Genomic DNA, 144,179 nt, shown 5'->3' with positions numbered 1-144,179 from the left:
AAAAGTCAGGGATGGCTAGTTACCTCAAGTCATCCACCTTGCATTCATTTACTAAAATCAAATGCCTTCTCTCTATTCCACTTTTAGTTGTCAAAGTCTGGTAAAATTAAATTCATTCTAAAAATGATTTTTAAAGTGTATTTTATTTCTTCTTATTATCTTACAGAAATATGAGCATTTTTAATGGAGTTAATAAGGCAGAAAAAGTTAAAATTGCTACAAACTCTTTTTGTTTGAAACTAAAAGTTCAGGACTTTTCCAAAGGTCAGGCTCACTGTGATTGAATTATCTTTTTTTTAAGCAAAACTCTTAAGTAAATAATATAAACAGCATAATAAGGGTTATTCATGTGGCTTAATGAGACAGTTTATTACAAACAGAACTTTATATTTGGTTGGTCAGGAAGCAGGAATGAGTTGGACTCAGAGAAATTGAATTTTGTTTTTTACTACTCTGGTTAACCCTCTCTTGTTTTTTCTTCTTTTTTTTTTTTTTTTTAAGCAATATGACTTACCTACTCTGTTGTAAGAAGAGACTAATAACAAATTGAAGGGTTGCTTACATTTTTTTCTACTAAATTTCTATTAAATATTTCTACTAAAATATTCCACTGGGTTTCAAGATTCATTTTAGGTTTTCCCAATTCCAGGAAAATTGTGGAAAGAAATTAGATTATGGTTACAAGGGATATAAATCTATAATATATAAAATAGAACTTATAATCGTTAAACTAGAGAGAAAGAGAAACTGAAAGAAGTTATTTCATATCCAAAGGCTAGAATCCCAGTGTTTTTAAATTAAGAGGAAAAAAAGCAAAAGTCTAACTGCCATGTAAACTCATTTTAAATATCATGTCTTATTAGTCCCTAATAATCAGGATACCTATTTCTTCCTTTTGCTTGAGTCATCAGATTTGTCAAAATTTTATGATAATTCGTTCTATCTCTCCTTAGGCATTTAAATGACAGGCAGTCCAAGCCAAGAGGAAAATATTCTCTGTAATCCTACACCTCCGGTTAAAACTGCCTCCAGAGAAGTCTTAAAAATATTCCATATCATGGTATGAACAGCAGCTAAACTTCTCAGTTCTACGTATGAATCCTTACCTTTTTGGAAAATGACAATAAATTGCCTACCTACCATCCTTGACCTTTTGACTTCTGAATCATGGCTGACCAAACCATAACTTGACACTTTTAAGTCAGGAGCTCTGGTATCATTCTGACTCTCTCCCAGAGGGTGTGAGGCTTTCACTCTCCTGAACGGGTAAGCTCCCCCTCTAGTGTTCGCTGCTCATCAAATTATTCCTCCAACAAATACGACAGAGAATTGCCTGTTTTCAGTTCCCTGTGGAAGGATAGAGCTTGAGGCAAAATTTATAGTGTTTAACGGGCCTAAGAGAAAGAAGTAAGTATAAACTCTACGTTTTTAAAAATGTTCTTTCCTTTTGATCACCTTTGCAGGATCCCCACAGTTCGAAATGCTGTGTGTTCTGACATGCAGGCAGACTATATGGCTGCATAGATAGGGTGAGCTTGGAAGATATAAAATGACCTGGTAAAAACGCAGTCCTTTCCGTTGGGAAGTTTGAAGTCTAATTAGGAACAAATGACTTTTCACTGGAAGCTGACACCCAGGAGTTCTTTATTTGCTGACCAATTACCAACAGAGGAACAGGATTGGGGAGGAGACTGGCGGGGTTCTAGCCTTTTTTTTTTTTTTTTTAAGAGAATCTTGAAAAGACCAGTAAAAGAATTAAGTCACCTGTGTTTGCTGTTACAAAGAGTCTCGGTAAGTACTGTCTCATGTGCTAAAAGGCTTACTCACACTGCATCTGGCCCAGAACTACAGAAAAAAGTGCCATGGATTTTGGTGATAATTTAAAATGTGTTAGGCTCCAGGGTTAAAAGTTCAGCCACTTCATTAAATCTAGTGTTGAAGCCTCACTAAGACATAATCCAGAATTTATCATGCAAGTAAAAGAAACAGAAAGAAAAAATAAATAAAGATAAATCAAAAGAAGGAAAAAAGTGAACAAACAAAAACCTGATATAGCTCTGAGAGGCTAGAACGTCACACAGCTAGTTACTAAACTAAAATCTAGATGCTTTATTATTTTTTTAATCAGAGTACATAATTTTAAACTTAAAAAAGAAAATATCAGAAAATGTACTCCAGATTCTTCAAAGATGGCACAAAGATCTCACTTTTTACATCATTGTTTCAAGAGATTATTTATGTGTAGAAATAGGCCATATAATTTAAGCATCAGATTGGAAATACTGTGACCACATTAAAGTAGCTTTGGCTTTAATCCTTTGAATTTTAGGGGAAAAAAGTAAGCCCTGAACCAATGCTATTCTTAATATTAATGATTTTGAAAACATAATTGGTTAATTTTATTCTTGTGTTATGACATATATTTCCTATAGACAATACTTAGATTTTTAAAATGATAATAAATAAGTGTGATCTCCTAAACCCAAGGGAGAAACTTCATTTTTAGCATTCTGTTTTTATATTCCTTTATGATCCAAATTATCACTATCATCATTTTTACTAATTATGTATCAAGTACTTACAAACTATAAAAACAACCATCCTGTCAAAACCCAACTTCTATTTTGTTATGATGTTAAAACTGAATTGCTGATTTATTTTCTTCTAATAAAGACCTCCAAAATACTTTCTAAAGTAAAACTAGTCCTTAAAAATATTCACTACTTTGTTGTTTGTCTCTTTATGGGTCATTTAATAAAACTAGATTGCTCAACACAGCAAAGGAGGGATAGATAGTGCCTTCGAGTCTTGGAATGTTAGACCACCTTAAGTTTTTCACATTTTTAATTATTCTGCTTCTGTGTTTTACTAAATTTAATTTTAATGCTCTCTTTTAAAGGTGACTAAAAGGGTCTTTGGAAAAGGTCATCATTCATGAACTCTTGGGAGGAGGTGATTAGGGCCTCACCTTGAATCAGCAGGAGCCCCTTTGAAGATTGAAAGACCTCCTATGGTTTGTGGATCTATTCAGGTTTGAGCTTGTTGGATGACACCAACAACACATACCATGGTCATTTCCACTGGGCTGAGGGTTTTTCCAGGTGGATGACTGCTCTGAACTGGACTGAGATCACACATTTCTCACTAAGCAGTTGCTTGACAGTAGTGTTCTTCAATCACATGTCTCATGCTAGGATGCATTATGAGACACACAGCATGAATTAGAGGGCATCACAAATATAAATATCACCATATCAACTTCTTTCTTCTTCTTTTTTTTTTTTTTCGATGGTGCTCTAGTTATTCTTTTCTAGTTGTTGGTTCAGAAAAAGTCCACATTGTCAGCAAAATTACAAAGTAGATAGAGTGCCATTAATACCAACAAAATAGAATTTTATGAAAATTTCAGAGCCCGAGTTTTAAGTTGCACAAATTTTATATTGAAATTACTAATATGAAGGAGGTCATGAGTTATACCAGCTTGACTAATTTCATTGCTAAAGATTATGAAGGATTGCAAACGACAGATGAAGGAGCACCTATCCATCAAAGTAGTTATTAAAAAAAAAACACACATGCCAAAAATAAGGACAATAACAAAAATAAAAGGACAAAATAAATTTAAATACACAGAATTCTGAGGCCATTGTAAATTGGAGTGCTTTATAATAGGATTATAAAATATAAGAACCATAAGTGCCCTTAGAGGTGATCTCATCTACTTTTCTCATTTGCCAAGTCTCAGGACCAGGAAAACCTAGAGGAATGAGCAATTTGCTTAAAGTCATATGGCTACAAAATAGAGAACAAAGCATTGGATTCTGGTCTTTGAGTTTCAAATGCAGCGCTCTTTTCACCAAGTGAACATCAGTAATGCTCTGCAGATACATGGGGGTGTTTTCTTATAAATGGGAAGAAAACTTTTTTGGAAAGTTTGGGGGCAAATAGATGTGAGTTATTTAAGGAGACAGCAAATATTTGGAGAGGAGGGAAGGTGAACATTTGATGGAATCAGAAAGGATACACACGACATTCCTAAAACCCATGATGTTGCATTCTACCATAACTAAGAGAACAACTAATAGAGACAACTACGGAGGATGGGAATTATGGATGAAAATGATAGTCAAATGAAGATGATATACTTCTTAATAAACATGTTGGAAAAAGATATCAAATTATTCATGTATTAGATCTCCAGACTAAATCTACTATCCAAGGTCTTAAGAAATGCATAAACACGATTTTCATGAATTATGATAAAAAGTTTGGTCAAATGGTTTCACTTATGTTCAGAAGAAACTGTGCATTCATTGATTAATCAACAACAATTCCAATGAGGATGAGACAAGATCATAGTATTAAATGGCATTTTGATGATAACAGCAAGCTGAAAAATGAAGCGTTATTTTGTCTATTAGCCCTTTTTTTTATCTTAAGTGGGCAGGGTAAATGAAAGCCATGCTTTATCTTCCTCAGACAACTTCTCAGATCAATTTTCTGATCTGTAAAGTGATTAATAAGGCTATACTTCCCAACAGGATCATGGAGTAAAGTAACCAGATTTTAATACTTTAAAATCTTAATTAGCATCACAAGGGTCTCTCTTTTCCTATCTCATCTAGCATGTGAAAAGGCATCTCTCTTGTATCTCAGTAGAACTTTTCTGTTTTCACCAAATACATGTTCCCAGTTGTTTATTTGTGATTCCATTAGTATTGGTCAGCATATATGCATACAAGAAATAAACCTGGAAGTATATATATTAAATGTAACCAGTTGTTATATCTTGATAGACTGAGACTATAGGTATTTTTATTTTTTAGGTTGCTATGAGTTGGAATCACTCAACAGCAATGAGTTTGGTTTTGGTTTTCTCAAGTCTCCAAACTTTTTCAATACATATATATTTCTATCCTAATTTTAGATGAACCAATGCATATTTTTAAATTTAACCTCACCTGTATAATGTCATTGAAAATGGAAATTGCAAATTAGTGAAAAGAGAAAAAAGAAGAAAGCAGAACAGTGGTGGAACCAGCAGGGACTACTAAGAATAAACAATGTATTTATTCAACAAATATATGTTGAGTGTCTGGCATTGTTCTCAGAGCTTGGAATATATCAGCGAGCAAAACAAATAAATGTCCTTGCCCTTATGGAGTTTACATTTTGGTTGGTACCAATTAAAAAAGAATTAAGAAAACAAGGAGGCTTAAGAAGATAAAAAAAAAGATAAGGGTGGAAAAATCGTCCATGAGGAGAACTTGGTTAATTGTGTCTGGGACAGCAAAGTGAAAAGGATACAATGAATCTGTTTTGAGGAAGATTTCATTGGTGGTGTTAAAAGCAGTTTAAACAGGAAAGAATCTGAATTTAGCCAAGAGAAAATGGTCATAAGGAACAGAGATGACACCTTTTAGAGTTTGAAGCCTGCAAGGAAGTAGAGGAATTTTACCTTGAAGGAGCAATGGCTTCAAAATATGGTTCATTGTTCTTGTGCTCCTGAAATAAATACGTGAACAAATAAGAAAAAGATTGTTGCTGGCATTTACATTTAAAACAAAACTTATTAATTGCAGGCTGTTTTTAGGCATAAAAAGGAGAAAATGCATAGATTAAATATGAATCAAATTGTTTAGAATTGATTTTAATTAGCAGGAATTACTAGTCCACATGATAAAAACATTATGGTAGACATTTTGAAATTTGCTCATCTAGATAATGTTTATTTGTTTTTTGAGAACTCAGACCATTAATTTTCTTTACCCGGAGGCTTTGATTCCCTTGTATTTCCTTGCTCATTCTCTGCTTAGAGTCAAATTCTGTGCTATACTGGGATACTAGCCCTTTCCATATTCTGCCTCCAGCTGTGTATTTCCTTGCCGTTCTCCCCATCCTTGGCCAGAAAATATTCAAGAGCAGTGATTCTAACTTAATTTTTCTTGAATCTTCGTTTCTGTTATCAGCGTCTGGCACATAGTAGGCACTCAACAGAAATTTGTTCTAGGAGTAAAATCATTGGTGTAAAAATTAGAATGAAAGGAAACTTTGGTTTCTCAGTCTTTATTCTCCAATTTAGTCACAGGTTTGCAGCTATAACAATAAAGACTCCACACTAGTAAACAAATTTTCAAGATAAAATGACATATTGAAAATAGAATCACGTATGAAAATTGAGCCTGTTGTCTCAAACTCTGAAACTATTTTAATTAGCCTATAAATTACCTACAGCATGTCTATAGCAATTGTAAAACTACTTTGCTCTAGAATGTCTAAATAATATCTCTAGTAATAAGTACTTCTAATACCTTATCATAAGAATTTAGGAACTTTAAGGTCATTATATTGTCAGTGTTTATATTACCCAGCCCATGCCATTCATTCAATGAATATTTAGCACATTAGTAACCAGTCTTTTCCTCGTGGACTTTGCATACTAGAATAAAAAGCAGGTGAAAAACAAAGAAGTAACTTGGCACAAACACAACTGAAGGATAGAAAAACAAAAAATGGGAGTCTAGGAATGCGTGAAAAAATCAATACTTGAAAACCTTGCTGTGTCATATGTATGCTGGCTTGTCTCCAAAGTTCTGCCTTTGCTCATGCAAGGATTATTCTATACAGACAACAGTATTTTGAAATATTCTTTTTTTTTTTTTTAAACTCTTTCTGAAGGTTCAATTGAAGAATATTGTGGTTGAAGTCCTAATGTGACTACAAGTTTACTTTGGATATTTTCCACATTACAATTTCTTGAGTAGTCTGCTATTGGTTACTCTTTAGACATATTTAGGCCAACAGAGTTATGTAGCAGAAAGAGTTACTTTAATAAAATTTGAGAGATGGGAAAAAATGCCAGATAATACTATAAGATAGCATACTTTGAAAATAATAAGAATAATGAAGATCAAAGAAAAGACTGTATAGAAGGTGTCCAGAAATCTTTAGGGAAAAATAATAGGGCAGACAATGTTACAAAACTTATACCTTCAGCTAGGTAACAGGTAAATTGGATAGGATTTAAAGCTTAATATTATGTGCAAACCAGACCTCTGACAAGGGATGGAAAATGATACTGTTGCAAATTAGGTATTCTACTTCCAGTAAATTCTATAAATTGTAGAGTGGAAATATGGTAGATGGCACTTAAGTAAGAATTAAAAGAGAGAGAACCAGCTATGACATGGTAATATAAGCATTGTAATTCAGAAATGAAATAAATTTTTTAAAAGAACGTCTAATAAACTTCTTAATTTTGCAGATAAAACTGAATTTAGGAGAATTGTTGAATACAGACCACCCTGCTAGAGAGAAAAAGTGGATAATGTTGTCACAACATAGATCTTAACTAAGCTCTCTTTGCTAACTTCTTTCAGACCTCTCACCGTATTTTTTGGAAATGAGCTTCTTGACTGTAGGAACATTTCTTACACACCTGTAAAGCCCTGGTGTTTAGCACAGAGCTCACATAATCTATGATAAATGCTTGATTGCTGTCTTACTTCTTGAATAAATGAGTGCTGATTGAATAGATGGCAGACCCGTCCTAGGCTATGTATAAGTCATGAAGCTAAAAACAGAACACTTGATAAAACTTGATTCAAGTTTTGGGGGGGGAGGGGAACTTCTTTCAAACTATTAAGGAATACTAAAAAGAATTGCCAGTCCATTCTTAATCCCAAATAAAAACAAATCCAAAATTATTGAAAGTAAAGCATATCCCAAGCCATTTTGCTTGAATTAAGTTGTTTGATTCCCATAACAACCTCCCAAGGCAGATATTATCCTCAGTGAGGAGAAAATGCAACTGAGTCTATGGGAAATTAAGTAAATTGCCAAAAAAGACACAGCTTGTCAATGGTAGAGCTAGATCTGAAGGCCACTTTGGCTGACTGCATAGCCGGTGCCCTTTCTGCTCTGCTATTCTCCCTTGTAATGAAAGACGGCTTGAAGAAGTGGTTTTGGGAAACCTAGAAAAGTGTGATCTTATTAACCCTAGAATTTATAACTATGGAAACATAACTAGGAAAAAAGATTAGAAAAAATATTGATGGAAAAATGTCTTAATTTCAAGGTCCTCCATTTTAAAATGTAAGATGGTTCCTATGTTATAAAAGATTTTAAAAATGAAATTAACAGTAAAATCACTGAACTGCCTTCTGACTATTTCGCTTACTAGATGTATGATCTTACGAATGTAATCTCTGTTAACCTTGCTTTCCTAATTTCTAAAATGGTGACAACAACAGTACTTTTTCTTATAAGGCATTGTGAAGATTACATGAGACGTGAGTGTAAAGAAAAACACTTAAAACAGAGCTTGCTACATAGTAGGTACTCAGTGAATGCTAGCTATTATTTGGAAGAGGAATAAATGCAAGTAACCACATGGTTCCATCATAAAAGGTACAAGATAAGCCAAGCAGAAAAAGAGAGAAGGGAACAAATCAAGGCAAAGAGCAGTGGACCCAACTGGAACTGAAAAGTCAATCCAGTTTAGGGAGAAGGTTGCAGGAGTCATTCAGATTTCTCAAGAAGGAAGTGAACCTCGGAAAGTTGAATACACTTAGGCCTGGCGCTGAGTGGCGTGAGTGGTATGGTCTGAGTGCGTAGTCCTGGATTTTTCACAGAAAGAAAATACCAGGAATCAAATGAAGTTAAAGCCTTGAGAAAATTGATCAAAACTTACAGGGCTAAATATAATAGAAATAAATGTAAAGGTCTGCCCTTCCTTGCAAAAAGTCAAAATAACTGCATTACCTTGGGAACACATTTGTTTGTTATTGAAAATTATCTTATTCCCATTATAAAACTTATCATTATCTAACATTGTATTGTGTGCTTATTTACATAATTTTCTCTTTGTTTTTGGCCTCTCGTCCCTTATTAAATGCACATTCCCAGACAGTTGGAAGCTGATGAGTCTTGTCCACAGCTGTCCACAGAGTGCCTAGCACTGTGGCTGGCACACAGCAGGTATTCCATAAATAACTTATTAAATGAATACATTGATTTTTAAAATCAATTGCCCTCACCTCATTTTGTGGGACAAAGTATTTAATCTCTACAAACTCCTGAGTCTTCATCTTCAAAATTGTGATACGCAATGAGATAATATACATAAAGTGCTTGCCTGGTGCTTGGCACATTGCAGGTTCTCATAAATACTAATTTATCTTTTCTTGTTCGGTGCTACTGTGTAGAGTATAAATGCTATACTTTCTAGAGGTGTTTCCTCATACGGAAAGGCTCAGATTGGTCTTCACATACCATGTTTCAATAGATTCCACAATCTTTTATATATTTTATCTTTTCTAAAAACTCCTATATGATTGTCACAATGGAAGTTTATGTTATTTATCACTCTATTTTTAGTAAAATATTAATAAAAAGGTAGAAGAAATCCAATTTTATTTAATTCAATGAGCACTTATTGATCTATATAACAGTATATAAAGAACTCGGCATATTTGCTTCAAAGATTGTATGGGTAAACTCAGATTAGTTAACTAAATTGCAAGGAACATATAAAAAAATGTAAAGAGGACTTGGCATCACTATTATTTTTAGTATGCAATTTTTTAATAAAGTTGATATTGATTGCAACCTTGGAGATATCAATTTTAATATTAATTTTGTACTTAAAATTTCTCATGTTTAGATAAAAGTACTGCAAACCAGTAGAACAAATAACAAAGGGTTATTATTTTTTTTTTCTTTTAACTTAACTCTAAATGAAAACAATAATACTTGTGACATGCATTTAAGAACTGGGTGAATCATAAGGTCAAATTGTCTTTAAAACAGAATCAAATGACCATTGAAATCCCTGACGGAAGACATTTGGCTTAAGAAAATTGTTTTCTTTTACTTGAGACTCAGCATTTATACATTTGCTGTTTTAAAATTACTTCTAAAGATTACCTTTTGTATCGTAATAAAATTGTTGTGCAAATACAGCTTAATACATAAAATGGGAGCTATTATGGTGTCCCTTATGGTTCCATCATGATCCATAAAGAGTTGAGACAGTGCTTGCAGGTCGCTGCACAGTCTGCCCTCTGGCGCCCCTGGCCTGTGCTGCCACTGTCATATTCTCAAGCTTATGAGCCCTGAAACAAACAAAAATTCTTAACTCAAAAGGAGACTTGATAGGTGAAGCCTAAATTCAATTTCAGAAAATCGAATACTGTCAAAGGCTAATTTTGAATGAAGGCTTTGTAGTATTAAAAAATATATATCTTAAAATGCTAGTTGTGCATAGTTCTAGTTATCAGGAAAAAGGCATAATATGGGGAAAATTTTTCAATATACCAGACTGAACCTTTTACAAAGGTTATAAAATCATTTCAGAATTTCTGAAGATGAGAGTTTCTATTCAAAGAATGATTTGTACAATAAATACACTTAGTAATGAAAGCAATTCTTCATTATTTCACAGATTTCTTCATAGGAAAAAGAAAGTTACAGTGAGTATATTTTTTCTTCTCACAGATATTAAACAAAGATTAAACAGAAATTCAAATAAAGTCCAGTTACTGATCCTATGCTACATTAAAAAAAAAAAAAAAATCTTCTTGTTGGTGGCCAAAATGCTTATATGTTAAATGGTCATAGAAATATATGTTCAAGAAAAGGAAAAGTACATATTGAAACTCTGAGGTATGGGCTACAGCGTACAAGCTACATGATGAAAATCCATTTCATTAATTTAAACAAGACACCAGACTTTATAAAAGACATCTTCATATTCCAAATTGGTATTTAAAATGTGATAGATTTACAGTCATATTTTATCAGTTTTTGAAATGATCAAAATCAGGCTACTTAATACTTCATTCATTAATAGTAATCCATTAAGTAAGACAACTCAGTTCAGAATCCACTAGTTGATTATGAGATAATAGCTAGCATTTATGTGGTTATCACAGTTCATGATAAATAACATATGCAGATATTTATATGAATAACATTTTACAAAATGCATGGAAAAGGTTGGTGTCTTCCCAAGGAATAGTTGGCATCTTTTTTGTTTTAAATAATATATCTTGCATTGGAGAACCCACAAATCTGAAAACTATGTTTTAATTAAAGTAGTATGAATTCATTTGTTAAGGCAAGTAGACTTACGGCTGATTTTAATGATGAGCTATACTGAATTACTTGCACAATAGCATGCATGTCTTTGATGATATCAAGCCCAGAAATAAATCACTTTAAGCAGCAAAGACAGCAATTATAGAAGACTGTCAAGTTACAAAAACTGAGCAATTAGACGAGAATTTTAACAGGGCATATTTTAGTGTAGTTTTTTTTTATATATTAATTTTTGTTATAGCTCTTTATAATAAAATATTTTAATCTCTCCCCCCTCTCGTTTAACTGAATCCTCTCACCAAATATGTAGGCTAAAACCATGCTAGTCATTTTGGAATTGTGAAAAAAAAAAAAGAGGTAATAATGTGTTGTATTAAACTCTACTGCTCCAATTCAATTCAACGAGCATCAGTCAAAAAAAGCCCCTGTTTCAGCAAAGGCGGGAAAAGAAACAAAAGGATGTAATGAAATGATTTGTTTACAAAATGCTAAGTGAGGGTTCTACGAGAAAACAGCATTAAACCCAATTTTAGTTTCCTAATGCCATTTCGGAAATCTCATCCTCCCAGATTTTGCTTGCCATTTTTTTTTTTTTTTTTTAGTAAATGGACTGAGTGAGACATGTGGTCTTTTTCTCTTTTAAAAATGTTAAATTAAATTAAAAGAAAAAAAGAAAGAAAAGAAAAACGCTATTTAACTTTCTTTCCCTTCAACTTTGCTACAGTATTTCTAAAGAGCCCCGAAGAGATAAATCAACGCCTGAACTGTAACCTTACGCTTATATACTTGTTAAACGACTTTTTTACAGTCTGTTATTGCTAGAAATTGGATTGCTTTTAAACTAATGCTGTCTGGCGGGCAAAAGTGAGTGAAACTGCAAAGCCTGGAGGAACACTAATTACTTGTTTTAATTAGCAGCAACTTTCACTAGAGTATAATCTCCCTATAGGCCACTTTTCGGTAGGTGTGGGGAAAAAAATGATGTAGGAACAAACTGGTAATCTCTTATTTGCCCCTAAATGAGAGCAGAACTCTGATTCTGGTGTAGACATATCATTCGGTACAAGCCTCTAAACCCTCAGGGAGCAGGGCCTACCAGCCCAGGCTACCCAATTCAAAGATCTTCAGCAATCAGTTGCACAATAGAGCCCCTTATTTTATGCTGCTACATCATAAAAGTGCCCCTTTTGTTACATTTCCATCCTTAAAAGGGTCTTAATCCCTTTCTTTTCAGATCAGTCTATGGCAAATTCCACTGGGACATCCCATTCGCCACAAGGACTGAAATGACCCACTCGGAAAGCAGCATGTGACTCTTTGAGCCTTTTTTTGTCCTGCCACTCTCCAGAGAACATTAAATCGTACTTTTCATTCCCCTCACCGTAGGAGGAACCCCCTTAATGATGACAGAGAAAGAAAAATTCCATCACACTGTCCTATGATATCATTCTGCTGTCAAGCTGGGTTTCCCTGGTCAGAGAATCAAACATGGCTTCCAGCAGGTGGATGGTGCTGAAAGTCACAGGCAGAAAAATGCAGAGGTTACACACAGAGGAAGCCCTGGTTCCCACAGCAAATTAAGTTATCTCTGAATACTTCATCTTTCCCAGCGACTACATTTACAATTCCTTTTAAGGGTCATCTTCGTTTGTGTGCACATATGCATAATTGAAATTATCCGAGATTTTGGAAGAGCGGTATGGCCTTAATTAAAAAGTAAATTAATTAAAAAAAATACATATACATGAGCTATGCATTTAAAGAAAATGACTGAAATTTTCAAATTGGTCATCACTATGTAATTACTGATTAAAAAAAAAAAACCCATTGCTGAGACAAGCAAATTATTTGAACATTTACATCAATGAAACTGAAAAAAACCCATAACTTTATAATTGTTTAATGCTATCATAAATCCTTATTACTCTTATATGGGTTTCCATATAGCTTAAAATATGTCTTTAATTTAAAACAATCAAACCTGTCCTGAAAAAAAAATTACATAAAATAAAACAATAAAAATATAAAGTGGTAAATCAGTAATTTTCACTGATTTCAATGACCTGTACTTAGTAATTTAATTCAAAGTAAAAATAAAGTTTTCCGATGGAATTTACCAGTATTCAATTTTTATCATTTAAAATGCCTTCTAAATTATACTACAATTCCTGTTCAAATGCTGAGAATGGGTAAATCTATTTCATTTTAAACCAATGACTCAGAACCCTCAGAGAGTTGTCTAATAAACCTTCCTAAGTGTTCACATTTCCCATTGTAAATGATGGTATCATTATAAATGGCATTTCCTTGACCTAGCTAGAAAATTTAGAAATTTGTTAAGCTTTTTTTTTTTTTTTAATTTTCTTGATTAAGAAATCCCCCTCCCTTTAAAGATATACCTTTCTTGCTCTACTGCTAGCTGAAAAGTTGACTGAACTCACCCAGAGGAGCCTAGGAAAATAGGCCTGGTGATCTGCTTCGCAAAAGTCTGAGCTTTGGAAACCCCATGGAGCAGTTCTACTCTGCACATACGGGATCGTCATGAATCAGAATCAACTTGATGACAACTAAAAACAACAAATATATATATAACAACAACAACAACAAAAAAAAACCCACTGCTGTCAAGTTGATTCCAACTCATAGTGACCCTACAAGACAGAATAGAACTGACCCATATAGTTTCCAAGGAGCACCTGATAGATTCAGGATTCAGGTCAGCAGACGTGATGGAAAGGTCAGCAGACATAGAGACATAGCTCTTAACCCCTACATCACCAGGGTGTATATATATATATATATATATATATATATATATATATATATATATAATAACCAGACCCAGTGCCATTGAGTCGATTTCCCTTAATGCCATCAAGTTGATTCAGCTCATAGTGACCCTATAGGACAGAGCAGAACTGCCCCACAGGGTTTCCAAGGCTGTAATCTTTAAGGAAACAGGCTGCCACATCTTTCTTTTGTGGAGCAGCTGGTGGGTTCGAACTGCCAACCTTTCAGTTAGCAGTCAAGCATTTGAACCACCGTGCCACCAGGACTCCTGTGTGTGTGTGTGTGTGTGTGTGTGTGCATATATATATATTTATATATACATGGAAATTTATATACATATTCACTTAACTCATATTCAGGGATTTAAACACCTGTAAATTAAAAACAAATAACTAAATAATAAAATAAAATCAGATTCAAGACCCAGAAAACCAATTTTAGAATACAAGTATTTGATTCTGTCATTCTCGTATTACTTGGGTGATGATGTTTTTTCATGCTGGATTATTTTTTTTAAATTACAAATATATACATATATACATACATACATATATATACATATATACACACACATCTTATTTTTACACATATAACATGTCTTCTATGTTTGCAGGGAGCAGTTGTTAAACAAACATAGAAGGTGCACATTATTTGTGTAAAAATATAGCATCCTTAAAATGCTTATACTATAGCTTTTCTTTCTTACTGGAGAATACTTCTCCTCAGGAACTTTGTTCAGCTTTCATAAGATTAACTGCTGTGTGTGTTTCATAAATACAATGAAAAACTCAAAAAGATTTTATGCAAAATTACTGAATTCTTGGCCTGAGGTTTGTTTTTCTTGGTGGAAGGCTTGTGGTTAGGCTGTGTTCAGGATCTTGCTTCCTGGAAGGTTGGGCTATGCTACTCATGAGATAGCAAAAAAGAGGCCCGAGTCAGAAAAAGTAAACACCTAGAAGAAAGAGTGCAGTTGAAAGGGGCTTTATGAATGAGGAGTAGAGGAGAATGGCAGAGTGCAGGGCTTCCCCTATGCTTTGTTTCCCCTCACAGCAGTGCCTCTGAGGGGCCTGCATTGTGTCATGAATGAATTGACCATATCTCACAGACTAATAGCCACCCCTGTGAGCACATTTAAACTATGGAGCCTAAATATTTAGTTATTTAGAGCTCTTATTTTCATTAATTAGTGGCTACCTACCTACCATCCCTAAATTTTATGCAAGCTTTTTTCCCCTAAAACTTGGTACAAGACACATTCTGAAACCAGTGGCTAAAAGCTATGGCTGGGACATGATGATGTTTAATTAAGTCTGGAGAAAAGTGTAAATTTTAAGGCTTATATCCTGCATAGAGGACATGCCCTTCAAGTAAGGCACAAATGAAAACACAATTTATTCCTATTTTCAAGTTCTACGCAGAATGTCTTTTTGAGGACAAGCTTATTTTACTTGCTTTTATGTGGGAAAAGGAAACCTATGCCTGAAGAATATCTTTCATAATCTATCTACCACGAGAGAACAAAGTTGACCAAGTGGAGGTTAGACAAAAAGAAAAAAAAGGTTTTTTTTTTTTTTTTTTTCTGTTAAATATCAAGGTATTTGTGTTTTATAATCTTGTAGATTCTCTAGGTAGGTGTCTTGATAGGAAATAAAAGTTGAATATCTATGAGGGATTCAACCATAATTTCCAAGTGTCATTTAAATTCCATTATTAACTTTTTTCAGTATCATGACTGGTGATTAGCCTCTTAGAGAAACAACATTAGTAAAATGATTAAATTTAATTACTGAAAACCCAAGCGTAGAGTATAAACGTATTTTTTTCATTATTTATAATACTATATTTTTTTTATATGTATGTACATGTTTTATTTAGCTGATAGCTTCTTTGATAAGGGCTTATACAAAGGGTAAATTTATGTTTTTGAGGGAATAGGTGATAAAATTATATTTCAGTCCTTAACTTTTAAAAAAACGCTCATTCCTGACTCAAAACACCTTCACCAATTATGTATAAGTCAAGGCTTCGAAGGTGCAGATACACTTAATATTTTGGTAATTTAGTTCTTTTTATGTTTGATGAGCAATTTCCATTGATTTTAAATTATAAATACTGAAGTAAAGGTAATTTTAAATTTGAGAAGTTTTGATAATAGAAATAAACAATTATAAATAATAATCTTGTCAGTACTTAATGTGGGGTTTGGTTACAAGAGTTTAATCAAGCTTACATTTATTACTTGTGCCCTTTTCAGTCTGTATGCTTGTGGTATGATTGATTGCATTTATGTGGTCTTTCTAGCCATGGTCTTATAACTCCCACCCAGGTGATTGGGCAGAACTGTGTGATAGGGTAATTGTGGCCTACCAAGGGATTGGTTAGTTTTGCCTTAAAATAGAGCCAGTTACAGAGCAAAGAGGACGATCCTATCACCACCAAAGAAGAACAGCCAGGAGTGGAGAGCACATCCTTTGGACCCGGGATCCCTACACTGAGAAGCTCCTGGAAGAAGGAGACAGAGAGAGAGAGATCTGTAACCCTGAAGACTGTGAAAAGAAGTGCCAGAAGAGACCCAGCAACAGAGACCCGGCAGTAGGAGACTGCGCAGTGGTCTTCCCAGCCCATGGAGTGAGAAAGCTAAGTATCTTTGAGGAAAGGCTGAGGGCCAGGGAGAGGCATGGCTGTGAGCAAAGTTGGAAAGAGGCTGTCCTGATGGAAGAACTGTATCCTAAGTATTCCTGAGCTTGAACTGCAACTGTTACTTCCCTAATAAAGCCGGTAATCATGACTGTAATCTGTGAGTTCTATGTGGCCATTGCAATAAATTATTGAACTCAGCAGAGAGTGCTGTGGTATGGATGGTTGGAGTCAGAATTGGTAAAGATGGTGGAGAGAGGAGGCATATCTGACCTCTGCCTCATAGGAATCAGCTTTGGCTGTTGATCTTGAGTCTCCTTTCCCCCTGTGAATTAGAGGTCAGACACCTCCCCCAAGTTATTTTTACAATGCTACATTTTAATAAATATTTTCTTATACATTTTAAATAATTCCTGTAATCATAGAATTGCAGAATTTACATTAGGAGGTGTTTAGCCTAGATTTCCTAACGGGTTATCCTTGTATGAATGGACAGTTTTATATCCAAGCTACTCTTGACAGGGTCAAAGCTTCTGACCACTCTTATATGGCATCTGTAAACCAAAACACAAACTGTAACTACAAAACTATTAAATGTTATAAGGGATAGAGAGTTGTATAAGACAAATTTGCTTAATTCAAAGAGCTCAAAACATAGAAAAAAGATAGACATATTCATAAGGAATAAATGTTCCAATTTTGTTCTTATTGAAATACAAAGGACCCTGGCATACCTTGGATAAAGGCGTACTACATGCCAGTTATCGCTGTCAGGGCTTTTCCTATATAATCTCACTTCTTTTATGCAACAGCTCTATAAAGTTTCTATTATTGCCACTTTTCAGATGAAGATACTAATACTTTAAAGAAGCCAAGAACATAAAGTTATTAAGCGTTGAAGAATGGATTTGAATGAAGGTGGCCTGACTCTAGAATCTATGCTCTCAACCACCTTTGGAGCCTCTAATACTGTGCAGGGCTCCTGGAAGCCTTCAAGAGTGTGCAGTCAAATGCAGAGCTTCTAAATTCTCCAGATTAAATACACACAGAACATGATTTAAATAAAAACACAGTTCAAAATTTCTGTTTCGCACTTGTCAGTTTAGAGCTTGAAATGGGTTTCTACCCAGAAATGGCATTATAAATGTATTTCGTAGATCACAAAAATATGTTTAACTTGTGCTTCAGATTTTCTATCCTAAAGTCATGGATCAGATTGGCTGTCCTTTATGTTGGCTGGAGTACCCATTGTTTTATATCTATTTATTGAGCGTGTACCCTGTATCATACCATCACATTGCATCATAATTACTAGGCATACATATTCTAGCAGAAGAAACATTAAATAATTGAATGTATTGTGATAAGTCCCAAAGTAGATATACTTTCATAGTGTAACAGGAGGATAAGAGGAGGTAGCTTTGTTGTAACTGGCAGATTTGGAGAAGGCTTCAAATTACAAGCGATTTTTAATGTGGGAACTAGAAGATGAATGAGATTTGACCAGTAGAGAGGGTATTACACAGGTATCTCTAATTCCAGAAATACCTGTGTAATAATGAATGCTCTGCAGAATATTATATTTTTCGTTATAGAGCTATAATTGTTACGTAACAATGTCCCAATTATTTTTGTATACCCCTGTTATGGATTGAATTATGTTCCCCCAAAATAAGTGTTGTAATTCCTAACTTCTATATCTGTGTTAATAATCTCATTTGGGGCTAGGTTTTCTTTGTTATGTTAATGATGTAGGATTAGTATAGGATGTATCTTGAGTCAATCTCTTTTGAGATATGAAAGTGATTAAACAAGACAGAAGAGGAGAGATGGGGTGAGACAAATGCCAAGACACACGGAGATCTCCAAGGAACCAGAAAGCAGAAGCTGAAGAGACAAAGGCGCTCCTACAGAGCTGACAGAGAGAAAGCCTTCCCATATATAAGTGACACGTATTTATAAATAAGTGATAGAAAATAAGTAAGTGAAGGAAGAAGAGATGAGGGAGGGAAGAGAGATGCAAAGCCACGTGAGGGTTGTCCAGGAGCAGAAGCTCAGAAGAGACAAGGACCTACCTCCAGAGCCGACAGAGAAAGTCTTTTCCTAGAGCCGTCACTCTGAATTCAGACTTCTAACCTCCTAAACTGTGAGAAAATAAAATCCTGTTTGTGAAAGCCACCCACTTGTGATATTTCTGTTATCACAGCACTAGATAACTAAGATGACCCCTTACAGCCTTGATTCCTGATCCTTATTTATCCAGAACTTAATTAGTACAGTATTTGAGTGAATATTATTGAGGTCTAATTCAAGGCTGCAAATTCTTTAGCACTTCTCACATGGAGAGATGGGGTAAATATCTCCTCTATTCAATCTTGCTGGGTTTGCAACTCCTATTAACAATAAAGCATGCTGGAAAAGACACTAGAGACTTCTGACACTAGCTTATAAAATGCTGTGAATATTCTATCTTGTTTGATGAAACATTTGTTCTTAGGGCCTTGAGCAGCAATAAAAGCCTAACTACCCTGTGGCTGCCTTTTTAGATAGGATTCAGATAACAGCCCTAGCTGAGCACCACCTTTCATCTACCCATCCCCAACAAGATGCTGGAAATGTGAGTAGAGCCATCTTGGATCCTTCATACCAGTTCATCCATCAGCTGAACACTACCAAGTTACCTCCATCAATGATACATGGAACAAAGCAGTCACCTAGCCAGGCTCCATCTGAATTATTGACCCACAAAATCATGAGTTATAATAAAATGTTTGTTGTTTTAAACCACTAAGTTATGAAATAATTTGTTATACAACGCTAGATAACTGGAACTGGAACAAATATATTCAAATTCTCTTACATATGTTCAAAGTACTTGACTTTATAGATCTCTCTAACTACAGCCTTCTCTCTCTTTCCCTTCACTAGATTTGTTCAATGAATGAATAAAAGATACATTAAGGACTTTAATATTAAAAAAGTAAACACACAAAATAAATATATAATAATAAATTGTGATAAATGTAATTATAAGGGCTAAACCAGTACTTCTCATGGCAGTTGTGAGGCTTAAGTAAAATAATCAATATACGACACTCTTAACATGCTATGCCATATAAAACCAAAAACCAAACCCATTAGCGACCATATAAGATGGAGTAGAACTACCCCATAGGATTTCCAAAGAGTGACTGGTGGATTTGAACTGCTGACCTTTTGGTTAGCAGTTGAGCTCTTAAACCACTTTGCCACCATAAGTGTTGGTTAAAGTTACATTTAGGAAATAAAATTCTGTCTAGGCAGCTCTTCTCATGAAATGATGCAAAGGATGCTTGCAAAGTGGGTATTCACAAGTTTAATAGTAGCATTTTAGGGAGGCTAACTCTTCAATTATAAGTGCAATATACAAGTCTTTCAATGGCATAGAATCATTATTTTGAGAGCAAGCTAATTAACTGGTTATATAAGTAAGCATATGTAATAACCCAAGAAAAAAAAAGAAGTTTTTGCTCATTTCTCCCGCATTTCATAGGACAGGAGGACTACTAGGGATCACTTCCCCCAAATAGTTACAAAGAGGTATAGATTCATTTTCCTTTTATTTCTTCCCCACTTGAGCATGGCACACATAATAGAGACTGGCCAGTTGTTCCCCAAACCAGTTCCCCCCCCCCATCTGTAGGTGAAATGCAGAAAACGAGAAGTTACAAGGGAGAAGGCAGAGCCATGAGATGAAGGGAACCTGGGCCCCTAAGTCACCAAGTGAGATTCCTCAAGCTAAATACCAACACTGAAGTGTTATGTGAGCAAGAAGTAGGTATCTTACCCATTAAACCATTCACTGAGATTTTTAGATTGTATATTGTAGCAATTAGTTAACTTTGACTAATACTCCCACATATACTCCAGCTATTCCAGAAAATGCTCTTCTCTTAAGACATAAGCATATATTCACTTAAGATTACCATGTTTCTCTCCAAAGAAGCTTTCCCTCTTAGGTTGTCTATTTCTTTTAATAGTACCACCATTCTCCCAGGCTCTCATGCTAGGATCATGTCTGCTTTTCCCTCATATGTGATTGATTGCCATATTCAGTATAGTCTGAATACTCAGAGATTCTTGCACCTACCCCTTCTTCATGTAAAATAATAGTTTAAGACCTTAAACTCTGTCATTGATAATCAATTAATTCAACCATAATTTATTTGGTTTTCAATATGCCTAGTATTATGTTACGAGATATACAGTGGGAGTCCAGATGGAAGACAGAAACTATACAAGTAATTTGAACAGGGAAAATGTAATACAAAGACTCGTTAGTTAGCAAAAGAGGTTTAAAAAATTACTTTAATGTTAAAGAAATATCAGATGAAGAAAAGTTACAATATCTAGGGCTGAGAAAGTGTGAACAAGAAGGAACTAAGAACTTAAAAGTGAATTCCACCTCCTCCCCACCTCAAAGGTGAGATTCAGACTTCCTTGGAGAGAGTATGACTCCCACAGGAACATAGAGCCTGCTGGCGTTAAGAAACCTGCTGAGTTGGCTCCTATGGAGGGCTTCCTAAGGTTGGGGGACTGAGAAATCTGCTGGGGGGGTACTGGGGGACAGGTTGTGCCTAGTCCTTAGGAATGTCCCATTGAGTGGCTAAGACATCTGTCTTAGAGTCTAGTCAAGCCAGAGCTAATCTCTAGGAAAGTCTTCCAAGTGGCCAAAAAAGTGTTGGAAGGTGTGAACAGACTTGTTCCTAAGAAATACCTGATTTTTGCTTATACATATGTTTATCCAGTCCCTTGAAACTCTGGTGGCGTAGTGGTTAAGTGCTACGGCTGCTAACCAAAAGGTTGGCAGTTCAAATCCGCCAGGCGCTCCTTGGAAACTCTATGGGGCAGTTCTACTCTGCCCTATAGGGTCACTATGAGTTGGAATCGACTCAAGGGCAGTGGGTTTGGCTTTGGGTTTGGTATCCAGTCCCTTATATTACAAAAGCCTAACATTAGGTCAGCTGGCAAAGGACAAATGTTTACAGGGTCCAGCTCTAGTATTACAAAGCAGAGCAAAAAAAATTACAGGTTTGGAGCTGAGAGGCTATACAATGACAATTGCCACAGGAAATCAGACATGAATAACAAAGTTTCCATTGTGCATTAACACAGGGGCTACTTAGAAATGAAAAAGTAAATAAATATATAATAGATTTGGATGAATGTCCTGATTATTGTTGTTGTTAGGTACCGCCCAGTCAATTTCAACTCATAGCAACCACTGATAACAGAGTAAAATTGCCCCATGGGGGTTTCTAGGCTATAATCTTTACAGGGGCAGATCACCAGGTTTTCCTCCCTTGGAGCTGTTGGGTGGGTTTGGATCATTAACCTTTTAGTGAGGAGTCAAGTGCTTAACCTGGGATAAGCCAAAAAAAAAGAAAACACTTGTTGCTTTTGAGCCAATTCCAACTCACAGCAGTCCCATGTGACAGAGTAGAACTTCCCCATAGAGTTTTCTAGGCTATAAATCTTTACAGAAGCAGGCTGCCACATATTTCTACCACGGGGAAGCTAGTAGTTTGACCCACTGTCCTTTCAGTTATCAGTTGAGCGCTTAACCACTGCATAACCATTAATCCTTTAACCCTGTGCTGGGGTATATAGAATGTTCTTAGGGATATAGAGAAGGGCACTTAATCCAGTCTTGGGAAATGGAAGTATTATGGAAGAGCTGACACTTTTACTGAGTTTCCCAGAACAAGGAATTATTACCTAGATGGGGCAGGGGTGAGGAGGAGAAAGATTTTCAGATAAAGGAAACAGCAAGAGCAAAGGCAAAGAGTTTGCTAGAGCATTGCTCATATGATAAATTGCAAGTTATATCTACTGCAAATTATTGTAAAAATGATTCTAGAAGGGGAAAAAAAAAAACATGGGGTAAATCACTAATTTGTCTTTTTTTTTTTATTCTAAGCTTGAATTTTATCCTCAGGAAGTTGGAGAGTAGTAGAAGGATTAGAAACAGTTGGTGGAGGAGGTTCAAAATTAGAATTACAATACAGAAGATGGATTTTCAGAGCGAGCTAGGCTTAAATTCTACAAGGTTAGTGATGTCTGTTTACTGATGAAGTCCAAATGCCTAGAACAGTGTCTGGCCCATAGTGTAGGTTCAAAATCTACTTGCTGAATGAATGAACGAAGCAGTCAGAGTTCATTTAAAGATGCTGACTAATATAACTTGACTGAGAAGTGATTGCATATTTAATTGTGGAAGTTCAGTAGTCAGGTAAATAGAGATCTCCAGCTCCAGAAAGTTATGCAATGAAATTTAGTGCTGGAAATTGCTAAATGTTGGCAGGATTTGAAGTTTTGAGTTTGGATAAAATCACTTAAGGAAAGCATAAATGGAATATGTGTTATGACAGTACTTTGGAAAAATGAATACAAAAGAAAAAAGAGTCGAAGAAAATTGAGAAATAGCTAAAGATTTGGAGAAGAACTTGAGAGAGAAAGGTTATTTGAAGAAAAAGGAAGAGATATAGAGAAGATCAAGAAAGATGGAAAGGTCAACGGTTTCAATATGTGTAAGAGCCAGGTAAGACAAAAAAAAGCAATCGTAATATTTTTTTAAGCTGGATTTCTCTCCTTAACCATGTAATTATAACTTACATGTTGCTTTATGTTGGATCTTACTATAAAAAAAAAATCATGCAACTCCCTCTATAAAAGCTGTCGCTGATTTTGCATTACTCTCAAATCAATGTCAAGGACATTCACCCAGACCTTACACTCAGGACAAGCATACCCTCTTTCTATTTCGAACTCCTGCATTTCACTGGAATGTATCACATTTTGTTTTTTCTATTACTTATATATAAATAAAATTGCTTCTATAATCCCTCTGAACTGAACTGTAAGTTTTCTGAGAACAGGAGTTGTGTCTTACTCTTTATCTGTGCATGATGCTTAAAAGATATATATATATGTATATGCACACACACACACACACACATATGTAAAATACTTGGAATATCCTAGACAATGGGCTAGATAAATTTTCCTGGTAATTTTATTAATTGACATAAAAGCTTCTAAGCTAGGTGTAAATATTATCACCCTCAATGGACTTAAAATACCTTTTCAAAACACTATTAAGTAGAAAATCTGGAATTCCAAATAGGCCTGTATGACTGGCAAGACTGTAAAATACTCTTACCACGTTGCACCACCTTGTAGATGGAAGGAAACCAATAAATATTTATTTAATGAAATTGGTTTGGATTAGTATCAACCTTGGAAATGGTTTCAAATTGTGTTGGGAGAGCTCCTCACTTTGTCTTAATGTATATGTATTTTTTAATTACATGATTTAGACAACAGTATAGACAGCAGGTGGGGGACACGGGGAGAGAGGGCTAATGCATCGTAGATGACAGAATTCGGATTTTGAATGATACTGACAGGATGAAATGACGGGTTAAAGTAAATGAGCTGAAATTCAACAGGAAGAATTCTGGAGGAAGCATTAGTGTGAGGAAGGCGCAAAAGGTGAAAGAGCAGTTAGGATGGTTTTCAACAGTTGAGAGAAGAAATGAGGATTTGAACTCTATTAATGGGAACGGATGTGAGTGACATGGAACATTTAGAATTTACATACCTTGACAAGTGAATGGATACAAGGATGGGGAAGGAAGAATCATATAGGATTTTAAATATTTCAGCCTGAGTAGCCCAGAAAAGGTGAGGACATTGAAAAGAGGCAGAGAGGTCAGAGGGAGGACCTGTTTTGACAGTAGGGTGGAAGGGATTACAATGATTTCAACTTTGCATATGCAAATTATTCATCCCGTTTCTTTATTTTAGACAAGGCATTCAACCCATTCATGATTTTTAAAGCTACACAGAATTGAGCAAATACTTTGTGTCAGCAACAATGGTAGGTGATTTATATTTATCACCTCACTTAATCACTGTAGTTTGCCCTGAAAGCCCATTTACAGCTGAGGAAATGAAAGCAGACAACTAGAAAAGTTAAGATAAGCAACTTATTTTTTAAAAATTTTGTGGAAATCACTATGGCCCCTATTAGTTCATCTTTAAAATTGCTTTCTTTTTGGAACATTTCCAGCTATTGTGAACCATTAATTTTGCCCTATTTTTAGCTCATTGAATTTGATTTGTGACTTGGTTTCCCATTTTGATATTTACTCAAGTCCTGGATCTCTCTTGTTTCTGGCCTCCTTGCTTAGGAAGGACTCAAGCATTTAGAAGTAAAATTCTGAGTCTGAGCTACCTGGCTGATACCCCTAGTTGGCATTACCTAACCCTGTGTGAAAAGGACTTTGGATACCATCTGACAGGTGTGCCTTCTTGAAACTGTCCCACTCTACTTGAGCTTTCAAAGATTGATGTTTGGAAGTTAAGTGGAAGTTTCACAAATGAAGAAGAGAGAAAAGATACTTCAGACAATAGAAACAGTATGTACAAAGCAAAATGCACAGAAGAGCACAGCAGGTGGAGTCAACTCTCTTAATATTTGTTATACTCTGCTCAGAAGCAAGGATGGGGAGACTATGTCTCACATACTTTGGACGTGTTATCAGGAGGAACCAGACCCCGGAGAAGGACATCATGCTTAGAAGACTCTCACCAAGATGAATTGACACAGTGGCAGCAACAATCGGCTTAAGCATAACAACTATTGTGAGGATGGCACAGGACCAGACAGTGTTTCATTTTGTTGTACATAGGGTCACTATGAGTTGGAACCGACTTGACGGTACCTAACAACAACTGCTCAGTATGAAGAGTCTTTTCAGTGGAGGTTAAAAATGCAGGCTAAGAGATGAATAATTCTGTGTTTCCCCTTAATCTTTCCAAGTAAGCTCTTCTTCCTTCTTGTTCATCTTTGAACATCAAGGACAGCAAAACTGTACTCTCTTATTTTCAGTATTATCTCTAAAACATTTATCTAATCTTTGACTTTCATTTCTTGGTGGTAGTCATAGAGGAATATGACATTCTTTTTGATTCATAAACCTGAGCTCAACAAAACAATCTTTGTAGAAATTTTTTTTTAGGTAGTTATCTCTTCTTTGTTACCTCATAGGTTTTGTTTTGTTAACTGCTCTGCCCTTGAGACACTTTTATACAAGGTTGTGGAGGGGGCTCTAGAAATTAGATCCTGACGACATTATTGCCTATTTTTTAAAATAATTGGCTTTCCTAAAAATCTAGGACACTTATCTGTCTGAGAATCTTCAATAGACCATTTTTATACTTTATCAAGTCCAAGATGATACATGCAGAGACTGTTTGTTGTCTCCCCAAATGTTTGTTGTTGCTTTCGTTAGGTGCCATCCAGTTGGTTCCAGCTCACAGTGACTACATACAACAGAACAAAACACTGCATGGTCCTGCACCATCCTCACAATCATTGTTATGCTTGAGCCCATTGTTGCAGCCACTGCGTCAATCCATCTTGCTGAGGATCTCCCTCTGTTTTGCAGACCCCCTACTCTACCAGCCATGATGTCTCGCCATCCTCGCTTCTATTGAGCATTCTGGTTTTACATTTTCAAAGACAGATTTGTTCATTATTCTGTCAGTCCATGGTATATTGAATATTCTTCATCAATACCATAATTCAAAGGCACGGATTCTTCTTTGGTCTTCCTTATTCATCGTCCAGCTTTCACATATATATGAGGTGGTCGAAAACACCATGGCTTGGGTCAGGTGCACTTTAGTCCTTAAAGTAGTATCTTTGCTTTTCAACACTTTAAAGATGTCTTTTCCAGCAGATTTGCCCAATGCAATGCGTCCTTTGATTTCTTGACTGCTGTTTCCATGGGACTTGATTGTGGATCCAAGTAAAACGAAATCCTTGACAATTTCAATCTTTTCTTTGTTTATCATGACGTTGCTTATTGGTCCACCCAAATGTTTAATTTTCCTTTATTTTCTAAGTGATACACTCCACAACTTTTATTGAGGCACAGAATAAAGAGTACATTTCTCAGCCTGTCTTGTAGCAAGGCCTGTTCATATGCCTAAATCCTGGCCAATTGGATATTAACAGAGACTGCTTACACAGGAAGTACCGTTAAAGGAAGGTGACATAAGAGTCTCTTTTAATGACTGTGAAATGGTTGAAGCTCTGGCAGCCATCTTAGACTATGCTAAAGAGAGCTACATCAGGAAAGCAGTAGTAATACCTAGCAATATATGTAACATTTACCATGTACCAGGAATTATTCTTTACACTTTATCCATAATAATTCGTGCAAGCTTCACAATAATCATATGAAGTTCTTATTGTTGTTAGGCGTCATCAAGTCATTTACCTGACTCACAGCAACCCTATATACAACAGAACCAAACATTGCCTAACCCTGTGCCATCCTTGTTATCTTTGTTATGCTTGAGCCCATTGTTGCACCATTGTGTCAAACCATCTTATTTAGGGTCTTCCTTTTTTGGCTGACCGGCTACTTTACCAAGTGTGATATACTTAGCCAGTGGCTGGTCCCTCCTGAAAACATGTCCAAAGTATGTGAGACCAAGTCTCACCATCTTTGCTTCTAAGGAACATGCTGGCTGTACTTCTTCAAAGACAGATTTATTCGTTCTTCTGGCAGTCCATGGTGTATTCAATACCCTTCACCAACACCACAATTCAAAGGCATCAATTCTCCTTCAGTCTTCCTTTTTCAATGCCCGGCATTCACATGCATATGAGGTGATTGAAAACACCATGGTTTGACAGGGGCACCTTATCCATAATGTGACATCTTTGTTTTTTAACACTTTATAGAGGTCTTTTGCAGAAGATCTGGACATTGATTCTGGATCCAAGTAAAATGAAATCCTTAACAACTTCAATCTTTTCTCCATTTAGCATAATGTTGCTTATTGGTCCAGTTGTGAGGATTTTTGTTTTTTTGACTTTGGGGTGTAATCCATACTGAAGGCTGTGGTCTTTGGTCTTCATCAGTAAGTGCTTCAAGTCTTCTTCACTTTCAGCAACTAAGGTTGTGTCATCTGCATATCTTAAGTTGTTCATGAGTCTTCCTCTAACCCTGATGCCCCATTCTTCTTCATATAGTCTAGCTTCTCGGATTATTTTCTCAGCATACAGACTGAATAAATATGGTGAAAGAATACAACCCTGACACACATATTTCCTGATTTTAAACTACACAGCATCTCCTTGTTCTGTTCTAATGACTACGTTTTAGTCTATGTATGGGTTCCTCATAAGCACAATTAAGTGTTCTAGAATTCACATTCTTTGCAATGTTATCCACAATTTGTTATGATCCATGCAGTCGAATGCCTTTACATAGTCAATAAAACACAGGTAAACATCTTTCTGGTATTCTTTGCTTTCAGCCAGGATCCATCTGTTAGCAATGTTAGCAATGATATCCCTGGTTCCATGTCCTCTTCTGAATCCAGTTTGAATTTATGAGAGTTGCCTGTTGACATACTGCTGCAACAGCTTTTGAATGATCTTCAGCAAAATTTTACTTGTGTTTAATATTAACGATATTGTTCAATAATTTCCACATTCGGTTGAATCATCTTTCTTTGAAATGGGCTCAGATATGGATCTCTTCCAGTCAGTTGGCCAGGTAGCTGTCTTTCAGATATCTTGGCATAGATGAGTGGGCACTTCCAGCACTGCATCTGTTTGTTGAAACGGATCACTGGTTATTCTGAAGGTTCCTGAAGCCTTGTTTTTCCCCAATGTCTTCAGGACAGTTTGAATTTCTTCCTTCAGTGCCATAGGTTCTTGATTACATGCTACCTCCTGTAATGGTTGAACATAGACCAATTCTTGTTGGTACGGTAACTCTGTGTATTCATTCCATCTTCTTTTGATGCCTCCTGTGTCGTTTAATATTTTCCCTGTAGAATCCTTCAATATTGCAACTCGAGGCTTGAATTTTTTATTCAGTTCTTTCAGCTTGAGAAATGCTGATCATGTCCTTCCCTTTCGGATTTTTAACTCCAGGTCTTTGCACGTCATTATAGTACTTTACTTTATCTTCTTGAACCGCCCTTTGAAATCTTTGCTTTGGCACTTTTACTACATCATTTCTTCCTTTCACTTTATTTGGTCTATGCTCAAGATCAAGTTTCAGAGCCTTCTCACACCCATTTTGGTCTTTTATTTCTTTCCTGCCGTTTTAAGGACCTTTTGTCTTCTTCATGTACGACGTCCTTGATATCATTCCACAACTTGTCTGGTCTTCAATCATTAGTGTTCAATGTGTTAAATCTACTTTTGAGATGGTCTCTAAATTCAGGTTAATATACTCAAGGTCATATTTGGCTCTCGTGGACTTATTCTAATTTTCTTCAGCTTCAACTTGAACTTGCATCTGAGCAATTAATGGTCTGTTCCACAGTCGGCCCCTGGCCTTGTTCTGACTGATGATATTAAGCTTTACCATTGTCTTTTTCCACAGATGTAGTGGATTTGGTTCCTGTGTGTTCCATCCAGCAAGGTCCGTGTGAACAGTTGCCGTTTATATTGTTGAAAAAGTATTTGCAGTAAAGATGTCATTGGTCTTGCAAAATTCTATCATGTGATCCCTGGTGTCATTTTTGTCATCAAGGCCATATTTTCCAACTGCTATTCCTTCTTTTTTGTTTCCAACTTTGGCATTCCAATCACCAGTGATTATCAATGCATCCTGATTGCATGTTTGATCAATTTCAGACTGTAGAAGCTGGTAGAAATCTTCAATTTTTTCATCTTTGGCCTCAGAGGTTATTGAGTAACTTTGAGTAATAGTTGTATTAACTGGTCTTCCTCTTAGGTGTATGAGTACTTTTCTATCACTGACAGTGTTGTTCTTCAGAATAGGTCTTGAAATAATCTTTTTGATAAAGAATGTAGCACCACTCCTCCTCAATTTGTCATTCATGGCATAGTAGACCATATGATTGTCTGATTCAAAATGGTCAATATCAGTCCATTTCAGCTCACTAATGCCTAGGATGTCGATGTTTATGTGTTCCATTTAATTTTTGATTATTTCCAATTTTCCTAGATTCATACTTCATGCATTCCACTTTCCTATTGTTAGTGAATGTTTGAAGCTGTTTCTTCTCATTTTAAGTAGTGCCACATCAACAAATGAAGGTCCCTAAAACTTGATTCCATCCACAAGATCAAGGTCAACTCTACTTCGAGGAAGCAGTTCTTCCCCAGTCTTATGTCGAGCATCTTCCAACCTGAGGCATTCATCTTCCAGCACTATATCATATAATGTTCCATTGATATTAATAATGTTTCCACTGGCTAATTTTTTTCAGAAATAGACCACCAGGTCCTTCTTCCTTGTCTATTTTAGCCTGGAAGCTCAGCTTAAACCTGTCCACCATGGGCGACCCAGCTAGTAGTTGAAATACTGGTGGCACAGCAACATGCAAGCTACCATAGTATGACTAACTGACAGATGCATGTAGTTAGGTGCTGTCAAGTGTGTTTGGACTCATGGCTACCCCATGTGACAGAGTAGCACTGACCCATGTGGTTTTCTAGGCTATAATCTTTATAGGAACAGATGCCAGATCTGTCTCCTGCAGAGCTGCTGGTTAGATTTCAATCACCAGTCTTTTAGTTAGCAGCTAAGAGATTAATAGTTGTACAACCAGGTCTCCTTAATCGCATGAGTTGTGTTGCTGTTGTTTTTGACCTAATTCAAACTGCTGACCTTTCAGTTAGCAGACAAGCTTTTAATCACTGCACTTTAATGAGCCCTGGTTGCACAGTGGTTAAAGTGCTCAGATGTAGCTCAGTGTTTAAAGCAGTTCAGCTGCTAACTTAAAGGTCGGGGGTTCGAACCCACCAGCTGTTCAGCAGGAGAAAGATGTGGCAGTTGGCTTCTGTAAGGATTTCAGCCTTGGAAACTATGGGGCAATTCTACTCTTTCCTGTCTAGCCTCTGTGAGTCAGAATGGACTTGAAGGCAATTATATGAGGTGGTGATCTCATTTTCTTCATCTGTAAGTAGTATTTAAGAGCACAGACCATGTACATAAATGACCTGGGCTGAAGCTTTGATGCTGCATTTTACAGCCTATATCTCTAATCTTACTAAGCAAGTAAAGAGTTAAGAACAGTCCACAGGCATGAGAAGCATTCATTATATGTTAGCTATTATTAGTATTTTTTGAGTAGTTAGTAGAAATTGCTATCTATAGATCCAATTAACAGTTTTTATTATTAACTTATAATTATTGATTATAAATCTATTTGCAGATATAAAAGTGGAGGCATAGAGAGATGAAATAACTTGCCAAAATTTAAACAACTACACCCTGGTGGCATAGTGGTTAAGTGCTACAGTTGCAAACCAAAAGGTCGGCAGTTCGAATCTGCCAGGCACTCCTTGGAAATTCTATGGGGCAGTTCTACTCTGTCCTATAGGGTTGCTATGAGTTGGAATCAACTCGATGGCAGTGGGTTTGGTTTTTGGGGGGGGTTTTAAGTGGTGGAATTGGACTCTGTATCTGTGTTTTTAAACTAGCCTATCCTGAATGGAAAGCTGAGAGAAGCCTGGAACCTTCACTAATTTGTGATAGAGCTGCACTAACCTTACAGGGCTGACTTCTAGGTTATTTGAAGAAAGGACCCAAATCTTGTGCACTAAACCAGTTGTTTTGCACTTTCTGTCGCATGTAACTAATCTTAATTCTAATTTTACAATGTCTTAATTTCTCCCAAGCTTGCTGCCACTTCTAGATCATTATTAGACATGTCTTTATTATAGATCAAAGTGAAGTTCAAAGTAACAATTTTTCTTGTCACCTCCTCTACTTTCTATGAGATGAAATTATTAGCAACATTAGTGAAGAATTTTATGCTCACGTGAAGTTTGAGTTTTAATGGAGTTGATAGCCTCACAGATACATGGATGAACGATGGCCCACAACTCTTGTTAGTATCTCTCCCCTAGCATCATTTTATCACTTGTGTTAGGAAATTATCCTCACTTGCTCTTAACGCTCAGGCATTCAGTAGTACACTTCCACGAGGGCAGCGCTAGAGTCCCTGTTTTTATTTTCAACCAGTCATGAGCATGTTTTTTACCTTTGTATCATGAATTTTAATAGAAATACATGCCTATTTTATATACAAGGTTTCTTGTTACTAAACTCATGCTTTTAAGATCAAGAGGGTTTGAGAATTCAAGGGCCTCTTTATTTAACACAATCATGTGTTTCTTTACCAGTTCTGCTGGTGTTAGCTAATGAAAATATGGTTGGATTTGAGTTTTGCTTTTTAATTTTAGGTACCAGGAACTACCAAAAATTGTTTAGAACAAAATGGCAAAAGTAAAAAATAAGGCAAAATAACAAATTATTAAAAAATTAAACTAAAAAAGAAGTGTAGTATCTAATCGAATGCTTTCTATTTGTATCTGATACAGCTGCTAAAAAATACATTAATAGCATAAAATTTATCTATAACTCTTATAATTTTAAACCATTTCAATGATCTGGTTAGATAAGAAATTAACACACTTAATAAATCGTGTGCTTATTTTTTTTTATTTTTCTTTTACCTAATTTTACTTTTATTGACTCTTCTCCGAAATGAGAAGCTGGATAATCTGTAATCAGTATTTCAGCAAGAGAGAAAAAAAGAAAAAAATATTAATGATAATGATGTGGTATAAACCTTGGACAAGAATAATGAAATAGAAATTCTTCTGAAAACCAGTTTGTGTTTTGTTACTGCCTTATAAGCGGTCCACCATGAGATTGATTTGATTTAAACTAGAAGCTTCTGAGATACACTCTGAGGTGTAACACTAACACACTAAAGTAAATACTGGAAAACATCCTTTGCCTTTGAAACATAACTGCTGTCATAATGACCATCTGTTGGCTGTAGGTTTCGAGCATCCACTGACCTCTGACATTTATGACAAATTATGTACCAAAGTGCTAGCGACACCTTGTTAAAAATGAAGCCAGAAGCCCTCAAGTTCTCAACCCCTCTTGTCTTTAAAAGCATGGGTTAAATGGCAGCAAGAGGGAGCTTGGACAGAAAACAGACATGGCAATAGCTAAAAGGAAATGGAATCCTAATCCTCTAGCGTTTGACTTTTGCAGCTAGCTGCATTGCAATGTGCTTTCAACCCTTAAACTACCTTAACCTTTGGAAGAGTCACATTAGTTAAAATTGACTGGAAACTTGCACACCATCACACAAGATTTGATTGATTCTTATTTGAAAATTGCATGGAGGACAGTTGCTTACTGTAATATTTTTAACCAACAAAATATGTTTCTCAGTCACCTCTGGTACACGATGAACTTGATGTGATATAAAAAGCAATGTGAAGAACACTTTTCAAAGTCACAAAGTTAGTCTTGCTGCAAAATACTGTAATGTCAGTTGGATTAAGACAGACCAGGCTAAAGTGTAAATGGTTTTTAAAAATACTTAAAAAGCAATTTCACTTTTTGACCCTAATTTCAAAGATAAACACTAATTTTACTTACATGGACTGAAACGAGCTTAGTTAATATTGAGTATAAAAATATCTACCAGCATGTTTGTGTAAATACTAATCATTTTATTACTATCTAGTCACAAAAAAAATTGGTAAAAATAATGTATGCAAGATAAACTTATACAATGTGATTTCTTCATGGAAAAACCAATGCAAGTCATTTTAAATTCATGATATCCTAACCCAAGGTAATGATCTAATAACTGGAACCCTAGAATAAGTTGATACAGTAATTGATAAACATATGATATGCACTGGACCTTACAAAAGAAATGATTATAGCCACACATAATGTGTGGTATAAGAATGTCGACATACTGTGAAATATTAGGACATTCCCTCAGCAACACTTATCAATAGTGAAAATGCCATTTGTCAATCAAACTTAAAAAAAAAAAATTACTGTTGAGTTAATTTCAACTCATGGTGATCCATGTGTGTCAGAGTATAACTCTGCTGATTTTTCTAGATTACCTGGCCTTTCTTCTGAGGTGACTCAGTGGATGGTGAATGTAGACCACCACGCAAATCACCCTTCAATTATTAAAAAGATATAATAAAACTAAATTCTGAGTAAATACATTATTGGCTTTAGATAGGGAATTATATTTACAGAATGATACTATTCAGCAAGTAGAGAAAAAGTGGATTTTTAAAACATTGCAGATGGTCTTCAATGCATAGGAAATGAGAATTACTTTCAGAGAAATTGGGGCTTGTAACTGTCCAATTTCTTGCCTATGCTTTCTTGGGTTATTTATGCAAAACAGACTGTGTGGCTTTTGGCACCCCAAAATAGAAACTGAGCAAGGAAATCATAGAACGTTAAAGTGTTCACTTATGCAATGCAAAGCTCTACTCTTATCTGAAAAGTAGTTTACTGATTTGTTGTTTTTGTGTTTTTGTTTGTTTTTGTTTTAAAGAAATGGAGACACGTTCACAACTTGTTTTGTTGGAGATATTATTTTTGGCCTTGATGATTGTTTTAGGTAAAATGCTAACTCTTCCATAAAAGAATCCATAAACGCTGGAAAAACAACTTATAATTATGGTTAATGTTTTGTGTGTGAGGTGTTCATTTGACAGGTTTGACTTTCTAAATTGGATTAAATGGTAAATGAAAATGAATGCTAGAAATACCCCATCACCATGTTTCTTCTCTGTGTTTTACACACTATATTAGGCAATTACTTATTTTAAATCTTTGTTCTGAATAACTTTTCATAAAGCATAGACTCTAGATTTAGATATGTTTTCATCATTCCTTCTTATTATAATTTCATAAATAATGGGTAACTATATAAAACAGGCACCCAAATGTCTGAATATGTTTGTACATATAAAACATACACATTAATCCCATAGTAAATTCTACAAAGCTAATTTTATAGACTTTTATTTGAACGTTTGAATTGGCATTTCAGAGACAAAATTTGGAGTTAAACAAAGTTGTCTGCAGTATCCTTCCACATCCTTTCTGGCTTTGCATTTCAACAGATTTTCTCACCCTTATCCAGTGACTTTATTTGTCTTTTTCACCCCTAAAAGTACCAACAATTTCTTTTTCACTCTTTTATCACTAAATCTACTTGCTGTCAAGTGACTCTGATTGATAGAAATTGTCTGACAGAGTAGAATTGTGCTCCACAGGGATTTCAATGGCTGATTTTTTTGAAGTAGATAGCCAGGATTTCCACCCAGAGGTGCCTCTAAGTGGACTCAGACTCCAGCCTTCCAGTTAGCAGCCAAGCCAGTTGATTTTATGCACCACCCAGTGACTCCTTCTTTTGTCACTAATCCCCATCAAAATTGTAGCTGTGTTGCAATTCTTCAGGGCATGCTTTCTCATCTAGAAATTAACAAAATAGTACAGTGGAATGGTAGATCAACAACCTTAGAAGCATATAACCCAAAGATTTTTCATAAATGAATGTTTTAAATGAATGGAGTCCCCTTTACTTTTGTAAAGATATATATGATTGAAGAAGTAAGAGGTCAAGGGCATGGTTACTCCTTTTTACTTCCTCTTCTAGAACACCCTTCCATCTACTATGGCTTCTAAAGGACTCCAAAAACAGACTTTGAAAATCCCTGATTTCAAATGTACACACACAAAACAAAGACTTAAAAAAGTGAAGTGGAAAAGGGGAGGCGGAGCCAAGATGGTAGAATAGACAAACGCTTCTGGCGAGCCCTCTTTACAACAACCCACTGCCGTCCAGTAGATTCCAACTCATAGCGACCCTATAGGACAGAGTACAACTACCCCATACCAGGCACTCCTTGGAAACTCTTTACAACAAAGACCCGAAAAAACAAGTGAAACAAGTATATTTGTGACAAGCTGGGAGCCCTGAGCTTCAAAGGCAAGCTTAGAAAACTAACAGAGGGGCAGGGGAGGAAGAGACTGTGCAGAAGCAGAGAGGAGTTACTGGACCTGAATGGCAGGGAGCCCTCAGGAAACATTCCCAGAGTTGCGGCGGCGGGCTGGTACTAGCATTCGGCTGCAGTTTCCTCAGAGAGAAGCAGCCAGCCACACTGCCTACTCACACTTCTGGAACCTGAAAAGAATGGCGCTCTCAGCAAAAGCTAAGGAAAAAAAAAATTTTTTTTTTTTTTTTTTTTTTTACTACTTGCATGTATTTTACCACTTCCTCCAACCCCCAAGCTGGCCTCAGCGGCTGAATTCCCTGGGCCTGAGGTAGGCCCTGTTGAGCACCTAGAGCCATCCTCCTGGCCTTAAGGAAGGAAAAAAATTGCAATTTGGGGGAAAAGATAGTTTACTAGCTCCACTAACTAGGGGAGCTCAAGACTGAAGTGGCTCCTGTCCAGGAATAAACTGTCCATGGACTTTGAGCACCTTTCCCTTTTGCATGGACCTGTGTGGGCCTATTTCGGGAGAATACGCCCTTGTTGGCAAACTCCAGCCATTTCAGCTGTGTGGTGGAGAGGTGGGTATTCGATGTTTGACATTGCTTTGCCTATTAAACAAGGTCCTCACCTACCCACATCAGGGACCTAAGGATTGGTAGCTCCACTCAGGTCACGCAGGCATCCATGATAGGGGTCCAAAGAAAACTGCTACCTCCCAGTCCTTACAACCAAAAACTTTGGGTGCCCATGCAACATCTGCAGAACCCACCCACCTGAATACTCTAGGGAACAGGTATGTGGTTTCCTCAGAGACACTCAGGGGTCAGTTCTCAGCCCCTGCTTTGTTCAGAGCATGACTCCCTGCTGCAATCAGATACCAGCATATACGTCAATCACCCCTGACCCTCTAAGACTGTAGGACAGAGCCTGTACCACACACTTGGTGATCAGCTACCTAGACACCTGAGCTGAATTCATACAAGAAAACTGAATGAACTCCTAGATTGATATACCTGATAACAGCTCCAGCCACCTGGGGACAGAACGTCAGAGCTCCAAAGACAAACATAATCAAGTTAGCTCTCTTGAGCAACCCATTGGGGTATACCAAAACAAAACAAAGCAAGCAGCTACAACATAGTAAGCAAGCATAAATTAATACAATAACCTATAGATGGCTCAGAGACAACAGTCAATATGAAGTCTTATAAAGAAACAGAGCATGATCACCTCAACAGGCTCTCAAAACAAAGAATCCAGGGATCTTCTAGATAAAAGTGCATGCCTGGAATTATCAGATGTAGAATACAAAAGTTTAATATACAGAACGCTTCAAGACATCAGTAAGGAAATGAGGCAATATGCAGAACAAGCCAAGGAACACACAGAAAAAGCAACTGAAGAAATTAAAAAGATTATTCAGGAACATAATGAAAAGTTTAATAAGCTGGAAAAATCCATAGACAGACAGCAGTCAGAAATTCAGAAGATTAACAATAAAATTACAGAAGTAGACAACTGAATAGAAAGTCAGAGGAGCAGAATTGAGCAAGTAGAAGCTAGAATTTCTGAGCTCAAAGAAAAATCACTTGGCACTAATATATTTGAAGAAGAATCAGATAAAAGAATTAAAAAAACTGAAGAACGCTTAAGAATCATGTGGGCTTCTATCAAAAGAAATAACCTACGAGTGATTGTAGTACCAGAACAGGGAGGGATAACAGAAAATACAGAGAGAATTGTTGAAGATTTGTTGGCAGAAAACTTCCCTGATATTGTAAAAGATGAGAAGATATCTGTCCAGGATGCTCATCGAACTACACATAAGGTAGATGTTCAAAGAAAGTCACCAAGACATATTATAATCAGACTTGCCAAAACCAAAGATAAAGAGAGAATTATAAGAGGAGCTAGGGATAAATGAAAAGTCACCTACAAAGGAGAGCCAATAAGAAAAAGCTTGGACTACTCAGTAAAAACCATGCTGGCAAGAAGGCAATGGGATGACATATTTAAAAAATTGAAGGAAAAAAATTGCCCGCCAAGAATCATATATCCAGCAAAACTGTCTCTTAAATATTAAGGCGAAATTAAGACATTTCCAGATAAACACAAGTTTAGGGAATTCGTAAAAACCAAACCAAAACTACAAGAAAAACTAAAGGAAGTTCTTCGGTTAGAAAATCAATAATATCAGGTATCAATCCAAGACTAGAATACTGGGCAGAGCAACTAGAAGTCAGCCCAGAGAGGGAAATTCAAAAAAACAAAGCAAGATTATTAAAAAAAAAAAAAAAAAAAGCTCAAAACACAGTAACTGCAATGTTATTATATTAAAGAAGACGACATTAAAATAATAAACAGGGACTAAGAGATGTGATCATACACCTTCCTATGGAAAAGAAGACACGGCCATACAAAGAAATAAAAGTTAGGTTTAAATTTTAAAAAATAGGGGTAAATAATAAGGTAACCTCAAAGGAGACGAACTATCCTACTCATCAAAATAAATTACAAGAAAAAAATAGAGACTCAGCAGAAAAAAAATCAACCAAACAAATATGAGGAAAGGACAATATATAAAGGTAATCTCAGCGCATAAAATTAAGTGGGAAAAAGAAACTGTCAACAACACACACAAAAAAAGACATCAAAATGATAGAACTAAATTCATACCTATCCATAATTATCATGAATGTAAATGGACTAAATGCACCAATAAAGAGACAGATAGTGGCAGAATGGATTAAAAAACAAGATCTCTCTATAAGCTGCCTACAAGAGACACACCTTAGACTTAGAGACACAAACAAACTAAAACTCAAAGGATGAAAAAATATATATCAGGCAAACAACAATCAAAAAAGGGTAGGAGTGGCAATATTAATTTCTGACAAAATAGGCTTTAATGTTAAATCCATCCGAAAGGATAAGGAAGGACACTATATAATGATTAAAGGGACAATACACCAAGAATATAACCATATTAAATATTTATGCACCCAATGACAGGGCTGCAAGATATATAAAACAAACTCTAACAGCATTGAAAAGTGAGATAGACAGCTCCACAATAATAGTAGGAGACTACAACACACCACTTTTGGTGAAGGACAGGACATCCAGAAAGAAGCTCAATAAAGACAGAGAAGATCTAAATACCACAATCAATCAACTTGACCTCATAGACATATACAGAACACTCCACCCAACAGCAACCAAGTATACTTTCTTTTCTAGTGCACATGGAACGTTCTCTAGAATAGACCACATATTGGGTCATAAAGCAAGCCTTAGCAGAATCCAAAACATTGAAATATTATAAAGCATCTTCTCTGACCATAAGGCCATAAAAGTGGAAATCAATAATAGGAAAAGCATGGAAAAGAAATCAAACACTTGGAAACTCAACAATACCCTGCTCAAAAAAGACTGGATTATAGAAGGCATTAAAGATGGAATAAAAAAAATTCATAGAATCCAATGAGAATGAAAACACTTCCTATCAGAACCTTTGGCACACAGCAAAAGTGGTGCTCAGAGAGCAATGTATATCAATAAATGCACACATCCAAAAAGAAGAAAGGGCCAAAATCAAAGAATTATCCCTACAACTTGAACAAATACAAAGAGAGTAACAAAAGAAAACCACAGACACCAGAAGAAAACAAATAATAAAAATTAGAGCTGAACTAAATGAACTAGAAAACAGAAAAACAATTCAAGGAATTAACAAGCCCAAAAGCTGGTTTTTTGAGAAAAACAGCAAGATTGATAAACAACTGGCCAAACTGATGAACAAGAGAGAAAGAAAAAACCCAAAGAAGGAATGAGATGGGCGATATTACAACAGACTCAACTGAAATTAAAGGAATTATATCAGATTACTATGAAAAATTGTACTGAAACAAATTTGAAAACCTAGAAGAAATGAATGAAATCCTAGAAACACACTACCTACCTAAACTAACACAAACAGAGGTAAAACAACTAAATAGACCCATAACAAAAGAAGAGATTGAAAAGGTAGTCAAAAAACTCCCAACAAAAAAAAAGCCCTGGTCTGGACCGCTTCACTGCAGAGTTCTACCAAGCTTTCAGAGAAGGGTTAACACCACTACTACTAAAGGTATTTCAGAGCATAGAAAAGAATGGAATACTACCAAACTCATTCTATGAAGACACCATATCCCTGATACTAAAACCAGATAAAGACACCACAAAAGAAGAAAATTATCCTATATCCCTCACGAACGTAGATGCAAAAATCCTCAACAAAATTCTAGCCGATAGAATTCAACAACATATCAAAAAAATAATTCACCATGACCAAGCAGTATTCATACCACGTATGCAGGGATGGTTCAACATAAGAAAAACAGTTAATGTAATCCACCACATAAATAAAACAAAAGACAAGAATCACATGATTTTATCAATTAATGCAGAAAAGGCATTTGACAAAGTTCATCACCCATTCATGATAAAAACTCTCAGCAAAATAGGAATAGAAGGAAAATTCCTCAACATAATAAAGGACATTTATACAAAGCCAACAGCCAACATCACCCTAAAATGGAGAGAGCCTGAAAACATTCCCACTGAGATCAGGAACCAGACAAGGATGCCCTTTATCACTGCTCTTATTCGACATTGTGTTGGAGGTCTTAGCCAGAGCTTTTTGGCTGGATAAAGAAATAAAGCGCATTCAGATTGGCAAGGAAGAAGTAAAAGTATCTCTGTTTACAGATGACATGACCTTATACACAGAAAACCCTAAGGAATTCTACAGAAAACTACTGAAACTAATAAAAGTTCAGCAGAGTATCGGGATACAAGATAAACATAGAAAATCAGTTGGATTCCTCTACACCAACAAGAACATCGAAGAGGAAATCACCAAATCAATGCCATTTACAGTAGCCCCCAAGAAGATAAAATACTTAGGAATAAATCTTACCAGAGTTGTAAAAGACTTATACAAAGAAAACTACAGTACACTTCTGCAAGAAACCAAAAGAGACTTACATAAGTGGAAGAACATACCTTGCTTGTGGATAAGAAAACTTAACATTATGAAAATATCTATTCTACCAAAAGCGATCTATACATTTAATGGAATTTCAATCCAAATCCCAATGACATTCTTTAATGAGATCGAGAAACAAATCACCAACTTCATACAGAAGGGAAAGAGGCCCTGGATAAATAAGGCATTACTGAAAAAAGAAGAACAAAGTGGAGGCCTTACTTTACTTGATTTTAGAACCTGTTAAACCACCACAGTACTTAAAACAGCCTGGTACAGGTACAACAGATACATAGGCCAATGGAACAGAATTGAGAATCCAGACATAAATCCATCCACACATGAACAGTTGGTATTTGACAAAGGCCCCAAACAGTTAAATGGGGGAAAATATAGCCTTTTTAACAAACGGTGCTGGCATAACTGGATATTCTTCTGCAAAAAAAATGAAGCAAGACCCATACCTCACTCCATGCACAAAAACGAGCTCAAAATGGATCAAAGACATAAATATAAAATCTAAAATGATAAAGATCATGGAAGAAAAAATAGGGACAACGTTTGGAGCCCTACCTAATACATGGCATAAACAGCATACAAACATTACTAAGAATGCAGAAGAAAAGCTAGATAACTGGGAGCTTCTAAAAATCAAACACCTATGCTCATCCAAAGACTTCACCAAAAGAGTAAAAAGACTACCTACAGATTGGGAAAAAGTTTTTAGCTATGACATTTCTGATCAGAGCCTGATCTCTAAAATCTACAGGATACTGCAAAAACTCAACTACAAAAAGACAAACAACCCAATTAAAAAAATGGGCATAAGATATGAATAGACACTAAAGAAGACATTCAGGTAGATTTTAACAGATATATGAGGAAGTGTTCACAATCATTAGCCATTAGAGAAATGCAGATGAAAACTACAATGAGATTTGATCTCACTCCGACAAGGCTGGCATTAATCCAAAAAACACAAAATAATAAATGTTGGAGAGGCTGTGGAGAGATTGGAACACTTATACACTGCTGGTGGGAATGTCAAATGGTACAACCACTTTGGAAATCATTTTGGTGCTTCCTTAAAAAACTGGAAATAGAGCGACCATACAATCCAGCAATCCCACTCCTGGGAATATATCCTAGAGAGATAAGAGCCTTTACACGAACAGATATATGCACACCCATGTTTATTGCAGCCCTGTTTACAATAGCAAAAAGGTGGAAGCAACCAAGGTGCCCATCAATGGATTAATGGGTAAATAAATTATGGTATATTCACACAGTGGAATACCACGCATTGATAAAGAACAGTGAGGAATCTGTGAAACATTTCATAACATGGAAGAACCTGGAAGACATTATGCTGAGTGAAATTAGTCAGTTGCAAAAGGACAAATATTGTATAAGACCACCATTATAAGAACTTGAGAAATAGTTTAAACTGAGAAGAAAACATTCTTTTGTGGTTATGAGAGGGGGGAGGGAGGCAGGGTGGGAGAGGGATATTCACTAATTAGACAGTAGATAAGAACTACTTTAGGTGAAGGGAACGACAACACTCAATACAGGGGAGGTCAGCCCAACTAGACTACACCAAAAGCAGTTTCCTGAATAAACTGAATGCCTCTTAGGCCCTTGTAGCAGGGGTTTAGGGACCATGATTTCAGGGGACATCTAAGTCAATTGACATAATAAAATCTATTAAGAAAACATTGTGCATCCCACTTTGAAGAGTGGCATCTGGGGTCTTAAACGCTAGCAAGCAGCCATCTAAGATGCATCAATTGGTCTCAACCCACCTGGATCAAAGGAGAATGAAGAACACCAAGGACACAAGGTAATTACGATCCCAAGAGACAGAAAGGGCCATATGAACCAGAGACTGCGTTATCCTGAGACCACAAGAACTAGATGGTGCCTGGCTACAACTGCTGACTGCCCTGACAGGGAACACAACAGAGAACCCCTGAGGGAGCAAGAGAGCTGTGGGATGATGCAGACCCCAAATTCTCATAAAAAGACCAGACTTAACGGTCTGACTGAGACTAGAAGGACCCCGGTGGTCATGGCCCCCAGATCTTCTGTTGGCCCAGGAAGGGAACCATACCCGAAGCCAACTCTTAAGACATAGATTGGAATGGACAATGGGTTGGAGAAGGATGCTGGTGAGGAGTGAGCTTCTTGGATCAGGTGGACACTTGAGACTATGTTGGCATCTCCTGCCCAGAGGGGAAATGAGAGGGTAGAGGGAGTTGGAACCTGGCAAAATGGACACGAAATGGGAGAGTGGAAGGAGAGAGCAGGGTGTCTCATTAGGGGGAGTGTAATGGGAGTATGTAGCAAGGTGTATATAAGTTTTTGTGTGAGAGACTGACTTGATTTGTAAACTTTCACTTAAACCACAATGAAAAAAAAAAAAGTGAAGTGATTTTGGCTACTTGTCTGAACTGTCACTCCCCTCCTAGTCAACCTCTTCATACTTTAAAAGCCTTTACATGGGGCTCCTGGTCCCTCATGCCCTTCCTAACTCCTCCTCCTGCCTTCCTGATAAAGTCGTCTTAATACTCTCTTGCTGCCATGTACTTTTTCTTAAAGTTTTTAAATGATACTCTGCTGCAATTGTTTGTGTAATCCATGGAGACAGAGGCTGTTTAACTCATTTTTATCTGCAGCTCCTAGCAGTGTCTGACCATAGCAGGTGCTCATTAAATGTTAACATAAGTCAATATTTTCTTTAGTGTTGACAAGAGCTGTTACACATTTTGCGACTGGCAGAAATAGAACTAAAAAATCAGTTCTCCCATCTCTGATCGTAAAGCTTTATCCACTATGTGATTTTGCTTGAGACTCCTTCCCAATAAGATTTGTGTTTTAAGAGTCAGTACCCTAACTCGAAAAGAATGAATAATATTAGAATTTCAGATGTAAAATAAAATTTAAGAAAATACAATTAAAACATTATATATCTATGCTGAAGTTTGTATAATGTGTCTTCTTAAGTAGTTGAATTTTTCTGTGATCACCTACGACTACCAAAAAAATTGTTTTCACTTGGGGTTTCGTTTTCCTACACGTATACTTCCTGATGTTAGTGTCGGCTTGTGGATGAGGATATTCACTCTGCCCTTTTCACCTGCTGTGACTGGTTGCTTTTTGCTTTGCGTAAATTTACCTCTCCCAACCAAACCCAGGACTTTACAACTCTACTCTCTACCCATTGGCTCTCTATCATGGAAAAGAATTGTGAAACCCTAGGAGCTCTGGTGGCACAATTGTTAAGCCGTCATCTGCTAACAGAAAGGTGTAGTTCAAACACACCAGCAACTCCACAGGAGAAAAGAACAATCGATCCACTCCTGTGAAGATTACAGCCTAGGAAACCCTGTAGGGAAGTTCTACCCTGTCCTATAGGGTCTGTATGAGTCCGAATCAACTTGATGGCACACAACAACAAGAGGACTGTCTGAGAAGTACCTGAGTGATGCAAACGGTTAATGTGCTCAGCTATTAACTGAAAGGTTGGAGGCTTGAGTTCACCAAGGGCTGCCTCAGAAGAAAGGCCTGGTGATCTACTTCTGAAAAATCATTGAAAACCCTACGGAGCACAGTTCTACTGTGACGCACATGGGGTCGCCATAAGTTGGAAATGACTCGAATGGCAATGAAGGAAAAACAAAGCCTGTCTGAAAACAGAACGGGCTATTTTAGAACATAAGAACTCAGTGTTGTTGGATGGTTATAGTAGAAGGTGGGCTATCAGTTATCCAGTTGTTCAGGAGGAAATGCATTCACCAAGGGAAGGATCGAGCACGTGTTCCCACCATTAGATGCACCAGTCTAGTCACATCTATGTCTTACATCGGTGCCTTCCTTTGTTAGAACAGATAACTGTCTGTGCTGCTAAGGTAAATCTCTGCACTTGTGTCCTAATCACATTTCCTCTACCAACTCAAAGACATCACCCCAGCAACTCTCCCACTGTTGCCTGCATCCTCAGTGTTCCACTGCACCATACAAACACAGTATAACCGTCCACGTCTTTAAAATCTGATAATATAACCAGGAGCTGATGATACCGAAGGAAGAAGTCCAAGCTTCACCGAAGGCACTGGTGAGAAACAAGGCTCTGGGAATTGGTGGAATACCAATTGAGAAGTTTCAACAAACGGATGCAGCCCTGGAAGTGCTCAGTTGTCTATGCCAAGGAATTTGGAAGACAGCTACCTGGCCAACTGACTGGAAGAGATCCCTATTTATGCCTATTTCCAAGAAAAGTGATCCAATTGAATGTGGAAATTGTCGAACAGTACCATTAATATCACATGCAAGTAAAATTTTGCTGAAGGTCATTCAAAAATGGCTGCAGCACCGTATTGACAAGGAACTACCAGAAATTCAAACCAAATTTAGAAGAGAACGTGGAACCAAGGATATCATTGCTGATGTCAGATGGATCCTGGCTGAAAGCAGAGAATACCAGAAACGTGTTTACCTGTGTTTAACTGACTATGTTGAGCCATTTGACTGTGTGAATCGTAACAAATTATGGATAACATTGCAGAGAATGGAAATTCCGGAACACTTAAATGTGCTCATGAGGAATCTCTATATGAACCAAGAGGTAGTCCTTCAAACAGATCAGTGGGATACTGCATGGTTTAAAGTCAGGAAAGGTGTATGTCAAGGCTATATTCACTCACCATACTTATTCAATCTGTATGCTGAGAAAATAACCCACAAACCTGGGTTATATGAAGAAAAATGGGGCATCAGGATTGGAAGAGGACTCATTAACAACCTGTATTATGCAAATGACACAACCTAGCTTGCTGAAAGCGAAGAGGACTTGAAGAACTTACTGATGAAGATCAAAGACCACAGCCTCCGGTATGGATTACACCTCAACATAATGTAAACAAAAATCCTCATAAATAGACCAATAAGCAACATCATAATAAAGAGAAAAGATTAAAATCGTCAAGGATTCCATTTTACCTGGATCTGCAATCAACACCCATGGAACCAGTAGTCAAGAAATCAAAAGACACATTGCATTAGGCAAATTGACTGCAAAAAAAAAAAAAAAAAAAACTCTTTAAAGTGTTGAAAAGCAAAATGTCACCTTGAGGACTAAAGTGCGCCTGACCCAAACCATGGTGTTTTTGATCACCTCATATGCATGCGAAAGCTAGGCAATGAATGAGGAAGCCAAAGAAGAATTGACAACTTTGAATTGTGGTGTTTGCAAAGAATATTGAATATACCATGGACTGCCAAAAGAACGAAACAGTTTGTTTTGGAAAAGGTACAACCAGAATGGTCCTTAGAGGGAAGGATGGCGAGACTAGGTCTTACATATTTTGGACATGTTATCAGGGGGGATTAGTCCCTGGAGGAGGACATCATGCTTGGTAAAATAGAGGGTCAATGAAAAAGAGGAAGACCTTCAATAAGATGGATTGACAGTGGCTACAACAATGGGCTCAAGCATAGCAACAATTGTGAAGATGGCGCAGGACCAGGCAATGTTCGTTCTGTTGTGCATAGGGTCGCTATGGGTCGGAACCAACTAAATGGCACCTAACAACAACATGTTTAAAATAACCCTCTTCACCGTTTACCTCCATCTACTTACCACCACTCTTTTCTACTCTGCCTTGCTTGAGACTTCTAGAAACAGACCCTACGTTCATAGCAGTTTTCTCCCTTTTTCTTTCGTCTTATTATCTCTTTAAAATCATCTCTAGTCAGCCTTTTGTTATTCTGAAACTGTTTGCAGAAAAATCACCAATCATGTTCATGTCCCAAACTCATCTCAGAATTATCTCATAAGAGAGTGGGACACCTAAAATTGTGAGTCCCTTCTTCTGAGTATTGAGAATTGTCTTTGGTACCCTTGATTCCATATGCCACCACAAGGGTCTGTTGAATTTTTTCACTTTGGAAACACCTCGAGGCAGAAAAACAGAAAGACTTATGAGGTTGTTAGCTACCACTGTAACTGTTCACCACAGTTTATCAGCTGAGTCTTGAAACTGGCCAACGGGATACAGTACACAGGCCATAAAAATTGTCTGCTTCCATCCCTTCTCTGCTTGCTCCATCTTACTGTCTTTTCATGAAAACTCCTCATTTTCCTAATCTTTACATTGGAGTGCCTCAGGAAATAATTCTTGGACCATTTCTCTATCATTATTATATTTGGTACTTAGTTGACCTTACATTATCCCACCAAAAAAAAAAAAAAAAAACCACAGTGCCACCGAGTCAATTCCGACTCATAGCGACCCTATAGGACAGATTAGAACTGCCCCATAGAGTTTCCAAGGAGCACCTGGCAGATTTGAACTGCCCACCTTTTGGTTAGCAGCCATAGCACTTAACCACTACGCCACCAGGGTTTCCCTACATGATCCCATGATTTTAAAATCATCTCGATGTTAAATCACAACTTCTTATTTACCTCTATCCTAGGGTTGGGAATTCAGGTACCTATTCAATATCTCCACTCAGATGCTTGGTCAAAACCTAACTCTGCAGTCCATCACTCTCAGTCCTCTCATTCCAATTTACTTATGTTCTTAGCACTTGTTGCAAATATGCATATGATGTATCTGTTTTGCCTGTATCTAACAAAATAAAGCCACAAGTTGTTGTCAAGTCTACCCCACCTAATGGTGACCCCACTTGTGTCAGAATACAGGAGAGCTCCATAGTATTTTCAGTGGCTGATTTTTCAGTATTAATAACCAGGACTTTCTTCCAAAATGCCTCTGGTGGACTTGAACTTCCAGCCTTTAAGTTAGCAACCAATCTCATTAACCAGCTGCACTACCCAGAAACTCCCAAACAATAAAGCAGAGGCAGATAATTTGCCTCTTTTTTCACTTCTGTATCCAAAGGGCCTACTACAATACTTGGTACATAGTAAAAAATTAGTGATCAATAAATTCAGTCACCCATCCACCCACCCACCCACCCATCCATCCACCCACCCAGCCAGCCAGCCAGCCAGCCATGCACCCACCCACCCACCCACCCATCCACCCATCCACCCACCCACCCACCCACCCATCCATCCATCCATCCATCCATCCATCCATCCATCCATCCATCCATCCATCCATCCATCCATCCATCCTTCCATCCATTTGTTCATTAATCCATTCGGTGGTTTTCTTTGTCTAGGTACTAGGTCTAAGATTACGTGTACTGACACTGTCAAAGTAACAAGTAGTGTATTTGGGGATGGCAAGTGGATAAAGAGAAATAGGGATGTGGCAAAGCTAATAGAGACAAACTGGCAGACAGAAATAAATCTGTGTCTGTAGGCTAATAATAGCAGGACAAGTTGGATGGGAACATAGTTGCTGCACTTAGAGTGTGTCCCTGACTGACAAGCCCACCCACTCAACTGGAGTTCAGGAGAGAGGTCAAGTCAAGAGACAGAATTTGGAACTCATCTGCCTAGGGGTGATAGTTAAAACTGACATATCCTGAGTTCCTGTCAGCAGCTGCTCCTACTAACTCAGGAACTTTCCATTAACATTTAAATTGACTGTCAAGTCCATAATTTTGTCCTTTCTCCTCCCTCAATTACCCACTTCCTTCTAAAATGTTGAAGTCCTCCCTGTCCACTAGCACGTATAACATTGTCTATACATTTCTCCAGTATTTTCCAATTTCAAAATAATTTCTTGTTACTGATCAGTCTAGCTCCATTTTATTTCTCTAGCTCTTCATTTTCTTACATCGTAAGCATATGATCTATTGGGAAATCAGCACTCGTGTGACTCTCTGCCCCTCCTTTGGGCTACCCAATCAGGGTCTCAGGCCTAGAACATTTCCTTGTATGAAGATGGCACTATTTGTACTGGCATTCTGCTTTTTGAGTGTTATTTCCCTGATCTGGGCTGTGGGGAAGTTCTAATCTGCCCTACGAAGTCACAATGAGTCGGAATTTTTTTGGGGGGGGAGGGGGTCAATGTTTATTTCTTTGTTCTGTTTATGCATGTACATCCCATGGTACCTGGTCAATCAGGTACTGCTATCTCTGTTCCCCCTGGAAAGGAAACAGGATCCTTTGACTGCAGCACAAGAAGGGTGCATGCAGCCCACGATGCGGCATCAGCTTTGAAGAGTGACCCACTGGCCATGGGGGACTGATGCTCATTATTGAAGGTGATTTTATTCTCATTCCTATGAATAAATGCTGCTGCACCCACTGCCTATATGTCTGTCTTGGAGAGTCTGTCCCCTGTTAACTATGGACTGAGCTGACACCCTGGTGCTGTGACTCCTGGCCATGAGAATCCTCATGCTCTTTACTGTTCTCCATGTGGTGGGACCTTTCTGGTGGTAGCAACTGGTGTTGCTCAGACATTATTTCACTTCAGCCGTTGTACTGAAATTGAATTCTTCAAGATCATCACTCACAAATCCACTTATATATTTTTTCAGTCTTCTTTCTCCTGGACTTCTCAGTAGAATATGACACCATTGGCCATCGCCTCTTTCTTTACATTTTTTTCTTGCTTTAGTTTTCCCAATGTAACTTAACTAAGCCTGATTTTTTCATATCACGTTTCTAAACTTGGTTCTTCTCTGAACAATTTAATTATTTTTTTCTATTTTTTTTGCCTTCAAATGAGAATAATTCTCAAAACTCTGCCATTGATTCTATGTTACTTCTTCCATAGTCTCTTGCCTTCGGAAGACTCATCTAACCTCGTGAGTTTGAAGTTCAACACTAGGTATATGTCTCCCCAATCTATAAACCCTGCTTTTCTTCTTGGTTCTCCTTATTCTAGTAATATATAAAATATGCTATCTCCTTGCTGTGTGTATTCAGTTGCATTTACTGCAGATATGTGTGTATATATATATATATCAACATGTTCAAAATATAACTCTTAATATTTAATATATACTGTCTTCCCAAAGGCATCCCTGGGTTGCACAAATGGTTAAGAACCCAATTACTAACAGAAAAGTTAGCAGTAAGAATCCACATAGAGGTGCCTCAGAAGAAAAGCATGGTAACCTGCTTCCAAAAGATCACAGCCTTGGAAACCTTATAGAATATAGTTCCATTCTGTGAACACAGATGGCCAGGAGTCAGAATCAACTCTGTGTTGTGGTTTTTGTTAGATGCCATCCAGTCAGTTCGAACTCATAGCGACCCTATAGGACAGAGTAGAACTGCCCCATAGGGTTTGCAGAGAGTGGCTGGTGGATTTGAACTGCCCACCTTTTGGTTAGCAGCCAAGCTCTTAACCATTATGCCACCAGGACTCCATGGAATGTAGTTCCGTTCTGCAAACATGAGGAGGCCATGAGTCAGAATCAATTCTGTAGTAACTAGTTTTTTATTTTTTGTTTTCTTTCTTGTCTTCTCAAATAGATTTTTATGTTACTTAGCAGTATAAGCTCTGCCTTATACTTCTTTCCAAGAAATGTTGTTAACTATTTAATAATTAATTATTGCTTTAGATGCAAAAAGAAAAAAAAGAACTCAGGTGTTTTATTTCTTTATATAGATTACCAGCATACATAAAGCTGTATCAAGGTTTCTGACTATTTAATTGGTCAGCCCATTTTACCAGAACTTCCCCATAGGGTTTCCAAGGCCGTAGTCTTTACAAAAGCAAATCACCACATCTTTCTTCTGCAGAGCTGCTGGGTGGGTTTGAACTGCTGACCTTTCATTTAGCAATCAGACACTTAACGTCTGCCTCTTATGCGTGAAAAAGCTGGACAATGACTAAGGAAAACTAAAAAAGAATTGACACATTTCAATTGTCGTGTTGGTGAAAAATATTGAATATATCATGAACTGCCAAAAGAACAAACAAATCTGTCTTGGAAGACAGACAGAATGCTCTTCAGAAGCAAGGATGGTGGGACTTTGTCTCACATATTTGGACACGTTATCAGAAGGGACCAGTCGTGATAGGATAGGAGGACATCATGCTTGGTAAAATAGAGGGTCAGCGAAAGATAGGAAGATGCACAACAAGATGGACTGATATAGTGGCTGCAACAATGGGCTAAAGCATAGCAACAATTGTGAATACGGCACAGAACGAAGTTCTTAACAGTTTGAGGCTTAAAGTGTTTGGTACTTTAGGAAAACAGAATGATATTAATCGTACATACGTATGTACTTACATTCACACCCACTTTTGTTGATAATGCTTTTAATCATACTAAACTTCGTATTATACCCCCATATGCCAGATATGGAGCCCTGGTGGTACAGTGCTTAAGAGCTTGGATGCTAACCAAAAACTTGGCAGTTCTAATCCAACCCTGGTGGCATAGTGGTTAAGAGCTATGGCTGCTTACCAAAAGGTCTCCAGTTAGAATCCACGAGGTGCTCCCTGGAAACCCTATGAGGCAGTTCTACTCTGTCCTGTAGGGTCACTATGAGTCGCAATCGACTCGATGGCAATGGGATACCACATATGGCCATCAGTCCTACTCTGATCCTGTGTCTTGTTTGAAAAACTAAAACTTCCTCTGGAGACAGCAGTTGAACAGTCAGAGTGTTGGCAGAACTCTGATTGTGATCTCTAGTCAAAACCAATGCCTACATTCCTGGCCATCCCCCTCTATGATTCAATGCCTAATAACCTGCTTACCGGGCAGCAGAATTTCCAAGCAATAGGAATTTGCCCGAGTTGAACTTTTGCCTCTTTGAAATGTTTAGAGTTCTTACTTGCTTGAAGAAATTTTGAATTTGAGAAACTTTAAATGTTCTAACAAAAATGTATATAGAAAATATCATACAGATCTGCAAAGATACAGGTAAGCAGAGACATGATTGCAAATTAATATTTTAACCAATAAATAGGGTTTGGACCACTGAATTCACAGTCCGATTGTTTGGAAAAAAGAAGAAACCTTGGGAGTTTTGAAGAAGAGATGTCGTAAAGGTAAGAAAAGTTTTTCAATTTAAAGAAAAGGAAAGATGAAACAGGAAACACTGAGGTTTAAAGGAAAAGGAAAAATGGTAATTCAGGTCACGTGAGACTAATCAGAAAACCATATAAAACAGACGAAATAAAAAAAAAAATTTTTTTTTTTAATCTTACTGTAGGGGCATGCTGTTATCAAAGCAGTATAATTTTTAATTAGAATAAAAGACAATTACATAGAGAGAAAAGCACCATGACAGCGTCTTTAAAAATATATCAGTGATAGAGAACATTTATTTCATTACGTGAGATCAAATTCAAGAATTTCAAAGAATTGGCATGATATGAAAAATCAACTTTTTAACAGCCTAGCTCCTTAGCTAAATGATTTTGATATGTGCACAAGAACTTGTAAACAACACACGTTGTTGTTATTGTTGTTGTTTGGTGCGATTGAGTTACTCCCTACTTACAGCAACTCTATGTACCATACAAGGGAACATTTCCTGGTCCTGTGTCATCCTCACAATTGTTGCTATGTTTGAGCCCACTGTTACAGCCACTGTGTCAATCCATCTCGTCTTCCTCTTTTTCGCTGACCCTTTACTTTACCAAGCATGATGTCCTTCTCCAGGGACACATTCATGCTTAGAAAAAAAAAAAAAAATCAAAAGTAACAGCTAGTGGTTTATGGTAGTTAGTAGAGTTTAGGTGCTTAACATCACTCAGTCTTAATTTGATAATTTGATCAAGGTTGTAAAAGAAACACCACTATATAACTATATATATAATGCATGTAAATGTTTCTATTATATATTATATAACTATGCAGTTATGTATAATATCACGTTGTTGGAACACAGTTATATGTTAGAAAATATCTTACACTATTTATTTTTATTACCTTAATGCATACAAAATTGTAAAATGCATTTATCATTATTTTCAATTTATATATGAGGCAAATGGGATTAAGAGATATTAAGCAACTTCTAGACCACACAAACCAAAGCCAAACCCACTGCTGTCAAGTCAATTCCGACTCATAGCGACCCTATAGGACGGAGGAGAACTGCCCTATAGAGTTTCCAAGGAGCACCTGGTAGATTTGAACTGCTGACCTTCCGGTTAGCAACTGCAGCACTTAACTACTACACCACCAGGGCTCGTGCTCTTTCTACCATGGTATATTGCTTCCCTTACATGTGAATAGAGATGAGGATATAAATTGCATGGATTAATTCTTTATATCTCAAATATAGCCTGATTCTATGCTTCAAAATCCACAGAAATATTCTGGTTTATTTGGGATAAAATTCATCAGTCCAGGAATCTTCAATTATAATGAAAATACTGTTAAAAGGATAACATATGGTTATCTTTGACTACCAAATTTCCTAGTCCAAGTTAGTCTATCAGATCAATATACAACAGTGACAAAATGGAGGAAGGAAGCTCAAAGGGAAAGTCTTGGAAAGCCAAGCTCAGAATGGTCCCCCTGCAAAAAACCTAATAATGTCCCCCTGCAGTCAGGACTATATAGGGAGGGGACACACTGAGTTACTTGACTAAGGGAATCAGGCACCAAAATAGGAAAGGAAGTGTGTGACCACCAAAAATGAATTTCTTGAATTTCAAATGGTGGTTTTTTTTTTTTTATATCTTAGGACATTAGGCCAAAATGGAAATTGATATAATTACCACACTTCATTTTGGGTTCATTGATTTTAGCATGCATATGTTTTCACATGGTATTTTCAATCACATCATATGCACGTGAAAGCTGGACAATGAATAAGGAAGACCAAAGAAAAATTGACCACTTCGAATTGTGGTTTTGGCAAAGAATACTGACTGTAGCATAGACTGCCAAAAGAATGAACAATCTGTCTTGGAAGTACAACCAGAATGCTCCTTAGAAGCAAGGATGGCATATCTTACATACTCTGGACATGTTGTCAGAAGGGATCAGTCCCTGGAGAAGGACATCATGCTTGGTAAAGTACAGGGTCAGCAGAAAAGAGGAAGACCCTCAAAGATATGGATTGACACAGTGGGTGCAACGATCGGCTCAAGCATAACAATTGTAAGGATGGCGCAGTATCAAGAAGCGTTTCATTCTGTGGTACATAGGGTTCCTGTGAGTCAGAACTGACTCAAGAACACCTAAAAATGTTTCCGTATCTTAAATTCATTGAAATAAGGATGTATATTACATAAAAGAAAAAAAAATTTTATTACATATTACATGATAAGAGACCATGGATAATACTTATATTGGCATCATTTTTATTTCTTAGTAATGGTATATCTTACAACTGATGTCACCTTAGTTTTGACAAATGATAGCAAGTGAGGCTTATGTCAGAATCAGAAGAAAATGTGTGCAAGCCTCTTAGATCTTCCACTAGCACTCAGTATCAGTTCCAAGACAAATACTATTCTAGTTTGAACTTTGCTTGTCTTTAATTGTATTGCTAGTATCTCATAAATGTGCCATTCAAGATCCTTGTCTGCTCCATTCCCCTATGAAGATGATGTAATGTTAATTGACAAAAAGAGTTAATGACATTTTTTTTATAAACAGCATTTTAAAAAGCTTTGTAGGCTTCATGGCATTTTAAGCAGAATCTTACAACCTCATATGATTCAGAATACTTTCACTTTTCAATTATTTTTAAAAAATTTCTAGATGCTTGATTTTTGTAACTTTCTGAAGTCAAAATAAATATTTTAGCTAATTAGCTGGTCTGATGTGTAAAGACTGAGTTCAGCCTAAAAGAAAGTCTTCAGACTAATAAGTTGACTGATGGTTAATAATTTCTGAAAGTAAAAGCTTTGATCTGTATGTTTCTAGCTGGATTCTCAGTTTTTATTTTGTTTTTTAGTAAGGCATAGTTTCCCATGCTGTAACATATGGTTTCAATATTTGAGCATTCTCAGCCATTTTCCCCATATGTTTGTTGTAATCAACTAACCACACACATGACCAAATCCTGCCCTTAGACAAGCACAGTGAATGCTCACTGGGGTTGAGGAAAACAGCACATTCTCACACAGCTATCTATGACCCACAAATCAGATTTCTGTCACTGTTCACACAATAATAAATGGTGCAAAAAAATGATTATTAATATACTTAAGAGGTGATGCTGATTGCATCTGAGTTCTGTTGATCTAAGAATGTCTGTAAATAGCTGTTTGACAAGAGACTTGTTGAAAGATTTGGGAAAAGTTGCGTAGGAAGACGTGCATGCATTGGGTAGGAGATAGGGAGCCTCAAAAATTGCTTATCATGTGGCATGTCAGAATTATCAAAGGCATTATTCATTTATTTCATTTATTCCACAATTGGAGGCACTTTTAGGCCTGATTATACAGAATCTTCTTGGAGCTTATATTCTAGAGGGGCAGTGTAAACAATAAGAAAGTAAAGTAATAAGTAAAACAGGAAATTTATATAAGGAGGATAATGTCATTTGGGGTGATGGGAGTATTTTTTCTAGGGTAAGTAAAGTCCCCTCTTTGAGGAGGTGATGTTTGATGACCTGAGACCACAATGATGAGGAGACAGTCATGTAAGAGAATGCTAGACAAAAGGAAAGCCCTAAAGCTAGAACGATCTCATGGTTCTGGATGGAGGTGGCATCAGAAGTAGAGGCAGGGACCAGACTACGCAGATTGAGAGAGACCGTGGTAAATATTGGGGATATTAGCCTGAGTTCACTGAACTGTTTTAAGCAGAGAACTGAGGCAAATTGATTATGCATTTATATTTATATATCCCACTATGTTGCTTCACAAAACAAATGATCACAACAATTATAATAATTTAGGCTAGCAGTGGAAGATATCGAAAATGTAACTATTTGTTGGGAGTGAACTTTGTGTCAAGTGGCAGGGCCATTTTAAGAACATAATATATCATTTTGGTTTTCTCAAGTATAAAGTCCTAACCTACATATAAACTACCTCAGAGGAACTCTTCCTGTGAGTGATAAAAAGAAAAATAAGACATGGAATGAGCTAAATATGAGTGCTACATAAGTGACATAAATACATTTATGTCAATGATAATCCTTAGGAAAATTTGAACCGAAGTATTGCGATTATAGAAATTTTTGAAAAGTTGAATGTTTTTGAAAATAGAAAAAACGGCTTTATTTTGAAAACATAAAATGATTTTGAAAAACTGAAGTTTGGTAGATGTAGATACGATAAATCTTCCAATGCTTCTATGCAACTTCAATTTTGACAAAATTTTATTCATTTTAAATGTGATATAGTGACATTCACACATTAATATTGGAGGTGTTAGAATTCTTTGAAGAAGGTTTAATTTTCAAAATAGCAAAAGGAAATTTTTTGATTTGTAAGGAAGTATTTATCCCCACATCTAATTCTCAACCTTTTGTTTTCAAAGAGATGACTAAAGTAAAAAATCATAGAAAAAAGTTAAAAATATGGCAATCTTTAACAAATATTTGTAGACAGATTTACATTCTGAATATTTTCTATTTTGAAGTGTTTAGATTATGAAGTTCGGTGGCCCTTTCAAATAGTTATACATGTTCAGTGAAACGCAGAAATTTATATTGAAACATTGCCCTCCAAAAAACTACAGAAATCTGTGGTCTGATAAACATAGGATGATGGAATTTTGTGTAGTGATTTTAAGAAGGCATGGGCTTTGTAATTTACTTCGTAGGCAAACGCAGGAATTACCAATTCTTTGACTGCATCATTAAGAATAGGCTATGATAATTTTTTTTTTTTTTTTATGATATGCTGTGGCAATAAAACCACCACAAATTTCAATAAACTCCACAAATAGGAACGTTGATTTCTTGCTTATGCTAGAAATCAAGGCCACCATCTATGTTTCAAAGGGTGGGGCCACATATACCTGATTTAGATGCTTCTGAAGATGAGATTTTGGACTTAGTGTAGATGCTGAAATGGGCTGACTTTTGGGGATGCCGAGATGTGATCAATATTTGGGGGCCAGAGAGTTTTTAAAAAGACTTGTTGAAGTCTTAACCCCTGTACCTGTGAAAGTGACCCTGTTTGGTAATAGTGTTTTTTGTTTTAGTTATCAGTTAAGTTAAATGAAGTCATACTGGAGTATGATGGCTCCTAATCTTAATCCATTCTGAGCGGTATTTTATAAAGGGAATAACAGACATGGAGAAAAAAGTCACCTACAGGGAAAGACAGACACCATGTGATAATGGAAGCAGACACATCTCTAACCAGCAAAGGAATGTCAAGGGTTGCCAGAAGTCACCAGAAACGAGTAGAAAGGCTTGGAACAGTCCTCTCAAAGCCCTCAAAAGGAATCAACAGTTGAAACCTTAAATTTGGATTTCCATTCCCCAGAAATGTGAGAAAATAAATTTCTGTTCTTTAAAGCTACCTGCTTTGTGGTATTTTGTTATGACAGCCCTAGTTAAACAAGACAAAGTTTAGTGGGCAGGAAGGTTCTGCCTCTTACAGTCACTTATGAATCCAGGTTGATGGAGGCTCTACCATTCTTCCTTTGATTTGGTTTTGTTTTGGAAATTTTATTTTATTCATAAAATCTGAAAATCAACAATTTAAATTGTAAAACTCAGAGGTTTTTAGTATATTCACAGTGTTCTGCAAATGTCACCACTATCTAATTTCAGAATATTTCCATCAAATTCTTTGTCCAATTTTTGGTTGAGTTGTCTTTTTGTTAAGTTGTAAGGGCTCTTAGTATATTCTGCATATAAAACACTCATCCAGTATATATAAACCCAAAACTCATGGCCATCGAGTCAGTTCCAACTCATAGCGACCCTAATGATACAACATATGACTCCCCCAAATTTTCTCTCATCTGTAGGTTATCTCTTCACCCTCTTTATAAAATGCTTTGATGTGTGAAAGTTTTTCATTTAATAAAGTCTAATTAATCTATTTTGTCTTTTGCTGTCATGCTTTTGTGTCGTATGTAAAAGTCCATTATCAAAACCTATATCCTGAAACATCGCCTATATGTTTTCTTTTAAAAGTTGTATGGTTATATTTCTTACATTAAGTCTTTTGATTTATTTTGAGTTGATTTTTATATATGGTCTGTGGTATGCATCCAGCTAAATTCTTCTGCCTGTGGAAATCCAATTGTCTCAACACCATTTGCTAAAGAAACAATTCTTTTCCTGGTGGTGCAGTGATTAAAGCACTTGACTGTTGACTGAAAGGTCGGTGGCTCAAGACCACCAGCTCATCCACAAGAGAAAGCTGTGGCAGGCTGCTCCTGTAAAGATTACAGTCTTGGAAAACCTATGGGGCAGTTCTACTCGGTATCTGAGGATGCTATGAGTCAGAATCAACTTGATGGCACTACATTTGGTTTTTGGTTTATTCTTTCTGCATTGAATGGACTTAGCATCCTTGTCAAAAATTAATTGACAATAAATGTATAAATGTATTTCTGGGATCTCAGTTGTCTTCCATTGGTTTATATGTCTATTATTACACCATTACCAGGCTGTTTTATTACTGTGGCTTTATAGTATGTTATGAAATCGAGATGGGTGAGTCCTCCTACTTTGTTCTTTTTCAAGATTTCTTTGACTACTTGAGGCTCCTTTCAGTTCCATATAAATTTGTAGAATGGCTTTTTCATTTTTGCAGAGAAGGATGTTTTGGTATATGTTATGCTTTCATTTTTGCTTGACTCTAAGTATTCTGCAATTTTTCTTTTGGTTCTTCTTTGACCCGTTGGTGTTTAATAGTGTGTTGTATAATTTTCACATTTTTATGTATTTTCCAGTTTTCCTTCTGTGATTAAATTTTGGTTTCATTCCAATGTGTTTATAAAGATGCCTTGTATAATTTTAAAATTTTCAAATTTGTTCAAATTTTCTTTGGAACATAGCATATGGTCTGTCCTGAGGAATGATCCATGTGCACTGGAGAAAGATGTCCATTTTACTGTTGTTTGCTGGAGTGTTGTATATAAGTTAGATCTAGTTGTTTGATAGCATTGTTAAACTTCTCTATTTGTTGATCTTCTCTGCAGATATTCTATTATTGAAAGTGGTATATTAAAATCTCCAACTACTATTATATAAGTATCTATTTCTCACTTCAATGCTGTGGTATTTGTTACATACATTTTGGAGCTCTGATATTACGTGCTTATATATTTATAATTGTTATATATTCTTGATGAACTTATACTTTAATCATTGTATAATGTTCTTTTTCTCTTATACTAGGTTTTGACTTAAAGTCTGTTTTGTCTGATATTAATATAGTCATTCCAGCTCGCTTTTGGTTACTATTCACATGAAATAATTTTTTTTCCATTCTTTTACCTTCAACCTATTTGCGTCTTTGAGCCTAAGACATATACAGCACATAGTTGTATCATGTTTTTTTAATCCTTTCTGCAACTCTCTGTCATTTGATTGGAACATTTAGTCTATTTACAAACATGATAATTAGTGATAGGAAAGGACTTACCTCTATCTTATTTATTTAGATATTCTTGTCTTATACTTTCTTTACCCCTCATTTCCTCCAATATTGCCGTTATTTGTGTTTTGTTGATTTTTTATATTGAAGCTTTTGATATCCTTCTTTCCTTTTGTGTAAAATTTTTAGATATTTTCTCTATGGTTATCATGAGGATTACATTTACCATCTTACATCTGTAATAATCTAGTTTAAATTGATACCAACTTCTGTAACATACAAAAACTCTATTCCTATATTACTTCCCCCCGCTCAGGTTATGTTATTGTTTTCATCTATCACATCTTTATACATCACGTAGCCTCTAGAATAAAATTATACTTATTTTTTTAAAGCTAGATATAATAGCTAGAATTAGCAACTAAAAATACCTTAAAATTTGTCCTTACGATGGCCAATGAAATTACCTTTAATGGAGTTTTTTTTTTTTTTCCTATGCACAGCTTCAAGTTGCTGTCTAGTGTCCTTTCCTTTCCAACCGAAGGATGCCCTTTAGCATTTCTAGTAGGGCAAGGCAGTGTTAACAGTCTCCCTCAGTTTTTGTTTATCTGAGTATATCTTAATTTTGCCCTCATTCTTGAAGGACAGTTTTGTCTGTTACAGTGTTTGTGGTTGACAGTTCTTTTCTTTCAGTACTTTAAGTATGTTATTCCACTGCCTTCTAGCCTCCAAGTTTTCTGATGAGAAATAGGCACTTGATCTCATTGGCAATATTTGTATGTACAGCTTGCTTCTATTTGCTGCTTTCAGGATTCTCACTTTGTCTTCAGTTTCTGAAAGCTTGATTATGATGTGTCTTGGTGCGGACCTCTTTGGATTTATTCTACTTGGAGTTTGTTGGGCTTCTTGGATTTCTAGATTTATGTCCTTCATCAGATTTGGAAGGTTTTCTGCCACTATGTCTTCAAATATTCTTTCTGTTCCTTTTTTCTCTCTCATCTTCTTTTGGATTCTTATGATATGCATATTAATTTGCTTGATGGTGTTCCACATTTTCATTAAGTTATATTTAGCAGCCTCGACTCTTCTCTCTTATTGCTTTGTAATTTTGATTATTCTCTAGTTCACAGATTCTTTCTTCTGTCAGCTCAAATGTTCTGCTAAGGCCTCCCAATGAGTTCTTATTTCAGTTATTGTATATTTCAGTTGCAATATTTCTGTTTTTTAATAAGTCAATCTATTTATTTTTATTCTCATTTTGTTAACACAGAGTTTTTCCGATTGCCTTTAGTTCTTGTCTGTATTTTCATTTAGTTTTTTGAGCTTATTTAATATTGTTTATTGTACTATATCTTTCCAATCTGTTAGTTATGTAGGCTACCACGGAGACAATTTTACTGCTTTCATCTCATTCTTTTGAGTGCATTATCATTTACAGTTTATTTGTCTGCCTTGTGATTTTTTTTTTACTGATACTGGGATATTAGACTATTACAATGTGTTAGCTTTCTCAATTTCCCTGCGTACACGGTGCTTTCGAAAGTGCTAATTTCTGCAAGAAACTTTTAGACAAATATAGTATTTAGTCCTTCTGTGACTCCTAGACTGATCAAGAAAACATGTGCTAATCAATGAGCCTTTAGGATGGCAAGCCTTCAAACTTTGTTTACTACTTCCTCCCCTGCTCAGTGAGGGCTGCAGTTCAGGCCAGACCAAAGTCTCAGTCCTTCAGTTTGCACCAAAATAGGTCAGACCATGTACCTATTTTGTATCTACCTACCTAAAGAGTCCTCCAGGAAGATCTGTCCTATTTACTGCATAGGCATAGATTGGGGCCCTTCTTATTCATAGGAGAGCTGTGGGTTGGCTGGGGCTGCAGCTCTGGTTCCAATGAAGCCATTTGTCTGTTGCATAGAGAAGGAGAAGAGTGGGGGCAGTGGAAGAAAAGAATTTTCTATTGTGTAAAATTCGTTCTTATCTTGTTTCAGTTTGTGACTCTTTGATGTCATACTTTACCTACCTTTTCAGAGTTCTTATAAAATTAAGTACACCTTTCTAGTAGATTTTCTCGGTGTTCACATGACAAGGGTTAAGATCCTAGACCTGCTTATGCTACCATTTTCATGAAATCTGTATTGTTTTTAATGTAAGCCTTTACAGCTATAAATTTTCCTCTATAACTCCTTCTGCAGCATCCCTTAATTTCTGGAACAGTGTGTTTTATTTTCTCATTCATCTTACAGTATTTTTTAATTTGTTGTGATTTCCATCCAAATTGGTTATTTAGGAGTATGCTGATCAACTTCAAATATTTGTGAGTTTTTCAATTTTGTTTCTGTTATTCATTTCTAAATTCATTTTGATTTGGTCAGAGACTACACTTTGTTTCATTGTGTTTGGAGAATATATTTTGTATGATTCCAATCTTTTAAAATTTATCAATACTTGTTTTGTAGCTTAACATGTTGTTATTCCTGGAGAATATTCCATGTGCACTTGAAAAGAACGTGTATTCTTTCGTTTGGTGGATTGTTCTATAGCTGTTAGGTTTGGTTAGATTTTATTCTTGTTAAAATTTTCTACTTCTTTCCTTAACTTTGTCTATTTATTCTATCCACCATTTAAAGTCGGGTATTGAAGCTTTCAACTATTAGTATTGAAATGTCTATTTCTCCCTTCACAGCAAAATGCAAGTCACCAGAGTACAACAAACTGACTGACAGGGGATGAAGATGATACAACCTTGCCTGTTAAAATGAAGATGACTTGAAGCACTTACTGAGGAAGATCAAAACCTACAGCCTTCAGTATGGGTTGCATCTCAACATAAAGACAACAAAATTCCTCAAAACTCAACCAATAAGCAACATCATGATAAACAGAGAAAATGCTGAAGTTGTCAAGGATTGCCTTTGACTTGAATCGACAATCAATACCCATGGATGCAGCAGTCAAGAAATTAAACCATGTATTGCATTGGGAAAATCTGCTGCAAAAGGCTGCCTTACAATGAAAAAAAAAAAAAAAAGTCACTTTGATGACTAAGGTGCACCTGACCCAAGCAGTGGTATTTTCATTTGCCTGACATATATGAAAGGTCTGGACAGTTGAAAAGGAAGACTGAAGAGAATTTATACATTTGAATTATGGTGTTGGCAAAGAATATTGAATATATCTTGGACTGCCAGAAGAATGAACAAATCTGTCTTGGAGGAAGTACAGCTAAAATGCTCTTAGAAGCAAGGATGGCAAGACTCTGTCTCGCTTATTTTGGACATGTTATCAGGATGAACCAGTCCCTGGAGGAGGACATCACGCTTGGTAAGTGAAAAAGAGGAGGACCCTCAACAAAGTGGAGTGCCACAGTGGCTGCAACAATGGGCTCAAATACATTCACTATCGTTAAGAACGCTGCAGGACAGGCAACATTTTGTTCTGTTATACTTAAGGTGTGTATGAGTTGGAGCTGTTTTGATAACTCCTAACGACAACAACATTTCTCCCTTCAATTTTCTTGTTGTTGCTTCATGTATTTGCGGGATCTGTTTTTAAGAACATTTTTATTGTTGTTAGATGCCATCAGGTTGGTTCCAACTCATTGCAACCCTATGTAGAACAGAACAAAACACTGCCCAGTGCTGTGCCATCCTTACAATCCTTGCTATTTTTGAGTTTGACCCCATTGTTGCAGCCACTGTGTCAGTCCATCTCATTGAGGGTCTTCCTCTTTTTTGCTGACCGTTTACTTTACCAGACATAATGTCCTTCTCAAGGGACTGGTCCAATGACATCTTTGGTTTTTAACACTTTCAAGAGGTATTTTGCAACATCTTTTGATTTTTTGACTGCTGCTTCCATGGGCATTGACTGTAGATCCAAGTAAAATGAAATCTTTGACAAATTCAATATTTCCTCCATTCATCATGATGGTGCTTATTGGTCCAGTTGTGAAGATTTTTTTGTTTTCTTTATGCTGAGATGCAATCCATACCAAAGGCTAGTCTTTGATCTTCATCAGTAAGTGATTCTAGTCACCTTGGCTTTCAGCAAGCAAGGTTATGTCATCTGCGTATCGCAGGTTGTTGACAAGTCTTCCTTCAATCCTGATGCTGCATTCTTCTTCATATAGCGCAGCTTCTCGTATTATTCATTCAACATACAGGTTGAATAAATATGGTAAAAGAATACAACCATGATGCACACCCTTCCTGATTTTAAACCACACGGTACCCCTTTTTCTGCCTCTTGGTCTATGTACAGGTTCATCGTGAGCACAATCAAGTGTTTTGGAATTCCCATTCTTCTCATGTTTAAGTTCATGTATGTTTGTAATTGTTATGTCTTCTCGATGGATTCACCTTTATGCCTTTTATGTTTCCCAATTCCTCCATTAATACTTTCTTGATTTTAAAGTGGTATTTTCTAGTGTACTATTTTAATTCTCTTGTCATTTCTTTTTTTTTTTTAGCATACATTTTAGAGTATTACTGCTTGTCCTGAGGATTATAATTAGAATCTTGATTTAGAACAATCATGGTCTAAATTAATACCAACTTATTTTTGACAATGTATAAAAACTTTACTCTTATAGAGCTATATTCTGTCCTCACCTTTTTGTTGTTATTGTCACAAATCATCTTTTATACAGTGTGTGCTCCTCAACATATATTTATAATTATGCCTTTATGCAGTTTTTTAAATAAAGTAGAAGAATAAGAATGTTACAAACTGAAATATGTATACACTGTCTTTTATGTTTAACTATGTATTTACCTTTACTGGTGCTCTTTTTAATCACTTGTATTCAAATTACTGCCTTGTGTCCTTTCTTTTTAGCCTGAAGGACTCCCTTTGGAATTTCTTTTAGAGCAGTCTGCTAGCAATAAACTCTCAGTTTTTGTTTATCTAGGAATATCTAAATTTCTCCTTTATTTTTGAAGAATAATTTTGATGGATATAGAACTATTTTTTTTTTTAACAGTTTTTGTTTGTTTGTCTTGTTTTTCCTGTCAACATTTTAAATGTCATACCACTACCTTCTGGTTTCCAGAGTTTCTAATGTGAATATAGCTGTTAATCTTATTGCATATCCCTTGTACGGGATAAGTTGCTTTTCTCTTGTTATTTTCAAGATTCTCTCTTTGGCTTTTTGGCTGTTGACAGTTTGCTTACAATGTATCTAGGTGCATACCTTTTTGAGTTTATTCTACGTGGAGTTTGTTTCTTGTATATATAAATGTTTGTTTTCCATCAAACAGTTTTTTTTTTTTCCACCGTTATTGCTTCAAATACTCTTTCTGGCCTCCTCCTTTAGTCTCCTTAAAGGATTTCCTTATGCATATGTTGTTACGCTTGATGGTGTCACAAGTCTCTTAATTTCCTTTTAAAATTGTTTTTTACGTTCCTTTTCTTTCTGTTCCTTAGACTGGATAATCTCAATTAATCTATCTCAGTTTCATTGTCTCCTTCTGCTAGAATCTTCTGTTGAGCCACTCTAGTGAATTTTCATGTCAGTTACTGTACTTTTCAACTTCCAAATTTTTATTTTGTACTTTTTCATGTATTCTGTGTATTGATATTCTCTATTTGTCAATACATCATTCTCATACTTTTATTTAGTTCTTTAGACATGGTTGCCTTTGGATCATTGAACGTTTTGTCATTGTCCAGTCCCTTCCATGTCTGATGAGTTGTCTTTGGGAATGGTTCCTGTCCTGGGCCAACAGAAGGTTTGGGGACCATGACCGCTGGGATTCCTCTAGTCTTAGTCAGACCATTAAGTCTGGTCTTTTTATGAGAATTTGGGGTCTGCATCCCACTGATCTCCTGCTCCCTCAGGGGTTCTCTGTTGTGCTCCCTGTCAGGGCAGTCATTTGTTGTAGCCGGGCACCATCTAGTTCTTCTGGTCTCAGGATGATGCTTCATGTCATTCTTCATAGATTTCTGAATTCCCAAGAGTATATATGAGTTTCTCAAAGCCATTTCATTCTCCAACTTTTCTTCCTAAGCTTTTTGGTTAGTCTGTTGTTTGCCCCAACTTTTATCCATTTTTTCAAGCACCAGCAAATAAAATGTTTGCCTGTAATTTTTAGAATATGTTTGACAAATTCCTCCTCCGCCCTCCCTTCTCCCACCACCCACACCAAAAAAATCTGTTCCCATTGAGTCAATTCCGACTCATAGCAACCCTATAGGACAGAGTAGAACTGCCCCATAGAGTTTCCAAGGAGTGTGGGATGGATTTGAGCTGCCAACCTTTTGGTTAACAGCAGTAGCACTTAACCACTACACCACCAGGGTTTCCAATACTGGATGAGTTCCAAGTTAGATGAAATAAAGTCAAACTTTTTGACTAGGTCTTTCAGGGAGCCACAGATAGATTAAACAATGATAATTGTTTGCAAATGAGATCTTCTTTTCCCTTTGGTACTGTGAATGCAAGCTGTTATTTTCAAGGGTATCACTAAACTAGGAACAGAGAATGGGATGAAGGTAAATTAAAATGTCACAAATCTTACCGCTCTTACCAAGATTCAGCCAGTTTTCTTGATTAAGCACTCCCTATGTTGCTGTAAGGAGCCCTGGTGGCAGAGTGGTTGAGAGCTCGGCTGCTAACAAAAAGGTCAGCAGTTTGAATCCACCAGACACTCTTTGGAAACCCTACGGGGCAGTTATTCTTTGCCTAATAGGGTCACTGTGAGTTGGAATCGGCTCTATACTGACAGGTTTGGTTTTTTGGTATGTTGCTGTAAGCATTTGTCTAATTTCCAGAGTTAAAAAAAAGTTGATTCTGACAGTGCCACTTCTTTCATTGCTTTTATGTAGTAGAAACGATTCAGTTTCTTACTCTACCATTTTTGCTGACATTACCCTTCCTCCATTTTTTTTAATTTTTGTTGTGCTTTAAGTGAAAGTTTACAAATCAGGTCAGTCTATCACATAAGAACTTATATACACCTTGTATACACCTTGCTTTTAATGACACAGCCTGCTCTCTCCCTCCACTCTCTCTTTTCGTGTCCATTTCCCCCGCTTCTAACCCTTTCTACCCTCTTGTCTACCCTCCAGGCAGGAGATGCCAACATAGTCTCAAGTGTCCACCTGATCCAAGAAGCTCACTGCTCACCAGCATCCCTCTCCAACCCATTGTCCGGTCCAATCTATGTCTGAAGAGTTGGCTTCTGGAATGGTTCCCTTCCTGGGCCAACAGAAGACCTGGGGGCCATGACCACCAGGGTCCTTCCTGTCTCAGTCAGACCATTAAGTCTGGTCTTTTTATGAGAATTTGGGGTCTGCATCCCACTGCTCTTCTGCTCCCTCAGGGGTTCTCTATTGTGTTCCCTGTCAGGGCAGTCATTTGTTGTAGCCAGGCACCATGTAGTTCTTCTGGCCTCAGGATGGTGTAGTCTGTGGTTCATGTGGCCTTTTCTGTCTCTTGGGCTCGTAATTACCTTGTGTCCTTGGTGTTCTTCATTCTGCTTTGATCGAGGTGGGTTGAGACCAATTGATGCATCTTAGATGGCTGCTTGCTAGCGTTTAAGACCCCAGACGCCACTCTTCAAAGTGGGATGCACAATGTTTTCTAAATAGATTTTATTATGCCAATTGACTTAGATGTTCCTGGAAACCATGGTCCCCAGACCCCTGCCCCTGCTACACTGGCTTTCGAAGCATTCAGTTTCTTCAGGAAACTCCTTTGCTTTTGGTTTAGTCCAGTTATGCTGACCTCCTCTGTTTTGTGTGCTGTCTTTCCCTTCACCTAAAGTAGTTCTTATCTACTATCTAATTAGTGAATATTCCTCTCCCATCCTTCCTCCCTCCTCCCTCTCGTAACCAGAAAAGAATGTTTTCTTCTCAGTTTAAACTATTTCTCAAGTTCTTATAATAGTGGTCTTATACAATATTTGTCCTTTTGCCTCTGACTAATTTCACTCAGCATAATGCCTTCCACGTTATGAAATGTTTCACAGACTCTTCACTGTTCTTTATCGATGCGTAGTATTCCATTGTGTGAATATACCATAATTTATTTACCCATTCATTCGTTGATGGGCACCTTGGTTGCTTCCATCTTTTTGCTATTGTAAACAGGGCTGCAATAAACATGGGTGTGCATATATCTGTTCGTGTAAAGGCTCTTATCTCTCTAGGATATATTCCCAGGAGTGGGATTGCTGGATTGTATGGTCGCTCTATTTCCAGCTTTTTAAGGAAGCACCAAAATGATTTCCAAAGTGGTTGTACCATTTGACATTCCCACCAGCAGTGTATAAGTGTTCCAATCTCTCCACAGCCTCTCCAACATTTATTATTTTGTGTTTTTTGGATTAATGCCAGCCTTGTTGGAGTGAGATCAAATCTCATTGTAGTTTTGATCTGCATTTCTCTAATGCCTAATGATCGTGTAAATTTCCTCATATATCTGATAGCTACCTGAATGTCTTCTTTAGTGAAGTATGTATTATATCATTTGCCCATTTTTTTAGTTGGGTTATTGTCTTTTTGTAGTTGAGTTTTTGCAGTATCATATAGATTTTAGAGATCAGGAGCTGGTCAGAAATGTCATAGCTAAAAACTTTTTCCCAATCTGTAGGTAGTCTTTTTACTCTTTTGCTGAAGTCTTTGGATGAGCATAGGTGTTTGATTTTTAGGAGCTCCCAGTTATCTAGTTTTTCTTCTTCATTCTTAATAATGCTTTGTATACTGTTTTTATGCCATGTATTAGCGCTCCTAACGTTGTCTGTATTTTTTCTTCTATGATCTTTATCGTTTTAGATTTTATATTTAGGTCTTTGATCCATTTTGAGCTCGTTTTTGTGCTTTGAGTGAAGTATGGGTCTTGTTTCATTTTTTTGCAGATGGATATCCAGTTATGCCAGCACCATTTGTTAAAAAGAGTATCTTTTCCCCATTTAACTGTTTTGTGGTCTTTGTCAAATATTGGCTGCTCATATGTGGATGGATTTATGTCTGAATTCTCAATTCTGTTCCATTGGTCTATGTATCTGTTGTTGTACCTGTACCAGGCTGTTTTGACTACTGTGGCAGTATAATAGGTTCTAAAATCAAGTAAAGTAAGGCCTCCCACTTTGTTCTTCTTTTTCAGTAATGCCTTATTTATCCAGGGCCTCTTTCCCTTCCATACGAAGTTGGAGATTTGTTTCTCCATCTCATTAAAGAATGTCTTTGGGATTTGGATCAGAATTGCATTAAATGTATAGTTCGCTTTTGGTAGAATAGACATTTTTATAACGTTAAGCTTTACTATCCATGAGCAAGGTATGTTTTTCTACTTATGTAAGTCTCTTTTGATTTCTTGCAGAAGTGTTCTGTAGTTTTCCTTGATTTACTCCTAAGTATTTTAACTTCTTGGAGGCTACTGTACATGCCATTGATTTGGTGATTTCCTCTTCGATGTCCCTTTTGTTGGTGTAGAGGAATCCAACTGATTTTTGTATGTTTATCTTGTATCCCGACACTCTGCTGAACTCTTCTATTAGTTTCAGTAGTTTTCTGGAGCATTCCTTAGAGTTTTCTGTGTATAAGATCATGTCATCTGCGATTAGAGATACTTTTACTTCTTCCTTGCCAATCTGGATGCCCTGTATTTCTTTACCTAGACAAATTGCTCTGGCTAGGACATCCAACACAATGTTGAATAAGAGTGGTGATAAAGTGTGTCTGTCTGGTTCCCAATCTCAAGGGGAATGCTTTCAGGCTCTCTCCATTTAGGGTGATGTTGGCTGTTGGCTTTATATAAATGCCCTTTATTATGTTGAGGAATTTTCCTTCTATTCCTATTTTGCTGAAAGGTTTTTTATCATGAATGGGTGTTGAACTGAGTCAAATGCCTTTTCTGCATCAATTGATAAAATCATGTGATTCTTGTCTTTTGTTTTATTTATGTAGTAGATTATATTAATTGTTTTTCTAATGTTGAACCATCCATGCATACCTGGTATGAATCCCACTTGGTCATGCCGAATTATTTTTTTGATATGTTGTTGAATTCTCTCAGCTGGAATTTTGTTGAGGATTTTTGCATCTACATTCATGAGGGATATAGGTCTATAATTTTCTTTTTTTGTGGTGTCTTTACCTGGTTTTGGTATCAGGGATATGGTGGCTTCATACAATGAGTTTGGTAGTATTCTGTTCTTTTCTATGCTCTGAAATACCTTTAGTAGTAGTGGTGTTAGCTCTTCTCTGAAAGTTTGGTAGAACTCTGCAGTGAAGCTGTCCAGACCAGGGCTTTTTTTTTGTTTGGAGTTTTTTGATTACCTTTTCAATCTCTTCTTTTGTTATTGGTCTATTTAGTTGTTCTACCTCTGTTTGTGTTAGTTTAGGTAGGTAGTGTGTTTCTAGGAATTCATTCATTTCTCTAGGTTTTCAAATTTGAGCATAGTTTTTCATAGTAATCTGATATGATTCTTTTAATTTCAATTGGGTCTGTTGTAATATTGCCCCTCTCATTTCTTATTTGGGTTATTTGCTTACTCTCATGTTTTTCTTTTGTCTGTTTGGCCAGTGGTTTATCAATTTTGTTGATTTTTTCGAAAAGCCAGCTTTTGGTCTTGTTAACTCTTTCAATTGTTTTTCTGTTTTCTATTTCATTTAGTTCTGCTCCAATTTTTATTATTTGTTTTCTTCTGGTGCCTGTGGGTTTCTTTTGTTGCTCTCTTTGTATTTGTTCAAGTTGTAGGGATGATTCTTTGATTTTGGTGCTTTCTTCTTTTTGGATGCGTGCATTTATTGATATAAATTGGCCTCTGAGCACTGCTTTTTCTGTGTTCCAAAGGATCTGATAGGAAGTGTTTTCGTTCGCATTGGAGTCTATGAATTTCTTTATTCCATCCTTAATGTCTTCTATAATCCAGTCTTTATTGAGCTGGGTATTGTTGAGTTTCCAAGTGTTTGATTTCTTTTCCCTGTTATCGATTTCCACTTTTATGGCTTTACGGTCAGAAAAGAAGCCTTATAATATTTCAAAGTTTTGGATTCTGCTAAGGCTTGTTTTAAGACCTAATATGTGGTCTATTCTAGAGAATGTTCCATGTGCACTAGAAAAGAAAGTATAGTTGGTTGCTGTTGGGTGGAGTGTTCTGTGTATGTCTATGAGGTCAAGTTGGTTGATTGTGGCATTAGATCGTCCGTGTCTTTATTGAGCTTCTTTCTGGATGCCCTGTCCTTCACCAAAAGTGGTGTGTTGAAGTCTCCTACTATTATTGTGGAGCTGTCTATCTCACTTTTCAGTGCTGTTAGAGTTTGTTTTATGTATCTTGCAGCCCTGTCATTGGGTGCATAAATATTTAATATGGTTATTTTCTTGGCATATTGTCCCTTTAATCATTACATAGTGTCCTTCCTTATCCTTTCTGATGAATTTAACATTAAAGCCTATTTTGTCAGAAATTAGTATTGCCACTCCTGCTCTTTTTTGATTGTTGTTTGCTTGATATATTTTTTCCATCCTTTGAGTTTTAGTTTGTTTGTGTCTCTAAGTCTAAGGTGTGTCTCTTGTAGGCAGTATATAGACGGATCTTGTTTTTTAATCTATTCTGCCACTCTCTATCTTTATTGGTGCATTTAGTCCATTTACATTCAGGGTAATTGTGGATAGGTATGAATTTAGTGCTACCATTTTGATGTCCTTTTTTGTATGTTGACAGTTTTTTTTGTGTGTGTGCTGAGTAGATTATCTTTTTATATTGTCCTTTCCTCATGTTTGTAGTTGTTGATTTTGTTTCTGCTTAGTCTCTATTTTTTTTTTTTTTTTTGTCTTTCATTTTGATGAGTAGGATAGTTTGCCTCCTTTGTGGTTACCTTATTATTTACCCCTATTTTTTAAAATTTAAACCTAATTTTTATTTCTTTGTATGGCTGTGTCTTCTTTTCCATAGGAAGGAGTATGATCATATCTCTTAGTCCCTCTTTATTATTTTAATGTTGTCTTCTTTAATATAATAACATCGCTGTTACTGTGTTTTGAGCTTTTTTTTTTTTTAATAATCTTGCTTTGTTTTTTTGAATTTCCCTCTCTGGTTTGACTTCTGGTTGCTCTGCCGAGTGTTCTCATCTTGGGTTGATACCTGATATTTTTTATTTTCTAACCGAAGATCTCCCTTTAGTATTTCTTGTAGTTTTGGTTTGGTCTTTATGAATTCCCTAAACTTGTGTTTATCTGGAAATGTCTAAATTTCACCTTCATATTTAAGAGACAGTTTTGCTGGATATATAATTCTTCGCAGGCAATTTTTTTCCTTCAATTTTTTAAATATGTCATCCCATTGCCTTCTTGCCTGCATGGTTTTTGCTGAGTAGGCCGAGCTTATTCTTATTGGCTCTCCTTTGTAGGTGACTTTTCGTTTATCCCTAGCTGCTCTTGTAATTCTCTCTTTATCTTTGGTTTTGGCAAGTTTGATTATAATATGTCTTGGTGACTTTTGGAAACCCTGGAGGTGTAGTGGTTAAGTGGTATGACTGCTAACCAAAGGGGTGGCAGTTCAAATCTGCCAGGCCCTTCTTGGAAACTCTATGGGGCAGTTCTGTTCTGTCCTATAGGGTCGCTATGAGTCGGAATTGACTAGACAGCACTGGGTTTGTTTTTTTTTTGGTGACTTTCTTTGAACATCTACCTTATGTGGTGTTCAATAAACATCTTGGATAGATATCTTCTCATCTTTCACAATATCAGGGATGTTTTCTGCCAACAAATCTTCAACAATTCTCTCTGTATTTTCTGTTGTCCCTCCCCATTCTGGTACTCCAATCACTTGTAGGTTATTTTCCTTGATAGAGTCCCACAGGATTCTTAAGGGTTCTTCAGTTTCTTTAATTCTTTTATCTGATTTTTCTTCAAATATATTATTGTCAAGTGATTTATCTTCGAGCTCAGAAATTCTAGCTTCTAATTGCTCAGTTCTGCTTCTCTGACTTTCTATTGAGTTGTCTACTTCTGTAATTTTATTGTTAATCTTCTGAATTTCTGATTGCTGCCTGTCTATGGATTTTTCCAGCTTATTAAACTTTTCGTTATGTTCCTGAATAATCTTTCTAATTTCTTCAATTCTGTGTGTTCCTTGGCTTGTTGTGCATATTGTCTCATTTCCTTCCTGATGTCTTGAAGGGTTCTGTATATTAAACTTTTGTATTCTGCATCTGGTAATTCCAGGAATGTACTTTCATCTAGAAGATCCCTGGATTCTTTGTTTTGAGAGCTTGTTGAGGTGATCATGCTCTATTTCTTTATGTGACTTTATATTGATTGTTGTCTCCAAGCCATCAATAAGTTATTGTATTAGTTTTTGCTTGCTTACTGTGTCGTAGCTTCTTGGTTTGTTTTGTTTTGGTATGCCCCAATGGGTTGCTTCAGTGAGCTAGCTTGATTATTTTTGCCTGTGGAGATCTGACGTCCTGTCCCCAGATGGCTGGAGCTGTTATCAGGTATATCAGTCTAGGAGTCCATTCACTTTTCTTGTATGTATTCAGCTCAGGTTTCCAGGTAGCTCATGATCAAGTGCATGGTACAGGCTCTGTCCCACAGCCTTAGAGGGGAAGGGGTGATTGGTGTATATACCAGTATCTGATTGCAGCAGGGGGTCACACTCTGAATAAGGCAGGGGGCTGAGAACTGAATCCTGAATGTCTCTGAGGAAAGTGCGTACCTGTTCCCTACAGCATGCAGGTGGGTGGGTTCTGCAGATGGACAATGGGTACCCATAGCTTTTGGTTGTAAGGACTGGGAGGTACCAGTTATCTTTGGACACCTCTCACGACTAGCTGGGTGACCTGAGTAGAGCTACCAGTCCTCAAGTCCCTGATGTGTGTAGGTGAGGACCTTGTTTAATAGGTAAAGCAATGTCAAACATCAAACACCCACCTGTCCACCACACAGCTGAAATGACTGGAGTCTGCCAACAAGGGTCTATTCTCCCAAAATAGGCCCACACCAGTGCATGCAGAGGGGAAAGGTGCTCAAGGTCCACAGATGGTTTATGCCTGGTCATGAGCTGCTTCTGTCCTGAGCTCTCTCGGTTAGTGGAGCTAGCAAATTACCTTTCCCCCCAAATGCAAATCTTTTCCTTCCCCAAGGCTGGGAGGATGGCTGTAGGTGCTCATCAGTGCCTATCTCAGGCCCAGGGAATTCAGCCTCTGAAGCCAGTTTGAAGGTGGGCAGGCATGGTAAAATATAGGCAATTACTTAGCTTTTGCTGTGAGTGCCATTCTCCTCAGGTTCCAGAGGTGTAAGTAGGCTGTGTGGCTGGCTGCTTCTCCCTAAGGAAAGCGCGGCCGAACGCTAGTACCAGCCCGCTGCCACCGCTGCTCTGGGAATGATGCCTGAGGTCTCCCCACAATTCTGGTCTTGCTACTCTTTTCCACTTCTGAATGGTCTCTTCATCCTCCTGCCCCTCAGTTCATTTTCTAAGCTTGCCTTTGAAGCTCAGGGCCCCCAGCTTGTCACAAATATAGTCATTTCACTTGTTTTTTGGGGTCTTTGTTGTAAAGAGGGCTTGCCAGAAGCATGTCTATTCCACCATCTTGGCTCCTTCCCTCCTCCATTTTTTAATGCTACCATCTCAACTCAAAATTTACAGTTTTTCCAAGGCAGAAGAAGAAAGCATGGGAAATTACCCCCTGGCTCTTGCATACTTTTTTTCTGGAAGTAACCCAAAGTACTTCCAATTGAATTTTGCTAGCAAAGCAAGTTGCATAGTTATCCCTAACTTTAAGGGAGTAGGGAAGTGATTATACTACTATATGCCTGATAGAAGAGAAACTCTAAAATATTTGGAATTAGGAATAGCTACTATACTGGTTTAACATTTTTGAGTTTTATTTAATAATTTCTGAAAAAACATTTAAATAATAATATTATAAAATTATCTGTACTTTGTGTAGAACAGAGTTGACTTTTATAAAAGATTTTAATAATTCACCTTAAAAGGTCAACATGAGTTTCATCTCCTTCTCAAGAATGTTTATAGTCTACAATAGTTTATACTATATAAATGACCTTATGTATGAACCAAGGCAGCAGGGAAAATGCATCAGTACTGTTGTACAAAAAGCAGTAAACTGCTTGATGTTAGGACCACCATATAAATGTGTCAGGTTTCAGTACCCAGAAAAAACAGAGGTGTGTTAGAATGTGAACTCAGGTTAACAGTGCAGGTAGTCTCTGCATACAAAGGGGAGAAGAAGATCCAGCTAATTCTCAATTACCTCTGTTAGTTTTCTATAGCTGCTATAACAAATTACCACAAAAATTAATAGCTTAAACAAATATCCACTAATTATGTCACAATTGTGTAAGTCAGAAGTTGGTGGACTTAGCTTAGTCTCAGTTACCAAAAATAAGGTGTCAGTAGAACTGTGTTACTTACTGGAGACTCTGGGGAAGAATCTGCATCCAAGTTAGTTCAAGTTGTTGGCTGAATTCAGTTCTCTGTGTTCTTAAAACTGAAGTCCTTATTCCTTTGCTGGTTATCATCCAAGGGCAGGTCTTTGATCCTAGAGGCTGCCCACATTCTTTTTCTGCTTTCTGTGTGCCCCTCTCCAGCAACAGCAGCTCAAGTTTTTTAGGTTTCAAATCTCTCTGATTTCTCCTTCTGCAGTATCTCTCTGACTCTAACCAGAGAAAGCTTTCTGCTCTTAAATGTTGGTGTGATTAGAATGGGCCTACCCAGATAATCAAGATAATATTTCTATTTTCTGGTCTTTCATTTTAATTACATCTGCCAAGCCCCTTTTGTCATATAATGTAAACATATTCATAAGTTCCATGAATTTGTGTGTAGACATTTTGGGAAGGAGGATTCTGTCTGCCACATTACTCAAGAAAGTTAACATCATTTTTCTGGTATCAGAATTCATAAAAAAAAAAAAAAAACTGTTTTAATAAAAAAAATTCTATAATCACTTATAATTTAGCTACTGTGTGTAAGGAATTGTTTTAGACAGTAGATATATCAAGATTCATATAGTCCCTGGTCTCTTGGAACTTAATATTTAATGGAAAAGAAAAGTAGATGCAAAAGCAGTTATGATACAATATAAATAAGTTCAATTATAAAGGTACATATAGGGGCCCGGGATGCATTGGTTAGGGTACAGCTGAAAGGATAGACTTCATAGAGGAGATGAAATTTAAGCTAAGTATTGATGGCTGTGGCTATGTTTGCCTGGCAGAAAATTGGAGAAAATAGCCTCCAGACAAAGAAATAGCATTCACAAATGCAAGAGAAAGCATGTATACTTCCTGTAGTTATAAGTATTCCAATATGGATTGAGAGTAAGGAAATAGGTTTCATAGGGACAGATTTTACAAATCATGAGCCACTGAAATATTCTAAGCAAAGAAGTGGCACACAAATCACCTGTGTTTTAGATAGACAGAAAGGGTGGACAAGAAAACAACCGAGGAAGCTGCGGAAAAGTCTTAACAAGAGATGAGGACAGCCTCCATGAAGAAAATGGAAATGGAAAGTCAATGAATGACTTGAGAGACACTTATAAAACAAAATCAATAGGACATGGTAACAGAATAAGGAAGAGAGGAAAGAGGAAAATTCACAGATTATTCCAACATTAAAATATAAAAAAATATACACATTGAGAATTCATATTAAACTCATGACAAGTAAATGATTTTTAAACAAATTAGAAGTATCTGTACATGTGAATGAAGGATAGATGTGATCTATTACCCATGTCTCTATCTATCCTTGTATTTTCTGCACCTTGTATTCAGGTAACATATTCTGAAGACTTTTTCCAGATGAAAAAAAATTACGAACACAACAGATAGTATTGTTCATCAGAGATTTGGTCATTGCATGATGTTGGCATACAAAGTAGTCTTCTGAGGTGCTTATAGCCTGCTTATTCTACCTATAGAGTGTTTTGTAAACAGAACCTTAATTTTTTATTCCCAAACTTTCAAGGCTTCTCATAGCATAGAAGTATTGTGTACACTAAACAGTAAACTACTTCAAGTTATTGGATTTCTTTTAAAAGAGACTTGGTAAGGCTTCTAAGAAATTAATTTCTGAAGGCATTCAACATTAGGACAATAGCTTGTTAAGAGGCAGAACAAGTGAAAATGAGATATTAATATGCAATGAGTTATCAGTGCCTTATAAAAGGTGTAGTATGGTTAAGTATTATTCCTAAACAAACACTATTATTTTGATTCAATCCCGACAACACCCGAGTGAGGTTTAGACATAGATGTTGTGATATAGTGGGCTGAGCTCTGACAGAGGGACAGAAAGTGTTCAGCTCTGGTATTTCCTTGTTAGAGGACTTTGTTCCCTTGTGTTTAAGTTCCTCATTTGTATTGCAAATCAGTCGGATTATTCGTAACTTTGTATGATTTAAATCCATGGTCCTCTACATTATTCCGAGTACTGTTTATTTGTCAAAGTATGCTTCACAATTTCTCCCTGATAGAGTAGACTTTTTTTCTGTGCACAATGAATTTGCTCCATCTCTGACCATACCTCAAACCTTGCAGGTATTAAAATAAAATTATTTTCCCTGGCTATTTCTTTCAAGTCTATATTTCTAACTCTGAAGAGCAATGAAAACTGCCTATTCTGGAAAGGCTTTCCTCAAAACATTGTATTTATTGTGTCCTCTTCCAGTGTACACTGCATGTCTGTTGCTCCCTGTGATGATTCAGCAGTGAAGGAAGAGATAGCTCTTAAATTGTAAAAAGGCTTAAATGATCAACCTAGTAGTTATCAGGGATACTGACAAGCCTTTTGTACAAGAGTGATCTTCAAAGGGGGCAAAGCAGCAAGATCTGTGAAGCTGATACCCAGAGCCCTGGCAAGACCCTGTCCAGCCCCCATCACTACAATCCTACATCTTCTTTATTCTGTCTGTTCCCATACCCTATGAAGGCAGTGTGACAACAGGATATTTGAGGGGAAGGATAAAAGTAAAGATGGTACCTGCTCTAATATCTTTGTCAAATATCACTACAGGCAGGAAAGCACATTCTCTTCTGTCTACACCTCCATTCCAGCAGGTTATATCTTGACTTCTCCATTGCCCCTTCTCTCCGCAGTCCCATACCTACTGCCGGGTCCTGGGAGATAAAGAGTAAAATGTAGATACTGGCTGTAAAAGGGTAGAGTGATTGAGTAGAGGGATTTAAGCTGAGTCTTCCTTTCTCTTCATCATCATGGCATATGATTATCTTTCCTTCCTAGCTAATGAGGACCATAGGCAAATGGGTGTATCTCCCAATTCTAAAGATTTTCAGAAGATAAAATTCTGTAATCATTCAAAAATATTTATTTTATTGTTTAATCATTTAACTTGGAAATGGAAAGATGTCTTTTCTTATTCTTAAGGAAAACAATTTATAAGAAAATCAGCCAGCAAGGGAAGCAGCCATCATTTCAATGATCTCCTCAACATATGCTCTTTCCAGTAACACTGACAGTTCAATATTTTGCTGTCACAAAGTGGCATAAATAACCCTGATGATGATTCTATTGAGAAAACCTCCAGAGTACAAGACTAAAACCTACTTAATTTAGCAAACCTTCCTGGGTGCCACGTATGATCTGAGCATAGAGTTCATAAGTTATTCAAAATCTTAACTTCCTTGTTCCAATATTTAAGGTCAAGTGGGTTTTTTTTTTTTTTTTTGCTTGCTTTTTATTTTTTAAATCAATTCTTGTCTTCATAAGAGAAGTAAAAAACTAATGACAACCCAGGATGCCACCCAGTCAGTTATGTAAATATTCTTATTAAAGGTTTATGGTAGTTTCTGTGCTATGGGATCCTGTGGCCAGATCCAACTTCCTCTTCCATATGGCCCAGACATGAGACATTGAAGTGGCATCTTTAGTATTGTGCTTCAGGAAAAGGGCCAGGCATGTGAGAAGCACGACCATTTAAAACCTATTCAGTACATTTTTTAGGCTAAGCTACATCGGGCAGTTCTAATCTATCTTGTAAGGTCGCTATGAGTCAGCATTGACTCATTGGCAACGGGTTTTTTTGTTTGTTTTAAGCTACATTGCAGATTAAATGAGCTTAATAAGTAGCTGTAAGTTATTTTTCAATTTTTATAAAGAGCTCTGGGGTCATTAGTTTTCCAAAGACTTTATACAAATTCTCAAGGTAGTAACCTTGGTACTGATGGGTGTGGGCGTGCCCATGGCTTAAGATTTTGGAGAGTTTATGAAACAGTTTATGGAGAGAGCACAAGCTATGATCCAAAATGGTACTAAATCAAAAGCCAATGTGTTTCACATCAGGTAGGGCCTTCTGCAAGCTAGTAATGATCACAAGGGCTTTGTGTGAGCTTCATGTAATGAATGAAGAGAGTTGATTATGCAGACAGGGCTAAAAAAAAAGTTGTATAGTTGTCTTCAGACCATAGTGTGGCCTTTTGTACACAGCGAGCATCAATTAAATATCATGGTTGACTGCAAAAGCAATCGAAATACAGTGAAAAAAAGATAGGAGACGAGATGGCAAGATTTTTAAAAAATCTGTTTAGCTATTTTCAAACAAAAACACGAAAAAGTCTTGAACGCTGCTGCTATGCTGAACTTCACAAAAATGGCTTGACATATTTTAGGAGCCCTGGTGGTACAGTGGGTAAGAGCTTGGCTGTGAACCAAAAGGTCAGCAGTTCAAATCCACCAGCCACTCCTTGGAAACCCTAGGGCGCAGTTGTAATTTGTCCTATAGGGTCACTATGAGTTAGAATTAACTTGACAGCAATGTGTTTGGTCTTTTTTTTTTGGACATATTTTAAAGATAGAACTACATTAAAAATCTGTATTTAAAAGGTAAGCAAAAGAAAGCAACCAAGCAAACCAAAGTACTTTGAGAAATACATAGTATTCAGATAGCCAGTTTCAGGGAGACAAGAGAGAGGCACTTTTGAAGAATGATGATGTCCTTACTAGTGTCAACTTATGCTAAGGTCAAAACAGAGAAAAACAGAAGTTTATCAATGTGAGGGTCTTGTAGCAGAAATTTTGGTAGAGCGATGAGAGTGGCGGGAGGGAGAGAGGGGAAAGAGGGATCAGAGAAGGTATCTACTGATTGGGTGGCTAGGAGCTGATGGAGTTGACTCTTGATGGTTTCTCTATTTTCTCTGCTGCATGTGAGGAAAAGTTATTTCCCAAGAAGGAGTGGGTGGGATTAAGATAAGTGGTTGGGAGAGATGGGACACAGTTTAAACCAGTTGCTATGAACAATGGGAGAGACAAGTGGCCAAGAAAATTAGAGTTCCTGGCTGTCCTGTGGACCTCCCTGGAGTTGTAGACCATGACTGTGGAGGGTTTTGAACGTTCCCCCTGGGATTCTGGAACTGCTGTAAATTTTCCTGTTATTTTCTGGATTTCTCTTGAAGAGAAGAACTATGTTTTAGCTCACTAACCTCAGCTGATAGCATGCTGTCTGGTCTTTAAATAATGATCTACAACTGTTTACTGAATGAAGAAATTCTGGTCTATGTCATAGCATGGCAATAGCTATTATTGGCTCTGATCACAGGCATCAAGTGACAAACTTCTTTGTTTTCTGGCTGAGCCAACTTTGTCCCAAATTTTTACACAGTAGTTCTCCCTTTCTCTTTTTCTTTGTGGCTCACAATTTCTTAGTCAAGCATTGGCAATCATGGAGTATTTCTCATGCAGCAAATTGGCAATAGCAAAATCTTTCCAGTGGAGATTCTTGGTATCATAGCTGCATTAGGGGAATGTTAGGGAAACAAGATAAATAATGTTCAGAAACAAGAGGAGACGATAAAAAACATTGCATGGCCGTGCTCATGACTTGATGCCACGTGAAGGGTAGTACAGAAAATCTGTCTTTGTGTGGAGCAAAGTGATGTAAGTTTTAGTTGCCCTTCAAATCCCTCCCCAAGTAGTTTGATATTACAGCCCCTCCCCTTCTTCTGGAGCTTGACTCCTCAACATTGTTTCACTCCTTAGAGTCAAATATCCATGAGGGGAGAAAAAAGGGCTTTTCAGGCAAGGAGAGAAGGCAAAGAAGAAAGAAAGAAACAAACAAACAAAAAAATGGTTTTGTGGAATGAGGAGGCTGTGTAGTTTTCAGGTTCAAATAGACTTTGTAACCTATTTGCATGGTGAATTTGTTTCCTAATTCTCATTTCCAGACACTATTTTCCATCATGGCAATATGCTATTTCTTAATGATAAACAATTGGAGATTCCGCATCAGTTTATAAAATCAGTATCTTTAATGCTAGACAAATAATATCATTGTCATTATTTTCAGTTGTTGTCAAGTTAATTCCATCTCACGGTGGAATTCACTCCCTGGGGTTTTTTCATGGTTATGGTCTTTCAGAATCAGATTGCCAGGCTGTACTTCCAAGGAGCCTCTGGGTGGGTTTGAACGGCCAACCTTTCAGTTATTAATCTAGCTCTATACCGTTTGTGAACTCTATACCTTGTGTTAAGTCACTAGAAAAGTGTCATATTTCCTTTGTGTCATAAAACTGTAAGCACTGTCAGTTCACAGATGAAACTTGAACTACAACTCTACACTGGTTCAGAGAAACACAACCAACCATCAAAAATACTACCTCTGTTTCCTTAATATAGCGAGGTTACTTTATTTGATGTATGTGAGTGGAAGTAAGCAATGATGATTTTTTAAAAAGAAGAAGAAAGAAAAAGGAGTGTGGCCTTGTCATTCTATGAAGACACATATGAAGGAATCAACCTGAATGTGTGATGGCCAATCTCAGCCATGCCATGGGACAGCTGGAACTAGGCATGTTTCACATCAATTCAAAATAATCTCTGCACGTTTATGTTTGTTTTAGCTGTGTTGCAGGATAGGCTAGGCTGGGACTCAGGAGGACCACATAGATGATAGCTTTCAAAATGAGACTATATGGAATGTACAAGAACGTCAGTCCTTCATCCTAAATTGTGTAGACATTAGTCTTCAGTTAAACAGTATGCCGGAAAAAAATTGCCTGATCACAGCTATGTTTAAAGATTTTTAATGCTTGTGTATGATGAAGGGTAAAATGGTTTTACCTTTTTTTTTTTTTTTTAGAAATTCTGGTTTTTCTGTGAAGATCAGCCTCTCCCTAAGCTGCAGTAACTTCAAATATTCTGCTGGCAGTGTCTGCACAAGCGGCTGCTAGGCTTCAGTCTGCCACGGGCCCTGGGGTTCTACAGGGTCTAGAATCCTATGGTGTATGTCTATTCATTTCAAATAGTTTTCAAAAATAGAAAAATGTGAGAGGATGAATGCTTAATATTAAATGAAAGAGATCTCATGCTACAAAGCACATATTCTGCCTCTCTTGTATAGAATCATAATTTTGAAGTTAAAATTTATATTCATAATGTCATTTAAAATTGGAACATACCTTTTAAAACACTAAAACAATAAAGGTGGCAATGCATAGCTTACAGATACCACTGTGCTGATGATGGCTGCACAGAAGGTGTCAGAGTTCTCCATGCACAGCTTACTATTAAAACCAGTCACGATACCAAGATAACTATTAAAGCACTTGAACCGTACTCTGAGAAAATAAGGAGAGAGAGAGAGAGATACCTGTGAGTTTTGCATCAACACTTTTCTAATATTGAGATTCACTTTTGTTTCTGCCTGGGTTCTTCAGGCACTCTATAATGTTAGTTACATCTTGCAACTCCAGGATATCTTTCAGAGTATGCGAAATCCTTATTTACATTAGGTTTAATTTGCGTTTATGCTTATATAGGGCTTGAATAATAATAAAAGATAGAATCAAAAGATCAATAAAAATGTAGGTCTTCATCACAATGATGAAAATGAAATGTGTACTTCATAATACCTTGTACCCATTTAATAGAATTTGGTGCTTATAATTGTAGTCACTATGTTATCTTATTTTCTAACCACAAGATAGAGGCTATTGATGCATTTCTATTTTCCAAGGAGGCATATTTAGTCAGAGAATGCAAATAAAAATTGCAGTAACCAGTTCTCCAGCAGAATGCTTGCCTTTCAAGTACGAAGTGGCTTAGGAAATCATCTTCATCAACTTTCACCTTTTCTTACCTGGGCAATATTTTCAACTGCATTACTTTCCCACTTAGGTTATTAAGCATATGACAAATTTGAATATGCACTGTGCAATTTCTTTCATGTTTAAAAATTTTTACCCAATTATGCAAAGAGAGAGGTGCAAAGTGCTTTTATCTTGGCATCAATTATATACTATTAATAATTATATATTATTATCATATATTAATATTAGGTATTAATATTACATATAATATTGATAAATGAAAATGGCATCATACCTTATTACTACCATTCGTAAAACTATGACTTCAACAGGGAAATTCTATTATTTTTTGCAAAATTAAACCTTTTCCTCACCCATGTATGTCTTTCAGCCAACAACAAATTTAAAAAAAGAAAGAGAAAGTTTACACCGTAATTTTTACCACTTTCCTCCCTTACGCTACCATATACACAACAAGAAATTATTTGAACTAGCCCGAAAGAGTTTGCTGTGATTAATTGCTTTTCGGGCACGTGTGCCACTCTTCATTATGTGATTAAGATTTCTGACTGAAGAAATTGTAACCAAAAGACAATCTATCAAAGATTAAATATCAGTTATAAACCAGTGCGGGAGATATTCTGTGACTACTTAGAACTGAAAGCATTTTGTTGAACAAGGTTTGTTTTCTTTGGCAGCCTTCCCTGACCTCCTACTGTTGACAAAACTAGCAGCCTGTCCTGTTTGAAGTGTAAGTACGAGGCAGAAGCTGCTGCTTTGGAGCACTTACAGGATTTATCTCTAAATTAATATTGTCATTGAACACACTCACGATACACCTTCCATAATCTTTAAATTACAGGAAAATGATAGAAGGGTGTTCCGCCAGTCACTGGCTGAAGTCAGGCCAGAGATTTATGGCACTCTGTAGTCGACATTTGTGACTGACCTACAGCACACCAGGGCTGCTATTTCCCTTTCCTGATTCATGATAAGTGCAGCTGCCTCTAAATAAGCCTCCTGAGCCCATTAATGCTCAGTCCATTCCCTTATGGTAAATATGCACATCTCCAGTCTCACTTTTCAATGCTCAGCTGTGATAAAGTTGAATAGAAAATCAGGTTGCCTTTTTGTACTTGAAATCCTTTGCCAAACGCTTTGTCACTATGGTGTGGGTGCCCCAAAGTCCAACTTACTCCTGGCTCTAATTAAAGGTGATCTTTCCCAATTTATTTTACTCATGAAAAAATAGCAAAACCGTTTTTCCCTTGCAACACGGGCTGTAAGGTCCAAGGCTCTGATGCCTCCCGTTTTTCACTGCCAGCACCATAGCTAATTAACAGAATTGCATAAAGATTGATATGAAGGTAAATATTAAAGGCACAAAAGGGAAGGGGAAGCAAATTATTTAAAATGTCAGAAAAGCCAAGACATTCATCTTCCCTGCCGCAATTTGTTTTTCATTAATAAAATATACATTGTTTTCCGCTTGGAAAAGTTATTAGTGGTAACACAGTCTGCATGAAGCTTTGTCTCTTCGGAAATGAAGTCTTTGTTTAGACATTGGTAATGGGGATTTTGTGCCATTGTCTAATCTGTCAGATTAGATGAGCAAGTGTATTTAGGGGTGCAAAGATGTGCGGCCACACCTGCTGTGCAAAGCTGTGAATTCACAACTCTTCTGACTATTAAAATGTGTTATGCTGGGAGCTCTTTTGTTGTAATGGAACTGTTGGTGGTTGCGTGTTCGAAGTGGCGCAAGTGTCAGGCCTCATTACAGTCATAATAATCACTCCAAAAATAACCTCAGGTTTTGACCATTTAGCGTTAATGTGCAGCAAATTAAAGGCTAAGCACCTAATGGATTTTGGGACGTTACATTGATTTTACATTCAAATTTTTCCAAAGCAAATAAAAAATTCTATTAACAAAATAATATTCACAATCCGGGAACTAATTTCCATTAAAAGAGTTTTGAAGTAATACAGGAAGTAAACAAAGGATAGACAACAAAATACGAAGCCAATATTGTGACAATAAACTTATTGTTGGGAGAACTGATATTAAATGCTATCTTTAAAGAATGTAAATTATCATTTCTTTATTTATTGATGGTTGTGCTTGTCATATGGATGTACCATAATACCTTATTCCCTTAGCTAAATAAATGTATTATGCCAAAACAGTGACAATGTTTCCTCTATTCTTCCTGATTATATAAACCAGTTTTTGCTGCTTCTGTTATTTTCTTTGCTAAAATGTCCGTACCTACATTTAATAATCTTGAGAAAAAAAAAAAAATGATAACTTCAGTTAATATTTCTGTTTCTTAAACACAATTCAGTCTCTTAAACCTGATTTTCTACCTAAATTGTATTTTCGACATAGGTTTTCTTTGGTGGATTGGTGTTCTTTAAAGATTTTTTGAGTATCTAATAAATCCATAGGAATTTTTTCAGGTAAGTTACCAAGGGTGTTTACAGAGGATTGAGAGAATATTTTTCAATATTCTAAAAAAAAAAAAAGAAAAGAAAATGGAAAAAGAAATAAAAAGAATAAAATGCTAAACCAAAACAGCCTCTGTTGGCACTTTTATAACACTAAGCAGCTTGTGGCAGGTTTAATAGACCCTAATCTAGAGAGGCCTTTTTAGGGACCTTAGACCTGTATGGCCTCATTAATTCAAACGGTACGTGACAGTTCAGAGGTATCCTAAACCAGCCACTACCTGCGTAAACAGGCTCCGGTGCCAGGGTGGCACGTACATTGTTCTCAGATCAGAATTCTTCCCACTCCATAGTTATGATTAGAGAAAGCCATTAAAATATGTTTTTTTCCTTCATAAGTACTAATGAAATCTGATCCTGAGTTAGAGACCATTCCCTTCCAAAATAGATTTTAATTAATTTTTAAAATTCTAGAAGATAATGCAAACGTAACAGAGAAAAGATATTGCTTTAAAACATTGAAAGACATTGGCATCTATCAACTCTCCCCACATTGTCATCTTACTAAGACCCGGGCACACAATTAGATTGTTCTCATTTGACAATCCTCCCACTGCTGAGGCCCAGATTTCTTATTGTGTAACATCTGGATTGTCCTGCAGATGTAGCCGGGTGACAGCTTCACACATTCCTTGAAAAGAGGTGTCCACACACTGACAGTCATCATTCAGGAAAGGAAAAAAGAAAAAAAAAAAAAAAATGAAATGCAAGGGAGATTTGCCTCTGACTTTTGATTTAGGCTAATTTATGAAAGATACGTTACCTAATAACAAACAGGACCAGAACAGTTTTCTGGCACAATTACAAATTACAGCTGGTCCGAGTTACAGCAAGAAATATATTATCTTGTGATCCAAAAGGCAAAAAAGTTTTCACTGAAAGCCAAAATTTATATAACAAAGGAAATTAACAGTAATGGAAGATTTAGATTAATTAACTTTGTATACATCTTAAATCTCTTTTTTATTCTTACATGAATTTCTAATAAAGACATTAAATCTGAAAATGCTAAAATAGTATGATAACTAGAATTTTTGTTAAATCGATGACAAACTAACTTCTAACCATTTCTTGGAGAAAGAGGTCTTGAAAACAAGATTATTCATCTTAAAGCTTTAGGAAGTAATAATAAATAACTACATGGCCACTAATATATGGGCAATACTGTACATCCATCCATACGCAAATACATATGTATGTATACATGTATATATGCAAATACACACACATACAGAGTCGAAATTGTTTTTCTTTTCAATATACTCTAAACTTTTCCTTTCACATTTGCCTTTGCACTCAGCCTCTGACAATATTGGTGTTTTAATCTCATGCATATTCCTCAGAACCCCGTGCCCTTGTTTTCAAGCCAGTTTTGATCTGGATAGGCAAAAAGGCAGAATGTTGACATGGTGTAAAACTTTCCTCCACAGATGACATTTAAAGAAAGGCAGATATACAAAGGCTGGTTTCCATTTCCTGAAATTAATGAAAGTCACTCTCTGCAATGGATCTTTAGGAGAGACATGCATTATTTTATGGGAGATATTAAATAAAATGTTATACAGACTCTTATTTTGCTCTGCGCTATATCCAGCCCAGCTAAGAAGATTCAATAGTCTTGACTTACATTTTCACTTGCTGGATTAGTCTTTATATTTGTTTTGATAGAAAAGCAGGCAACAGCCTATTTCATGGACAATAAATTCAAGACAGTAATGATGCGATAGTATTGTCTCAGCTAAGTGCACCCAGATTGGAGGGTCACATATTTGACCTCGATCTAGTATGGTCCTTAATGAATCTATATACTTGATTAGAGTTACTGTCTTTTTATGGCTCAAAATAGCTTTGCATGGAAAACTAGCTCATTTTAAATAGAGTTAGGAGAATCAGTGTGTTCTCAACACATCTTCAAAACTTTTCCTGACGGTTTGTTTTACAACCTTCATCGCACAGAGAAGAAATGCCCCTCTGTCACCTTTAATCAGTATGAAAATTCCTGATATTTAAAATAATCGGTGGAAATGCTGAGATGTTGTGTTAAAGCCCCAATCTTACAGTTATCTCAGAATTTTTCAAAGTTTCCTTGCTTATCTCATTTCATAGAACAGAATGGAAGAATTGATGTTGGCATATCATATCGAGAAATTTGTATAAGTAACAGTAAAAAAAAACACTAGCAATATTAGAACTCAGAGCATATATATATATATATACACATATCTATACAGAATATATGTATTACTGCTGGTCCAAGTTACAGCAAGAAATATTTTACATTGTGATTCAAAAGGCAAAAAATTTTCACTGAAAGCCAAACTTCACATAATAAAGGAAATTAACAGTAGTTGAAGATTTGGGTTAATTTAATTAACTTTGTATTAATCTCAAATGATTTCTCTTTTTTATTCTTATATGAATTTCTAATAAAGACATTAATCTGAAAATACTAAAATAATATGAACAACCTGTAATTTTTTTGAAAAGCATTGACAAACTAATTTCTAACCGTTACTTTGTTGTCGAAAGAGATTTTCAACAAGTAAAGGTCAGAAATTAGCTTGTCACTAATATATCTATTATCTACATGTATGTATATATACACATATGTGTGCATTTGTGTGGTCCTTTTTTGATTGCTTCCTTTATATTTTTTTTATTATTCTATCGGCTTCAAAATAATTGCAATTTTTATAGGAGTCTAGTTACAGATAACCCACTAATGTCCTGTTTTGCATGCAGTGCACCTCCTTAGGTGCGAGCGTCTTCTACAGTCTCCCTGCTTCATGCTGTAGCGCTTTCCTTATCTGTGCTTCCCACTCCATCTGTCTGTCGCTCTGCTTCTCCAGCTGCATCTTTCACCGTTAATTCAAGGAAGTGATTTCTTACTTCTTGTCTCTCTCTTTCCATCACTCACTCTCAATCTATCAGACCTCCTTTCCTGATTCCGCGACTTTGCAGGGCTCATGTGTCTCCCTCACTCCATCCCTCTTTCAAAAATATGACCGAGATTCTTCCTTGTTCTTTTTTTAATGCAGCTTTCAGAAACTCTTCTTTTCCTTCTTTATCTTTTTTCTGCCTTTTAGCCTTTTAGGACTTGGCCGGTAGACAAAATTAGTAACATACCAATTACACATCACTGTACTCAAGTAAAGAAAGAAATATTTGCTTAAAGTTTGCAAAAGTATAAAGTGGTAGGTAGGCTTCCACAGTTTTGCTCATTAATGAATACAGCAAACGTTTTAAATCGAAGATAGTAACAGATTAATGCAATTAGCTTTTAGATGTGTGGTATTGGCCTTAACAACAAACTAGCATATAAATAGATTGGTTGCTTATATTTTCAGCTGAGTTTTTACTAGCATTGAATTCAAGTCTGAGTCAACAAAACAGCAAAAAAAATTGAGGTTGTAAGTTTTCAGTGTGCTGCTTCATACACTTAGATGGCTTTCATATTGTTACTCTCCCACGTTTAAAATCTGTTGATCATTTTTCCCTTTTAATATATGATTTTGGAGGGCTATATTTATTTCCAAATTACAGTGCCAGACAAGTCAAGTCATTTTAACAGTATCAGAATTTTCATGTGGAATTCAATGGTTACCATTTTTTTTTTTGGTTTGTTTTATAGCACTGTTATTTTCCTAAGCCCTCCAGAATGAATATAGCCTAAGTCAATCAGTTTATCCTAGACTTCAAAAGTAAAACAGATATGCACCTTACAAAAGAATTACTGCATCTGCTCTAGAGCTTTTTTTCACTGGCATTACAAACAAGGTAAATTTTCAGTCAAATGACACCAAAGGTGAGTATTTCAGAAAAAAAAAAAGAAAAGACCACTTTAATAGATACTTTAATTCCATATAATTGTAATTTTGAATGGGGATTATTTAGTAACTCTAGCAAATGAACTTTTTCTTTAAATAAAAAAAAAAAAACTCTCAGCATAGAGACCTCTAACTACTAATGAAAGAGTAAAAGGCAAGGGAAAAAAATCTTGCTGGGGAAAAAAATCTTACTGTTTAAACTAAATTGAGGACACTAGAACAATATTGACCCTGTCTATAACATAATTTGAAAATTAATATTTTTTTCTCAGTGAGATAACAAAATGTACACTCTTCCAATAATTATGACAAAAAAAGAATAAGAAAAAACAATTTTGAATGATATAAATGTAATTCAAACGGAAACAAATTAATTTTCCTTTGCTCCATGTAATTGTCCCACAAGTAGGCCCTAAGCTGTGATGTAGGCAACACCCATGGACTGTTGTAAGCAAGCTCACATTTCTATAGTCCGTTTTCATATACTCTAAGAATTTTTTTTTTAAGAAACAGAGAAAAATTATTTAACAACATGATGATAAAGCTCAGTTTTCTCCCACCTCATCTTAACAATAATTCCATAGTTCAATATCCTGTATTTTTTTGCTCGTTACTCTTTTTGAGTGATACTAATCTATTTTGCTGTCTTAGCAGGGATACATTAACCAGGCTGAACTTGGAACACGTTTTTATTTCTTACCGTAGAAAAGACAGTCAGATAGCTCATTAAAATATATCAATGAATAATAACTTCTTCATTTAAATTAACTAATATCTAAGTTTAATGAAGCTCAGTTTATAGTGATTTTCCGGCTGAAGTGCTCCTCTTTCTGCCTAATTATGTGCACAGCTTTCAGACAACAAGGAGTGTCTTTAACATTAGATAAGAACCTGGGCTTTTATCTCAATCAATAGTCTTTAGCCTTTGAACTCATGTCAGTGGAAGACCAGTCCGTCACGTTCAGTTCTACCTGACCTCTTTTTCTTCTTGATGCATGCTGGCATTTACAAAAGAAACACACACACACGCATGCACACACTCACACACGCTCATACACACCCATGCACATACCTAAGATATAAGCAGCCAAACTGTTTAAATTATTTGTGTGTCTGTGTGTGCACACAAGCATGTGCGGACAGGATCCTTTATAGCTGTAAAGATATGTGACTGTAATGATGATGTTAAAATTTCCTTGTTTCCTTTCAGTGGGCTTTGTGTATCTCAAAGGAGCCCCATATGGTGCTCTTTGTCCGTGTCATTACCTCGTTACAGCCACTGTCTGCCAGCCAAAGGTAGACCGAGCGCTGCAGCTGTAGACAGCGATACAACTGGAATTGTCTAAGGTCAACAGTGCCGTAATTACTTTAAAATGTCAGCGTACAATAAAATACAACAGTTCATCTGGCAGAAAGCAAATTAGCTTTGACCATAGCGTAATTACCCTTTTCTCAGCACCATTAGAAGAGATCAAATCTCCACATTCAGTGTTTGAGGAAAGGCCATCAGAGTACACTCTACCTGACAAGGATGCACATTTGCCATTTTGAGATGTAATTAATTGTCCCTATAATAGAAATTTTTATATTTGACTCTGGAATTGAAATGTGTAATAACCTGGCTTCTTCCTTTTAACCATTTTGATGCTGGGGGAAAAAAAAAGATACGTTTTGCAAAGTACAAATAGGTAGTATCATCCAGACTTATTTGTTATTTTGATAACTGTGAGTTACTCTGAGGGAGAGGTTTTTTCTGAAGTGACTTCCCTGAGTATTAAGAATGATACTAATGTCTAGATTCCAAATTAAGAAATTAACATTATTAAATTCTCCCTTTCACAGCTTTTTTTTCTTCTTTCCACGTGTATTTTGCATCTGGCTGGGAGGATGTGAAGTGACTTTTAGACTTATATAAGGTTGATTTCTGCCAGTGATCTTCATCTATACCTCCACCTCATGCATGAGGGCAATCTAGGTCAAAAAGAACCCCTCCCCTTACCCCATCTCCCATGGGATTAATGTGCTGGTTTCCCAAGAGCATCCTCTTTTTTTCAATGACACTCATCATTAGTGGCAGAGGGTACAGATGCACCAATGATAAAGTAATTTGATTAACTCAGAAACAAACAGCAAGGAGCTGACCAGTGACAGTCCCTGTAGGGCAAAGACTTCACTGCTTGTTGACTTTCATTAATATTTAAGGGCGCCAAAGATGCTCTAAACTGATTTGAAATGACTTAAGGTGTCTAAACAGCACTTCTCCTTGTGCCTGGTTATAGATCCACAAGAAACAGCTGTTTTGTATCAGAAGAACCTTGCACTGTATTTAGGGAATTCCACCACCATAAAGATGTTTACATTTTCTTGATGTTTCATTCACAGTGTTGTGGGCTTCTTCCGAGTATTTCAAATGAAGGAGTGTTCTCTTGGGTTCAGAAATCTCCCTGTTGAGCACAGATTTCCTGGGCAGGGGGAGGGGGTGGAGTAGGAGACGAACTATTCATGCAGCCAACAAGAAACTTAATAGTTGGCAAGAAAATTCTTAACACAACCATTTCTTATTGAACCATTGCTAGTTTTAATGTGTTAAAGCCAAAACATGAAACAAGCTCTCTGGTAAAATCACTGTAGCATATCATTGATCAGTTTATCTCTTCAGAGCAGAAAATTATGGCACATACTGGGCTTTCTCCCCAACTGCTGGGTTGCTTTGTTCTTCCTCAATGTCATTTACAACTCTTAGATCACTTGATAATGTAATAACAAATGTAGATAGGGAATTTTTTTTTTTTAAATAAGTAAAATGGTCAGATAAAGCTTTTTAATAAATGTGAATATTTGGAAAAAAAGAAAGGAAAATTCTTTACTTGAGCTCCATCTAGTCCTGGATTAAGTCAAGTTGCCTGTGAATGTATTTAATGGATAATTTGTAGAGTTCAGAGAAGTAAATACCACATGGGGGAACTTGGAAGAACCTAGTTAATCTGACACTTTTAAATTGGCAAGACTGACCAAACTGGAACTTTCAGCTGCCGGTGCCGTGGCATGAATTAATGACTTGCTGTTACATTGAAAGAGAAGTGATTTTTTCCACCCAGGGATACTTGGAAGCGCCCCCGGAAGGCCAATCAGGTCTGTCTCCTTTGAAACAGCCCAAGGCTGCATTAGCCTGGAATTTAAGGCCTTTCACAGGCTTACCTAAATCCACCTTTCCTCTCGCTTTTGCTCAATGCAAAAATATCTCCTGAATTTTCATGTAAACAGGTCTCTCCACTTTTTTCCCCAGGATGGTCTCTCTGGGTTGCCTTCTCTGCTGCTTGCTACCTCTTCAAATAAGGTGTATACTTCACTGTCTGTCTCAGTGGTGTGTCCATAGTGATGTTCTTCTCGTCCGTTTTGTAATTTTATCTTTCTCACTGAATATTAACTATTTCATCATCTGTTGAAATAATTCAACAGTTACATAACCAAAAAAAAAAAAAAAAAAATGCCGTTGCTGTCAAGTCAATTCTGACTTGTAGCAACGTTATAGGACAGAGTAGAACTGCCCATCTGGGAGCAGCCGGTGATTCAAACTGATGACCTTTCAGTTAGCAGCCCAACACTTAACCACTGCGCCACCAGGACTCTAAAACAGTCATGTAGTTCTTAAATATTCCTAGTATTTCTCCCTCTCATTTTATTCGTATGAGAATCTTCTTTATAACAGAAAAATAGTTCTTATGATGGCAAAGATCATATAGTATTTGTCACTGCTTCCACAACTCTGCTATAATACTATGCACATAATAGGTATTTTTTAAAAATATTATTGTATAAATTAATTAATTTGCTCGAGAATTTGGGAAATTTGGGGAAAAATATATCAGTGCCTAAATAGTAATAGGAAACCCTGGTGGCCTAGTGGTTAAGTGCTACAGCTGCTAACCAAGAAGTTGGCAGTTCAAACCCACCAGGCGCTCCTTGGAAACTCTACGGGGCAGTTCTACTCTGTCCTATAAAGTTGCTATGAGTTAGAATCGACTCGACGGCAGTGTGTTTGGTTTTTTTGTTTTTAAATAGTATATATGTATGACGTATGGTGAAAATGATTAAGAAAAAAAAGATGCTAGATTTCTAAACCAAACAAACACTTCTTCACACTTTTATATTAAATCTGTCCATGACTCAAAATCATTAACTTGTTTTCATTTGGTTCAGTGGCAAAAACTAAACAACTCAGATTGAAAATATACTCTGCAAATACTACAAATGACACTAAAGCCAAGAAAATGCAAATCAAAAGCTAACATAAAAAAAAAAAAACAAAACATAGCGTGTTGTATTAACATAATTGATATCAGGAAAAAAAAATAAAAGAAAACATTCTTAAGAAAGTCACAAAACAGATTTATCACAAGATGTTGTAAAGATAATACGCAGAGAGAGGTAAAATCTTGGGGAGGGGGGAGATTAAAACCAACATTATGAGCAGCAGTTAGAGCTAACTTGTTCCTTGTGGACTTCAGCCTGCATTACAGAAAGGCAAACAACCTGTACAGAAGACTGTGCATTTCAGTTTTACTCAATCAACTTAGCAGGCAGTCTTTTAAACCAAAACCAAAATGAAAGGTTTTAAAGGCATCTGATTATTCATTTGATATTTCCTTTACATTAGTAACCAAATTGTTAAGGTTATATTTTTATATAAACTGTTTTTTAAAACTATCTTTCCTTTAATATTGACATCTGACAGCATTTCCTTTTCCATTTTTTGAAGTCATTAAATCTTTAAATTGCAAATAGAATTTGGCTTGCAAGGCCTGGTGCTGGACTTGTGGTTAAAAAATAAAAATAGGTATAACATGAGGAATTCAAGATGTTTTACTTTAGGCACCTTTATCTTTTAACCCTTTCCTCAAAGCCCTTTATTTTGGGGGTATTTAATTTTGCACATAATGTCTAACAATCCTAAGAGATTTTCAGAGTTAATATGCTTTACTACTCTCTGTGAGAGAACTATTTCATAGCTTTACTTCCCTTGTCAAATCCCAAACCTGTCTGCCCCTCCTCATTCTCAGACGATGACCTTGCTTCTTATTCCACTGAAAAAAATTGAAAAAATGAAATAACAGTGACTATATCTACCTTCTCACCCTAAAGAACCAAAAACTGGGCATAATAAACAAACAAGCAAACAAAACCCAAAATAAATATGTTTAAGACCCTGGAAATCAAGCAACAAAAATCAGTGATTTCAGAGAGATAAAAAAAAAAAAAAAAAGATGAGATAAGCCCTATAATTGCTGCAGTTTACTGCCCTGAGAAAGAGTCCAGGCCATGGTACAGTGCGAGGGAATCCGGGCTAAATCTAGCACACTTCCTGCACTGAGGAGACAGAGCTGAGAGTTTGGTGAGATGAAAGTGGGTATATTTCTCAGGAAGAGTACCAGAGAAAAGAAACCTGCATAAAACTGCAGATAATATTCAGTAAAGCAATGCTCAGAGCTTACATGTGACAAAATCACCAAAGGCTGGAGAAAGAACCATCCAAAATGATTAAATGGAGCAGTGCTGATGCTCACACAGTATTAGAAATATTGTTCTCACCAGGTAGACTGGAAAGACTCATAATGACTGGATGGGACACTGAGTAGAGTACTCAAGAAGGTCTTGCCTTAATATAGGGCAATAATAAGCCTTAGACAAAGCACTGTACAAGATCCACCTAAGAAAAAAATCATGAAAAATAAGACCTAAAAGGATCAAACTGTTTCCAAGTAACTTGATGCATTCCAAAACAAAACTCAGGAATGTTTATAGGAATCCAAACTACCCATACCCAGCAAGGTAAAATAACAATGTCTGGCATCTACTCAAAGATTAACAGGCAAGCAAAGAAGTAGGACAAGACATTTAATGAATAATTGGTCAATCGAAACTGATCTAGAATTTACGCAGACATTAGAACGAGCAGATAAGGGAATAAAAACAGTTATTATAGCTCATATGTTAAATAAAGTTAAGTAGAGACATGCAAGATGTATCAACAAAACCAACAAAGCATCCAAATCAAACATCTGGAGATGAAAGTTAAAACATCTGAGACGAAAAAATGCACTGCCTGAGGTTACTGACAAATCAGAACTTGCAGAAAAAAAAGTTAGTGAAATTGAAGACATAGTAATAACACTAACAATTAAAAAACATATAGAGGAAATGAAATTTAAAAAGCGGAAAGAATATCAGATACCTTTGGGATCACTTCAAGTGGAACACTAAAAATGCAATTAAAATCCCCAAAGGTAGGTGAACAGGGAATATTTGAAGTTATCATGGTTGAAATTTTTCCAAATGTGATGAAGCCTAATGAACCCCAAGTACAAGAAAGAAACATGAAGAAATCTATGCCAAGGCACATCGTAATACAACTGCTCAAAACCACTGAAAAGAGAAAACCTTAAAGGAGCTAGAGAAGAAGACATGTTACTAAAAGGATGACAAAGAAAAGAATGACAACAGATTTCATGTTGGAAATAATGCAAGTAAGAAGGAGGACCAGTGGTTTTAAATTATTGAATGGAAAAAAACAAAACAAAAATTGTCAACGTAAATTCCAGACACATCAAAAATCCATTTCAAAATGAAAGCAAAATAAAGACTTCTCAGACCTACAGAACTTAAAAGACTTCATAAACAGCGTGCTTACACTACAAGTAATGGTAAAGAAAGTTCTTCAGGCAGTGAGAAAATAGTACTGAATTGAAATATTGTTCTACCCAAAGGACTGAGGAGCCCTGGAAATGTTACATATATAACTAAGTATGTAAGATTATTTTTCAGAAACAATTTCTTATATAAATCTCTTTAAAAGGCAATTTACTATTTAAGCCAAAATAACAATGTACAGTGGGATTTATGACGTATATAAAAGTAAAATATAGCACAATAGCATCAAGTTCAGAAGGGGAGAAATGGAAAATACCGTTTTATGGGTCTTATACATAACATAAAATAATGTCACTTGAGGGTAAGCTATAATAAGCTAAAGATGCGTACTATAAAACATAAAGCAACCACTGAAATAAAAAAACAATGAGTTATAGAAAATAAGTCAACAAAAGAGATAAAATGGAATCATAAAAATATTCAGTTAGTTCTAAATAAGGCAGAAACTTAGAAAAAATAATATAAAACAGATGGGACAAATAAAAACAAATAGCAAAATGATAGATTTAAATCTAATCATATCAGTAATAACATATGCAAATTGTCTAAACACTTCAATGAAAAGACAGAAATTACCAGGTTGTATTAAAAGGCAAGGAGCCCTGGTGGCACAATAGTTAAGCACTTGGCTGTGAACTGAAAGGTCGATGGTTGGAATCTACTGGATGCTCCGTGGAAGAAAAGAACTGGCAATCTGCTCCAATTAAGAGTACAGCCTAGGAAACTCTGCGGGGAAGTTCTACTCTGTCTCATAGGGTTGTTATGAGTCAAAATTGACTTGCTGGCACACAACAACAATGACATTAAAAAGCAAGACCCAACTATATTTTGCCTATACAAAAGACACATTTTATGTATAAATTTAACAAACTGGTTAAAGGTAAAATAGTGGAAAAATATATTATAGTCAAAAGAAGGCTAGAGTGGCTATTTGAATATTTGGAAAATTAGATTTCAGAGCAAAGAATATTATAAAAATAATAAATATTTTTCATAACAATGAAACAGTCAATTAATCATGACATGGCAATTCTAAAAGTTTTTACTCCTAATAACGGAGTTCAGACATATGAATTAAAAAATGATAGAACTGTAAGAGAAATAGAAAAATTCACAATTGTAGTTGGAAATTTCAATACATCTCTCTCAATAACTGATAGGACAGGTAGAAAGAAAGTCAAAAACAATGTAGTAGCCTGGAACAATACTAACAAAAAACATAACCTAATACAGATTCATAGAGCATCACACTCGAAGTAGAATGTACTTTCTTCTCAAAACATACAGAACATTTACCAAGATAGATAATATTCTGTCATAAAAGAAGTCTCAATAAATTCAAAAGGATTCAAGCCATACAAAGTATATTCGTGGACTACAAAAACCAAAACCAAATCTGTCACCATCGAGTGATTCTGACTCATAGTGACCCTACAGGAAAAAGTAGAATTGTCCCATAGGGTTTCCAAGGAACAGCTGGCGAATTTGAACGGCTGACCTTTTGGTTAGAAGCCAAGCTCTTAACCACTAAGCCACCAGGGCTTGTGGGCCACAAAGGAGTTAGATTAGAAATCAGTCACATTAAGGTATTGGACAAATCCCCAAATATTTGGAAACTAAACAACACATTTCCAAATAATGAATGGGTGAAAGAAAACATCCAAAAAGAATTCAGAAAGTATGTTCAATTTAATAAAAATGAAAACACTACATATCGGAATGTGTAGGATGCTGCTAAAGCAGTAGTTAGGAGAAAATTTATAGCACTACACTCCTATTTATGAAAGAAGAAAGGTCCCAAATCAGTGACCTCAGCTTCCAGCTTAAGAAACTAGAAAAAGAGGACTAAATTAAACTTAGCTACACTACATTCAAGAGCAAGTTTCAGAGTCTTTTCTGGCATCCATTTTGTTATTTTCTTTCTTTCCTGTCTCTTTAATGACTTTTGCTTTCTTCATATATGATGTACTTGTTGTCATCTCACAGCTCATCTTCTCTTTGATCATTAGCATTGAATGCATCAAATTTGTTCTTGAAATGATCTCTAAATTTAGATAGTGACAGAATACCAAATAAGATGTTTCAACAAATGGATGCAATGATGGAAACACTTGTCCATGCCAAGAAATTTAGACAGTTACCTGGCCAATTGACTGGAAGAGATCCATATCCGTGCCCATTCCAAAGAAAGGTAATCTAACAGAATGCGGAAATTATTGAACGACAATATTAATATCACTCATAAGTAAAATTTTACTGAAGATAATTCAAAAAAAGTTGCAGCTGTACATTGACAGGGAACTATCAGAAATTCAAGCCAGATTCAGAAGAGGACATGGAACGAGGAATATCATCCTCAAATGGATCTTGGCTGAAAGCAGAGAATACCAGAAAGATGTTTACCTCTGTTTTATCACTGACTGTGCAAAGGCATACGACTGTGTGGATCATAACAAAGTATGGAAAATATTGCGAAGAATGGGAGTTCAAGAACACTTAAGTGTTCTTATAAGGAACCTGTACATAACCAAGACGCAGGCATTTGAACAGAACAAAGGGGTACAGTGTGGTTTAAAATCAGGAGAGCTGTGCTACAGGATTGTATTCATTCACCATACTTAATTACTACACAGAAGAAATAATCTGAGAAGCTGGACTATATGAAGACAAAGGTGGCATCAGTATTGGTTTAAAACCAGGAAAGGTGTGGATCAGGCTTGCATCATTTCACCATACTTATTCAATCTGTATGCTGAGCAGATAATCAGAAAAGCTGGACTATATGAAGAAAACAGAATCAAGATTGGAGGAAGACTTCTATACGCAGATGATACAACTTTCCTTGCTGAAAATGAAGGGGAATTAAAGCACTTCTTGATGTAGCCTTCAGTATGTATTATACCTCCACATAAAGAAAACAAAAATCCTTATGTTGACATCTTCTGCCTGGAGGGTAGATGAGAGGGTAGAGGGGGTTAGAAGCTGGGGAAATAGACACAAAAAGAGAGAGCAGAGGCAGAGAGGCAGCTGTCTCATTAGGGGGAGAGTAATTGGGAGTATGTAGCAAAGTGTATGTAAGTTTTTATGTGAGAGGCTGACTTGATTTGTAAACTTTCACTTAAAGCACAATAAAAATTATTTAAAAAAAGAAAACAAAAATCCTCACAACTGGACCAATAAGCAATATCATGATAAATGGAGAAAATATTGAAGTTGTCAAGGATTTCATTTTTCTTGGATCCACAATCAATGCCCATCGAAGTAGCAGTCAAGAAATCAAACAATGTATTGCATTGGGCAAGTCTGCTGGAAAAGATCTCTTTGAAGTGTTAAAAATCAAAGATGTCACTTTGAGATCTAAGGTGCTACTGACCCAAGCCATAATGTTTTCAATAGCCTTATATCCATGTGAAAGCTGGAAAATGAATAAGGAAGACCAAAAAAATTTGATGCCTTTGAATTATGGTGTTTTTGGAGAACATTGAATATACCATGGACAGCCAGAGGAACAAACAAATCTGTCTTGGAAGAAGTACAGCCAGAATGTTCCTTAAAAGCTAGGATGGCGAGGCTTTGTCTCACACATTTTGGACATGTTATCAGGAGGGACCAGTTCTGGGAGAAGGACATCATGCATGGTAAAGTAGAGGATCAGCAAAAAAGGGGAATACCCTCAGTGAGATAGACTGACACAGTAGCTGCAACAATGGGCTCAAACAAGCAACAATTGTGCAGATGGTCCAAGACCAGAAAGTGTTTCGTTTTGCAGTAGTTTTTTTTTTTAGAGTTGCTATGAGTCAGAACTGACTAGAAGGCACCTAACAACAACAACAACTCAAAACTGTACTGGAGGATCTAGACAGTGTACAAGTGTAACTGGGCAAAAAAGTAAATGGAAGACATCCAGATTGGAAAAGAAGTGAAACTGTCTTCATTTATGGATGGTATAATCAAGGTAGAACATTCAAGAAAACTGTGAATAATATTTAAATAAATAAATAAATGAGTTTAGCATGTTGCAGGATACAGGATGGATACAAAATGGTACAAAATCAATTGTATTTCTGTACACTACCAATGAAAAATAAAAGTTTTAAATTAAGAAAACAGTAACATTTAAAATACTATAAAAATAGGAAATACCTAGAAATAAATCTGAAATTTGTAAGAACTTCACATTAAAGACTATAAAAATTGCTGCGATATTTTACAGAACATCTAAATAAATAAAAATATAGAACATACTCGTGGGCCATAAGACTCAGTATGGTTTGTATGTCAATTCGCTTTAAATTACCTACAGACTCAAAGTCCCTGTGGGATTTTTTTGTGTAACTGACAGCTTATTCTGAAATCATATGGAATTGCAAAGGTCCTAGAATTGCTGAAGCTTCTTTGAAAAAGATGAACAAAGTTGGAAGAATAACATCACCTGATTTCAAGAAAATCTTTGTGAATTTGTGTTAGGCACAAATTCCTTAGATATGACATCAAAAATACAATCCTTAAAACAATAAGTTGATAGATCAGACTTTGTCAAAACTTAAAACTTCTGCTTTTCAAAAGACACTGTTAAAAGTATGAAAAGATAAGCCACAGACTAGGAAAAAATAATTGCAAAGCATATAGTGTGATAAAAGAGTTGTAGCCAGAATTAAAAAAAAAAAAAAAAGACACCTTTGCAGTAGAGTTGATTCAGATTCATAGAGACCCTACAGGGACAGAGTAGAACACCCCCATAGGGTTTCCTAGGCTGTAATCTTTACAGGAACAAATGGCCAGGTCTTCGCTCCTGAGAAGTTGCTAGTGAGTGAGAACCACCAACCTTTTCCTTAGCAGTTGAGTGCTTAACCATTGCACCACCAGGGCTTCTGTTATTAGTTATTAGTGAAATGAAAATTAAAATTACAATGAAATTCCTATTAGTATGGCTAAAACTTAAAAAAAAATGACATCATAAGTTGGCAAGCATGTAGAGGAACTAGAATTCTCATACATATTGCTGGTGAGAATATAAAATGATATAATCATTTCTTAACACAGTTCGTCCATCTCTTAAATGTTAAAATCTTGTTACTTGCCATCAAGTCAATTCTGATTTATGGAAACCTCAAACGAACGTACAGAGTAGAACCAAGAGTGTGACCTTTCAGATGCAGATTGAAAGGTCAGGTGCCTCTGGGTGAATTTAGACCACCAACCTCTCAGCTAGTAGTCCGGTGTTTATCTGTTTGCACCTCCCAGGAACCTCCCATGTACCTGCCTATGTTCCATGTATTCAACCTTTGGGTATTTACCTGGGAGATAAAAAGAAGTAAATATCCATACAGAGGCTTTTATATGAATGTTCACAGCAGCTTTTTTGCTATAGCCCAAAACTGGAAAGAACCCAAGTGTTTCCCAACATGTGAATAGACAAACAAATTGTACAATATCCATACGATGGAATACTACTCAGCTGAATAAAGGAATAAATTGTAGATACATACAACAACATGGATAATTCTCAAAGGATTTATGCCGAATGAAGAAGCCAGACAAAACAGTGTATATGATATGATTCAACTTTATATAAATCTCTATAAAATGCAAAATAATCTGTAGTGACAGAAGTGTGACCAGTGGTTACGTGGGAGAATGGGGAGGGAAATATGGAGGAATTTATAGGAAAGATTACAAAGGGACAAAGGGAATCAAGCAAACTTTTGAAATGATAATTTCCCATATTGTTTGTGGTGATGACTTCACTGAGGTATGCTTATGCCAAACTTATTGAGTGGTACACTATAAATGCGTGTACTGTGGTATAGCAATTATACCACAATAGATGTGTGAAAGAAACAGAAGCAATCAGATAAGAAATAAGTCACCTTGTGAGAAAGAAATAGAAGCAATCAGATGAGAAATAAGTCATCATGAACTAAAACATACTGCTTGCATCTTTACCTGATACTCTGTCTATTGTCCCCTTACTATAGATAAACTGCCCTATTACTATCTAAGGCCATTCTCTCCATTTGACTACCTCTCTCTCATGCCCACTCAAAGACATCACTTTTGTAATTTTTTCCTTACCTAATGCATTATCAATTTCCTCTGTCTATTGAAGTATTCCATTTGTAAAGAAACACGTTGTGATGGCTCTAATCTTATAAATCTTGAGACCAAACCTATCTCTTTTGTAGCTGTTTTTATCTATATATATATAAAACCAATAAAAATTTTTTTGGTTTGTATATATATATATATATCTGGTGGTGCAGTGGTTAAGGGCTTGGCTGCTAACCAAAAGATCAGTGGTTCGAACAAACCCACCAGCTGCTCCACAGAAAAAAGATGTGGCACTGTGCTTCTGTAAAGATTACAGCCTGGGAAACCCTATGGGGCAGTTCTCCTCTGTCCTACAGGGTTGCTATGATTCAGAATCGATTGAAATGCAGTGAGTTTTGAGTTACATACATATACATATATACATAAATATATATACATACATTTTTTTTTTATATATATATATATACGGAGTTGTCATCATTTCCATTCCTTCACTTCTTTTAGTTCATACCAATAAGACTTTAATACCCAATATTCCACTGAAACAGCTCTTCTCAAGACATCATCAGCTTCCATCTTGCCAAGTCCAGGGTTCAATTCTGTGTCTTCTAACTAATTCATCTCTAAGCAGCATTTAACATAGTTTATACTTTTTCCTTCTTGAGACATTTTCTTCAGTTGATTTCCCCAAAACGACTTTACTGAAAGCTACTTGTCACTTTTTTTTTTTTTTGGTGACGCCTTTTTTTCTTCTAAACCCGTAAATACTGAAAAAAAAATACTGAAGTTACCTTATATTCAGACATCCACCCTTTTCTCTTATTATACTTTCTAGGCGATTTCTTCTGATCCCTTTGATTTGAAGATGGCTTCCAAATGTGTATTTTCAACTCTCACCTCTTCCCTAAGCTCCAGACTCATGTATAGAAGTGTGATATTTAGTAGTCCATTCAGACTAACATATCCAAATCAGAGTCCTCTGATTAACAGCTTCCCAAACCAGCCTCTTGTTTGTTTCAGTAATGACATCACCTTTCACTCAGTTGCTCAGGGCAAATCCTAGAAGCCATCCTGGATTTCTCTTTTTACCAAGCTGGTGCCCTGTGGTGCAGTAGTTAAGTGCTGACTGCTAAGTGAAACGTCAGCGATTGGAGCCCCCATTGGTTCCACAGGACAAAGATGTGGCGGTCTGTTTCAATGAAGATTTACAGTCTTAGAAACTCTACGGGGCAGTTCTACTCTGTCAAATAAGGTCGCTATAAGTTGAGATCAACTTGGTGGCATGGGTTTGTTTTTTTGTTTTGTTTTGTCATTTCAAACACTATCTTCAAAATATATACAAAATCCAATTACTTTTCACCAGTTCCACCAATGGAAACCTAGTTTCATTGCTCTCTTACTTGGGCTACTGCAATAGTCACCTAAACAGTATTTTTCTTTCTCCTTTTGTCCCCCTATTGCCTACTAAAGTGATCCTTTAAAAAAAAAAAAAAAAGCAAATCAGATCATGTTTATTCCCTACATAATATCCCTCACTTTCTCTATTATTTTGGAATAAAATCTAGATTCCTTATCATGGCCTTCAATATCCTAGATAAAATGGCCCTGCCCACTTTTTTGCCTTCGTCTATGGTGTTCCTCATTCAGTATACTCCAGCTGCACTGGTTTATTCACTATTCCTTGAAACACCAAGTTTATTATGACCTCACAGCTTTTGTACTTGTTATTCTCTGTCAGAAGCCCTTTTCCACCTTTCTGCTCATGCGTAAGTACAATATTATCCATGTCTCAGCAGAAAAGTCACCTCCACTGAGAAGTCATTTCTGATCATTCTTTCTAAAATAGCTTTTACCACCCTCAATGACAAAGATGTCATATGGGTAGGCTATATTAACTTAAGAGCAACCTGTCTCATTTTAAGGTATTATTCCATTTTTAAACAGTTTTTGCTTCATGTTTTGAGACATTTCTATAACAATATATCTTCCAGAATGGAGGCAAATGCAGACAGTTCTTTCTTGTCTCTGTGTCATCAGACAATGTGATTGCCTTCTAATCCTTCCTGATTGTCTCCCAATGTCTATAACAAGATAGGGATAGGAGACGTGGCTACAATCAAAGTGAAAATCTCTATGAGGTCTCTGAGCACCGGTGGCACAAATGGTTAAGTGCTCACCTGTTAACTGAAATTCTGGCAGTTGGAACCCACAGTGGCACCATGGGAGAATGATCTGGAGATCTGCTTCTATAAAGATTACAGCCAAGAAAACCCTACAGGCCAGTTCTACTATGTCACAGGGGGTCACTGTGAGTCGGAATTGACTCAATGGCACCGAACAACAACAACTATTCTTATTTTACAAATGGAGAAACTGAGCTTTAGTAATGATAATTAACTTACCATTATACAATTATAATAGAGCACGTGCATGACGTGCATGGGGCAGATTTGGGGTCAAGTGGACTTGAGTTTTACCTGCCAGGTTTCCACTACGCCACATGGGTTTTGAGAGAAAAAAATTATTAGGTAAGCATTTCTCCCTGTGTTTAAAGATAGGTTGTCTATACTCAGTCTTCTATTCTTATGGTCTTGTGTTTTATTTCTGTTTGTTCTTTTCTTATTTCTCCTTCTTTCCCTCGTTCACTCAAAAAATAAAAGCCAGTAAGAAAAAAAAAAAAAAATTGTGAACTTAACCAGACTATTCAATGATTGGCATTTTTTACAAAGTAGAACCAATAAACAACCATAAAGACCAGAATGATCGTTTGTGTTGATTAGAGGCCTCAGTGCTAAGGAAAGTAAAGTTTCTGATTTATTACTTATTTTTTATACAAAATGTTTACTCTGTTTCACTTATGACTAACTGAATTCCACAACCATGTCACCAATACATGCAACTGGTCAAAAATCACACTGAATAAGAGATGGTGAATGGCTCAGAGCTACATATCTCTACAAGCTGCTGGTAGCCTCACACTCTTTTGCAGAATATTTTTAATGTGTTCTTAGTACCACTTTGGAAACTATGCACTTTTTTGTTTATATATATTTTTTTCAAAATTAGCCAAAAAATTGAGTAACCTTCCCATCCTTTCACCAAATGTGGAAATACCATCTTATTCTAATATGCAAGCTTAATATACAGATTTTTTCCCAGATGACATTATTATCTTGTTTTAAAAGTCAATACTTGCATATGTCCCTAAATGGAAGAAGCATGTATTAGCAAAGAGCCAATGGGAAGGATCAGTACATATGCTCAAGTAAAAAAGAAAAGAAAGAAACTATGTCAGAATGAATTTTATATTCACATAGGGTAATAGAGACAGGCAAGGGAAAGCCAGACACCACATGGAGGCCATTTGTTCCTTCAAAGCACCATGCAGATTCAAACTTTCAGATAAAAATGTACAAGCTGCCAAACTTCAAAGGAGAAGAATTAAAAAATAAAAAACGACAATTGAGAAGGGTACCTGGCATACATAAACACTTAGTGTGCACATGTGTGCTGATACCTCACATTCGTAGAGCATATCTGATGTCAGGCCATATTATCTTAATATCTGAATTAGAAGATAACTGCTAAAAACTCTGAATTTATAATGTTTTGTGTACATGAAAAAGTTCGTAAGGTTCTGCAGAAATCCTGGCATCTATAACATTCCTGGCATCTATAACATTTATCATTACTTACATTTAATTAGGCAAAATCAAATCCTACAAAGTTTGTTCATTCAATTTCTCCAAGGCCAGTTGTTTATGTAAGTACAGAATCATTAGTATGCAGCTTTCTCCGTAATTATAAGGCTGTCAGATAAGAAACCTGCTGCCTAGGACAGATAAAGAAACTTGCAGATAGTCACAGATTATAAACCCCAATTCACACTGTGAGAGCATTTGGACAAGTTGCCCATGAAAACGTGAATCACTTTACAGAGGCAAACAATAGGGACCCAAATGGAATAGTGGGTACTAAGTTAATGCTTATTTGTGTTTTTCTCCCTTTTTAAAATGAAGACTCAAGAAGAAAAATCAAATAATGAAATCATTTATTGCTAACATTTTCTTTTTACTTAGAGTTGGCTATGAGGTTGAAAAATGTAAATTGCTTTTCTCAACATAGCTATTTAGATGAAGAAAGAGCCAAGTAAAAAATGTATCTCCACTGATGACAATGATGACCTAAAATGTTGCTGCCCGGTTTTTCTAAGCAGTATTTCCAATGAAAAAGTCTTGGAATAATTTTAAAAATAGTTATATCTGCAGTTTTGTTCAGTTCTTTAAAAAAAAAAAAAATGAGGCTTAATTGTGGTGATTCCATTTTTCATGTTTTCATTTATGTAAAACCCAAATTCTTCCAAGAAAAATTATTTTCAGTCCCATATAATTATTCTCATATAGTTTATTCCCAACACCTCTTCCTTGGCTACTCATCATGTCCCACTTACTTCCATGTCTGATACTTGTCCTCCACACTTTCAGTCAAAGCCAGCCTGGTTTCCTGGTTCTTCAGTCCCTCTTCCCAGGCAGGCCTTCTACTGTATCTTTCTACTGTGTTTGGTGACAAAAAATCATGCCACAAGTAAAAAATCTCCTTTGTTGCTTGATCTTTTTTTTTTTAATTCATCTCGCTTTAATTCAGTGCCTGCAGCCGATCATTGAAGCCTTAATTCTATTCTCTCTTAGAGAAAATGCAGTCAAACTTTAACCTCTCCAGGGCAACTAAAGCAATTTTTTTACCAGTTTCTCAAGGAGCCCTGCAGAGGAAAAAAAAGAAAGAAAGAAAGATTATTTTGGTTAAACAATGAACAAAACACACCTTTGCCTCTTGGAGTTTCACAACGCTAATTAACATATTGTACTGAAAGTAGCACCCAACCAACCCAAGTAGAGAAGAAAAGAAACCTGGATTTCTTCCTTAATCCAGTGTTTTCCAAACTATTTGAAGCTATAACACTTTACTTTCATAAATACCTAAGAAAAAATTTGGGAAATGCATTTTATCACAGTTATTGTCTTGAACCTGAATGTCTTCATTAATAAGTAGCTTTAGGAAACAAATCATGTTTTTATCGCTCTTTTAGTCTTATCATCCTCAGTGATTCCTACATGTATTCAACTTGTCCATCTAACACCAATTGTTACGGTTTCTTGTTTTCCTTAATTCAACTTTTATTTTCATTCTGCATCAACCTTTTCAACAAGATGACCACACCCTTTATTTCTTTACTTGACAAAGGTGCTTCAAATTCTAAATTCCCGTCTTCAATTCCAATCTATTTTCCCGATGCGTCTCCATTCACAACATCCAATAGCCAGAATTTTACCTACTTTAAGGACATGAGCCATGCAACCCCTCTCAATTAGCCTAATGCATTCAGTCCCTTCTGACTATTCTGCTGCCCAAATTAAACTGTATGATCAGTAATTTCAGGACTACCCTTTTTCTTTCCAAGGGTGCCATTGCTTCCCTAATCTTTTGTGGCTAATACTCAACTCAGCTCTTACCTGCTATTTATTCGCTTTTCTCCTGCCTCCAAAATGAATTCTGAAACAGTTCAAAGAACCTTCCAGATATGCCACACTTTATTATGACTAGACCAGTTATTACTAGTATAATAGCTCCACAGCAATGGGCAGGGTCCTAGAAAATGACTAACCTGGTGTGGTCAATGGTTTGCCTGAATGCTAATGGATTTGGAAGAGATATTTCCAAGGCAAAGATATATATTTGTTGGGGTTCACCAAATAGAAGTCTACCTACATTAGTGAAAGTATCCCCATTCCTCTTGAAAAAAAAAAAAAAAATCTTGAGAAGACTTAAATTACCAATTTATCTTATCTTTTTGAGCTTTAACTTGAGAAAGATTATTTTTCTCTTTAATTTATTAACTAGAAGAAGAAGAAAAGAAGAGTAAAGTTGTAGAATTTAAAGAATTGGGAAAAACTCAAAATTTAGTCTTCTGTAGAAATGGCTTTGGTAATCAGTGGTCAGCATACACCCATTAGGCTTTTAGAGGATAGAAGAACTCTGCCTCAGGAATGAAAGAAATCAAAGGTGACTTCAGCTAATTTACAGTTCTCACAGAATTATTTTTGGTAGTAACTGTCCTACTCACATGTTACTGAAAACCAATATAAATGTTTTCTATTAGACTTATATTTCTCTTTAGAGAATGTAATGCAGGTGTATTATATTGACTACCACATTAAATCTTATTAGGGATCGTGGAATTAAAGGTTGACATAAATTTCTCGTGTATCACTGTCTGTTCATTATAACAACATAAACCAATAACCAGTTGCAGTGAAGTTGACTCAGACTCATGGAGACTTCGTGTGTCAGAGTAGAACTGTGCTCCATAGAGTTTTCAGTGGCTGATTTTTTGGAAGTAGATCACCAGGCCTTTTCTCCAAGGTGGCTTTGGGTGGACTTGAACTTCCAACCTTTTGGTCAGCAGTCAAGCGCATTAATTTTTTGCACTACCCAGGGACAGACTGTACCAAAAAAGGTAGATTTAAACAAATTCCTTTAGCAGTAGGTATCAAACATTGGTAAAGCAAATGACAACAACAACAACAACAAAGTGCTACCTTCAGATTTAATATTTTATAAGCTGTTAGTTATAGTAACAGTAGTTACAGTATTTTACACTCACTGTAATGGATCTAAAAATCATCTTTGCAAGTTTTAGTCTAAACAGAAATCAGTAAATTTTTGAATTAATATTATTTATGTGAACTCAGTATGAAAGTAGCGTAAATAAATATTGCTTTTATAAATTAACCTTGCTGGTAGCTGCCACAGGGTCTGTCCCCAACTCATAGTGATCCCATGCACAATAAAACAAAATGCTGCCCTATTGTGATCCATAGGGTTTTCATTAGGTTTATAACACAGTAATTTTATAAACCTGAAAAATAAACTACAGTCTTGCTATTGCTTTTTGATTAGATTATTGACTGGCAGCAAATGAAAATATGTGCTAAGGTTTAAAATTCTTCTGTAGCCAAAAAATTAACCTCATTCTTTTTGGTAGATGAAATCTTAGCTACAATCAGTTGTAATTTTGGTAAATTAATGTTTAAAATATGTTCGAGTACTTGCTACATTATGTTAGGTTCTCTAAGTTTAAAAGTCCATTGAAGAAAAAAGAAAAAGAAATGAGTTTTTAAAACCATTTATTTGAAAACTGTTGTGTCTAGACCACTTGCATTTGAATCATGTAACCACTTGTTAAAAAATATAGATTTTTGGGTGACTTCCACACTATTGAAAAATAATCTATGCTCTGTAGGACCAAGATACCTGCATTTTTAACAAGTACTCCATGTGACCCATTTTCCACAATCAAATCTAAACATCAGTCTCTAAGAAGGTATTTGTACAGGAAGCTTAATCAATATCTCAGTTAGTTGTAAAATGTGGAATAAACAATTATGAGTTCAGAGAGGCTAAGAGAGTCTACAGAACAATATCTGGCTAGAAATAAAGAATTTGTCAGAAGCTAACGTCCAAGGGGTTAGCACCCCAATCACTCCCTGCCTTTCTTTCTGTACCAGGAGACAGTGGAAGTAGAGAAGTGTTTGCAGACTCTCAAATCAACACATTTGCAAAGTTATCCAAATATAATCTTTAATCAAAAAGTATCAATATCTTATAGCGTAAAATTTGCAGCCACTAAACTCTAAAGATTCAACAGAATATTAGCATTTTAAATCTACAGGGGTTGCCAGGATTTCTGAGTTTTCATATCACAACAGACAGAAAGAGCTGGTAGATAATTTAAGATTACAATAAAGGGAAATTAATTTATTGTCTTAAACTATGGATTCTATTTCAATATTTACTTGGCTGTCTAGTATAAAACAATTATGGATGAAAGTGGTAGAAATTACTTCTGTTACTAAAACATGTTATCAGGAAGGACCAGCCCTGGAGAAGGACATCATGCCTTCTAAAGTACAGAGTCATCGAAAAAGAGGAAGACCCTCAACAAGATGGGTGAACACAATGGCTACAACCAAGAATTCAAACATAGCAAAGAATGTGGGGATTGTACAGGACTGAGCAGTGTTTAGTTCTTTTGTACATAGGGTCTCTATGACTCAGAACTAACTCCATGGCACCTAACAACAACTAAGAAATTACTTTTTAAGTTACACTTCATTTTATACAATATTTTCATTAATTTCCATGCTATAGTTTAATATAGAGTTTATATAAGCAGGATTTGTTTTGTTTGCTAAAAATAAAAGCAAGAAATGAGGGGAGGTTAGGAGCTTACTATAAGGATACAAGTGCGGGAACATAGTTGAACAGGAAGGCTTAAGGGAACTCAAAGCAGTATTCTCTCCTTTCATTTTTGTTCCTTTTTGACTATGCCTTTCATTTTACTGACTGGTTTTTTTGCTTGTTTAATTTTACATAATAGAAAATATAGTCACTAACATCTTCTGAGAGAAACTTATCTCTCTTTTTTTTTCTTCTGGGTCCTACTATATTCCTTCAAAAGTGACAGCCCCGCACTTGGACTAATTAACTTTGCATAGGCATTGGGGGTCTCTGAAAGGGGCTCTAGTTTGTCCTTCTGTATCTGTGCCCTCTCCTGGACCCGTGGTTGGAATGAGTGCAGGTAGGGGGTTGAGTGAGATATGGAAGGTAGGGATGGGGATCACATTGTGTAAACATGGCTGTAGGATTCCGTGGCAGTTAAAAAAAGGAGGTGGAATTACCAAAGAAAAGGCATCGTTGTGAGCTGAGGTAACTATACCACACAGGTTCTTATCACAGAGTTGATATTTTTCTAGCGAAATCTGGTTACCTGAAAATACTAAAGAGTTTAAATTTGGTTGGACTGTGCTCCATTATCAAGTGGTTTATACCCATTTACTGATTATGTCTGCATTGTAGAACTAGGCCTTGGGGGATAAAATGGCAGAACAGTATTAACATAACTCTTTTGTTTAGCCTGCTATAAGCCAGGTTACTTCCCATACGTTAATTTATTTTTTCCTGCGATTCAATTAGCACCCTCATCCTACTAATAAAAAAAAAAATGATGTTCAATAATCACATAAGTACTAAGAAATGAAGCCAGACGTCTAAAACAGGTCTGCCTAAGCCACGAGGCCATGCTGATTCCACTACATGATATCCATATTCTCTGAGTTCAAGGGTGTGTTCCAAACCAATGTAGCATTATTTTGATAATAAAAGGTATTAGCCACTGTGCTTAAAAAAGAAATGGCTCAGGAAGAGAGGGAAAAGGTGATGGAATCATTGCAGCCTTTACCTGGAAATGCTCTCAGTGTCTTAGAGGAAAAGTCCTAAAACCAAGCTCCACACCACAATCTGTACCCTATTCCTTTACCTGGATCCCTGAATGCAGGGGCAGATAGTATGGTTTGTAAAAAGGAGATTAGAGGAAATATTTCCAAGTATCTTTAGGGGGTAAAGTTGGTATTTTGAGAAGTAGAGTTGTAGGCTAAGGTTGCTTTGCAACGTTCAGTGGCCTAAAAGAATTAAGTGTCCTGAAGTCTTGTTTCCGTTTGAGGAACTTAGGTACTAGGAAAATTTGTCTTCATTCGTATCCTTATTCTGAGAGTAGGATGTGTGGGTACAAGTTCTCCAGGCTGCTATTTTTGGAACATATGGGCAAAGCTGAAATATATGAACATATGTTTGTATGTTTGTGTGTGTATATGAGTATGTATAGTTGTATAAGCAATCACATTTTTATTCTCCCCCTCATCCTCCCTTCCTCTTCTACATTTGGAACATATTTGAAATGTGGAACATGTGCTTAGTAGGCAGGCCGTAAGTATTAGTTTAAAATGATCAGCAATTTAGTGTGCGCATGTTTCCCTTTCCAAACCTACATGCAATTAGTATAGTCTGTAGCTAAAAATCATTCCATATGAATTATACCTATATTCTTTGGATGCATACATTATATATTCTCCCATTAAGACAGAAATAATATGTTATTAACTTGTTTAAAAATTTGATTCTAAATGACTGTAAATACATCAATCAAGTAACAATTTGCCAATGGTTCTAAATAAAAGGATTTAAAAAAAAAAAAAAAAAAAAACCACCAAACTTGTTGCCGTCAACTCAATTCTGAGTCATAGCGACCATGGAGGACAGAGTAGAACTGCTCCATAGGGTTTCCAAGAAGTGCCTGGTAGACTCAAACTGCCGACCTTTTGGTTAGCAGCGTAGCATTTAACCACTAGACCAAACAAAAAAGATTTAAACACACGTATTTAAGATAACATAATTGTTGTTGTTAGTTGCCCCCAAATCAGCTTGGGCCATTCTATGTACAACAGAACTAAATGCCTTCTGGTCCCGTGGCGTTCTCATGATTGGTATGCTTGAGTCCATTGGTGCAGTTATTGTGTAGTTCCTTCCAACCTAGGAGCTCACCTTCCAGCAATAGTTTAACCTGTTGCCGTAGAGTCTATTCCAACTCGTAGAGACCCTGTAGGGCAGAGTAGAAGCAGACTGCCACATCTTTCTCCCATGGAGTGGCTGCTAGGTTCGAACCATGAACTTTCTGGTTAACAGCCAGCACTTAACCGCTGTTGCCACCAGGGCTCCTTTCCAGTACTACATTAGATAATACTCTGTAGTGATCCATAGGATTTTCATTGGCTAAGTTTGGGAAGCCTAAGCCTTTCTTTCTAGTCTGCCTTAGTCTGGAAGCTCTACTGAAACCTGCCCATCATGGGTGACCTTGCTATTATTTGAAATACTGGAAACCCCGTGTGGCATAGTGGTTAAGGGCTACGGGTGCTAACCAAAAGGTTGGCAGTTCGAATCCACCAGGCGTTCCTTGTAAACTCTATGAGGCAGTTCTACTCTGCCCTATGGGGTCACTATGAGTCGGAGTCGACTCGACGGCACTGGTTTTTAGGTTTTTTTACTGGTGACATAGCTTCTAGCATCATAGCAGCACACAAAGCCACCACAGTATAACAAACTGAACTATAACTGGGGACTTTGTTTTATGATCTTCAGTGTAAAAGCACAGACCGTAGAAATAGGGGCTTGTGCATGTGTGAACAAAAGTGTGCCCGTGAGGTACGGGTCTGTGAGCAGATGTGTTAGGGAGAACCAGTAATGTGGGTTCTTACATGTGCGTGCATTTTGGGGTTGACACATTTTGGCAGAACAAATAATCCTCTTAGCCTTTTAAATACTTAATTATATCAATAGTATGTTGTATTTGGCAGTATATTCAAACAATAGTTATAAAATTATACATTTTACTCTTCTCTATTAATGTGTGGAAATCCTGGTGGCATAGTGGTTAAGAGTTATGGCTTCTGACCAAAACCTCAGCAGTTCGAATCCACCAGGAACTCCTTGGAAACCCTATGGGGCAGCTCTACTCTGTCCTATAGGGTCGCTATGAGTCGGAATCAACTTGAACGCAATGGGTTTTTAATTAATGTAGGCTTTCTTAAAATGCTCCATAGTTTATCACACCTTCCTCTTCTGGTTTAATTTCTCTATTTTTTAATTTAAAACAAATAAATAAACAAAAATGACTAAAAATATGATTGATTTTATTAACTTTAAGCTTGAATGGTCCATTTGAAATCTCTATTTCCTAAACCAAATGGTTGATTAAATGTCACCATCAGCAATTTCAGAAAATGGACAGATGAAAACTAGATTATAAATTAATAAGAATAAAATTCCACTAAGTAGTGATTTGAAGCTCTAGATATTATTTGTACATTTGAACATTTTATGGCATTATAAAGTACCTTATATGATGTAAAGGTCTTAACTCTTTGAATTAGGGCTCTTAAATATCGTTTGAAAGTTCCAAGGGCCATATATATGGCCATATGTATATATGGCATCATGTCTGACATGGTGGTCACAGCATCACACTTTTCATTCAAGATACAACCATTTTCTAAACATAAAATGTGCCTGTACACAATGCAGCATGTATAATGTACACGTATACTTGAAAGAGTAACAGCCATTTGTTTTCTATGAATATTGGGAAACCAAGGTGAGGAATAAAAATGCAATGCAGTCCTTCATCCAGTACATCTCCGCGGTATGATGGAGGTATTTAGATGAAGTTTTTTTTTTTTTTTTTCTCAAATATCCTTTTCCCTTTCAATTAGTCAGCATATTCTCCATGTGGATTTATCCAACCTCAATTATTCTTCCTTTACCTTGAACATGCTAACCTGCGTCTTTTAAAAACAGCAATCAGAACAAGATTAGCATGTTTTTAACACAGTAATAGCACATATGTCATCCTGTTACCCAATTTCTATGCTTCCTATTACTGTTCTCTTATTACAAACTCACAGTCGCTGCTTTCCTAGAAGCACCTCTCAAGTACGCTGCCTTTTGCTGAAATGTGGCTGCTACTGTGTACTTATTTTAAAAATGGTTTGACAGAATTGCTAATGTTCTCATTCCTTCAGGATATTTCCTAATACTTGTAGCCTTTTCATGTTTCTAATTAGGCCAGTAATGGTCCCTGAAGTTAAACCAATTAAAATTATTTACTGTGACACACAGTGTGGAGATAATTATCTGATATCTGAATCCAACTTCTGCTTACTTTGCAACATCACTTAATAGAAAACAGAAACCGATGCCCATACTTTCATTTTACTTGTCTACCAAATGTGTTTGCCCTATAGCAAACTGTTTAAATAAAGCATTAAAATCTTTGTGGTGCTAATCAAAATGTTTAAAATCCACTCACACTCTCTTTATAGTTCTGAAAAGCGTATAAAAACTCTTACACATTACCTTTTACACTATAGTTGCTGACCAGTGTAGTATTAAGGGGCACATCATATACAGATAACGCAGCTTCTGCAGTTTCTAAAAAGCCTACTTTTCGCTTGTTTTCTTTCCCTCCACTCTTTCTTTCTCTAATTTTTTTTCGAACATTTCTCTTCTTATTTTTCCTTTGTCTTGCTGTGCTTCGTTGCATTTTGTGTCGTTCACCGTAAAGCACACAAACCCAAAGGACTTTCGGATATAAGTTCCATACAAAAAGTAAGGTAATTCTGTACAGTCTGAACAGTTATTATAGCATCAGAAAAATTGTTACGATTTATTATCATCTTCTCTTTTGCATACAGCTATGTGTTTTGCGAGATTGGAAGGTTTACAAAGAAGATTTTCATTGAGGGGCAGAAGTCTCAGCAAAAGTGCAGTTTATATGTCATGTAAAGCAAAAATCCTTCTGGAAAAAAAATGCACAGAGCAAGTAAATCATGTCATGAAGCAATGCTTCTCATTAATAATTGGCTGGTATTACGTGGAGAATTTTGACAAACATAAAGTCTGAGCCTGTAAGTTAGGCTTGTGTATGTTGTAGTTAAATGGCAAAGTGCAGTCTCATAAAGAGTTATAACTTAGACACTTTGAGAACATTTAGCCCATAATCCCAATGCAAATTATTTTAAGAGAAAATTGAGCTTACTATCAAAATGTCACCTTGAGACTGGCAATGTAAAGTTGGACATTTAGCTTGATCTTAGGACAGAGTCCTATTGTTTTATTCTGTCCTACCGGGTTGCTATGAGTTGGAATCAACTCTACAGCAGTGAGTTTGGTTTTTGTTTTTTATCAGGATATTTTGCCTCTTAATATTTCAGCATATATCTCCTAAAGAGACTCTCTCTACTTACTCACCATAACCCCTTGCCGTCAAGTCAATTCTGACTCATAGCAACCATATAGTACAGAGCAGAACTGCCCCATAGAGCTTCCAAGGAGCACCTGGTGGATTTGAACTGCTGTCCTTTCTGTTAGCAGCCGTAGTACTTAATCATTATGCCACCAGGGTTTCGTACTTATTCACAGTAGCATTAAATCATCCAGTAGGTTCACATTAGAACAATTAAAATGAAAACAAATATTAAAAATTTCCCAGTTGTATCTAAATTGTCAATCATACACTGCTTTCTTTTCTTTCAGTCCAAGATCCACTTGAGGATCCTACGTTTCATTCGGTAATGCCTTTAGTCTAGACAGCGTTTCTCAGTAGGAGACACTTTTTCCTTGTAGGACACAATTGCCAATGTCTGGGGATATTTTTGGTCTCCATAATTTGGGGGCGTGCTAGTAGAATGAAGTTGGTGTAGTCCAGAGATGCTGCTAAACATCCTACAATGCACAGGACAATCCCTCACAGCAAAGAATTATCCAGCTTAAAATGCCAGTGGAGTTCAAGGTGGAGAAATTCTGGTCTGGAGCAGTCCTTCCCTTTCTTTTTTAATTTTTTTTTTGTCTTTTATAGCATGGATGCTTTCATCAAGGGCAGTTGTCTTATAGAATGTTCCACAATCTGAGTTTGTTCAATTGTTTTTTAGTGATTAGATTCAGATTAAACATTTTTGGGAAAGAATATCATGTCAGGGATATATGTCTTATCACTTTTTATAGCCTCTTGCTCTTGATTATTGTTTTAATTTTAAAAATTATATTAAATACCTTATTATTCCATATTTGTAGTCTATTTAAGTCTCCAGACTTTTTCGGAGTTTCTTGGTTTTACTTGTTTGTTCCAATTGATCCTGTCATAATAGTTTGTCATTTACATGGTTTTTTTATGTGTGATTTTTTTTATCATAAGCTCATGTGTTTTGGAAGTTTGTGGGAATTCTTTGACTGTCAAACTTAGATTTTTCTTCTTTTTTTTTTTTTTTAATTTCCAGGGAGTATCTAAATGTGCAACTAGGAGAAGTTAGACTTGCCATTCAACTTGGGTTGTGGATTATGAACCCAATCTCTTGTGACTGCTTAGAATTTTTCTGGGAAGACAGGCAAGTATTTCCAGCATCACCTTTTTGGGAGATCATTCACTAGTTCATTCACTAATAATATTGTTTTTCTAAGGCCTAGTTATATGATGTAGCTCCACATTTTTCTTTTCATTCTCCTGGAGCCCCAAGCTTTCTAGCTTGCTGTCTGTGTTTGTGTAGACCCAGGTTCTAGAATGCCAGGGATTTGGCATATTCACCATGGCAAGCACCATTACTGATTATTATATTTTGTGCTTTCTTGTGGCCTCAGGATTCCAAGAGCTTCCTTTGCTCTCTTAAAAGCTATTCTGTGCATTTAAAAATATGTTATCTCTATTTTATCCAGCACTATAAGTATTTCCTTACCTTCCTCCAGAGGATTTCTTAAATACGCTTCCTGAGAAACAGAAGTCATTTTATTCAATCTTTAACTTCAAATAGTCATTCTAAGACTTCCACTTTGGACTTTCATGCAAATGAGTGGTATTCTAAGCAGTATACAGGAATAGAAACATCTTTCTCCTGTTATTCTAAAACTATCCTAAAGAAACTTCTAAAGTAGAAACTGATAATAGCCCTTCTTAGATTTTTTCCCCTGGTGTTTATTTATCACTTAATCAAGATTAAAATTTATCTCTTTATCTAAGTTCACCAAACCCTACCTATAATATAAATCACTCTCACTTCCATTTCTAATTAATGGAATACCTATATCATACCATCTCTTTTCCCCTTGAGATATGCCATTTTTAGCTGGATGCCTATCTATGTTCTCTTGCTATCTGAAACATAGTTTTTGAAAAGAATCAAACTTACTTTGAATTTTTTTTGAGTGAAATGAAGAGAAAAAATATATTAAACATTCAACAGATACTTTGCAACAGCCATTAAATAGTAATACTAATTTATTTAATTCATTCAATAAATATGAATGAGTTCCTTCTTTTTGACATAACGTAGTATCAGAATCTGGGGCTATAATGGTGAACAATACAGATATTTTCTGGTTTTATGTGACTTAGTAACAATTTGGAGAAGTAGGTACTAAAAAGAACAATTAAAATGGGTGTGCAATTCAAAAATTGTGATAGATATTATGTAGGAAAATATCATGGTTTTATTAGAATAAATGAGTAGTAAAGCCCTCTCAGAGCCCTGGTGGTACCATGGTTAAGAATTTGGCTGTTAACCAAAAACTAGGCAGTTTGAATCCACCAGCTGCACTTTGGAGACCCTACAGGGCAGTTCTACTCTGATCTGTAGGATTGCTATGAGTTCAGAATCGACTCGACAACAACAGGTTTGGTTTTGGAAAGTCCTCTCAGAAAAAAATGATACTTAAGTTGAAACCTAAAGGATGGATATGTTTATTATTTGAATAACCAACGGAAGGAAAACATTTAAAAGTAAAAACATAGGAAAGGGCTTACTGTATTTGAGGAGCTGAAGGAAGGTGGGGGGTTAGAGGTGAAGTTGGCAAAAGATAATGCTGTAATGGTAGACAAAGATAATGTTTGTAGGTCCTCATAACAACAAAACAACCCAGTGCCGTAGGTCCTTGTAAGCTATCTAAATTCTATATTTCATTCTAGAAGAAGTAGGGAATCCAAAAGCACTCTTAGAATAAGGACTTACCATGGATTGAATTGTGTCCCCAACAATATGTTTATCAATTTGGCTAGGCCATGATTCCCAGTATTGCGTGATTGTCCACCATTTTGTCATCTGATGTGATTTTCCTATGCGTTATAAATCCTATCATTATGATGTTGATAAGATGCATCAACAGCAGTTATGCTAATGAGATCTACAAGATTAGATTGTGTCTTAAACCAATCTCTTTTGAGATATAAAAGAGAGATGCAAGCAGAGAGACAAGGAGGACCTCTTAACACCAAGAAAGAAGCACCAGGAGCGTAGTGTGTCCTTTGGACTGGGGTCCCTGAGAAAAGAAGCTTCTAGTCCAGGGGAAAATCAGTGACAAGGACTTTCCTCCAGAGCCTACAGAGAGAGAAAGTTTCCTCTGGAGGTGACACCCTGAATTTGGACTTCTAGCCTACTAGACTGTGAGAGAATAAACTTCTGTTCGTTAAAGCTTTCCACTTGTGGTATTTCTGTTACAGCAGCACTAGATGACTAAGACAAGACTGTTCACACTTTTAAACAATTTTCTGATTACTCTTTGTAAAACTGGATCATTGTGGAACAATTGTATAGGAAAATCTAGTTAAGAAGCTATTGCAATAAACCAGACAAGAGATGAAGATGGTTTCAAATTGTTCAATGATGCTGAGGATGGAGAGAAGTGGACAGGGTTAAGGTACACTTTGAAGAAAGAATTAATATTATTGATGGGTAATTTTTTTTTAAGACATAGGGAGGAAAAGAAGGATGATAAGAATGACTTAAGTCTTCTGGTTTCAGCTCTGACATATAAAGAACTTGAAAGGCAGGGCCAAGATGGCAGAGCAGTCAGATTCTTCCTGTGGTCCCTCTCACAACAAAGACCCCCCAAAAACAAGTGAATCGATTATATATGACAATCTAGGAGCCTTGTACATCAAAGGCAAAGTTGAGGAATCAGACTGAGTGGCATAGGGAGGAAGAGACAGTTCAGAAGCAGCATGGAGTTCCCAGATCTGACCTAGTGGGAGTTGGCGCCCCATAGGCCGGGATTGGCTGGCACCAGTGGTGAGGCAAGCAGTGGCATTTGGGGTACGTTTCCCACATCAGGATAGACTGAGCTGCAGAGAGTCTACTCACGCCTAAAGAATCAGTGAAAAGTGGCCCTGAATTGGCAAAAGGTAAGTACATGCATCTAACCTACTGCAGGGCTCAAAAAACACCCCTTTGGGAAAAACCTCTCTTCCACTTACCTGATCCCTTCCTGCTCTGCACTGAAAACACTATGAGGCAGTTCTACTCTGTCCTATAGGGTCACTATGAGTCTGAATCAACTCGACGGCAGTGGGTTTGGTTTTGGTATACCAAAAGGAATAACCTATGAGTGACTGGAATACCAGAATGGGGGGAAATAACTGAAGAGACAGAGAGGATTGTTGAAGATTTGCTGGCAGAAAGCTTCCCTGATATTGTAAAAGATGAGAAGATAGCTATCCAAGATGCTCATCGAACCTCATACAAGGTAGATCCCAAAAGAAAGTGACCAAGACATATTATAATCAAACTTGCCAGAACCAAAGATAAAGAGAGAATTTCAAGAGTGGCTAGGGATAAACAAAAAGTCAGCTACAAAGGAGATTCAGTAAGGCTAAGCTTGGACTATTCAGCAGAAACCATGCAGGCAAGAAGGCAATGGGATGACATATGTAAAGTCTTGAAGAAAAAAAAGTGCCAGCCAAGAACTATATGTCCAGCAAAAGTGTCTCTCAGATATGATAGTGAAATTAGGGCATTTCCAGATAAACAGAAGTTTAGGGAATTTGCAAAAAACAAACCAAAATTACAAGAAATACTAAAAGGAGTCCTCTGGTTAGAAAATCAATAACATCAGATAACAACCCTAGACTAGGACATAAGACAGAGAAGCCAGATATCAACCCAGGTATGGAAATCACAAAAATAAATAAAAGGTAAAAGGCTAAAAACAGGAAACAGAGAGGTTATTATGTAAAAGACGACAACATTAAAACAAAAAAGAGGGACTAAAAAATATAATCATAGATCTTTCATATGGAGAAGTCAAGGTGATATAAAGAAATAAAAGATTGGTTTAAACTTAGAAAAATAGGGGTAGATACTAAGGTAACCACAAAGGAAACTAACAATCCTACACATCAAAATAACAAAACAAGAATAACATAAAGACTCAGCAAACACAAAATCAACAACAATGAAAAATATGAAAAGGAAATACATAAAGAAAAACAACTCGGCACAGAAAATTAAGTGGAACAGAGAAAACTGTTGACAACACACAAAAAAATACATCAAAATGACAGCACTAAACTCATAAAAAAAACTCATACCAATCAATAATTACCCTGAATGTAAATGGATTAAATGCCCCAATAAACAGACAGAGAGTGGCAGAATGGAAAAAAAAAAAAAATGATCTTTCTATATGCTGCCTACAAGAGACACACCTTAGACTTAAAGCCATCCACTCATGGTATTTCTGTTACGGCAGCACTAGATAACTAAGACAAAGGTTAAGGAAGGACGCTATATAATGACTAAAGGATCCATACACCAGGAGGACATAACCATAATAAATGTTTCTGCACCTAATGACAGAGCTCCAAATTACATAAAATAAACTCTAACAGCAGTGAAAAGAGATATAGCTCCACAATAATAGTAGGAGACTTCAACGCACCACTTTCGGTGAAGGACAGAACATCCAGAAAGAAGCTCAATAAAGACACGGAAGATGTAAATGCCACGATCAACCAACTCAACCTCATAGGCATATACAGAACACTCCACCCAATAGTAGCCAAGTATACTTTATTTTCCAATGCACACGGAACATTCTCCAGAATAGACCATATATTAGGCCATAAAGCAAGACTTAACAGAATCCGCAACATTGAAATATGACAAAGCATCTTTTCTGACCATAAGCCATAAAAGTAGGAATCAATAACAGAAAAAGCAAGGGAAAAAAAAAATATGGAAACTAAACAACTCCTTGCACAAAAACTGTTGGGTTATAGAAGAAAATTAAGGATGGAATAAAGAAATTCATAGAACCAAATGACAATGAAAACACATCTTACCAGAACCTTTGGGACATAGCAAAAGCAGTGCTCAGAGTCAATTTATAGCAATAAATGCACACATCCAAAAAGAAGAAAGGGCCAAAATCGAAAAATTAACCCTACAACTTGAACAAATAGAAAGAGAGAAGCAAGAGGAGCCCTTAGGCACCAAAAAATAACAATAATTACAGAAGAATTAAATGAAATAGAGAAAAGAAAAGCAATTGAAAGAGCTCATAAGACCAAAAGCTCGTTCTTTGAAAACATCAACAAAATCGGTAAAACATTGCCCAAGCTGACAAAAGAAAAACAGGAGAGGAAGCAAATAACCTGAATAAGAAATGAGATGGGTGGGTGATATCACAACAGTCAACTGAAATTAAAAGAATTATAACAGAATACAGTGAAAAATTGTACTCTAACAAATTTGGAAAACCTAGAGGAAATGGACAAATTTCTAGAAAAATACCACCTACCTAAACTAACACAAACAGACGTAGAACAACTAAATAAACTTATAACAAAAGAAGACATTGAAAAGGTAGTTAAAAGACTCCCAATAACAACAAAAAAAAGCCCTGGTCCGGATGGCTTCACTGCAGAGTTCTACCAAACTTTCAGAGAAGAGTTAACACCACTACTAGTAAAGGTATTTCAGAGCATAGAAAAGGATGGAATACTCCCAAAGTCGTTCTATGAAGCCAGCAAATCCCTGATACAAAACGAGGTAAAGGCACCACAAAAAAAAAAGAAAATTACAGACCAATATCCCTCATGAACTTTGACACAAAAATCCTCAACAAAATTCTAGCCAATAGAATTCAACAGCATATGAAAAAATAATTCACCATAACTAAGTCGGATTCACACCAGATATGCAGAGATAGTTCAACATTAGAAAAACAATCAATGTAATCCATTGCATAAAGAAAACAAAAGACAAGAACCACGTGATCTTAGTAATTGATGCAGAAAATGTGTTTGACAAAGTCCAACACCCATTCATGATAAAAACTCTCAGCAAAGTAGGAATAGAAAGAAAATTCCTCAACATAATAAAGGACATTTATACAAAGCCGACAGCCAACATAGTCCTAAATGGAGAGAGTCCAAAAGCATTCCCCTTGAGAACAGGAGCCAGACAAGAATACCCTTTATCCCCACTCTTATTCAACATTGTGCTGGAGGTCCCAGCCAGAGCAATTGTTCAAGAAAAAGAAATTAAAAAAAAAATTCCAAATTGGTAAGGAAGAAGTAAAAGTATACCTATTTGCAGACGATAAGATCTTACACACAGAAAACCCTAAAGAATCCACAAGAAAACTACTGGAACTAATAGAAGAGTTCAGCAGAGTATCAGGATACAAGATAAACATACAAAACTCAGTTGGATTCCTATATACCAACAAAAAGAATGTTGAAAAGGAAATTACCAAATCAAAACATTTACAATAACCCCCAGGAAGATAAAATACTTAGGAATAAATCTAACCAGAGATGTTAAAGACCTATACAAAGAAAACTACAAGACGCTACTGCAAGAAACCAAAAGAGACCTAGATAAGTGGAAAAACATACCTTGCTCATGGATAGCAATACTCAACATTGTGAAAATGTCTATTCTACCAAAAGTGCCCTGTAGATACAATGCAATGCCAATCCAAATTCCAATGACATTTTTTTTAATGAGATGGAAAAACAAATGACCAACTTCATATGGAAATGGAAGAGGCCCAGTTAAGTAAAGCATTACTGAAAAATAACAAAGTGGGAGGTCCCACACTACCTGATTTTAGAACCTATTATACCGCCATGGTAGTCAAAACAGTCTGGTACCAGTACAACAGATACATAGACCAATGGAACAGAATTGAGAATCCAGACATAAATTCATTACTTCCATGCAGCTGGTGTTCGACAAAGGCCCAAAAGCTGTTAATTGGGGAAAAGAATAGTCCGTTTAATAAATTATACTGGCATAACTTTATATCCACCTGAAAAAAAAAAAAATGAAACAAGACCATACCTCACATCATGCACAAAAACTAACTCAAAATGGATCAGAGACCTAAATATAAAATCTAAAACATGGGCTCATATTTTCCTTCTGTCTTTGGTGTTTTTTTTTTTTTTTTTGGTGTTCTTCTTAAATGATAATTTTGATGAATTGAGTAAGTGGACTCAAGGTTGAGGCTGAGTATGGGCTAGTGTGAAAGGGAGGAATTCCTTGGGGTCAGCAGTCCTACAGAGCCCCCAATCTTTCCTAGGCTTTATCCCCAAGAACCCCACCAGGTTCTCACAGTGAAGATCCTAGAAAGGTCCCTTCATGACCCTGTAGTGGGGAAGAGCATAGTAATCATTGTGAAATATACAAGAACTTTCTCATAAGACAGGCTCTACAAAGTCCAGGGAAAATCTTTGTAAGTATTTCTTAGCACAGGGAAGGGCATTCATTCTCTTCCAGACTCCTTTAGCCTCCCTATCTCACTAAGGGTCAAGACTTCAAGGAAATGGATTGAGAACACTGCAGCCAAGAAAGAAATAGGGGCCACTAGAGAAATATTTGTGAAGGTCACAGTGCAGAGACACAGACTCACTAAAAGACCAAAATTTTATCAGAAGTGTTTAAATACCCCTTCCACTTCTCTCTTCCTTTGCCACCATAGTAATAAGGCTCCAATATAATACCAGTAGATTACAGCTGGAAGAGCTGAAGACACAGGCTCCTTTGGAGGAAGTCTGCTTAGAGAAGCCAAGTCCAAAGGGGAGACACAATACAAGAACATTAAAAGAATTTGAAGCCTCTAGCACCTAGTTACAGTAAACATTAAACACAACCCATTGCTTAGCCAGATTAACATAAATCCTCAAACTAAAGGCCTAATTAGCTCAGTTCCTACTGCCCAAAATATGTCCAAATTTCAACAAATAATTACGAGGCATGCTTAAGACAGGAAAATACAGACTGAAGAGACAAAACAATCATAACAATGAGATTTTGATATTACACAGATGTTTGAATTATGACAGGAAATTAAAAATAATTGTAATTGTCCCACAGATGTATGGAGTGAGCCTGAGGCATGTTAATAGAAACTTTCCATACGAAATGAACAGGAAAAAAAAAAAATTAAATAAAAACAAGAATAGAACAAAATATTCAAGAAATGTGAGATAATTATAAAATTTGTACCATATGTATAATTTGAATACCAGAATAAGAAGAAAGAGAGAATGGGGCAGGGGAAATATTTGAAGTAATAATGCCAAGAACTTTCCAAAACTCATGACAGACACCAACCCACAGATCTGGGAAACTCAGAGAACACCAACCAGAATAAATACAAAAAAAAAATTTATACCTAGAAATATAATATTTGAACTGCACAAAGACAAAGACAAAGAGAAAATCTTGAAATATGCCATGGGGAGGTAACACCAGCTTTATCTCTACAGAAATAAGGATAAGAAATACAGTAGATAGAGAGTGGGTAAAATATTTTTAATATCCAGGAAAAAAAATTAAAAAGCACCAACTACAATTCTATTCAACACCCACTAGTGTCATACGGTGGTGGCTTACATGTTGCTATGATGCTAAAAGCTATGCCACTGTTATTTCAAATACTAGCAGGGTCACCCATGGTGGACAGGTTTCAGCTGAGCTTCCAGAGTAAGAAAAGACAGACTAGGAAGAAAGATAATCTACTTTAAAAATTTAGCCAATGAAATTTTTATGGATCACATCAGAATATTTTCTGATTTACAGCCAGAAGATGATTCCCCTAGGTGGAAGGCACCCCAAATATGCAGTGGTTGCAATAATGGACTTGAACATTCTAACAATTGTGAAGATGGTGCAGGACCAGGCAATGTTAAGTTCTGTTGTACCTGGGGTCACCATGAGTAGGTACCTACTCAAAGGAACCTAACAATAGCAACAGCAGAATTCCATATCTGATAAAATTATTGTTTGAAAGTGAGGATGAAATTAACACTTTCTCAGATAAACAAAACCCGACGGAGTATATCACCATCAGACCTGCCCAATAAGAAATGTTACTAGGAGTTCTTCAGAAAAAAAAACACACCCAGTGCAGAAGAAAAATTACATATGTCAGAAAGTCCAGCCTACATACAGAAAGCAAGAGTATCAGAGAAGAAATAAATTAAGGTACTTTTTTTTTCTCACTCTTAATTAATCTAAAAGATGTTTTTTTAAGAAAATGATAGTAACACTGCATTGGATGATTACAAAAAACAGATAAGTGAAAAGATGACAGGAATGTCATGAAGAATTGGAGGGTGTATTCCATTATAAGGTATTTGTACTACACCAGAAGTGTTATAGTATTATTTGAAGGTGGACTTACATTAGCTGAAAATATATATTGTAAGCAACATTATGATAAATGGGGAAAAGACTGAAGTTGTCAAGGATTTGATTTTACTTGGATCCACAATCAACACCCATGGAAGCCACAGTCTGAAAAGCAAAAGACGCATTGCATTGGGCAAATCAGCTGCAAAGGACCTCTTTAAAGTTTTGAAAAGCAAAGGTGTCACCTTGAAGACTAAGGTGTGCCTGCACCCAGGCCATAGCGTTTTCAATTGCCTCTTATGCACGTGAAAGCTGGATGATGAATAACGAAGACGGAAGAAGAATTGGCACCTCTGAATTGTGGTGTTGGGGAAGAATGTTGACTATACCATGGGCTGCCAAAAGAATGAACAAATCTGTCTTGGAAGAAGTACAACCAGAATGCTCCTTAGAAGCAAGGATGGTGAGACTATGTCTCACATACTTTGGACATGTTATCACGAGGGACCAGTCCCTGGAGAAGGACATGATGCTGCAACAATGGGCTTAAGCATGCTGTGAAGATGGCACAGGACGGGGCAGTGTTTTGTTCTGTTGTACATTGGGTCGCTATGAGTTGGAACGGACTCAATGGCACCTAACAACAACAACAACAAGCTCTAGGGCAATGACCAATTTTTTTTTTTTTTAAGTATAATTGATATGCTAACAGAGGAAATAAAGTGAAATCATAAAAAAAAAGTTCAATTAAAACCAAAGAAGGCAGAAAAAGAAACAAAGAACAAATGCAACATAAAGATAACAGTAATTACAAAAAATAGATATTATTGCAACTATATCCATAATAATTTTAAATGTGAATGGTCTAAATACACCAATTAAAATATACAGATTGTCAGAGTGAATTAAAAAAAAAATCAAGATTCAATTATATTTTATCTACAAGAAATTCATTTTAAATATGAAGACCCAAGATAGGTTAAAAATAAAGCAATGGAGAAAGATATTCTATACTAATAGTAATAACAAGAAAGCTGAAAATCAGAGGAGCTATACCGATTTCTGTTCTTTTGGTTTTATACCGATTTCAGACAAAGCAGATTTCAGAGCAATATTATCAGGGATAAAGATGAACATTGCATAATGATAAAGGGATCAACTTTCCAGGAATATATAACAATTTTAAATGTACATGCATCTAACAGCAGAATGTCAAAATACATGAAGCAAAAACAGATAGAATCGAAAGGGCAAATAGACAAATCCACTATTACAGTTGAAGATTTCAACACCCCTCTGTTGGTAATTGATAGATCAAGCTGGCAGAAAATCGGTAAAGCTACAGATGACTGAATAACATAATTAATCAGCTTGATCTAATTGACATTTATGGAATACTTTATCCCACAACAGCAAAACACACTTTTCTCAAGCTCCTGTGGAACACTCACCAAGATAGACCACATTCTGGACTGTAAAACACTAACAGATTTAAAAAAAAAAAAAAATCATTCAAAGTATAGTCTCAGTCCACAATGGAATTAAACTAGAAATCTATAACATAAAGATACCTGGAAAATCCAAAAATATTCAGAAAGTAGACAGCAGTTTCTAAATAACTTATGAGTCAAAGAAGAACTATCAATAAAAATTGGAAAAAAAATCAAAATAAATAAGAAAGAAAAGACAGCTTACTAACATTTGTGGGATGCAGTGAAAACAACGCTGAAAGGGAAATTTATAGCACTGATACGCATGTAAGGGAGCCCTGGTGGCGCACTTGTTAAGAACTATGGCTGCTAACCAAAAGGTCAGCAGTTCAAATCCACCAGCCAATCCTTGGAAACCCGACAGGACAGTTCTACTCTTTCCTATGGGGTCACTGTGAGTCAGAACTGACTTGACAACAATAGGTTTGTGTTTTTTTGGTTTAATGCACATATCAGAAAAGAAGATCTAAAATCAGTAGCCTAAGCTTCCCTCTCAGTAAACTAGAGAAAAAAAAAAAAAAAAACAACAATTTAAGATGAAAGAAAGCAGAAAAAAGAAATAATTGAAATTAGAGCAGAAATCTATGGAACGGCAAACAGAGAAATAATAGAGAAAATTAAGGAAATGAAAAGCTAGTTCTTTGAAAAGAACTACGTCAGTTTTTGGCTGTAGCAGCTGATTCGAATGGAGCTGAGTTTACTGATATGGGGAAAAATGAAGGAGGGGGACATTTCGGAAGACTGGTCAAGGTCAAAGTTTTAGCAGTGATAGCCTAGGCAATACAAGCAGTTTGCGATCAGCTGCTAGCCTAAAGGTTGATGGTTCAAACCTACCTAGTGACTCTGTAGGAGAAAGACCTGGCAAATTGCTTCCATAAAGATTACAGCTGCCGTCAAATTGATCCCCGATTCATAGCAACTCCATGTGTCTCAGAGTACAGCTGCTTCATAGGGTTTTCTTTCTCTAATCTTTATGGAAGCAGTTTACCTGTTTTAGTTATTTCTCATTAATTAATTAGTATGAGGCTTCATTCAAAAGCCTCATGAGTTGGAAAATGTAGTATATTCTAAGAGATTTATCTGCCTTAAAAGTGCTGGGAAAAGCAGGCTGGACAGATCTGATCAGTGACTTTCTGAATTACAAAAGTCGCTATGAGGAGAGAGTGGGAAACCTTGTCCCACGCTGACTACATAGGAACCCCTTATATCTCCGCATGCAGAGGTTTTTCCGTTTGCTTATTAAGAATCCATGTTATTATCTTCATGTACTGATGGTGATCAGAGTGGTGAAGTCACGTAGGAATAGGTGGCAGAACCTGTACTCAGGCTTGGCTTCGATTGACAGCAAAGGCTTCTCACAAAAAACTTAGCAAAAATAAAGGAGACATTTAATAATTATGTTTGTAAGTCTCCCCTATCTCTATCCCTATCTCTTTCTCATCCACACATGCTCACACCTGTATACATATTTGCTAGTATATTCTTGGTAGTTCTTTATGTTATTATTCTAACCTCAAGAAAATTTGGGATAATAGAATTAATTCATGTGGAAGGAGAAAATACATTGTATAAATTTTTTTAAAAAGCATTTCAGAAAATCGCCTTTTATATAATGTGGTGTCCACATTATAGCTTAGTTAGGTAACTGAGTAACTTGTTCATTTTAACCCCATCCCATTCTAACTTGTCCATCCCAACTCCAGCTGAAAAGTTTGGACGTTAACAGCAGACTTGTTATGAGTAACAGCTTACTACATAAACAAGTAATGTGGCTTTTAAACTCATTGATAAAGTTATGACAATTGAAGTAGTGCAGTCACATTACTGTACAAAGTGTTGTTCAGGCTCTTTCTCTCAGTATCTCTTCATCTTTGGTTGAAGTCTGCATTGCTGAGCTATGTAAACCTGATCTAAGGCTTGGTTCCGTTTCTATAACATCTTTATTATTACTCTAAAAAGAAACAGAATATTAATGAATCCATCTAATGTCATGGAAGGGTGAGAAAAATACAAGTAGACTGCAATGGAAGCACAGAATTCCACAGTAAAGAACAACACATACTAGTATCAACAAATGGATCCAAAAGGCAAGGAAGAAACGGGGAGGGGGGGCGGAAACGGTAATAATGCCCCCTCAAAAGGATAAAGACTGTGATTTTAAAAATAAATAATGATTCATTGGCAGGTGGTTTGGTAGGAAAGAAAAACTACATTATTATGAATGCTTATAAAAAAGTCTGTCTTTACTCTGGGGAGATAGGAACTCTTATGCGCTGCTGGTGGGAATGCAAAATGATATAACCATTTTGGAAAACGATATGGCACTTCCTTAGAAAGCTAGAAATAGAAAGACCATATGATCAAGCAATCCCACTTCTAGGAATATATCCTAGAGAAATAAGAGCCTTACATGAATTGACATATGCACACCCATGTTCATTGCAGCATTGTTCACAATAGCAAAAAGATGGAAACAACCTAGATGCCCTTCAACAGATGAATGGATAAACAAACTGTGGTACATACACACAATGGAATATTATGCAACAATAAAGAACAGTGATGAACCTGTGAAACATCTCATAACATAGATGAGTCTGGAGGATATTATGCTGAGTGAAATAAGTCAATGATAAAAGGAGAAATATTGTATGAGACCACTACTGTAAAAACTCATGTAAAGGTTTACATACAAAAAGACATGATCTTTGATGGTTACGAGGAAGGAGAGAGGTGGGGATGGAAAAACACTTAATAGACAACAGAAAAGTGGTAACTTTGGTGAAGGGTAAGGCAGCACACAATACTGGGGAAGCCCGCACAACCTGCACAAGGCAAGGTCATGGTAGCCCCATAGACACATCCAAACTCCCTGAGGTACCAAATTGCTGGGCTGAGGGCTGTGGGGATCATGATCTCAGGGAACATCTAGCTCAACTGGTATAACATAGTTTATAAAGAAAATGTTCTACATTCTACTTTGGTGAGTAGCATCTGGGGTCTTAAAAGCCTGTAAGCAGACATCTAGGATACTCCACTGTTGTCACTCCTTCGGGAGCAAGGAAGAATGAAGAATACTAAAAACACAAGGGAAAGATTATTCCAAAGGGCTAATGGACCACATCTGTCAGGGCCTCCACCAGCCTGAGTCCAGTAAAACTAGGTGGTGCTTGGCTACCACCACTGACTGCTCTGATACAGCTCATAATAGAGGGTCCTGGACAGAGCTGGAGAAAAATGTAGAACAAAATTCTAACTCAAAAAGAAAGACCAGACTTGCTGGCATGAGAGAGACTGAAGAAAACCTGAGGGTATGGCCCCTGGACACTCTTTCAACTCATTAATTAGGTCACTCCTGAGGTTCACCCTTCGCCCAAGATTGAATAGGCCCATGGAACAAAACAAGACTAATGGGGTACACGAGCCCTGGGGCAGGGACTGGAAGGCAGGAGGGAACAGGAAAGCTGGTAACAGGGAACCCAAGGTTGAGAAGGGAGAGTGTTGACATTCTGTGGGGCTGTTAACCAATGTCATACAACAATCTGTTTACTATCAGTTTGACGAGAAACTAGTTTGTTCTGTAAACCTTCACCTGAAGTACAATAAAAAAGAAAGAATGAAAAAAAAAAAAAAAAAGCCTGCCTTTAAAAATAAACCTCAGGAGTTTTTTTTCATAACTTTCCTACGATTCATTTTTTTTTTATTCTAATACTGTTCTCCTGTTTCCATATTCCCTCCACAGCCCACTTGCTGCTTTTCCTCCTTCTCTCCCAGTCATGGCTCTTTCAGCAATGGCTAGACTAAAAGTCAGAATAGTCTTCTGTAAACATCACTCTCATTGGATGATTACCTACTCTGATGACTTCTTTATTTCTCATTACTTGTCTCCTTAGGTTATACTATGTGATTTCCCAGTATAGGATATTTTTCAATTTTCTTCCACCTGGATTTATTTGTCCTTCAGTTCTGTGCTATAATCTTGTGGAGAGAATGTATTTCTTATATTTCATTAGCTTTTCCCCGTTTGATGCTTAAATGAGCACCGTAAATAGCACCTTCTAGAATAGAATACTGCATTCCATGTAGTTTTCAGTTTGTATAGGCCTAGATTGTTGTCCCAAATATAGTCTTAAAAATTGAGTTATATCCAAAGGAAAAACAAAAACTTACCAATGCATGCTTAAGCAACAATGAAAGAAGGCAAGAGAAAGATTAAAGTAGAAGAAAGGTCATTTTGCAATATAAGCTCTGCCACTTATGAATTTCATGACTTTGAGCAAATTTCTTAACTCTGTGCCTGAGTAGTAAAATGGACTGAATAATGCTGAATTCATATGTACATTCACCTAGACATATGGGCATTTTTGCTTTACAAATAAACATTTCTGAGCAGAGCAAATGTTTCTCACCACTTTTTCAATTTCTATTGTCTTGTTCAGATTGCAACAGTTTTCTGTGAAGCCATATTTCCCTATAAGTCTTCTCTTTTATGACGTTTTTAGTGAATTTTCTTTTAAGAGTTGTTTTACTCTACTGAGAAGCAATAGGAAAATGTGAAATTTAGATTGCACAGATTTAGATGGAGTCATAAATATGGTTTCTAAGAAACAAAAAGCTCTATTTTCTACCATTATACCAATTAAATGACAAGGGCAATCACTGAAATATAGTATAGGAATCTTAGATCTTATTTGAAAATTTGTATAGATTGTATTAAACCTACTCATAGCTTATAAAAATTAAAAAAAATACAGATTCCATAATACTACTAAATGGAATGTGTTTCACTGATAAAAGTTAGAAGTGAGTTCAGATATGCTGTCAATGCAAGCAAATGACAAGTGATTCTGGTCCTAATGTCAGCCTGCTAATCACCACAGCTAATCAGGCCTGGCGTTCTCATGGTTCAGTGACCAGCAATGGAGTAATGGCCAGTCCTTGGCATTAAAGAGTTAAATACTCCTTAGACCACACTTTGAAAAAGTTTTGCTCCATACTCTTTTAGACAATGACTTGCCCTTAAACTCAAAACTAATTAACATTTCAAAAACTAGTGTTAATCGGTATTAGGAAGACTCTAGGGAAACACTTCCCTGCAAAGACCCTTTTCTTTTTTGTTTTAAAGCAATAACTTCTAAATTATTACTTTAATTTTAAATTGTGTTTGGCATACAGTTAACAAACCAAAAAATCACTAAGTAAAAGAAATGAAATCACAGGTCTGTTCCTTATTTCCTACTTTCTCTACTAGAGGCAACTACTTCCTTAGATTTTACTTGCTCATAAGAACCAGTTATAATACGTGCAATAATTTGCTCATTAATGTGGTTCCAGAAACTCGTAGAATGTATGAATGGATACAACTTAATCCCCTGCAGCATTTCTGTTACTACTGCTATCTGCAGATTTAGGAATAAAACTGATAAGACTGTTGAGTTCTATGAGATTAAAGTAATCTGATTTAAAATTTTACAATATGTAGGTTAGGAAGGGGCATTTTCAACAAAAATTTCTGCTTACCTGCTCATTTCACGCATGAAACACTCAGCCAAGGTCAGAGAACTAGTTACTGGTAAGTATGTGTTTAGAAGGCAGGTGTTTTGAATTCCACTCATTACTGTCCTCTGTGATTAGTGTTTGATCAAATAATAATAATTGTGTTTCAGACTTCCATTTCGTTCAATTGTAGTATGAAAATAGCAACAAACTTCCATTTTCCCAAGTGCTAAGACACGGAAGATCTTTAAAATGTTTATTTTCTCCATAGACACATTCAGAGGGCAACATGCTTCCATGTTGGATGCAGGTCTGTGCAACAAACACTTTTAATAGGTCGTTGGTGGTAAAGGGATTAGGTTAAGTATGCAAACTCTGGACTCCTTGGGCTTAAATTCTTGTTCCTTCATTTGATAACTCTGTATTCTCGCAGCTACGATCATCTTGCTAATTTTTTTTTTCTCATGTTTGAAAGAGGTACTAATAACACCTACCGTGTGCTCATTGTTAGGCTGAAAGAAGACAGTGTACATACCCTTGCCTGGCACATCATAAGAGCGTAATAAAATGCTACAACAGATAAAGAAGTATTTACATGGCAAAGTCAGGACCAAATAGACAAAATCAGTTAATGTCACGGAACACCGAAGTACTGCAAGATGCCCCTGATACCACGGATACATTTGTGGTGGTACTTTTCCCTTTTGTGGCAGTTTTATCAAAGAAGCTGCATGGGACAATATAGCTATGAAGTGATGTGTTCCTTGTTACCCTGCCTTTAAAAAGAATGAAAAAAGTGGTTCCAGAGAGTTCATGGGGAAAAAAAAATCTGAAAAAGGGCTTCATACCTGTAAGGATTTCAAGTAGTCACAGTGAGAGCGATGGAAGTGATGACAAACTTTTTTTTTAACCTTACAGTCTGCGTCTCACAAACTGAGTAACAAATATAATCTTGTAGCCTGTAATGATTTGAGGTTGTGGAGAAAGTGATACTGAAAATTTCTGCTTTGGTCGGCACAATGTTCTCATCTTAAAATCCTCTGTGACTTGTCTCTCCTCCTGGCAGTCCAAGGCTCTGCATTGCCTTAATGTAACCTTGAGGGCTTTGCAATAGATTTTTACACACAATGACATTCAATCCAGCGAGATTTTAAGAATATTTGGTTTGGCCACCCAAGCTGGAACAGTTTCTTCAAAATCAAACTCATTAGTGACACAGGAAAGGCTCTCTGAATTTAAGTGTAGCTAAAGATAACTCAGATTCGCTTCAATCTTTGTTAGAAGACTTTTGCCAGTAGCTTTACATTCAGTCATGAAAAGACAAAGGCGAAAGGAAGATTCGTGACACTGCCCTATATTCCTCTTTCCCTTAATGCTAGTGATTACAAGAGGGAAAACAACAAAAATTACGAGAAGATGATGCCTTCTTCTGCCTTCATATTGAGCTCTTTGAGGCCTGGAATGCCATTGCCCTTGCCAGCATTGGTTCTCCAGTGCCCAACGGGCATGAGTGGAACACAGTAAACACTCCACAAATATCCGTGGTTTCTATTTACTTTCTTCACCCAGGCTACAAAAAAATCTTAAGTAGATCTGCTTTCAGTATGCGCAGTAATTGAAAAACCAGGAGAGAATGGGAATAGAAGAGAATGATAGTTGAAAATTTCCAGCTAATTCCAAAGAGTTTTTACTGAGTAAACCCGCCTCCAGATGCTCAGGAAGCAGGCAAAGTTTGGCTCGGAAATGGCTATCTAGGAGGCAGAAAACGTTGTAGAGAAATTCTAAGGCTAAGAGAATTAAAGTATACGAACCCTTGTTGTAAAGGAAGGTTGATGGTCTGCTTGTGCACAAAAAGGAATCATTTAGGAAAAGAGATTCCAATTGGATAAAATTAATTTTTTAAACATAAAAAGTAACTGTGTATCTCAAGTGTGACATTTGGGAGAAAGTAAAGTGCAGACATGTCTTATGAAGTACATAGTATGTACAATATAAATATAAACTCTTAAAAAAACATGGTTTTACATGTATAGGAAAACACTACATGTACCAAATGCTTAATAATGTTTATCTCAATGGAAAGAGATGATAATATGGGGAGTTTTGTCTTTGTATATAATTATTTCTGTATTTGAAATTTATCAGCAAATAGGAATTACTATTCTAATAAGGGAATAGTGAAGAGTACAAATGCTGGATTTCCACTTCTGGAGTTCAAATACCATCTCTTCTGATTACTTGCTAGCATTTAGTATCTGGATACTTCTGTTCCTCACCTTTAAAACTCTGATGGGAGTAATTTTTATTTTGAAGAATTTTGAAGGTTACATGGGACAAAAGACATAAAAATCATCCAGTGTTGACTGGCACATGTATCAATAAATGTTAGTTAATATTAGTATCATTGTTGTTACTAATCAGAAAAAGTAATACATATTTTAAAAGACTAAAATGACACATGAAAAGGATCCAAATGAAACTTTATTCTTATGTCAACTTTATGTAGCCTCTCTTAGCTCTAGGCCTGAATGACACCTCCCTAGTGAGAACTGCCCTGAACTTTTTTTTCCTGAAAATGTTCCCTTGTTTTTCACTATCCTAGCATCATGTTCATATGGTTCTTAACATGACACACTATTTATATATGCATGCATGTAAGTATTAAGTATTTATTTCTTCATCTTCTGCCTCCTTTGTGAGTGTGCTAACTCCATGAGGACAGGAACGACATTCATTTTGCATAGCACTTCAGTACAGCCCTGCATGTTCAGTCCTACCAAAGTGTCCATCCCATTCTATATACAGACAATCAGTATTTGAGCTGGTATCCTTTGACTTCATGTATATGAACCCTGCTCAAATTGACATAAAAGGAGAGTCTATATTGGCTTGAGTAACCAACCATAGAGAGATATGGGTGTAGCAAGCCTCAGTGAAGCCTAGGTTCAGGAACTTGGTAGTATCTACACTCTGTCCTCTTTCTTTTTACATATTTTCACTTTTTGAAGTCTTGTTGGTGTTCTGGAAACTATGGCCACTAAATACCCTGAGGGCATATCCTTACAACTTGTGGTCCACAGAAAAATAGAGAGCCAGATTCAGAAGAAGATATGCAAAGAGGAATATCATTAGTGATGTCAGAAGGATCATGACCGAAAGCAAAGAATACTAGAAAGATGTTTACCTGTGTTTTATCAAATATGCAAAAATATTTCACTATGTGGAGCATAACAAATTATGGATAACATTGCAAAGAACAGGAATTCCAGAAACACTTAATCGTGTTCACGAGGAGCCTGTACATAGATCAAGGGGCAATCACTCAAACTGAACAAGGGGATACCACATGGTTTAAAGTCAGGAAAGATGTGCATCAGGGTTGTATCCTTTTACCATACCTATTCAATCTTCATGTTGAGCAAATAATCCAAGAAGCTGGACTACATGAAGAAGAACGGGGCATCAGGATTGGAGGAAGACTCATTAACAACCTGCATTATGCAGATGACACAACCTTGCTTCCCGAAAGTGAAGAGGACTTGAAGTACTTACTAATGCAGATCAAACACCACAGCCTTCAGTATGGATTACACCTCGAGATTAAAGAAAATAAAAACCCTCACAACTGGACCAATAACCAACATCATGGTAATCAGAGAAAAGATTGAAGTTGTCAAGGATTTCATTTTACTTGGATCCGCTATCAACACCCAAGGAAGCAGCAGTGAAGAAATCAAATGGCACGTTGCATTGGGCAAATATGCTGCAAGAGACCTCTTTAAAGTGTTAAATAGCAAAGATGTCACCCTGAAGACTAAGGTGCGCCTGACCCAAACCATGGTGTTTTCAATCACCTCATATGCATGCGAAAACTGGACAATGACTAAGGAAGACCAAAGAACAATTGATGCCTTTGAATTATGGTGTTGGTGAAGAATATTGAATATACCATGGACTGCCAAAAGAATGAGCAAATCTGTGTTGGAAAAAGTACAGTCAGAATGCTTCTTAGAAGCAAGGATGGCGAGACTACTTCTCAAATACTTTGGACCTGTTATCTGGAGGGATCACTCCCTAGAGAAGGACATCATGCTTGGGAAAGTAGAGGGTCAGCGAAAAGGAGGAAGACCCTTAAAGAGATTGATTGACACAGTGGCTGCAACAATGGGCTTAAGCATAACAACAACTGTTGTACATAGTGTACACTGGGTCACTATGGTGTTGAACTGACTTGATGGCACCTAACGACAGTAACAACCCTGGAGAAAGATTGTTGTTGGCCAAGACTTGTCACGTGTGCAATCATTGGTGGCAGTGGGACGGAGAGAGAGTGTACAGATTGGCAGCTCCCCTTCCCCAGGGAAGAAAAGATGCTAGAGAGAAAGAAAAAAAAAAAAATTCTACTATAGGCACAAAAGCCAACAAACTCAGTTTTACAGAAGTTGACTGTATAGTTCCTCTTGGCCTTTTGAAAACTACACAAGCTTTCAAATTTTTTTTCTTAAGGAATTAAATTTAAATGTAAATCTTGGGTCACTTTTACATAACAAAAAAAGCTTTAGTTCCTGAGTTATGGCAAGTTTTAATGTGGTTATGTATTTGGGGCAGTAGGAAGAGCTGTAAATCATTGATATCTCCAGCCCATTTCTCCCTTGTTGAAGCAGAGCAATTGTTGAGCTTGGAAATAAAGAAATAATTGCTGGTGACAAAGTTGCTGAGGAAGAGGGTAAATGGAAGTGCTTCTAATAATATTCTGTAAACATTCTATAATTCTATCCTTGGAATCCTTTTCATGGACACATGCAAAAAACAGTCCTTTGACAGCTAGTTCTTCCACAGCAATTTTTAGCAGAAAAGTGGCATAAAAATTCCATATTATGCCACAATCCACTTATATAGAATGCTCTATTTATATTAAATTTCAGTATGTAATTATTAATTAGAAAAGTAACTCAGGAAACACTCTCTAAAAAAGTAGTATTATTACTGCTATGTTAAAGAAAGAAATGGTTCTTCATGAACCTATGTTTCCCTCTCCGCCCTTTTTTTTTTTTTAAATTTTTTATTTTCACTAGTACTCAAACCCTCTGTGGGCATGAAATTATCGTGTCAGGGTGACTAAATTGAGGAGACAGGTTTAGCTTCTGACATTTCTAGAAAAGAGTTTTTTTCCTTTTTACATTTGCAGAATTAAAAATGTTTGCTTTTGAATGTTTCATGTTTATCTTGAAATTTCTTTGGTCTTCAATTTTACATCATTATAGACAATTTTTTTCATACTTGATAACACACGTGTTATAAAAAATTAGTCATGAAAGATGAGGGTAGACCCTATGTTGTCCCATGACCCATGAATGGACATACACAGAGTCGTTAGCTGATGGAGGAGGTTCGCCAAGGCAAATCTTTGACCACTTTGATAAATGCACGTGATGATTAAGTATGTGACATTGTTCCCATTTATTCAGTGCTGAATCAATCAGTGCCCCAAGTCAGCCTGATGCAATGGGCTACTTTAGATGTGGTCTTCTGAATAAGACAGAGTGTTAAAATGAGGTCATGACCACTTTTCATGGTACTTCTTTTGCTTGGCCACATTCCAGCTTCGCTAATTAAAGTCTGTCTTTCTAAGACCCCTTTACAATTTTAATTGGGTATGTTATTTCTCGTGAATGGTATGGAATTGTTATTCACTGTCATAAGTGGTGGCTGTATTTCACCATAAAGGTGGTAGCATTTCATCATAGGGATCAAAGAAAGAGAAACATGAATATAACTTTTTTAAGAATACTTTGCAATACTTTGAGCCCTTTGGAAGAAAGAACTAAAAAAAAGGAAAATAATGGTGTCGTTAAAACATAAAGTATTGCTATTATCATTTTTGAAAGAAAAGCTTGAGAATTTGCTTTCTTGTGAAGGTCAGGAAAAAACTTCTGTTACTGTTTCAGGGAAAAAATGGCACAAAATATGATTATTAATTGCAGGTTTAGTGAAAAAATTCTTGTCATCTCTAAACAGTGTCTATATTATTTATTGTGTTTGGGAAAAATAGTTGGAAACTTCTGGCACTTTCTGAGAAGATAATCTGCAAAATACACTGGTTTCATAGAGCCAAGAAGACTTTACTACAACAGCTCCTCAGTTTATATTAGCTAAGGTTTTATTTACACTTAATTTTCTCTTCCTTCTATACAGATTGACAGTTTATATTGAACAAATACACTCCTAGACATCATGCTGAGACTTTGTTTAGCCTATTTTTAGTTACCATAATTGATTAGTTGAGTCATACCTCTTGGGGGGTGCACCCACACACATATCCATGAACACACACAAACTGAAAAAAGTCTATAGTACGGTGATTGGGGAAAAGAAATAAAGTTAGCTTTCTACTGCGTATGTAATAAACCATAAGGTTATTGGTTATTTTCTATTTATACTTTCACAATCATGAAATGAGGTCGATTTAACTGAATACAGTAAAGTAGAATACGTTAAAATGAGTATAAAAAAGAAAGAAATATGGACAAGTATATAAATTGAAAACACGGTGTGATTAAGAAGTAATTCAGTGATATGTTACTAATTGCTACAGGTAGAGCTTCGAGTTAGCTCCTTGCATTTCAACAATTAACACAACAAAAAAAATAGTTGCATAGTTCACACTGTTTCTAAAAAACAAACAAAAAACACAAACTCCTCAGGAATATAGAACTATTCTTGTTCTGAGATCAACTGGGATTTTTTCCCCTCTTGGAATTCCCAACAGAAAACACTGTGTGATTTAACAGCCTCAAAAACACCCTTACATGATGATTTTCACAGGGTTTTTTATTGCTAAGATCCTAAAAATAAATGTAAAGAATTGCAGAAAAACACAGTCCATAGAAAAACTGTTGGCCATGGCTATGCAGCTAGTAGGTGCCAGGGCTTGCCTTTGCTCCACCACTGTCTAACTCTGAAAGTTCAGACTTTCCACTTCACGTGCTGCACTGTTAAATATGGCACAATCTGCTCACCAATTGCTGTCTATTCAGCAACATGAGAATAGCGACATATGACAGAGCTGACTCACTATGTAAATCGCATGCGTGTTTATATATATACAAATATTCACATGTACTTAAATATCCTTATATCCTGTTTTATTTTTCTTTGTTTCAAGTATCATTTACCACTTAACCACTGCGCCACCAGGGCTCCTATTAAAAAATAATTTATATATACAGGTATCACTTGCTTTTCTGAAATTTCCTTTACTTCACTTTGCTTTTATGAAGGACCAGCCCTGGTTTCACAGTGGTTAAGTGTTCAGCTACTAACCAAGAGATCAGGGGTTCAAATCCACTAGCCACTCCTTGGAAACCCTATGGGGCTGTTCTACACTGTCCTATAGGGTCGCAACGAGTCAGAATCTATTCAACCGAAATGGGTTTGTTTTGGGCTGGTTTACATTAGCACCTGTGTTAGTTAGCCAAAAGAAATCCAAAGACTATTTTGTTTTTACATAAAAAAAGGAGTAGGGGGAGGGGAAGCAGAAATGGCGTTCAACGTTTGTTTTGCTGCATGACGTTAAAGAGGCGGCACACACCTCTCAGCCTTCCAGTGTGCCTGCTGTCTTCCGGTTTCTGGTAAGTGAAACTACACTGTACATCCATTATTTCTACTTTATGTAGGCTGAGTATTTGTCATATAATTCCTAATTTTACTGTATGTTAATGTTATTTTAGGTTCTATGTGTTATTTGGTATGATTTGGTAGGGTTTTTGGGGGGTCTGGGAATGCTCAAAAATTTTTCACGTATCTATTAATGGTAATTGCTTCTTCGTTTTATGCCATTTGGCTTGTGAACGTTTTCATAGAAACACTCTACTTTTGGATAGAAGGGGAAACCTTTTATATATATATATATATATATATAGTCTCAGGAGTATAGAATTGAATTAATTATAATCGTTAGTTCTTAACGCATTACCATTATTGATCCCTGGATGATCTTCAACTTTCTTCCTTCTTTCATTTCATTCATTCATTTACTCATTTATGATATAATGAACCTTCCTGAATCCAATACCAAACGTCTAGATCTAAAACATTAAAAATAACTCCTACTAATGTGCTCTTTTCTCTCTCTATCCTCTTGCCCTGAGGCAGCTAGCCTAAACTCTATGTTTATCATTTCTTGCTTAAATACACACACATATACACATATATATGCTTAAGCAATGCATACATAATGTAATTATATTCTTAACATATAATTATTTTTATAAACTATTGCTGTTAACTTTTAATGAACTTGTTATTGCTATTTTTAAAAAGACTAATAAATTTTTTAAAAAAATTCTGTTTGAATTTCTAATGTGGTAACTATTGATAGATATAACGCACCTAAACCAAATCTCTTTGCATGTCTCTGACTGAGTACCTTTTAAGAATATAAAGTGATCCTGATTCTAAAATGTTTGAGAACTGCTGTTCTTGGGGAACACGTACATATTTTTTCGAACTACAGTCATAGAAAAAAATGTTTATAAGATGCAAATTGACATGAGTAACTGTGCCTATCCTTAACAGAAGAGTCACTGACATTCATCAAACATTTGCTGAGCTCCTACTGTGTGTCAGGAACAGTCACATGGTACTAAGCATTTGGGATACAGTCATGGAAATTGTCTTACCTTGGGTTAAAAAATATGTTGTTGTTAGGTGCTGTCCAGCCAGTTCCAACTCACAGCGACCCTATGTACAACAGAACGAAACACTGCTGGTCTTGTGCCATCCTCACGATCATGCTTGAGCCCATTGTTGCAGCCACTGTGTCAGTCCATCTCATTGAGGGTCTTTTTTTCTGACCTTCTACTTTACCAAACGTGATGCCCTTCTCCAGGGATTGGTCTCTTCTGATAACATGTTCAAAGTATGTGAGACATAGTTTTGCCATAATGGGATGGAGAAGCCTTGTTTTAAGCAATATATATTAATGTTCCATTCCTTCTTACACATACACATATATACACAGTTCATTTATTTATTTTTTTTAGTTCAAATACATTAATGTGTTTAAAGGAGCTGGTGACGCTGTAGTTAAAGTGCTTGGTTGCTAACCAAAAGATCTGCGGTTCACTCAGCAGAAGAAAGATATGGCAGTCTACTTCTTAAAGATTTGCAGCCTTGGAAACCCTATTAGGCAGTTAAACTCTGTCCTATCGGGTCATTATGAGTCAGAACCAACTCGGTGGCAATGGGTTTAATGTGTTCAAAAGCAATCATTTAGATTTAATGCATTAAAATAAATAGAAGTAAACTGGAGACGCATAATTACTTTAGAAAGAAAATTTTAGAAGCTTGATGGAAACAAATAATATTTAAAATGCCCATTTTCATCAGAAGTTTAATGAATACATTTTCCCTAGTTAGATACAGAATCAAAGACACTACTACTTCTCATTTTTGTTCATATTTTTGACTGATAACAGCTTAGTTCCTTAAAAATAGTGTATTAAAAAAATAAATGTGATGACATGATGCCATATTCTGCTCACTGACTTATAAATGAGTCAAAATACACCCTTATGGCCAAAAATATTCGGCAAATAATGACATGTACAAAATATTTCCAAGACATTTCTGAAACTAGGAAACAAGAACACTAAATCAGAGAAGTAAAAATACATATATATATATATATATATATATATATATATATAGTGAAAATAAATACATTGATCGGGAAAGTATTCACTTTTTTTCTTTCTTTGATTTTTAGTTAAACTCTATATAACAAGCTTCATGACATAAGCCTGGGCATAAGACCTTATCAGATCTCTATTTTGCTATAGGTTCCTGGGGATACTATCTACAGTGAAGAGAATGTTTGCTGTAAATTGATATGGTTTTAGAATCCTGAGGTGAATCCAGAGGAGTCTGTAATGCTCACTTCATTACCCTGTTGCCATCTTGAATTTTGCATGCTGTTTTATATTTTGGTTTGGTGCATTTTTACTTTATTGATATAAGCTCTTGTATCAAATGTCTCTACTTATTCTACTTAGATATCCTCCTAGGTATTTTTAACTAGATGTAAAGGTAGGGTATTGAAATCCATTGTCTAATTATGATTATAATTTCCTTTATGACTGACATCTTTCACTTGGTAAGAGACTGTAACTACAGGCCCAACATTTAATGTCTCTTAAATCTTCTCTACACCAGAGAGGAAAAGGCTGCTCTCAGCATTATATTTGGAACACTAAAGTACAGTTTTATGCATTTGAAATCATACTGGCAGGTTCATGCTATTTTATTATACACTTGGCTTTCTACCTTCTTCTTGTTCACTGTGGTGATGGGCTTGTTCCATAGTGCCCACCCCCTTTCTGTCTGGCCCAGTTTCTGAGCCAAGCACCATGGACACCCATGGGGTGAACTTGGCAGCTGTGAAACCCAGATGCTGCGCTCTAGTATATAATTTTCCAGCAACAGCATCTGGGTGTTTGGTTGGCCTTTTATCTGGCTTATGTTGTCTGTCATGGTGGTTGTAGAAAGCCTGTGAGCCTGGCACAGGATTCGTCTCCTCGTCTGCAGGCCTATCTTGTCCATAGAAAATGTCATTTCCTGTTTTTTCTCTTTGATGCTGTACAGTTATCCTCAGCAATACATCTGGAGAAGGGCTTGGAGTGAAACTCCCTGTCAGTTAGCTAAGCATTTAACCTTTCCCACATTATCCCCTCTTACTTCCCTGCCCAACCACATACTATGTTTTCTACTTTCATTCTGCAGTCGTATGTTCACTCTTATCTTGTCCCCATTTCCACTGTGAATCAGAAAGTGTAATAAAATGATTCAGTGGCTGGCACATGTGTGCAGGAGCCATTTCCCTGTGATTGGACCCCTAGGGCTCTACAGCTTCTTTCGGTTTCAAGTTCTAATTTTAGTTTAGACCCAACCATCAAAATCCAGTTCATATCTCATAGACCAAATTCATTGTTTGAATCAAAGAACAAGATTATTAGAGTTAAAATAGGGTTGATCTTTTCATCAGAATATTAACACAACATAGATATCTGCTTTTGATATACTACTTCAGCAAGTATAAAATACATTTTTCATTTCCTATTTCTTCAAAATGAGCTTCTTTGATTTGAAAAGGTTTTATGTTTTTCTTTTTCTTTTTATTTCCTAGTCTTGATCTCAGGGATTTTTTTTTTTTTTTTAAGTTTCCCTTTTGCTTTACTGAGGGTATATAAAATTACAGTTTATTGAGGAACATAATGTCTTCCCATACACAAAATCCACAAAGTACCCTTTGCGTTTTCAAACAAATGTATGAATAATACACCCAAAATTTAAGCACCTTTAGAAAATGTGATATTATATTTATTAAAGTTGGATACTAGAACAGACATTATTAGATTTTGAAAAATTGGATTTGGCTCATTTTGTCTATAATCTAATTTATATAAGAACAAAAACTAATGTAAGCACACAGTTGTCCTTGATGTGAAAACATAACTCTCTATATGGTAAAATGTGTGACATCTTTCCGACTGACAAGTGCTTCCAATTTTGTTCATTAATTTTATCACTAACATAAACTTTTAATATGCATATGATCAGAATATAGGACTTCCAGGGCAGCTTAAAGTGACTATAACCTGTAATTACTGTTCCTGTACTTGATTATAATAATCTGATTGCAATTATTCAGTGATTTTAATACAGGCCTCAAGCTACATAACAATAATTCAAGTGCAGTGATTGGGAACATGTTTCTGTTTGGCTGTGAAGTGATGTTGTAACCCGTCCTGATTCAAAGATCTGGCTATCGTTCTGTTCAGGTAAATGAAGCATGTTTATATTGTTAGGTCAAAGATCTATATTTTGAAGTAAATTAATTAATGTAAAAATTGCATATAAAGCAAAAGCAATCATTATATGGAATCCTTAAGAAAGGGGTAATAAAGCAAAGATCCCTATAGTTGCCTTATGGTTGGGAAACTTGACCTCTATGAACATCTATCTAATATGTACAGGTAGAGCTGAATGAGGAGGAGAGGTGGAGTCAGCCAAAGGATGTCTCAGGTGGAAACCAAAACAACCCACTGCCATCGAGTCGATTCTGACTCATAGCAACCCTGTAGGACAGAGTAGAACTGTCCCGTGGAGTTTCCAGGAGAGCCTGGTAGAATTGAACTGCCAGCCTCTTGGTTAGCAGCTGTAGCACTTAACCACTATGCCACTAGGGTTTCCATCTCAGATATAGCATGAATAATAATGGCACTGAAAGATTTTATTGAACTATGGCACTTGAAGGGCTTAAAAGTCTGCAGAAAGTTTCTAGAAATACCAAAACACAGAGACACAATATTTGGTAGAGGAATGCTTTCAAAACCTAGGA

The sequence above is a fragment of the Loxodonta africana genome, chromosome 2 (assembly GCF_030014295.1).
Source record: "Loxodonta africana isolate mLoxAfr1 chromosome 2, mLoxAfr1.hap2, whole genome shotgun sequence".
NCBI classification, from domain to species: Eukaryota; Metazoa; Chordata; class Mammalia; order Proboscidea; family Elephantidae; genus Loxodonta; species Loxodonta africana.
Note: the sequence above shows the minus strand (reverse complement) of the source record.